The 144179-nt window shown below is 38.3% G+C and overlaps 1 protein-coding gene across 12 annotated transcripts; it reads left to right on the top strand.

Moving 5' to 3' along the window:
* Positions 1-49367: 49367 nt before the first annotated feature.
* Positions 49368-139005, top strand: fat1a (FAT atypical cadherin 1a; the record flags this gene model as incomplete). Of its 12 annotated transcripts, XR_014626597.1 has the most annotated exons (31): positions 50722-51213; positions 52918-56201; positions 73478-73792; positions 88386-88447; positions 95833-96162; positions 96710-96920; positions 97325-97393; positions 99173-99312; positions 107606-107881; positions 108116-108326; positions 109009-113079; positions 113787-113983; positions 114429-114582; positions 117864-118097; positions 120460-120849; positions 121260-121474; positions 121890-122027; positions 122118-122261; positions 124606-124803; positions 126612-127434; positions 127527-127658; positions 128165-128322; positions 129071-129527; positions 129613-129766; positions 130640-130750; positions 130970-131613; positions 131731-131868; positions 132868-132928; positions 135728-135787; positions 136214-136249; positions 137314-137326. XR_014626597.1 is itself a non-coding variant. In XM_084402845.1 (30 exons), exons 2-30 carry the CDS (start codon positions 52943-52945, stop codon positions 137991-137993), a joined length of 14007 nt encoding a protein of 4668 aa, XP_084258971.1. In that variant the 5' UTR covers positions 49368-49618; positions 52918-52942. The 12 variants fall into 12 exon arrangements, 8 of the variants coding, with proteins under 8 accessions (XP_084258971.1, XP_084258969.1, XP_084258973.1 ...); XM_084402845.1 differs by lacking the exons at positions 50722-51213; positions 132868-132928 and adding an exon at positions 49368-49618 and having other exon boundaries at positions 137314-139005; XR_014626596.1 differs by lacking the exon at positions 136214-136249 and having other exon boundaries at positions 137314-137332.
* Between the last annotated feature and the right edge of the window lie 5174 nt (positions 139006-144179).

Genomic DNA, 144179 nt, shown 5'->3' with positions numbered 1-144179 from the left:
TTATTTGGCTCATTGGGAGCATATACAGGTTGAACAGGAGTGGCGCAAGAATTGAGCCTTGAGGGACTCCGCATGTCATGGATGTCCACTCAGACTTATGGTCTCCTATACTCACATAATAACCTCTCCCATCTAAGTATGACCTGAACCATTTTAGGACTATCCCAGAAATCCCCACCCAGTTTTCCAGCCTGTCAAGAAGTATGTTATGATCGACAGTGTCAAATGCAGCACTGAGGTCGAGTAGCACCAGCACTGATAATTTGCCTGAATCAGTATTTAAGCGAATATCGTTTATTATCTTTATAAGCGCTGTCTCTGTGCTGTGGTGCGGTCGGAAACCAGATTGAAAATGGTCAAAGGATCCATTCAAGCTCAAGAATTTGTTCAGCTGATTGAAGACAACTTTTTCAATGATCTTGCCTATGAAAGGAAGATTTGAGATCGGTCTATAGTTGCTTAATATGGTCTTATCCAGATTGCTCTTTTTCAGGAGGGGCTTGACAACTGCAGTTTTCAGGGAGTTCGGCAAACTACCAGAGTGAAGTGAAGCATTTACCACTTCTAGAAGATCTGCTTCTAGACTGTTTAACACACTTTTGAAAAAAGATGTGGGAAGTGTGTCAAGAGCGCAGGTTGATGTTTTAAGGTGCTGTACGGTTTCTTCCAAAATTTTACCATCAATTTCTTTGAAGTCAGACATAGTAACTACTTTCTCAGGTGGTTTGATCTGTCTGACCCCAGCGCAAGTCAAGGATGTGCTGATCGCCTTTCTGATATTATTGATTTTCTCAGAGAAGAAAGAAGCAAACTCACTGCACTTGTTGTCTGAGAGCATTTCACTGGGAATCTGGCTTGGGGGGTTTGTCAGTCTCTCTACAGTTGCAAAAAGAGTGCGTGTGTTGTTTAAATTACTGTTTATAATATTTGAGAAGAAAGTCTGTCTAGCTTTGCCCAGTTCCATATTGAAAGCATGAAGGCTGTCTTTGTAGATGTTATAATGGACTACAAGTTTTGTCTTCCGCCACATGCGCTCTACTTTTCTGCATTGTCTTTTCATATTTTGCACTGCTGTTGAGTTTCTCCAAGGTGCTTTTTGTCTGCCACTCTTCTTCCTGACTTTCACAGGAGCAATTTCATCAATTACACTTTTAACTTTTGAGTTAAAAGAATCAAGGAGAAAATCAACAGAATCTGCAGATATGCTTGGTGTTAAGGATATAGCCTTCATAAATAGTACACTAGTGTTCTCATTTAAGCATCTCTTCTTGACAGACACAGATCTAGCTTCAATGGCAGGAGAGATCAATATATCAACGAAAATACAGAAATGATCAGACAGTGCTACATCCTTAATAACAATCGATGAAATGTTTAGACCCTTACTGATAAGTAAATCTAGAGTGTGTCCACGATTGTGTGTGGGTCCATGTACATGCTGATTCAGATCAAAAGTTTTTAAAACAGTTTTGATTTCTTTTGCCATATTGTTTTCTGCACTATCTATATGAATGTTAAAATCTCCAGCAATGGCAAAACAGTCAAACTCTGAGGTAATTGTTGATAACAGTTCTGTAAAGTCCTCAGCGAAGGCTGGAGAGTATTTTGGAGGCCTGTAAATAATGATAAGTAAAATGCGTGGAGCACCTTTTAACACAATACCCAGATATTCGAAAGACGGGTAATTCCCAAATGATATTTGCTTACATTGATAGATATCTTTAAAAAGAGCAGCTAGACCCCCACCTCTCTTAACAGCTCTGCAGACACTCATAAAAGTAAAGTTAGGAGGGGCTGCTTCATTGAGGATTGTTGCACTGTAGCTGTCTTCTAGCCAGGTTTCATTTAGAAGCATAAAATCTAGGTTGTTTGTGGTTATTAAGTCGTTAACTAGAAGTGATTTATTTTTAAGTGAACGAATGTTTAAAAGTGCTAACTTAACAGTCGTACTTTTTGTCCCCACATCAATCTCACTTTCACGTGTAATAGGCACCAGATTAGATGGGTTTGCTGTACGGCTATTGAAGGCCTTAGACATTCTATCTTGTATTAGAACAGCAATAGAGAAAGATACAGGCACACTGGGTTCCCGCTTGTTTTGTAAACATTTGAGAAAGTTACTGTTATCAAAACGGGGACCCGACACATATCACTGAGAGCTGGTATCAGTTGTTTTTGGTTCACCTCGAGCAGATGGAGGAGGGTGAGGGCCCTGGCGTTGTGGCAGAGGCCGAAGAGCTCTCACAGGAGGAGGAGGAGGGCGAGCTGGGCCCGCAGGCTTTGGTGGCAGCGGTGCCTGTCGTTTTTTGGTTGGTATCTGGGGGCTTGCAGCAAAAGAGTGGGATAGTCTGGTTCCAGCATGCACCAGTTCTTCCATTTTCTGTGAGAAGCACAGAAGTGGCGATGATGATGCTGGGGAGAGGGAAAAGGTGTCTGGTGAAAGGGGCTGTTGCTCTGTGGTTAAAGGAGGCTGTAATATGCTGTCCTGGCTTCCCTGGCTGTTTTGCAGGAAGTCGTCCTTGGGTGCTGAATCTTGAAGCAGTTCTAATGTGTCTGTCTGTGGTGAGCTCTGTGGGCAGGGTTCAGCTGAGATTGAGTCCGTGAGCAGAGGTTGTTGTGGCAGAGTGGTGTTATCATTGTCCTTGTGTGATATGTCAACCGCATTGCCATTTTGCTGCTGAAGTGAAGTCCTGTGGTCAGTCATACTGTGTCCAGGTGTGTGTGTGCCATTCAGATTGAGTGGATTGGCACACATTGCAGAAGGATGATTGAGGGAGAAGTAGAAATTGTCCTTTAACACTCTTGAACCAAGTTTGTTTGGGTGATGGCCATCCCGATGAAAAAGTTGTCTCTGACTCCAGAAAAGATTGAAATTGTCAATGAAGTTTACTCCTTTTATATTGCAGGTTTTTTGCAGCCATGTATTTAGCCCAAGCAACCGTGAAAACCTGTTTGTTCCTCTTGCTGGGAGTGGTCCACTGATGAATGTTTGAACTTTCAGTCTTTTAAGTGTTTCAAAAAGTTCATTGAAATCCTTCTTAAGGAGTTCTGACTGCTCTTTATGAATATCATTCTTCCCCACATGAATGATGAGTCGATTTGCAGTCTTATGTTTCATTAGAATGTTCTGAAGTTCCCTGATTACATCAGAAGTTGTTGCTTGTGGAAGGCAGTACGTAGTTGTATCCCTGCTGCTAATGTTTCTGATTATGGAGTCCCCCACTATCAGAGTCCTGGGCTCGGCTGCGCTCTGAGCTGAGTGCCGCTGTCTGCTCGACCTTGAGCGCCAGTTAGCATCAGTGTTAGCTACTGGCCCATTCTGTCTGTTTTCGATCACATTCATCACATTTGGGGATTCCTCATTTACATTCATTAGTACTTCAAATCTGTTCTCAAGATGTATAGGCAGTGGTAGCAGACCAGTGTTTGTAATCCTTGTCGGAGCTGTATCTGGGGTAGAGGATGCTACTGCGGCAATATGTGATGCTCGTGACAATCTAAATTGATAAAGTAAATTATAAAACCTAGTTTTGAATGACAAAAACTATGACGAAAATCTATTGACATTTTCGTCAACAAATAAAAACTAGACGAAAATGTTACATAGTGACGATTTGGGAAGCGATCCATTCAGAACTGATAGTAGATGCGTAGATGCGCACATTTGTACTGTAACGTGCTGATGTACCCAGCGGGACACGAGTTGACACACAACATTATGTCTAAATGTCTGTTTTGGAGAGTATTCACGTAAAATATGTCGGTTATGTCTTAAACAGTTGTGAGTGTATTGGATGTGCATCAGTGCAATTCTGGATCCGCATGTCATTGGGCATAAACCTAATGCGGTCTGTGTCCTTAATATTGATCAAGCAACAAAAGAAAAAGAAAAGCATTCACTGCTCGTTAATAGCTTTAATAAGGATTAATTATATTTAATTCATTTAAATATGTCTGCTTGAAAGAATAAAGAATGATGTATGCAAGTAGTTATAAAGAATGCATATATCATTAATTGAAAAGAAGACTATGTTCTACTTTAGGAAAAGTGGTTTTATTTAATTTTAAGATATTTTTTAAGTCACGGTAGTTAAATCTGTATCTGTATTGCATGTTCAAACTTTAAAATCAATTATATTAACAAGTCAATAGATGTTTTATCCGGGAGTATATGGGTTTGGACATTTTAGAGACATTCTAAATTAATGCATTACAATTTAACTAAACCCATTATATTTTAGTCGACTAAAATCTTATTGTATTTCGTCGACTAAAACTAGACTAAAACTAAAACAATTCAGATGACTAAAATATGACTAAAACTAAATGGTATTTTAGTCAAAAGACTATGACTAAAACTAAATCAAAATTTGCTGTCAAAATTAACATTGTTATCTGATTTTTTATGTATATCTTGTTGTAAGAGATGAGCGAAATGAAAACGAACACGTAATGAAACAAGACCCATTGGTGTCTGGTTTAACGTTAATGAGTGATCGAAACACCTGCTGTTTGGTGTGGCCCGAAAGAGGCACATGGCAAAACAGAGAAAACGGGCCCTTGAAAGGCTTGCCCAGGTCAAAAGAGTAAAAAAAAATGTTGGGGAATTTGGGGGCGGGGGGTGTTATAAAATGAGTTTGCAGGTATGAATATAATCGCCAATAACAAGGGCACATTCAGCAGGATTCTCAGTGGGTGTTTCACTGAGTGGGGAGAACCTGTTTAATGTTATAATCGGAATGGAAGAGCTGTGTTTTGTCCTGTGACTACAGCGTCTCACAGTCACCCAGTTGCCCTGCTACACGAGCTTTACAGCCAAAGCTAGTCGCATCCAAAGCAGCATCTAAAGCCCTTGAATTCTTACTATCCTCGATTAAAGTTTGGATGCATGTCTCTAGTTCTGAAATCTTCTCCGTCAGCCTATCTCCCTGCATTTATCACATGTAAAGCCCTCAGTGCTGACAGAGAATGTTATACTATGTGACACGAAGTGCAAGTGACAATAACAGGAGAAGACATTACTTACGTGTTTGTTGACCACAGTTGTTTGGTAGACTCGTAAAAGGTGCGAGCGCGCGTGAGAAAAAAAAGACGGCAAGCACGGATGGCAGGTTAACAGGCTAGCAAGATACTAGCGTGTTGTGCTAGCAATGTCAGATTAATGTGATAGGCAATATTAGACAATATCTAATATATGTTGATGAGTAAGTTATATTTAGTGTTACGTTCCCAATTAGTTTTCTAGGTGCAAAAGGGAAGTAACATTTTAAAGCAAAAGTTAACAGCGACAAAGAGAAGTTAACCGTTCTCAGTCCCAGCACACAATACACAAAGTAAGATTTCCAATAAATGTATTTACAATAAACAAGTGATAACACAAATACAGTGCAAAAACAACTCTAAACAAACAACTCCAAAATAAAAATAAAAATGAATGAAGCGTGTTCTTCAGGAGCGGGTAAAGCCAAAACAACAAACAAAGGATCACTACCTGGTAGAAGGAAATTGAATTAACCTACAAAAAATAAATACAAATAAACAACATAACTCTAACCTTACTTCCTAACAAAAACAGGAGAATATGAGAATAAAAGAAAATGGCACCCATCTCCCTACTGCTCCAACACTCAATAGTGAGTTTCTTCTCTTGGGAGAAGAAATCTCTCCACGTCTCTCTCTCCGGTTCTGCTTAAATACTGGCTCGTCTTTCCATTGATGAGGAGCAGCTGGTAGGTCCCATCACCTAGATTAGGACAGGGAGGAGCAGAGGAAATTGGACAGAACATACAACAAAAACTACAACTCTCATCAGGCTGTGGGGTACACTGGCAGCACACACAGTACATCAACGAATGACACATACACTAAAATTGTAAAACAATTCCAAACGTCCTGGGATGTAACATTAGCATAAAAAACAAGGAATGATAGTAAATAGAGATTCAAAACAGAAAGCTATACGGAGCTTACTGATGCAAACCAGCAGCAAGGCAGACAGGACATCCAGTTCATCGGTGTCAGCTATGCTGGTCCTGTATGACTCAGCCCAGTGATGCTATAATGTATCGAGTCCCCGGTCTTCAGCTCTGCCTTGGTGTCTGGATCCCCTGGCTCCGCCTCAGGCATCTCAGTCTGATCCCACAGCTTCACCTTAGGCCGTCGACTAGTTGGCTCCACCTTGGCTCCTCGCTATCTTGGCTCCACCTGGGACCATAGTCCTTCCAGCTTCACCGGGCTCCCTCGTTCCTCCTGCGGCTCTGTCGTTCCATCGAACTCCGCCTAGGTCTCCACCAATCACATCATCACATGGGTCAGTCGGGCTCAGGACTCCACAATGGCTCCTCCCTCTATTGGTTCCACCGTGGGTCACCATTATCCTGGCTGGCTTCTGGGGGTCTCCAGTTATGTCTGACTTTCATGTTTTTACCTTATGTGTTTCTTTATTTTGAAATTGTTTATTAAAGCAGTTTACTGCATTTAGATTCATTATTCATCAGTTTCCACTTCCAACATTTCCATCACAGAATACTATGAAACACAATGACAATGAAAATCACACTGTGATGGGAATTTTCATGACAAAAACAAAAAAAACAAATATAGAAGAAAAAACAGAAACTAGTAAGTGTGTGAAAAGTGTTAAGAATTTATTTTCTAAAAGTCCACAGGGCCAAAAGTGCCACACTGTAGTCACTAAAGGCTTTTAGTAACAGCATTCTGTCTAATACTTATGAAAGAGAGAAAGTGTATGGGTGTATAACTGTCAAAGAAAGAGAGATTTCAAAAGGAGTATTGTTTTTAGTTAAAGTAATAGGTATGTGGTTTTCAGTCTTGCACAGTATTAATCCTAGCATTGTTATACGAGTTTGTGTGTGTGTGTCTTCATAGGTCTGTTGAGGCTGAAAGGCTCTGATTGCTTTGGGGGATTATAACAGGCTTTATCAGCAGGATAAAGAGTTCAAAAGAGCAGTCTGCCCTTAGTGCCTGCTCTAATCTCTTATGCATATCAGCTACAGCTTTAACAGAACTCCACAGAATTCTAATAGTGTCTTTGAATAACACAGTGATCCACTCTGTACCATAAGTGCAATTTTTCACAACAGATGACCAGACAAGAGATTGTGAAGCATACATGATTGTAAAATGCTTTGACATTTAAATAAGACAGGCGGTTATTTGACATTAGTAATCAACATTGAACTAATAAAAAGACCTTCTCTGGACTGATTGTGAAAAAGAGTGAAATATGGGAGAAGACTTTTTAGTTTTTTTGATCCCTTGGAACTAAAGCACTGTTCAGCAAAAATGTAGACTATAGTTTAGATTCATAACTGAAGTATATACATAACATAAGTAAAGTATAGTAGATTTGAACCAGTGTAAAACCAGGTTTTAAGCAATACTTTAAGGGGCAAACAAGAGTAATTTGCTGAATAAATGTTTTGTAAATGGGAATATATGTGTCAGATCACCAATCACAAATTTAGATCATAATGTGGTACATCTTGTACCAACTTTTAAAATCTAAGCTGAAAAGCAGTAAACCTGAGGAAATCAGGTTCAGAGTTTCAGAGTTTGGTTGTCTGTGTGGAAGGAGTTTTATCATGGCTTCTTGAATAAAATATCATCTGTAATACTAAGGAGATAAACATCTATCCAAATAATAAGATGTATATAACTAAAGATGTTAAGCATGTGATGAATTTCAGGACGATTGCTTTTAAGAAGGATACAAAAGAAATAAAGCATATAGAAAAGGAGTTAAAGAAGACAAAACGAGAGGTGAAGATGGTACATAAGGTAAAAAAGGCTTTTAAAAGTAACAGTTAAGGGAGACTGTATGGGATTGTCAACCACACAGAAATCTTTAGTGGTAGAGAAAAAGATAAGAGTTCGCAAATCAACTGAATAAATTCTTCTACCGTTTTGAGAAAGAAAATGTTTCAGTTCAGAGTATGAGTTTGTAGACTTTTTGGACTTTACCTCTGCATTTAATGATACAACCATAGCTTCTATTGACAAAAATGATTCCAATGGAAGTTAATCCTTACCTGATTCATTGGTACTACATATTTTTGACAGGTAGAACACAGATAGTTAGAGTCGATCAGAAATATTCAACTCCCATTGTCACTTATTCCGGAGCGCCTCAGGGTTGTGTGAGCTCACCTTTCCTATTTTCCCCAGACGATTATAAAGCTGCTATTGTAAATACATATACGTTCCCAGATGATGCTCTGCTGTTGCATGTCTTTATTGGGGATTGAAGATGATTCCAGTATGCATCAGTGTTGTACGGATAGATTAGTGGAGTGGTGTGCGAGGAATTTACTTACTATAAATGAAAAAAAGACAAAGAAAATTATTTTTGGTTCAAGAGTATATATATCAAATACAAATGACTACATAATATACAGATTGAACGAGTGTCATCTTATAAATACTTGGGTGTCTTTGTCGATGTTGCTTTATCATGGAGTGCAGTGCACATATAGATTATGTAAGGTACAACAACGTATTTATTTCCTTAGGAGACTAAGTTCCTTTGGAGCAAACAAACAGATCTTGCTATTGTTTTTAAATACAGAGTGTTGTACAATATGGAATGTGCATGGTATAGCTGACTCTCTGTTTAACTCGATGTCTGACCCTTCTCACAGCAAAATCCCTAGTGTTAAATTAACACCCCTCAGTGTCCACCCTCAAGGTGTGAAAATAGGCCACTATTATGTCACCAACATAACCATTATGACCAAATCAAAGTTTCTCTTGCCATAACAAATGTGCTTTACAAACACAAATTTGGAGCAGCAAGAGAAAAAAAGAATGTTAAAAAGTCAAGAGTCCAACTAAAGCAAACACTGATCACCATAATGGAGATTTTATATGTAACATTCATTAAAACATTAACATCTAAACCTCTGTTAATTCTCAATAAGAACTTATGTATGCATGACAGAAATAAAGTCAAACTGGTTAATAATAAGTGTAATGGCTGGAAGTCAGTTGTAGTTGTTGTGTCTCTCTTTTTCTGTTCTTGTTGTTTCTCTTTCCTTTAGTGATTCTGCTTATTAACATCAGGTGTCACCGCTAATGGTAAATAATCACTTAACTAATCACTTAATTATCTCATAAAAACTTCAACACTGCTTCAGTGTTATTTTAACACCTTGTAGTGTGGACACTGGTGATTTTGCTGTGTATTTTGTATGAGGAACATCAACTTTTGCCAACAAACAGAAGACTTGGAGTAGCATATGCTAGAATGAACAGATAACAGAAATCTTTTGTTCATCGGTTTGTAAAATTAATAAATCAGAATTGGAGGTCTAAGTAGGCCTTAGATTTATGAAAAATAAAGGACTAAATCAATGCACTGCAACCAGTTATGTATTTACATTGTTTTTGTTTCAAGTGGGGTTTATTGTATTGTGTTTTATTACTTGATGTGGATGTGTATAGAAGTGAGACAGTAAACATTCCATATTTCTTTTTATAGCTACAATGAATGATCTATTGTCCAGTTTAAAGAAGAGAGGAAATATTGGTCCATTCACGGCTGCTTTCAGCTCTGTGAAACTCTGATCTCTAGCTGTGATCATATACCTACGGTAAGACCAATCACCATCTAATAAGCTGCTTATTCAGCTCAACTCACTCACTGAGTGCTCTATTATTTCTCACAAAGATGTATTTCTTCCCAGCTAACCTTCAAATCTCAAAAATGACACACAATTGCTTCAAAACTACAGTTCTATGTAGCTCTGCAAACACTGGACTAAAGTTTGCTGGTCATACTCCTTCATAGTAGGCTATAAGGTAAAGAAGAAAAAAACATTCATATACACACAAATATGGTACACTTATCATTGTGTCGACTTTCAAAAGGTGTGTTGCATGGTTTTTATACTGAGCTATAATGATATTTTATATTCTCTATCCCTAACCTCTCCCCTAAACATAACCCTCACAGAAAACTTTCTGCATTTTTACATTTTTAAAAAAAACATGTGTTACACTTTATTATACGCAACTTTAGACGTTCCACCGTAGACTGTTTGGTTAGGGTTCGGGTTAGTAGAATAAGTTGACTCGTACTTGCATAGTTACTTAGAGTCAGTAGAATGTCTGTTTGGGGACGTCAAAATAAAGTGTTAGCAGATACTAAGCAGACAGTCTAACACTCTAATAACTAGATGCAAAGTTACTTATAGTTAGTAGAATGTCTAAAGTGGACTATTGAAATAAAGTGTTACCAAAATATTGAATATGTTTATTTAGAGATTAAGCCAGTACGCACATTTATTCTTAAAGTAGTGGTGAAACAGAAGTAAGATCTTCTTTTTTCCACTTTGAAACAAAGTGAAGCATATCACTAGAGAGGTCTGTCGTTTCACCGGAAGGCCGAGTTATGAGATATTTTTGTTAAAAATTACAAGGTCAAAACTAATAAAAAAAAATAAAAAAATAAAGCATATGCATGGATGAATCTTTCACCAAAAAAATAACATGCATTTAGAAAATATAATTATGATTTCATGCCTATTGCCTACTTAAATTGACAATTTAATTTTAATTATTTTTAAAAATATTATTATTATTATTATTATTATTATTATTTTACTTTACTGGGATCTTGACATGGCTGTACAATTCTTTGGAGACTGAAATAACTCTCTGATGGCATTGGTTTCTAGATGGATTTCTAAAGAACTAGAGAATAAAAAGTCATTTGTGTAAGTGAAAATTGAGCATGTGCTGCTGAAATGCAGTTTTAGATGTTTATAGGGTTTCTAAGTAACATTATGCATTGGAGCCAACACCAAGGAATGGCTTTCTTATGGATTTCTGGACAGAAGTGACAAATCTTAAAGGGTGTCTGCAAATTGAAGATATGTAACTGGAATATCACAATGATCCTTAAGACAAATGGAATAGAGCATCATTTGCACATGGCCTAAAGCGAGCATTTTGTGCTTGACGCAAGAGAAATAAGCCAAGATATATTCAAACATATGTGTGACTTTAATAGTAAAGTCATTGCCAACATCTGAAAGCTCACATGCTTTTGCTAACATCAGTGGTAACAGCAAATGTGTTCAGCAATCAGATGAAAACTTCACTTTTGGCAAGGTCTTATATATAGATTAATATTAATGCCAAGGCATATTTTATTAGAACAAATACAATCTAAATGAAAATATGAGAAATGTGCAATAATGAGTTTAAAAATAAAAATGCTGTTCCAGGGCTAAACTTAAGTTCTGGAAAATCTTCAGTGGCAGCAAATCAACCCATTAACATAACAGTGGCATTGAGCTACAGTCAGTCAAACATTTTCCCTGCCACAACACACTGCTCTCATATCAGCTGTCAATCAAGCACAGGTACATCTTTGACAAGATACGCCAAAGGAAATGTTATCATAACTATTGGGTAAAAATGTATTTCACCTTCCAGGCTTTTTTAACACATTTGGGCTACTGTGTACACAGCTAAAATGCCAACAACACCACTAGACAAGAGCAAGACACAAACTAACACTTTTTAATTTTATCAAGTTTGTGTAAATGACCTTGGGATTCAAATAATTTTTATTTTCTTTCACATTAATTTTATATATGCCTGATGCAAATATAGCCTTGTTTCATGAATACAGCATAAACATTTTCGCCATCTTCCCAGAAAGAGAGGAAGTGAAACGTGGGATGTATCATAGGACTTAAAATCCCTTTATATATATATGATCTAATTACAAAAAAAAAAAAACAAGATAAACTAAAACGTGTCAATAAAAGCCACTTGTTAACTTAAAAAAATAAGTACAGTTTTATCTTCAGTGTGAAATTTGACTTTTGCTATGGTGAAAACTTGGCACACCTATCTTAACACATTATTTATTATTTCTCTAGACAACAAGCAAATAAATGAAGGTTCGATACTTTAACTACTACTTTAGAGATAGACATAAAAATATCATATACATCTGTTGTATAACAATCACAATTGACTATCACAAATGCCATTTTAAAGGAAGACCATGGCTGTTTTCAAAAGCTTAAAAATACTACCATCGGAGGATGCATTCCAAGGTAGGAAGGCATCAAGGCACATCTAAATCCAATGTTATCCTCCCTTCCTCTCTCCTGGGATACCTTCATCTGATCGATTTTTGAAAACAGCATAGATAATATCCTTCGCTGCCTTTGATATCCCACACTTCTGTGCATTCCATTCTGTGACTGCTAAAGGCCCCCTAAAATCAAAATGTACGTTTTTTTAGCTTTTAATATGAATATGTTAGCTTTAAGGTTATGAATAAGATGGTGTGTTCCAAAACAATGATAAAATTCACATTTAGGAGATAAAAGCATTCAAAACTTAGTCTCTCACCTCCGCTAAAATGGATCAGGGATTTTTATGACATCACTGCGAACTTCAGCTTCTCATCACATCTTCTGTCCAATCAAATGCTCTATAGAATGTAAAGCGTAGCGTAGCGCCCCCTATGCTACAAATACCACCTGGCTAAAGCGACCGTTGACACGTCACGGTATGGGCTGGAGATGTGTGTTCGGTTGCTCAAACGCTTGAGTTTTATTATGTTTTCCAACTGTACGTTAAGAATGAAATGGCTAGAATTTATTCACACCTCTACTATTGAATCCAACGTATCATCAGCGTTCGGATTCGCTTCCATGGAGCTGTCAAGTACGACTCGCAATCTGTGAGGTAAACTAAACGCTATTGGCTATTTGAAAATGGGGAGGAGCCATTCAATATGTCCCGCCTTAGCTTCCTGTTTCAGTGGAAATTACGTCAACGCATCATACAAAGCTGCGCGTTCCAAGGCACTTCATTGGGCCTTTAAGGTCCTTTAGGAAAGTTGCAGTTGTTGGTCAGTTTGTGCGTAAATGAACATTTTTGTCCAATATTTTCCATTTTTGATGTAATTTCTAACAAGAAATTAATTTCTATTTTCAAAGCTCTTATTTTGTTGTAGATCATTACGCTGCCTCAGAAGTCTTTCCAAAATCAGTTTTATGAGATACCTTCATGCGCAAACACTGACTGCAAAGTCATTGCCTGATAGGGCAGTGGGGCATGAAAAAGTCAGCCATCTATGCTTTCAGATGTGGGCAAATTATTCTGACACTTTCTAGTTGTCAAAGTGCTTGGTTAATGTGATGAACTACACCTATGGTTACTCTTCGAAGACACCTGTGTGAACTTGAAATGAACTGACAATCTATACCACATACATCTTGCCTATGGTGCAGAGTGAGCCAGGGCAGCACATATAAAAATAGATGCATGACACCCTGAGTCTCACAACTAAATCAGTAGATCAGATCCCTCATGCCCTCATAAAGACTGATGAGCTGTCTGTGAAACTTTGAGATGTTGTAAGGTAGAACATGTCTTACTTGGAGCTCAAAAAGGCATGAAAATGACAGAAGCCAGATACTGTCTGGCCTTTCTAACAAAACGAGCAACGAGACAAGAAGGCAAACTGTCTGAGAAGTGACCAAGAGACCAGCTATTACACAAATAGAATTTGAGCAATTTGGCTGCAACAGAAGAAACTGCCCAGGCATCAGCAATCTTTAAACACTTCACAGATTTGCCTCTGGTTGGCTGGGGGAAAAAGGTCAGCATTGAGTCACATCGGGCTTTACTTGAAGTCATGTGACCAAGCTAAAAACTTTCTGATGAAAAGATTGTGGCCTAAAGAGACAAAAGTTAAGGTCTTTGGCCTGAAAGTCAAGCGCTATGTTTGACACAGGGCAGGTAGCACCATTCCTTCTATCGAGCGTTGTGAATGACAGCATTATGTTACTATACTGTATGATGTATGTATGATACTATAGACCATGGGGTCTTAATCTCGCGCCTTGAGAATGTGGTAGGCATCCATTGTATTGCATTAAAATGGTTTAGGTAATTTCTGACAAACAGAAGGTTTTCAGTTAATCTAGGACATACCTTTTCGTCATCTACTTCATTGGACTGTGGTGTTCCGCAGGGATCCATTCTTGCGCCAATGTTATTTGCCCTATACATGCTACCACTAGGGTCTATTTTTCGCAAGTATGGTATTTCCTTTCACTTTTTTGCAGATGATACGCAAATTAATTTGCCTATGAGTAAAAACCTTAAATCATCATTGGATTCCCTTAAAGTCTGCTTACAGGAGGTAAAAACTTGGTTGTCAAATAATTTTCTACACTTAAATGAAAGCAAAACTGAGCTTGTCTGGTTTGGAGGTCCTGCCTTGAGTGATCTTCCTATTTTAGGAGAACTGTACCCCTATTGTACACCAGTGGTAAAAGATCTTGGGGTAATGTTGGATTCCTCCTTAAAGTTTGAAAAACAGATAAACTCAGTGGTGAAATCTGCTTTCTTTCATTTAAGACTCGTGGCAAAGGTGAAGCCGTTTCTAACTAAAAAAGATTTAGAGATGTTGATCCATGCTTTTGTGTTTTCAAGACTTGATTATTGTAATTCATTATACATTGGTGTCTCCCAACCAAGCATCTTTACGTCGGCTGCAAGCGGTACAAAATGCTGCAGCCAGACTTTTGACAGGGACCCGTAAATATGATCATATCTCTCCTGTTTTGGCCTCCCTGGGCTGGTTGACCATTCGAGATAGAGTTGATTTTAAAATGCTAGTCTATGCCTATAAGAGCTTAAATGGACTAGCTCCATCATATCTTTCCGAACTTCTTGAGGTCCATAAGCCCTCTAGATCTTTAAGATCTGCTGAGAAAGGGATTGTGCTGTCTGTACCACGCACAAAATACACGCAACGGGGTGATAGGGCCTTTGCTGTAGTTGCCCCTATGGAATATGCTACCACTTTATATTAGGTCTGCTCCGACTATAGGCTCTTTTAAAAGCCTTTTGAAAATTCACTTATTTCATATGTCCTCTTTAGGTGTAGAGGGATGAGCTCTTGTGCATCTATGTGTTTACTATGTGGATTTTATTGTGGTGTTGTTTTATTGGGGTTTTTTTTCTTTTCTTTTTTTTTCTTATTTTAGAATTGCTTGTACAGCACTTTGGTACAACTTATTGTTGTTGGAATAGTGCTTTATAAATAAAGAAAGAAAGAAAGAAAGAAAGAAATATGTTCTGGCATTTTTTTTCAGCAAGCGGAAATGGAAAGCTTGTTTGGCACGGACAGAAAGTCTTTTACAAGAAAACACCTTGAGGAAAACATGTTTCAATCAGTCAGAAATCTGCATGATGGGTGAACATTTATTGTCAACAAATGATTGCAAGAGACTATGTACAAAATATTGACTGGGAATTATTTTAATTTTTTTTATAAATGACAATTATAAATGATTTTATTAAATTGTTTTAATTTAAATTAAATAAAATATGTATTAGTAGTAATAGTATTTTTTATTTATTTTGTACTATTTTTTAGTGATCATTTGAGACCATAGTAATAATCTTATATAATATTTGTGTACATATACCAACCCGATCTCACGGCAATTCGTATGAATTTTATGAGGTGGCTAATTCGTGCGAATTCATACAACCTCACTCGTACAAATTCGATTCGTATTTTACGAGTTGCCGAATTCGTATGAATTCGTACGAATGACCTACCCCTGACCCCGCCCCTAAACTTACCCTTCAAGTGGGTTTAGACAAATCGTACGAATTCGTAAAAGGTAGCTATAATCGTACGAATTTGTCGTGAGAATTCACGAATTGGTCTGAGAGATAGCGTTGACATACACATTCAGCTTACAGTAATGTATTATTATTATTATTATTATTATTATTATTATTATTATTATTAATGATTTGAGACCATAGTGATATTATCATATAAAAAAATCATCTATAAATATGTTTTTCAGGGAAAAATGGCAGATGAATACTTTCTGAAGACACAAACACATTCACCCTTCAGTGTATTTATACCAAAACTCTGTTTGTGAGACTATGAGGCATTGATTTTGATTTTGATTTTATACCCACATACACACACATCATTGTTTGGTAAGAAACAGTCATTGTTCAGCCACAGAAACATGGCTTTGTCACCAAAATGAAGCTTTTCTTTTGGAGCTCTGAAGGGACTGACAGGATAATTGTTTTACAAAACAGCTTAAATACCAGATGATCCAATGGTCGTATGTTGGCAGTCTAGAGAACATGAACACTGTTCTGATTAAGTTCTGGCTGAAGGCCTATGGCCTCTGTAAAGCTACACTATATTTACCAGAATAGGCAAATCATTATATGACTGTATCAAAGTTTTATTGTACTCTTAAAGTACTCTGTATCAGAGTCTGGTAATTATATAATAACAAGAATTATATTTGTGAGCATGTCAGTGCTGACCCATATTTGGTAGCATAACAGCTTTGCGCATCAAATTCTGCAGACATATTAGGAGACATTTTTTCCCCTTATGGCAAGGCCACAACATTTTAATCCTAACATGCTTGATCACAGGGGACATAAGTGCCTCATGTTCATGCGAGATTAAATCCTCCTGTTTTTATACTGGTGGCGTTTTTGTTTTATTAGAAAGACACTTGCTGACTGTAATTAGCTAACCTACACCTTTCGTTCAACCATGTTTGTTGATAGGGCTGACAATAAAAAAAATTATATTTTTGAGTGATGTAACCTAATGTTAGAAAGGATTTATAGATTGATCTCAGCGAAAGCAAGTGAAACTAGCCTAATTTCCCATTGTTATTTGGCATGTCACATGTTAATCAGTTTTTAACTGTCTTAAAGATGCTATTTAATGTCTCTAGTAATTCTGTGACTGATGCATCGTTAAATCAAGCAGCAACTTTTTCATTAGCGGGTGATTAATGGCGAGCTCTTATTAATTGTCCTTTAAAGGTCCCATGGCATGACATTTTCACTTTATGAGTTTTTTTACATTAATATGAGTTCCCCTAGCCTGCCAATGGTCCCCCAGTGGCTAGAAATGGAGATAGGCGTAAACCAAGCCCTGGGTATCCTGCTCTGCCTTTGAGAAAATGAAAGCTCAGATGGGCCAATCTGGAATCTTCCCTATATGTCATCATACGGGGAAAGGTTACCCCCCCTTTCTCTGCTTTGCCCGCCCAGAGAATTTGGCCCGCCCATGAGAAAATGAGCTACGACCGTGCAAGCGCGAAATTGGTTTTTCCTCGAGAGACATAATACGTGGACATGGAGAACTTTGTCATTAAAAAATTAGCCAGAGTACAGTCTTCTCTAAACTACAAAGATTACTGATATAGATGCTAATACAGCTTTAGAACAATAGCAAATCAGAGCAACATGAAAAGCCAACAAGGTAGGCTAGCGTTAGCTACATGATAATAACTGTAACAGCATACATAAACAAACCAACTAAAGTACCGTATCCAGACACGCTGTAAAAAATTTCTAACCTCCCTAACTCAAAATTTTCTAGTGACTGATAACATCTACATTTTTCAATTGGCCCAAGTGAAAATCTGTAAATTTAATTTTATAATTTACAGAATTTCACTTGGGCCAAGTGAAAAATTTAGATGTTATCAGTCACTAGAAAATGTTGAGTTAGGGAGGTTAGAAATTTTTTACAGTGCACAATATTTTAAACTAACCATTCGGAGATGTCCTGCTGTAGCCGCTGAGTTGCAACTTTTTCAGGAGCTTCTCCATCCGGATCAGATTCTGGGTCAAACTGGAAAGCTTGAATGACTGCGTGTCTACGAGCGATACACGCACTGTAAACATTAGCGCATGGTACCATGTCCGCAAGCTGGTCAAGGCCACACCCCCACCCTCCACCTTGCCCCGCCTCTCTCCTCCTCATTAGCATTTAAAGCTACAGACACAGAAATGGCACATCCTAAGGAAAGCTCTTGTGGGACTGGCTCGTAGTGGCTGTAATTCTGCACCAAGGCTGAATTTCAGGAAAGAGACTTCAGATACAGTATTAGGGGACCACTAAGCCCTATATAAAAGCATCCAAAAAGCAGCATGTCATAGGACCTTTAAATTAGAGGCAGTTAGAATGGGCTTTAGAGTTTTAACATTAAAGAAAATCCATCAGCAGGAAGAGCACAATCGTGCTCTTGTGTAATGTGAAAATATGTACTATTAGTGACAGTAATATATTTTATTTAATAATCAGTGAATTAATCAAATTTATTTAATATTCACTCAAAATATAGGCCTATATAAGCATCTAAATTGCACATAAGGAAGTAATCAACTTTTTAATGATATAATTATGTTTCTACTCTAATTTGTTGCTGAAATATAAACATTTTAACAGTGGCTGTAAAAAACTTGTTCTCATGACAGCTTTATTTAAACATATTAAATAATAAAGACATGTTTTTCTTTCAAAATACCTTCTGATGCTCATTCATGTTTACTTTGTGCTCCGCACTGCCACTTGAACTGAGGAGGCTACAGCAAAAAAGATTTAGAATTTTGTTATATAATTGACAAAATGTGATATATCAGACATTGTTTTATAATATAGATATGATGTATGAACCCAGGCCTAGCATCCACACAGCTGACATGTTAACCTGTTGTAACATATCCACATTATGTGCAGGAAATGGGTTTGGGTTATGGACACTGACACAGTCAAAATGCACTATGGGAGAAGCACTAATTAAATGTCACAATTAAGGGCAATACAACGAAAAGGCTACGTTCAAACTGTCAGTCCAAATCCGATTTTTGTGCATATCCGATTGAAATCCGATTGAATTTAGCTAGCGTGAACAGCCAGAAATCACGTGAAATGTGATTTTTTTTAAATCTGTTTTGAGCTACATTCATAAGTGGTTTGAAATCCTATTCAAATTGTAATTCTGTAAATCTGTTTCAGTCTGACTGCTCTGATCGGATTTTGAGTGGTTTATGTGACTTTCTCACGCCACGTAAAAGGTAAACGTCAGATGTTGTTGTTATAGGAAATATGAAGAGTTCAGATGCAAAAGCCTCTAAGTGCCATCTGAAATTTTCTTCTAGAATGATCATTTTTATTAGCCTGGTAATACCAAACTCTGCTACTTCGCTTTGCTTCGTAGACAGAGTCTGGCATGGCATAATTGAAAAGCGTTTTCTTTCTTGCGCGGGGGGGGCGCTTGTCTGAAGTTTAAAATCATTGGTTACCCGTAAGCCAATCACATAACGTTTGGTTATGGCATGTGTTATGCGCATGCTCAGCCGCATCTAACTTCCACTGTAAACACATGTATGATGCGAAAACAAAACCATCGAGCGAAATACCGGACTGAACATGGCTGTGAACGACTTTTGCAGATTATGTGAAGTAAATCTACGCATCCACGGTACAATCAGCGTCTACGTCACGGCTCTCAGCCCGCCCTCTGTTCGTTGATTGGCCGGCTGTTTTGAGGCCGGAGGAAAACGGTCGCTATCTCAGACTGAGTACAGAAGCGAAATGAAATTGAGCGGAAGTACGAAGTCTGACGTAGTCAGGCTACATTTTTATGAAGCTCGTATATTTAAGTTCAGTGCCATTTCAGTGAAATTAGTGAACTTAAATAAACAAGCTTGATAAAAATGATCATTCTAGAAGAAAATTTCAGAAGGCACTTAGAGGTTTTTGCATCTGAACTGCATCTGAACTCTGAAAGTGTCGGACAAGCAGAAAATGACAATATAACGGAGACATGTTTTGAAACCTGTGGAGACAACACCACAGAATAAAGCCACGCATAGCAGCCTCCTACGTTTCTACTGCTGCCTCAGAAGACGCTGTTGTTCTGCGAGGCGGCTACATTGTAATGTTGTAAATAAAATAACATCTGTATTGCAAACCCTTCCATGTTGCGGTTGTTGTTGTAGTTGTTTTTGGCGAATACCTGCCAACGCAAAGTCATTGCCATAGAATCCAATACAGATATTCCAGAAAACGGAAGAGCTGCATGGACACTCAAATCAGATCTGAACAGTTGGGATACACAGTGTGGAAATCAATCATTTTAGATCAGATTCCAATCGGATACACAAATAATAGGATTTGGACTGACAGTCTGAACGTAGCCTTAATTAGATTTTTTAGTTTGGCTGTTCACATTATTTTTAAAAAGTGGCCAATATCAGATTCAAGAGTTAACAGACAAGGATCCTGAACTGACCCGCATGAGCAAAAGAACAAAGGCTACGTTCAGACTGCAGGCAAATGTGGCCCAAATCCGATATGTGACTCAGATCTGTTTTTCTCATGACAGTGTGAACAGCACAAACCACATGGAATCTGATCTTTTCAACTCCAATTTGGGCCACTTCCATATGTGGTCCTAAATCAGATACAGGTCAGGGGCCGTATTCACAAAGCATTTTATCTTACCACTAGGAGTACTCCTAAAAGATTTTAGCTAGGAGTTTTCTCTTGAAAGTTATTCACAACGCCTTTCAGACCTACTCTTAGTAAAGAAAAATGACAACTCCTAAACTAAGAGTGAGTCTTCGTTGCTATGGATGACGTCATTACTCATGCACGAGCTTGACTGAAGTGACCACCTTGATTGGCTGATGATTGTAACACGGGAATGATTCCAAACACTTCCCCTACGATGATGAGTGACAGGTGACAGGTCTGAGAATGCGTGCGCTTCACAAGTAGTGCGAAGGACGGAAGATGATGAATAACTGAATAAATAGCCTAAATGAAGAAAGAGTAAGGCAAAACAAATAGCCTAGTAGCCTAATGAAACATATGGATTGATGCAATATCTTTGCAACATTATTGAATTAATCTGTCACTATATGCCTCTGCCATACGTTTGCAAAGAGAAGAACATTTTAATTTGATTCACAATGAAACGTTACAATTAGTTTACATGCAATGAGTAGCCTAGTTTTGGTTGTTGTTGGTGGTGTTATTGCATCCCTAGTTATGCCTTCAATGCAAAATTGTTCCCTCGCGATTGGAAGCTCCTGTAGTCGCCGCATACGCATTTCAAAACATTGCAACGTGAAATGCCACAAAAAGCGGTTTGTGAATAGGTCTTAGTGAGTTAGGAGTCCTCTCGACTTCTTTTAAGCTGTCCCAGGCTTAGGTGCTACTTTTAGGGCTAAAATGCTTCGTGAATTACTCTTAGTCAAAAAAATTAGGAGTCCTAAAGTTACGAGTGACACGCCCATTATTTTTAGGAGTTGCTCCTAAATTCGCCAGTTAGGAGCTACTTTTAGCCTTAAAATTCTTTGTGAATACAGCCCCAGGGCCCGTATTCATAAAGATTCTAAGAATCCTCTCAGAAAACTCTTAATTTAGCTTAAAAACTTTTATGTAGGAGTCTTAGCTTAAGAGCGATTCGGGACCGATCTGAGAGCAACTCTGAGTAAGGAAAATACAAAAACTTTTATCTTAGTGAGGAGGCGGGGTTGACCCCGTTGCTATGTATGACACAATCTTTTGAAGACTGTGATTGGTTGGTTGTCCAAGAAGGGAAAAAAAAGTGATTTTAAGTATAGGGTCTATTCTAAGCCTCCACTTTGAACTTACATGCGTAATTTTTCCTATTTGATCGTTCTCTCACACACACACACACATTATATATGTGTATATACATCCTTTTTTTATTTACCATGCTGTTGATTTCCTATAAGGTATTTGATTGCTTAGAATGATAAAAATTCAACTCTTTCCAATTACACTGATTGCTGGCATGTCTATTTAAGCGGTGGTTTGAATGTTGGTTTTAATGTATCAAACATGGAATTTTCCCAGTTGCCAAATATCGTAATGTAGTGATTACTTTCATTTCAGGCGCTATGGCATTTCTGCGCTTTGTCGGAGATATTAGCGTGTCTCTAAAAAGATCAGTCACAAACATGATCCCTGCACGATCTAATCTATAGCGTCTTATTAACTCACTGTCATCCATTGTCTGCAACACATTTCTTCTCCCTCTTCATCTTTCTGCCATTTTCTCCTCTGCTAAAGAAACTCTTAAGCCTCTTAAAAGTCCTCGTCCGTGCTCCTAACAATTTTGACCTTAAGACCTCTTTTAAGGGTTAAGATGCTTTCTGAATTACTTTTTTCTTTACTAGGAGTTTTTCTTTAATTTTAAGAGTAAACGCCCACATTTCTAAGAATTTTCTTAGAATTTTGTCACTAGGAGCTACTCTTTGCATTAAGATTCTTTATGAATACGGGCCCAGATGTTTTGCAATGTGACCTCAGTCTGAACAGTCAAGTCGGAATTCATGTGAATTTTTCGTCACTCAAGATCAACATTCATCAAGATTCTGCGCTCATGGGAGTCAGAATTTACATACCCGAAATGATCAAGACAGTTGCAAAAGGTAGTCAGTGGAAGGACAGTGATGTGTCAGAACTCATAAGTAGGCTATTACAGTGACAGCTCTACAAGCAAAACAAAAGGCCTCGTATCATACATTTTTAAAAACTCTGCTTTCTTTTTTCGCATTCTTGTCTTTTTTTTTTTTTTTTTCATTGCCTGTGCGACCAGTCTTCGTTTATCTCTGCGTTGTGTTGGTATGTGAACAAGACCAGGCAACAGAAATGACTCAGGCCAGATTTTATTCTGCATGAATAAAAAGAAAGATCAGAACAAGCTCAAGTCCGTGGCCTTCTCTCACAATTCAGCCTCTCTTCAGTCGCATTTACCACAAACTGCAACACATTTTACACTATTGACATCTTTCAGTTTCTCATATAATCAAATCTGTTTGTTCAACAGATTTCATAAAAAAATAAAGCATTTTACATAAACAACAGAAGCATGAAAAAGAACATACCTGCATTAATAAAAAGAAAGATCAGAACAAGCTCGAGTCTGTGGCCTTCTCTCACAATTCAGCCTGTCAGTGAAAGGCATTATTTTAGCCAACAGAGCTTGCACACTCATGCTTAATGAATTCTCTCCGAAATGTCATATCATTCACACAAACTTCATACATGTTTGAATAAGATTAAAGTGCATTTTAGAACAAAATTACATGTTGTATTACAATAAACAAAACACATCAAACAGGGCATCAGTAAAACTCACCTCTGGTTCAGTCGCATTGCGAACTGAAGGAGAGCAACCAGAACCGGAACAGTCTTAAAGGAGCCAGGCACCGTATTTAATACTGCAAAATGACCATGTAACCATTTAAATATGACATCTAAATTAATAGAAATCAATATTAGAAGAATAAATTAAATGAAATATTAAAAGAATAATTCCAGAATACAAAATAATGAAATAAATATAACAAATGATAATAACAAAGGGAGAAATTTTGAGTGAAATGAATAAGCACTAAAGGCTTGCGGTGTGAATCTAGCCTTGCAGCAAAAGAAAAACAAAATCATTGGAGTGACTTCCATCAGTGCATAATTGTGAAGAATGTTGATTGAGTGACATTTAAGTCGCATGAATTCTGTTATGACTGTTTAGACTGAGTTCGTATTGCAAAAAAAATCATATCTGTATCTGATTCAGGACCACTGTATCTGGAAGTGGACCAAATCAGAATAGAAAAGATCAGATTCCATGTGGTTTGTGCTGTTCACAAAAAAACAGAACCAAGTTGAATATGAGCAAAAAATACTAATAATTCGAATTTGGGCCACTTGCAGTCTGAACGTGACCTAAGACACTGGAAGTACACACTCAAGTTAATTCATTTCAGTGTTTATTTACAGTAGCTGGGTGAGAATAAACAGAAAGATCCCCCAGTCTTGTTTGTTCATCATCACAGATGACACATCAGTGCTTTAGAGTCCAAATGAGGTCAGTGCACTGAAGTCCAGTGAACCCCCCTTTACATTCACATGCTGTGAACCACAACAGGCTGCTGAGGAAAGTGAATGTTGAATAGTTTTTCAAACATCATCCATTCTTTCAAAATTACAAAAAGAACTGTTGATGGAATCCTTAAGGAATCGTTATGTGGAACGAGAAACAGAATGGATACATTCCGATTCCTATTGCTACTGACAGAGTGCTAATTAAGGGGTATTTGGTATGGTCTGTCCCCCTAATCATGGCTTAAACACCCCCCGGGGAGGTTCTTAAAAAGTATATTTTCAATTTACATTTACATTTCTATGTACAAATTCATACTTCAACAGTGTTTTCTTATTTTTCCAATTAATTACAGGGTGTGTGCTAACTTCTAATTGATGAATTTGAGAAGCTATACTTTAATATGTTCAGTAGAGGAAACTCACAGAAAAACAGATTGTAGAAAAACAGAAACGGACCCAAATGTATTCAAGGGTCTCTTTATGAACTCTTGGCCTTCTCACCCCTGTGTGCTGTTTGTCATCCTGTGGTCAGCTGTGTGAGAGTAAGGTCACTCCAGCGGTCATTGACTGTTTGTTCTAGAGCAGGAAGTGAGGTCAGATTGCGCCTGTTCGCATAAACTCAATAATGTCAATATATTCTAAAGAGTTAAAGTCTGGCGTGCAGAGCTAGAGCATATTTCCCTCTGTAGCTGAATTACATTATTGACTGAAATATGTACACAGGTTTTTGAGTACAAACGCTGATTGACTGTCACATTGTGCGTCTTTCCTGTGAGTCTATTAAATCAAATGCTGCATACCCAAATCGTCCAGATACACATTACTAAAGCCTGATGTGAACCTAGAAGCAGATCACGTCAATTTAAAAACGGCATCATTCATGCCAAAAAATAAATAAAAAATAGACCACTTGTCATTACTCAAATACAAGAAACTGTGTCTGAATCATGTAGCTTTAGTTAATGGTCAAGTTATTTAAAAAAAATGCATAATCTGTGAAACGTATAGGTTATTTATATATTTATTTTTACTATTTTTAACCACTGTTCATTTTATGTATGGAAGCCATCCTCCTTATCGTAAAATGGTCTTGATAACAATATAATTTTAAAAAGAAATACAATTTAAAAAAATAAATTAATATAGTTAATAAAAATGCATACTTTTATTGTTTGCGTTATTTTGTGGACATCAATTCTTATTAATATTTTGAATCATTTTTCTATGAAGTTGGCTACAAATCTGTTGTATTAATATATTTGATCTTTATAGTTCAGCTCCTGAGCCATTTTCTCAATGTTGATTCAATCCAACAGCACTTTATCTTAGCAACACGGCTGACTGTTATTGGATGATTAGCCTAACCTTTCTCGTCTACATGTTTACAGTAAAGGAACCTTCTCTCTCACCTTCTGCAGTTCAACCTCTGTATTGGTAACATGAAGATTCTGTGTAATAAACACAAGACGAGAAAGACAATAGTGAGATTCATTTTTCAGTCCACTGCTATGTTTTTTTCATGTTTATCTTATCAGCCGAGGGAGGATTTGTGAGCACTCAGACAGGTTGTAGCTATGTGTGATGAGGAGGAGTCTCTATCCCCTGGACATGTTGAATTGTCTTCAACCCAGCATGCAGTGGCAAAGTCAAACGCTTTATCTCCTTGCAAAACCACCCCCTACCTACTGGTTGACCCCCTACCCTCCTTCTGCCCGGGGCATTAGCGGATGGCCTTCTGACCCAGCACTTTAGCCAATCAGAACTCAGATGACAGACAAAACTCTCATCTGTAATTGGAAATGGGTGCTCCTAATCTTTCCATTATAAATAGATTAAAATTATTTAAAAGAACTTCAATTAAATTACATTTTAAAATAGGTAATAACATCCTGTTCTTTCAGTCATTTTGGCATATTCTTGCCAAAAGTTTGCTGAGAGATTAGCAGTGATTTCAAAATGGAAAAATAAAATTGCATTTTCCGAAGTTGTAATTCAGTGCACCTGCTCCCCTGTTTAATATAAAAATACCCAGAAATGATAACTGCTTACCAAATGTGGTCGAATAATAAGCATGCTAATCAGTTATACCTAAATTCAGCTGTTGGTATAAATAAATGTTTGTAACCATAGTAACATGGTTGCGTATTAAATGATGTTCCAGTGATGTTTGCTCTGCACTGCAGATCCATAAAGTCTTTTATACAGGGGTCTGACACATCTGCAATGTCCTGTTCTCCTCTCCTGTCCTCATTCCCTGTCTTCTACTAACCTGTGTCAGCTGGCGCTATCATTCTACTTAATGGCTCTACTAAAATTCACCCAAAAATAGAAATTCATATTTTACTCACCCTCATGTCGTTCCACACCTGACTTACTTTCTTCCATGAAACAAAAAAGATATTTTGCAGAATGTTGCTCAATTGCATATATGATTAAAATGTAATAATTCTGACATATACACATATTGTAATGGTTCTGTTCTGTATAGTTCTGTTTTATTGTTATTGTGTTCTGTTTTGCCTGTTCTTGTTAATTGACATAGTTTCCTGGTATGTGCCAGTTTGTTTGTATAGTAACTGATTACTTTCACCTGCGTTTCATTTAGCTCCCTTTGTTTACCTGTGTATAAATAGTCCTCAGTTTACTTTGTTCAGTTGTCCGTGTTGTCAATGTGGTTGTTATGCTGATACTAATGTGTATGATCTCCTGCGTTTTCCTAGTATTGATTTATGATTAAAGACTGCCTTTTGAATTCTACTAATTCGTCATGCGATTGCAGCCACTTATGGAACCCATATACAGTATAATACACACACAAACACACAAATATTAAAATATTATTTAATGCTTTGTCATTTTAGAGGGGAAAAATCAGCAGATGTTGGCTTAAAATTGTATTCTTTATTTTTTTAGACTTGTGGAGCTTTGTGAAGTAAAACCATTTACTTTGTATGGATAAGAGCAGCTAAGACATAATGCACAATATCTCCTTTGCACTCCATGGAAAAAAGAAAACCAAACAGGTTTGGAATGGCATAAGTCTAAATGTTTTGGTGGGTGATCTTTGCCCATAAAATGAATCCTATGTAAACCGTAAAAAAAAAAAGAAAAAACGTAATATGTTGCTGTATGGATTAAAGTGTTCTTTATTGGTAAATTACCACTGCATTTTCTATAAGGATCATTGAGTCATCATCGAAGTGGTGGATTGTGGGTAAATGTGAGTGAGTTTGATTGATCACTGTCCTGGTGGTATTTTAAAGCTGTTCCTCAGAGACCAGCTATGGGATTACTGCCCTGCAGCTGTGGGACTATCAAATCACCTACATGCGCACACACACACACACACACACAGAATTTATGATAGTTACTTCTGACCTCTGCGCTGTCTTCTCTCAGCCTGAGGTGGCGGAAGTGCCATGCTTATTTACCCTGAGACAGATCACTCACGCTAACTGATGATGCATCACGTGTGTGTGTGTGTGTGTTTGTGTATGTTCACCAGAGAGACTTTTAAAGGAAGAGCAAGAGGAAGGCCAACTGGGTGGTCTACCACATCAATCTGACTGCAGCGCATTTGTACCTTTTCTACATTTAAACACAGACTAACAAATGAAGGCCATGACAGTTGCATCTCCCTTTATCTCTGTCCCCTGAATGTAATAAAATGGTCTGGTGTGCTTCTCATGCTGATTCAGTTGTGTAGGACATAGTGACGCAGACTCTAGATTACAAAATATTTACGGAGGAGGAAGGTCAGGTCAAGTGCGGATCATCGAAGCTCAGGTATGTCTTAGACTAAGTGAGCGCAGCAGGCCTGCGAGTATTCAATGTGTATTTGGAAATAATGCGACTTGCTATGATTCAATGAATCATCATAAGCTAAGGAGATGATATGGTTTATGATACCATTCCAACTTCTCTGTGATCAGCTACACCCATTATAGGTACATAAAATCAAGCATAGAGCCATGCAATCTCTTTAGGCAAACGTTTTCTCTAGAATGGAGTGTGCCAAAAGAGCTCAGTGATTTTAGTGTGACAATAGAGGACTTCAAAATGATCTACTGAGTCTGGGGTGGAAGAACAGCCTAAACTCATTAGTATGTGTACGTTAATCTTACACAAATACATTTGTATATAAGCTGAAACATACATCTAAAACAGCTTTAGAAATGTGAAAATCTTTACAAATCATTATAAACGATAAATAATATATTTTACAAATAGATTACTTATATAGTATTACTACTTTAAATATTTTTCAGTTCCTCTACTCTAAACTCCTTATCAATATAAAAAAAAAAAAAAAAAAAAATAGGCTAAAAGGAAGATAAATGTACAGCAAGAATACATTTTTTTTACAGTATAAATAACTCCATGTTTGCAAGTTATTTCAAATTGTGGCTATTTTTATGCAGATTCCACAGTTTCCATATTGTCACAATTATATTCAGTTTAGTTTGGTTTTCTGTCATTGTGTTCATCTCCTGCCTATTTGATGTGTTGCTATGGTTTCTGATTTAATCGGATTATCCTGTTCACCTCGTTAACCTGTGTATTTAAGTTCCTGTGTTTGAATCTTCATTTGTCCAGTATCCTCAGTTACATGGTCGTACTACTTTGCCTTCCTGCGTTTATCTGAGTTTGTTCTTTGAATCTTTACTATTAAATACTAATTAGTATGTTGATCTTTATCGTCGTGCTTTGGACTTCCATGAGTGTGACACATATACTTAAATATTACAAAATTAATATTAATGGGAACAGTGGTCTGAATCTTGTTAAATAATTAGAAAGTAGTATGCTCTTGAGTTAATTGAAAGATTACAATTTTGATGCCATTAATTTAATATGCTTTGCCCTTTCTTATCAATATTTAGGTTCAATAAAACAAGGGAGAAAATTCCTTAATCAAACAATAATCCTCATGTGAGGGTGAAGTGCTTTGCCCCCGGACCCTCTTTGTATGCAAACGTTTGTGGAATTACTGTAGGAAATAAATACAAAAAAAGACTTAAGCTTTTCCTGTCACCCATGTCAATAAACTCTTTGTATAAAGTTTTTGACCTGCATGGTATAAATAATAATGATAATAAAAAATAAAATAAATCATTCAGTTTTTATGTTTTTGAAAGAAATCTCTTATGCTTGCCAAGGCTGCATATATTTGATAAAGAATACGCAGTAACATTCTGAAATATTATTACAATTTAAAATAACGTTTCTATTTTAATACATTTCAAAATGTAATTAATTTATTTATGTAATTTATTGCATGAGAACTGTGACTTGCTTAATAATGTGGAACAACCTCTTTAGGTTTTCCATTTCCCTAAGAAGACCTGGCAAACTATTTGACAAACCTGTCTGAGATTGATACCAGTTATCTAAAAAAGACATGAGAAATAAAACAAACAAACACTTTCTTTGAAAGTGAAAAACTAAGATCTGAATGTTTACTGGATTAAAATCCTACTGAAATGTACGTTGCATAATACTTTGGAACACAGTGTACAGTATATATGCAGTCTAAACAATGCTGGGTTGTTTCAGTTGGGTCAAAAAATCAAAAGAATTTAATACAATGTGATGGAAAAAGAAAGTTCAAAAGAAATATTTAGTTTTAATTAATGTAAACTGCTGAATAAAAATATTAATTTCTTTCTTTCTTTCTTTCTTTCTTTCTTTCAAAAAAAACTTACTAAAACCAAACTTTCAACAATTGAGTACAAACTGTCAAAACTTAAGTTACACAATACTAACTTCTTGTTTATTAAACTGTTGAATAAAAGCATATAGATATTGAACAGATATTCAATAGAACATCACTCCAGCGAGTGTGATACTCTATTGAATATCTGTGATTATGCGGTACAACAGTAATCTTGTTTGTGTGATGATACCACTTAATTACCCCAAAAATTGATCAGTAATAGATAAATCTTTGAATAAAAATAAAAAACCCTAAATGTGCTAGGCAGAAAGGATGAGACAAGACAAGGCTGCATCAGAATTATACTGGTATTTCTCAATTATTGTTCAATACCAGGCAAAGTTAGCATATACGTCTCACTGACGGTGCAATTGTTTAGAGGTGCTGGCACCCAATTCCAATTGTAATCTCTGGGAGTAGACTGTGGAGGAAAGACCAGTTCTGAGAAGGCGGTAGTTTTAATTCCAGATTGTTATCAGTTCTGCTGGAACTGGATCATAATAGCCTGCTTTCTCTCGCACACAGAAGACAAAGTGGCCTGAACGTTTAAGGGACGTAATCTAGATTGACCTTGCCCTGTAAATGGATGACCGGCAACAGCGGCAAATGAAGCTGTTTGTAGACGATGGGCCCAGAATGACTGGTCCATTTAGTATAGCAGTACATAGCTTCATATCTATATTTAATTTATTAGCTTCTTCATTTGTCTTCATGGGGTCAATGGCAATTATTGAAGACAAGACTACAGCAACCTTAATCATTTCCTGCCTCTGATATGCTGCACACACTGTATGTCAATGATAGAATATTCTGATCCTCAGATTACAATTCATTCATATTGTACACAAAACTGGAAGGCATTTTCACGATCTGGCAAACTGTGATCTGATTGGCTGGCACTTGTTTATTACATTATATATCACAATCAGTTATTAGTTTTTCAAAGAAAGTGTTTGTTTGTTTTATTTCTCATATCTTTTTAGATAACTGGTGTCAATCTTAGACAGGTTTGTTAAATATTATGCCAGGTCTTCTTTGGGAAATGGTAAACCTACTTAAAGAGGTTGTTCCGCATTATATAAGCAAGTCACAGTTCTCATGCAAAATGTGGAGGAGGAAAGATCTTTCTGAAGATAAAAAAGCATGAAATGGTGCAATATCTTGCAAACGACATGAAAACAACTAATATTTTGCAAAAAGAATGTTGAACAGATTTGTGAGTGATTTAAAACACAGAAGAACCCAGTCAGATAAAAGCTTATTAAGGAAAGTTTCAGTAACACTTTATTTTGATGGTCCCTTGAAATATTCTGTTGACTATAAGTTACTTTGCAACTACATCAACTAACTCTCATTAAAGGATTAGTAGACTGTCTGCTTAATATCTGCAAACTCTTCATTGTGATGCTCCCCAACAGACACTCTACTGACACAGCCCCTTTCACATAGCGCGATGATCCCGGCAAATTGCCGGGAAATTGCCAGAACGCCTTCTGTGTGAACGCAAACACGACCCGGGATTGATGCCGGGATCGATGCCGGGTTGGGGACCTAGTAACATTGCCGTGTTCAGTCCCGGTGTTGTGCCGAATTTCGACCCCCGCCAAATGATTACCCCCGTAGTATTGGTAGGTTTAGGATTAGTTGTGGGGGAGGGGTTAGGGTTGGGGGAGGGGTTAGGATTAGGGGTGGGGTTAGGATTAGGCAATCAGGTACTGACTTCAACGAGGGGGGTAATAATTTGGCAGGGGTGTGAACAAAAGCCGTAATAATGCCGTGTCGTAGTGATGACGCTGAAGCCGGGATCGTTCGCCAGCTAGTGAAACGGTACGTAATGCGCAAGTTTATGATCGAATCAGAGAATTTTTTTTACAAGCGTGGTCATAAGCAAACTTAAGACGCTGCTGAGACATTACAAGTCACATCGATGTCACGTGTCTTTACGGGATTTTTACAGGTTGTGTGTGAACGCACTCTCTGATTCCGGAAAATCACTGGCAGTGTTAATGAATCAAAATCAAACAAACCCGGGTCACTTTATCCGTGTATTTTCCGGAATCTCTGTGTGAAAGGGGCACTTTCACAAGTAACTTTGGAAAATACTTATTCTAACCCGACCCAACCAGTCTACTAATAGGCTACATGAGACACAAGACATGTAGGTGCAACGTTACTTATAGCTAACAGAATGTTTAAAAGGAACTATCAGAATAAAGTGATACCAAAGTTTCAGTCAAGCAAATGAATTACCTTAAAGGGGCAGCTAGAAAAAAAGCCACAGTTGAGCAGCAGTCAGGTATTTAAAGCCGTTGGTGTCTCTGGAGTCCCATGAACCTCTCCATGCAGGCTGGCAGTTGAGCATAAAGTTGCATTTCAGCCACACCTAACAAAAGCTCAAACAGAGAAACGTGTACAGTGGGTTTAGAAATACATGAACACCCTGTGCTCTAAATCACTCACAAATCTTTTGACAGTTCAATGATCTTTATTCAGAATTTGCAAAATATTAGTTGTTTTTATGCCTCTTGCAAGATATTGCACCATTTCATGCTTTTCATCTTCAGAAGGATCTTTCTTCCTCTCCATATTGCATGAGAACTGTGACTGCTTAATAATGTGGAACAACCTCTTTAGGTTTTACATTTCCCTAAGAAGACCTGGCAAACTATTTAACAAACCTGTCTGAGATTGATACCAGTTATCTAAAAAAGACATGAGAAATAAAACAAACAAACACTTTCTTTGAAAGTGAAAAACTAAGATCTGAATGTTTATTGGATTAAAATCCTATAGTGAAATGTACCTTGCATAATACTTTGGAACACGGTGTACAGTATATATGCAGTCTAAAAGATTCTGGGTTGTTTCAATTGGGTCAAATAATCTAACCGTTGGGTTTAAATTTGAATTTAATCATTTAAACCAATGTTTGGGTTTGTCTATATGTGACACAAACATGGGTTGAAACAACCCAGCATTTTTTAGAGTGAGTGATATGTGATGTGTGGCTGTAATTTGATTGGCTGGCTCTGGTTTATTACATTATACAACAACCTGCTTCTAACTGACACTAATAATTTGTACATTGTTGTTGTAACTTTTTGAATATAGTACAGTCTATTCACAGTGTAGCCAAGAATCCTTCTTTAAATCTTACATTGTGGCATGGCATCCTGGGAAAAATGCTTTTTACCCAATACTGATCTCTGACACACATCAGCAGTCAGAGTGACAGGTACAAGGAAGAGAGGAGAGCAGCAGGTCCACTGACCTCCAGTCTGGGGTCACTGAATCCTATTACTATCACACAGAGCTAAAGTATCAGAGCAATGCTGTAGAGGCACATCTTGCCAGTTAAAGTATTGTGTCAATACCTACAACACAACATAAGAGCTATGTTTGGTACTACTCTAACTACTCTTTTTAATAGTTCAGCCAAAAATAGAAATTAATTCATTCACAGTCATGTCATTCCAAACCAAGATCACTTAATTTCCTCTGTGGAGCACAAAAGATGATACTGGTCTTTTCCGTATAACTCAAGCATACGTCACCAGGGCCTGTCAAGAACAAATCACCATAAAAATAGTCCTCCATACGGCTTGTGTGCTATATTCCAAGTCCTCTAGAGAAACAAAAGTTCTAGTAATCTCATTTACACATGCAAATATTCTAACTTGGCCTGTGAAGGCAGCCAGGTTTGACAAGCCTGTGAAGACATGTCAAGCCAGGTTTGACATCAAACCATGCAATCCTATGTGCATGTTCAAAGGACAATGGAGAAATATGAATTTAAAATATTAATTTGTGGTTTCGGTTTAACATTTTCATCACTGGAATCAAGTTAACTCCTTGTTAGAACATGTACATGTCTGTTTTTTTTTTATTCATTAGATCAAGAAATTACATGGCAAGAGTTGAAAAGACAAATGAAAATGTACTAAACATATTATAATGGTTTTGTAACATGGTATTTTTAAGTACCCTGGAGTAAGATGTTAATACATTATACAGCAATAGGGGAATCATTTCACACTTATTAAATGAAATATATTTATGTATGTTTTTATTTATATTTACATTTGTTTACATTTTTGTCTGCCATCATTATTTTGTGGTATCTTAAGAGGCAGCATAACTGTGCTGTAGTATCATGGTACAGTGAGGTCATCAAATGGAAACTGTGGTACTTTGATATATAAACAGCTCAATTATAATAAATAAATTATATTTTGTCCGATATTTTACTATTTTAAAATATTATGGCTAATTGTGTACGTGCCCAACAAGCAATAGCCGTCATTTCATCGTCTAGGTTAACTATAACCCTAAATAGTCTGGCTATGAGTAACCCACTTGAATTTGTTCAATAATTCAATAACCTTGAATTTGGCTACATGTCGTTTTTTGCCAAAATTACTTGCGAGATGTATGATATACCATTATGTAAGCAAAGGAAACAGTGTTTACAAGTTATTTGGTTTCATTTTCTTCACTCATTTCATTTCTTTGTTATCTAATTGAGGACTAGTCTATTCTTGGGATATGGTTTAGACGTCTATTACATTTTCACTGACAGCCCAAATTTTGCCTTGTTTTAGCCTAGATGTCTGGGCTGTGATTGGACGGCTATTAGACGTCTTTTAAACGCAAAATTACGTGCTGGGTAGAGTATTTTTTAAGCTCAATACAGCATCACTTTGTTAGCTTAGCAAAATGTTAACAGAAAAGTTTAATAGTATCAATAAAGTATCATGACTATTATACACTTTACAAACAAAGTGCAATTTTTTGAATGTTCTAAATCAAACTACGTTTCATCTCAGTAAAATGTTGCTTTCAAAAAAGTCAGTTTAGTATATGTAGGCAGCAGACAGCTCACTAAATTTTGGAACAGCTCATATCCTACATCTGGTCAACTGACAGTAACAGTGACAGTTCTGATGATTTCCGAGTAAGAATCTACATGTTTTGCTACAGCGCATCTCCAGAAAACAGTAACATCAGCAGAGATTCTGCTGAGACACAGTGACTTTCTCCTCTGCTTCTACTAGGATATTTACAACTGCACTGTCATTTACTACTATCTCGCTCTGACTTTCTGAGAGACTCCTGTAAATACACCATTCCGTGCTGCTTTGGTCTGGGTTTTATGCCCCTCTTTTGGCATTTCGTTTCTTTTAGGAAGCGCTCAAAGTTACACCTGAGAGAAAAGGACACAGACACTAGATTCATCGCTGTTATCTGCTGCTGCCTGGAAGAGAAAAACATAGAGGCGTTTTGTCACAGGAACAGAAAAGACTGCATACACATCTCCTTATGTCTGTGTGTATGTCTCACAGCATCTTATTGTGTACAGCGTGCAGTGCAGAACGGATTTATTCAAAAAAATACAGGGATGAGATGCAAAGCTGAGAGATATGAAAGTAAAAGAACTGCACTTGCTAATCTGTTTTGAAAGAAAATACAGGGCTTGAAAATAAGGACTACTCGATGGCCTGGGGTCAGCGTGAAAGACGCACAGGACAGTTGATAGACTGTGCACACACACTTAAAGCATACACACAGAACGGTGCCTCTCAGACAATGCATGAGTACCGAACTGAGTTGTCTTTCTTGTCTTATTGCAGTTGAATGAACAGATACACATACAATTCCTTGGTGAGAATCGACCTAAACAATGAACATTGTTTCACCAAGAACAACATCTTTGTTGATCCTGGAACAGCATTCCAATCAACCAATCAGATTTGAGGGACAAGTTACAGTTTATGTCAAGTTTAGGCTTACAACCAGAGTTAGATGCTTCTACGTCTACATAGGACTATTGTAACACCTTGTTTAGTGACCTTCCAGCTAAAGTCCTGGTACAAATCTCTGCTGCTTATACCCTTACATTTTACAAAAAATCTGCTCACATCACTCCAATCCCTCACCCTATTGCCTATTGCCCATTCAGTTCAAACTACTTGTCTTAGTTTATAGGGCCTGTCATGGTTTAGCACCTTTATATCTAGCACAGTTAATTCAGCTTTACCTTCCTGCCCGCACTCTTAGATCTTGTTCAGACAACCTGTTTGTTTTACCCAAATTCAAACTGTCTACTGCTGGTAGGACGTTCAGTATTATGGGCCCTAAGCTCTGGAATTAGTTTCCCCAGAAACTCTGTACTGTCTTATCACTACATACCTTTAAGACAGAACTTAAAACTCATTTATTCACATTATTTTGAAACCGATTGGTTCCCCTTTCTGCTATGTCAAAACTTGTTCAGTTATTATCTCCCATGCCATAAATTTCCTTGAAAGGCGCTGTATAACTTATTATTATTATTATTATTACCAAATAGCCGGTGATGATGTAAGAGCATGATAGGGCAGATATAGGCCTGGAAGGAGAAGATGGAAAACTGGAAACCATGGTGAGAAGTCCATCGTGAGACATTTTACTCATTCATGCATGTCTAATAATACTGATTTGATCACTCATATATTAAGTAATGGACATCACATAGTTCTTTATATTTTGAAAGAGCGTGAAGTTGCGAAAATGAGCATATTCAGACACTTCTACTCGCAGACAATATTGCACACTTTGCATGACGATATATGCGTTCCATGTGCAGAGTAAGAAACAAAGCTAAGCAAAGCCTTTCCAAACTGTCCTGGTATGATTACAAAAGGTTTAAATCATCTTTATTGCACTTTCCCACATATCTGTGCCAAGTGATAAATACTTCACGTTCATTACTTTCATCTCTCCATCTCTTCAATGGCTGTTGCTGTTTTCCTTCTCTGTTTTGGACACATTCTCAGTAAAACTACAGCTAAGAGGAATTTTGCTTTGTAGAGACATGTTTGAACTCACTCCTGTCCTCTACAGGTCTTTGAATTCATGCAAGCAAGGGACTTTAAACTCCCATTGGTTTAACACAGCAAAGGCAAAGCAGGCTTATGGCCATTTGAGCTCTGGTATTAGAATGTTGTATACAAACAGGTCTTTGTGGATTTAAAGATTTATCTAATGGCATTGGAAGAAAGGGTGTAGTCTACTATTTTCACAACCTAGCACTGAGAACCAGCCTGCAAGATGGGAACTGTAGCAACCATTTATATTAGTGAACTGGGCACTAAAACAATGGTGAGAGTGTGCAAGTAAATGGCGCTATTATAATGGTGCTGTTTAAAGAAATGAATACTATTATTCAGCAAGGATGCATTATATATACTGTATATATATATGTATGTATTGTTTTATACATAAACGTTATAAACATTTTAATATTTCATAGATAAGGGATGCAAGAGGTTCATCTCAGCTTACATGGGAGACAATCCTTTTGAAATCACTTATGGTCAAGTGTTAAGTGTTCGAGGATACAATAGTGATGACTCTAGGATCACATTATGCAGGGTTTATACCACTGACTATTTGCTTACATTGGATTTTTAACAAATATGCTCCTAGTTCTTCTTAAGGGAATGTTCCTAAAGTCACTTTCCATCAGTGCTCAATGCATTATTTCTAACTGTGTGACAGTAGACTTGTTTGACTTCATGCTGCTCTGCACAGACCGATCAGCGGCTGACTTGAAGCAGTGCATGCCGGTTAGAAATTTTGTTCGACTTCATACAGCGCCGACGCCACGTGACTGTGATGTATGCCATCAAAGTACCGCGAGAGCGATTAGAGAGTAGCCAGAGAACTCAGCCAGCGCAGCTTCTCAAGAGCGGCTGCACTGGGCTGCACGAGCTCTGATGAGGACACAGCTGTTCCACGATTGGCCGGAGTTCCTCTAAAGCTCACAAATCAGTTTTTTATAACAGTAAACACTCTTTTCATGTAGTTGCGATGTTATATTGTGTCATGTTTATCAAATTAAAACTGATCAAAAAACGTAGACTCCACTTCATTGATAGTAGCTTATGCTGAACTTTATTCTTGTTCAAACAGATGCTGTATGAATCAGTACATAAAGTATTGAATGAAAATGTCTTTGAAACATCTGTGTATTATTTGGAAGTGTATTTCACTTCAGCTGTGGTAAAGTATGCAAACACCACGTGAGCGGTCACTACGGGAAGCAGAAAGTGTCCGACTTCACGTCTCCATTTGCAGCTCCTCCCCGCCTGCACGTGGCTACTCTCGCCGATCAGTTACATCCAGCCACAGCCGATGTCGAACACACCTAGCTGCACGTTTACACGTACATGGTTATTTTGAAAAACGGAGATATTTCCCTTCGTTTGTGCCCTTTGTTTACACGCAAACGGAGAATTCGCGTCTGAAAACGATTCTTTCTAAAAACTCCGGCCAGAGTGGAGATTTTGGAAAACTTCGTTTGCACGTTTGCATGTACACTGAGAATAACTGAGTTTTAGGGAGCCGACGTCACAGTATGTGACTATTTTCGGGATTCTGATTGGCTAACGTGAGCTTGAGCTTCTCGTTACACTGCTCTTGACGGCATATACACGGGTTCGTGTAAACTAACACTTTTCTGAAAACTGACAGGTGTGCACAATGTTATTTTTGAAAACGAAGAGGGGTGAAATGTCCGTTTATGAAAATAGCCATAGAGTCACGGTCACCAGCTCAGTCACCATCCTACATTTAATTTCCCATCATCCCTCCTTCAGCTCACCTGCACTGAATCATAAGGCTCCACCCACACTCAAGCACTGAGATCACAATCACCTGAGTTCTGATCACCACCAGCTGTCACTCATCACCCCAGCACCTGTTTAAAAGGACCCGCCACACACACACACTTTGGCTGAATCTAAAATTACCCCATCCCCTCAAATAGGGTGTTAATTGAAGGGACAGTCATTTCTAGTGGGGTCTGAAACCATAGTGGACTTTACTGAGTGCACTTATTCAATCCTACATATAACGACACATAACGAGTGTACAACCGATGTATGCTCAACGGCTGTCCGAATTCACTCACTCGTTTTCATTCACTCCTTCAGGTGAGCTGTATTAGTAGACTAATGTAGGGAATAGTGAATGAGGGTTTAGGGGGGTGATTTCGGATTCAGATTCAGCCTTTGTCTAGTCTTGTCTAGAGCTCAGACCACCTCCTGTTGGTTTACCTCTTACTTTATACTTTATACTGGTTTACCTTATACTAACCTCATTCTTTCCTCTCCTCGTTCCTGTTCCTGGTTCCCAGTTCCTCATCTCCCTCCCTCCAGGAGCAACTCACCTTTCATCAGTCGTTGTCTGCTTCTCTCATCTGCCTGCCAATTGTTTTATTGCCTTATCAGTTTGTTCAAATAAAGCATTCTGAAACTTACTCTGTTTAGTGTGTGGCTCCCTGACAGATAGCTGTGCATGAAGATTTCAAATGGCAGAATTCCTTATGACAGTTATATTGATTCTCATTTTTAATATCAATGTGTACTTTTGAACCTGTCCTTTCGTGACTTGTGCAGTCTGAGTGACCTTTTAAACGTGTAAGTGATGGTCCATCATAAAGCAGACAGCAGTTTGTTACATTGTTGTGATGGAGCGATATTGATTGAGCTCATATGAAAAGGGGCACAGCACCAGGAGACTGGAAACATTATAAAACCACTGAAGACGATATAGGATATTTTAATTTCACTCAGTCCATCTCTCTCTTTCTCCCCACTCACTCGTTCTCAATCACTCTCTTCTTATTGGTACCTTGATCGCTATCCTTGTGTCTTGGAGGCAGCTCAGTGTCAGAAATAACAGACCTCCTAACGCTCTTTGTGTGTTTTTTCTTTATTCAAGCAAATAGCTTTTCTGTTCAGCTGTCAGTCAAACTGTCATGAAGATCCTGAGCGGACACACCATTTAAGTGTATCAAAAAAGAGACAGATATAGAAATACAGAGTGAAAGAAAGAGTGCTGCTTGGGCGTTTTTCTTGTTTGCAGTCCTAAAGATTGCAATCTATCTCCTGAAATACAGAGTCAGAAACAAACACTGCAGTTCCTCGAAAATATGAAAAAAAAAAGTCATCTTTGTCAGGTTTATATAGAGCACAAAATTCATTTCGAGCAATGACTGTATGTGATTTAGGTTAAAAAACAAAACATGTCTTTAATTAATGTTAACCACACACCTTATGTACTCATAAATCGAAAACCACTATTTTAAAAACATATTCCAGAGGGAGAACATGGTAAATTACTCTTCCAGGTTGGCCTACAAATTGACATCATGACTGAACTGCTCTGTTGCTCCAATGGTAGGAAAATGCCTTCCATACAGAAATAACACACGGTTAAAGAGGCATGATTAACTGTTTGTTTTGTTTGTGTTTTCCTTTCTAAAATTTTTATTCAAATATAATTTTTTTTTATTAATTTATTGATTAATTAATTAATCACAAACAAGTGGAATTAGTGGAAATCCCTTAATATATCAAACCTATACATTTTTGTAACTAGCGATTTTTTTTTTTTTTTTTTTATCAGCCACAAAAAATGTATTGCCTATCACAAGCTTCAAAGTAGAAAAATGAACTATATAGTAAAGTATTGTAAGCATTTTATCCTTACACTTATTTTAAAGTGCCACTATTATGCCATTTCAAAGGTTCCTAACTTGTTTTGGAGGTCTCCAACAAAAGGGTTTACATGCATCCAAGTTTAAAAACACTGATAAATGTTAATATTCTCATAATATACATTGCACATCACCTCATTTCTCAAAGATTCTGAAAACAGTTTGTTCTGAGATTTAGTCTCTCTAAACATCTCCTCTCGGCAAGCCTACTCTGCTCTGATTGGCCAGATGGCTCAATCTGTTGTGATTGGTCGAACGCTTACACAGCGTGTTGGAAACCAAACACCTATTACCATATCTGCATTTCAGCTCCGGAGGCTTCCTCAGTGCTTGATACACATTGATAACAATGATGGCGTCAGTTTTTTCCATCTCAATTCAAGCACCAGTTCTCATCCTTTTAAAATGCATGTAAAGTGGATTCACAGCACTGAAAACACATCTTCACGACGTGTCGACAACACAAACCAAACTCTACTGGGCCTGAGCTACAACTACAGTGTTTGAGGGCGGGTCAAAGTAGACGTTGTTGGAGGCAGCCAATGAAGACCACAAGCTGGCATTATGCAAATTTGTTACATCATTACGTAGGTATGTAGCAGGAAGTGAGACTGGAATTGTTGACGACTCATTTCAGCAGTTCAGAATCGGTTCTTTTATAATAATGTCACGCACTTTGATCTGTAAAACTTTGCAGACCTTTTACATACACAAACAGCTAATACATGCTGCATGAAAGGTAATATTGGGAAAAGCATAAATGGGGCACTTTAATATGCAGAAATGCTGAAAAACAGTCAGTACTCACCTCAATCGCAGCTTGTTCAAACTAGATAGAAAAATGACAGACTAACACGGACAACAAAAGTAAATGTGACATTTATCATAACAGGTTTGTGTAAAGTTTATTATAAACATATAACTTTTTAATTGTTAATAAATTACAAATTAATAAATGAACAAAAACAGAAGTCTGACCATTTGCACTTTAGCTTATAAATGTTAAAAAATAAATATAATTCTACCTCTTATGCTTTGAAATCACAAAAAATTCCATTCAGGTGGTATTGGCCATGGTATCAGATTGAAAGGAAAATAAGTGGCATTGCTCATTCCAACATACTCAATGGGTAAAGTGATATATACTGAAATGGAGAATCTCGGCACATTGAGGAACAGGCATTTTATGAAAGAAAAAGAGTGTGCTACATCTAATGTTGAGCATATAGTCTTTTGATTAGCCATAGCAACTGACTGGCTCTAATTGGCTCTGTGCTCTGACATGCTAATGGCTGTTCATTCACGCTGATCTTCGCTGCTCCCTGAAACGTCCACAGCAGGAATACTCACATTATGCTGCTCCAGGGCACTTTTAGAAAACGCGGGGTGACCGGGGGCTAGTGAATGAAATGACCTGGTCATACTGGTAATTATTTGAATTCTGCTTTTAATGTGCAGTGGCCGCGCTGTGGCTTAAAACAGTTATAAGTTCCTATCAGTTTTTAAAAGACCCTTTTCATTTTCCAGAGTAATGCAGTGAAACAAATGCATTCTTGAAATTCTTTATACTTCTATATAGTTACCTTTTCAACTATTTTCCCCATGCATACGGCACCACAGTGTGACATTTTAGTGGTGCAGAGTAAAAGTCACTATAGAGTGACGTTTGCTAGAGAGTGTGTTGTGTATGCGTCAGAAGGACAGAAGCCGTGCTGTGTTGTGTTGAAAGATTTGAGGCCCAGTGGACACTGCTAGAATAGCTGAGAACCATTTTGTCTAAACAGATAAAAACTTTGGTCTCTTAAGTGTCCCTGTGTTTTTGCCCCTGAAGGTTAGCAAACAAGATTGTAAGAGACAGAGTCAAGGAAGGAGTCAAAAGTGAGACACATTAAGAAAATTTTACATTAAAAAAGTAAAAGTGGTGGACATTGAGGATTGTTTCTATTCTTTGTCACAAAAATACAACTAGTTGACAGGAATGCAAATGAGAGTGGTGTCGATGTGCATTTTCTTCTGAATGTTAACAGGAACCTCAATGTCAAACACTTAAAAGCGTCTTCTTGGTCCTCCATTGGGAAGCTGAGTCATCCTACTCTTTCTTTTGATCTGTATGATCGCACATACATTAGCTGAATAACTAACAAGATTTTATGCTTTATGATTTTGTCCTCTAACAGTGTTTGTTCTATTTGCTGGTGTTTTGTTTTAATAGTTTGTACTGATGGCAGTACTAATGTTGATTACTCCTTTTTTTTATATTAATTTGATTTGTTCTATCATTTAAAATTGTTATTTCAATATTTCTTCCTTATTTTATGACTGATATTACTTATTATGAATATTACTATTACTATTACTCAGCCATTGTGCCCCCTTACCTCTTCCATTTCAAGGGAACCCCCCAACACCCACTCCCGGACTGCAATATGCAACTGAGGGGGACCCAAATCCTGATTTCACCCATACACACCCCTTTCAGACCGCGATTACATTACAGACAAAAAATTAAATAACACACAAAGTTATGGTACGACTTTGGCAGACATGGGATATAGTGCGCTCCATTGACTATGATATATTTGTAAGCTTTTTGGAGCATCATCAAGCCACTGGTTACCATCTGGTTTTGACAGAGTCAATAGCAGAGACATAAGGATAGTATGAATGTACTATTTCCATGGGATGAATATATCTGAAATGTAGCATCTACCAGTTCTTTTAACATGTCTTAGCAAGCTTTCATTTGCATTCTAAATGATGGCAAGTTGTTCTACAGAGATCTGGGTAAGATATCGTTGAGCCTTTATTACCATAAATTGGATAGAAAAGTTTCAGACTGTGTTTTAAGTTCTATCTAAATTAGCATGAAGAGAATAACTCAGCTCACTTGAGTATAGATGTGTTCAGTGTAGCTCTGGAGAGTGGAGCTTATTTCAGTCAAAAGGCGGTATCAATGCTCAGAGATGGAGGATTAGAAACATGCAACCCCAGGGCATTCTGTAAGCCTGATAAATCTCATAGAATATATGATCTTCTTACACAGGCCAAGGGTGCACACATGTGAGTATTTTTGTGTGCGTGATTTTTGGCTCTGTATATTTGTACAAATACTTTTTGTTAGTGGCCCTGGTCCAAACTAAAAAATAAATAAATATATATATATAGTGCCATCTGAAATTTTCTTCTAGAATGATCATTTTTTATCAAGCTTGTATATTTAAGTTCAGTAATTTCACTTAAATGGCAATAAAAATCACCTATAAATTGTCATTTAAGTGAAATTACTGAACTTAAATATACGAGATTGATAAAAATGACCATTCTAGAAGAAAATTTCAGATGGCACTTAGAGGTTTTTGCATCTGAACATTATAACTATATACATAAATGTTGTTGCATTATAAATGTTGTTGCATGTGGACACTTTATGATTGTCAAATGTTAGTAGTGAACCTGTGAGGACACTCGTGTTAAGGAGTTCAGTCGTCCATGGTTAAAAGAAAAGGTGGGATACACATGGGATCCATAACACAACTAATTAAATACCAAATTCAATAACCAAACAGAGAAGTGTGGTATTGTAGTGTGTAGCAGACAGTAGACGTCCATGCATCAAAGGCTATTCCACGCTTTCCGCTTTGTTCGGTGATTCAAAGTCTTGAAGTATGTTGTCATTGTAGAGTGGATAATTGCTGTCTTGAGCTGAATTAAGCTATTATCAGCATCTTTAACATCAAATGAGCGTTCAAGTTTTCCACAATAGTGTAGGGGCGCAAAATGTCCCACGCAGTTAAAATTAAACTCCGAATGGATTCTTCTGATTGATTCAGAATCGTTCAAAAAGACTCTTGATGCATCTGCAGATTTCTATGGAATCTTGTTTCCGCCAATGAATAATAAATAAATAATAATAATTGCGACTTTTTATCTCACAATTCTGACTTTTTTTCTCACAATTGCGATATATCAAGTCAGAATTGTGACTTTTTTTTTCTCACAATTGCGAGATATGAAGTCAGAATTGTGAGAAATAAAGTCGCAATTCTGAGAAATAAAGTCGCAATTGCGAGATATAAAGTCAGAATTGCGTGTTATAAAGTCGCAATTCTGACAAATAAAGTCGCAATTGCGAGATATAAAGTCAGAATTTCGTGTTATAAAGTCGCAATTCTGGGAAATAAAGTCGCAATTGCGAGATATAAAGTCGCAATTCTGAGAAATAAAAGTCGCAATTGGGAGATTTAAAATCAGAATTGCATGATATAAATTCGCAATTGCGTGTTATAAAGTCAGAATTGTGAGATATAAACTATTCTGAGGTAAAAAAAAAAAAAAAAAACCCGTATTTTTTTCCCTTAGAACTGGACTTTATATCTCACAATTCTGAGAAAAGATGTCAGAATTGCGAGATATAAACTCGCAATTGCGAGAAAAAAAGTCAGAATTCTGACTTTATATGACTCAATTCTGACTTTATATCTCGCAATTCTGACTTTATAACACGCAATTGCGACTTTATTTCACGCAATTCTGACTTTATATCTCGCAATTCTGATAAATAAAGTCAGAATTGCGAGATGTAAACTCGCAATTGTGAGATAAAAAGTCGCAATTATCTTTTAAAATGTTTTATTTTGTGGCGGAAACAAGCTTCCATAGATTTCCCTACTGGTTTTATGAAAAGGTAGATTTAGGCTACATATTAGCTGATCTAATATAGTATCTTCTGATTGGTGAAAAGAAACACATTTTATCTTAAGGGAAATTTAAAATTTCAACTCACATTTAATTACATTTTAAATAGCAAATTCTGGTCAACAGAACATTTATAAAGAATGTGTAATTTGATGGTAATAAATGTATGGGCCTATTACATTCCAGCTACTTTTCCAGTAAGTAAAATGACTATAGTATAATGAATATAGTAGGCCTACAAACTGTTCTTAGTTATCTTATAACCTTAGGCGGCCATACTGGCAACATTGTGAGTCGATAAAATAATTGTTTTGAAATTACAGGCACGTGGGGTTGCAGTTAAATTGCAAAACAATTCTTGAAATTACCAAAATATTACGAATAACTATAACTGGAATGTTCTTGGTTATCTTATCTGGTTATCTTATTTGATGGTAATGAAATTATGAGCATGCAACACCGTAGTTACATTGTCAATTAGTAAATGACCAAAGAAGACAGATGAATTAAGTAACTGGTATTGTGTGTAAGTGGTTTGGACTACATTTTTTACAAATCAGTGTAATACCACATTTCTATTTTATAACAGTGACGTTGGCTCAAATTTACAACAATGACTCTGAGACTTTGACAACACCTTGAATGATTACCATATGTTTGTAGGTCATACATGTGGTCTTCATACAGCAATGCTTTGGTGAAACTCAACTCAGATGGGTATGTAAAAAAATCCAGAGAGGTCACATGGACGATGAGATCAATCATGACTTCAATCTCTAAAAGTCAGACTGGGCATGTTCCCCTCTGATGCTGATCCATTTCCTGTTTGCTATAAATCTTTGAGATCATTCCTTGACAGAAACACGTGGGGAAATCAGCTGTTTGAGAATGCATCAGAGAAAACAACAGCTACACACTTAAGGATAATTCAGAGCATAAATTCAGAGTGTCAGACAGAAAGACAGGATTGGTTTACAAAAGATCTACATATGGTTCTAATGTGCGTGTGCGGAATATGCCTCAAGTACATGACTGTACTAATCCAAGCATGCAAATCCATGTAGGAAATGCTTATTTTTTTCTGTAATCTAACACTATTTCCATGAGATTATGACTGAAGGGAAATGTGATTGATGGGGAATAGAGAACATAAGGGTTAAAACCAGCATGACAAGGCCTTTCAAAATAAGACTCTGACTCAGACACCCTTCAGAGGACTTAACCCATAAAAAAAAAGTGCACCAGTTCAGATGCACACACATATTTAATACTGTAGAGGGATTTGGTGCAGGGTTTTTCAAACTGGGGACCCACAATGTGTGATTGGGGATACAGTATTGACAATTTTTTTTGTCACAAGGTTCTCTTATAACTATATTTTGTATTTGATGACAGTGTTTCAGAACATATTTGGAATTTTAGGTTCTGTGCCCCCATATACCTTTGCACTCAGTCTTCTTTTCTTTGCATAATTGTTACTTATTGTATTGTATCCCGACCATATGTTTTTCCCTGACTATGTTCCTGACTATGTTCCTCCTGCAGTGTAAAATTATGTTGTCATTTTTCATCAGAAATGCTTTCATGCTTATAAATAATTGTAAGGTTTTTATTTTTTACTTAATTTTTCTTTAAAATGCAACTAATAGATGACTGTTCACACCCAGCTGTGTGTATAATACATGACATTGATTTTAAAGATCATAGTTATTGTTCCATGTCTTAAACAGTAAGTCACACAATTCTGAGACATTCAACCAGGAAAACATGTCATTTTTGAATATGACATAATTACAATCATAATTACAGCCTGTCAGATGGAGACAGACTTGTGGGGCAGTGAAAACCACTGAGATCTTATATGATAAATAAAAAAATCCCCACTCTCAGTCTCATGTTAAAGGCTTGATAGAGTTGATGTTACAAGGTATTACATCAGTCTCGGACAGGGCGTTCACTCACAAGAAATCAAACAACAGAGAATAGATTAACAATCCCTTTTGTCTGTTTTATACCACCTAAAATGATCCTTGTTTTCGTAATCCCATACCTTGAAAATTTATTCTAGATAAAGTCTGAACAAAGTCTAATGTAGTGTTCAATTAGACATTCAGAATGACAGTGCTTTCTGTGTTGTCTTGAAGTTTGTATCTTCCCTCTGCAACATTTATATGTTTTGACATGGTCTATTGTCTCACTTTTCTTGCAGCCTCTCGCACCATTACCCCTTCTCCACCAACAGGGTGCCAATGCTCTCAAACCGGGAACTTCGACCATGAGTGGCTGGAAGAATGGGATAATGCAAGTACAATTTTCAGAACAACAACAGCTCAAAACAAAACTAGATTGTTTCAGTTGATCAACTACACTGCAAGTGTGTACATTTAGTTGGACTACCCTTTTTTTTTGTCATGTTCCAAAGCTCCAAAGCTCCAAAGCTGTCTGTCATAGAATCATTTACAAATGTTTATTTACATATTTCACCTCAGTCAATAGATTTTCTCCTCTCAACCCATACTACTAATATTACAGTGATATACTTTGACATATTCACAAGTGGCATTTATTTAATAGGAAAAATGCTAAATCAGAATGGAATATAACTGTGATGCGCCATGTTTGAGGGTAGGTAGTAACCGAGGACAAATGCCTCAAATTAGCTCATGGCCGAACTAGCTCTGTAAGCTCTCGAAAGTAAGATGATAGTATTTCATGCTTTATTCCACTGAGAATACTAGCACCCTGCAGCAATATATTAGAGATATATTGTACTGCCATCCATTGCTAAAAAGTGCTTCTAACACTTGAATGAGGAAAAAGCTCACTATTTCTGTAGAATACCATCTTGTGCCATGCTTAGTTGGATGGGAATGCAGCAAATAAAACCAAGTGTTTTAGAGATCATCCATATTCAATGTTTAATTTTCAATGATGTACTAGTGAACAGATATTAAGTATGGGGTGTGATACTGGTAAGTGGCAATTATTCTGAGACTTTAGCTTGAAGGATTTATAGAGATAATCTGCAGTTCTCCAGAGAAATGAAAAAGAGAGCGCTGTGACATCCATGTTCCACATTCTCTAAATATGGTATTATTGGTGATGCCTCTTATTTTCTTTTGAAGATATTTGTGGGGACAGAGCTTGTTCTTTACCATATGACATTGCATAACGGTGCTTTTGATTAAAAAAATGTCTGGCAGTCACTTTTATCTAAAACAACTTTGCTTTCACATAAACACTTGGGAAGTGTCACTGCATGTGTCCACTTGTCTTTTAAGAGGAACTTCAATTAGACTGAGTTTTTTAATGATCAAATGTGGCTGTGATCATATTTTCTTCAACCTTATGGAAACAAGACACTGAAAAAAAGAAATCGGTGCAAGTCAGTGTCATGCTCAACATCTTTAAAGGGATAGTTCACCTAAAATTTTAATTCTGTCCACATGTACTCCCCCTGCATGTATGACTTTCTTTTTTTCTGCTGAACACAATAGTATTTTGAACAATGTTGGAAACCAAACAGTTTCAGTTTGTATCGACTTCTATTGTTTTTTAGTCCATATATACAGTGGAAGTCGATGTGAACCAAAACTGTTACCAATATCTTTTATATTCAACAAAGAAAGTCATACAGTGGATTGAAATGAGGATGAGTAAATAATGACAAAATTAAAACAAATGTTGGATGGCCTATCCCTTTAAATCATTGTCATTTTGATTGATAAAATTACTCCAGAAACCTATTAGCCTATCTGTCCCAAAAACTGAACATAAACAACCTTTATGGCCACTATGAGATGTTAAGGTAAAAAGCCCGTGCTGAGACATCCAGTAATTGTGAAGCTCTCATTGAATGCACCTCCTCCATGCCGGCTGTTCTGTTTTAGGGCCGGCACTCCACAAACTCCAGACCAGCAACGGAATGTCTCAGCACTGGCAGGATCAAAAGCACCGGCCGGCTCCCTCACGTCACCTGACCGGAATCCAATTAAACCTTTATGGAGTGGAGGGGAGGGGGGATCAGAGTGAAACTGTGTGTTTGTGTGAGTGCGTAAGGACCTGCCATGGTGGGGTGACCGAATGATCTTGCGTTTCGATAAATGGTCAGAGGGGGAGTGTGGGGCACACAAATACACTCACACACAGACACACACACACAGACACACAGGGACCTGATGCCTCTCATTCAAAGAGCCCCCAGGGCAAATGCTTTATGAGTGTAAACTTAATGAACATCAGGTGCTCTTATTTAAGCAACATGCCACAGTCCAGCTATTATAAAAATTCAAACCCAAAGGTCAGTATACTCACTTTATACAATCAAGATGTTTCACAGTCTCAAATTAGCCAAATAACTTAACTATTAAACTGAATGACCAGTCTGTTTGAGAGGCAGAATGTTCTATTTTATTGATCCAAATGTAATGGATGCACAGACAGCTGAAGTCTTACAAAGTTCAGTTAGGCTGATAATTCAATAAACAGCCTTCAATGTCAGTGCGAAACGTCAAAGCGTAGCCTATGGTAGAGGTGAGATCACTGAATCAAATGATCGACTCCCCCGGGAGAGCAGTGACGTCACAGCGGCGGAAAGCCAGCCAGGCATCCCGGAGGATCCGCGCGCCTCCTCCACTGCCTGAGCGCACGAGCTCTGAGTGAGTATTGTGGCTATAGTCTCTGCACGCGTGGTTGCGTGGAATCCTGCTCACGAGGATTTCGGATGCGTGAGGAAATGTAGGGGCTACAACACCACGACCCGGATTTATTACGAGTTTTGACTGAATCTCCATGCGAAGAAATGCTCACATACTCTTTTTGGCAAAACGTCCTGGAGATCATTTAGACGCAACTTTGGAGCGGCGGCTTTTGCCCGCTGAATCTGGTGAGCTTCTTTCACAATAGCTTTTCAACTTTGCCAAATGCAACTTCTTGTTTAAAAAAAAAAAACATTAGGCTACAGAAAAAGGCAAATCAGTAGCTATTACTATACTGTTAACCATTAGGCTACTCGTTTATGTGTGCTTCTTAACCCGCAATAAATATAATAGTTATTAACATTATGTCTTACGCTTAGTAATAAATGGTCATGCAGAGGCAGTGGACACACGCAACTCGATGTAAGCATTATAAAGTGAGTTGCACAGATTGAGTATAGAGCGCACAGCCTCGTGGATCGCTCGCGCTCTGGCACAGCAGTGAGACAGCGCCATCATTCGCGAGCAACAGAGTGCATGTGCCGTGCTAGAGCCACGCTTTAGAAAGATTTTCCGTCTGTCACTGCAACTTTTCCCCAGTTTCCATATGGCATGGAACGTTGCTTTTCATTTTTAGAGTTTCTGTTTATTAAATTCACCTAAACATGTAAAGAATGTCCGTATTCGTCACGATTTCAGTCGATATAGCGATACCATGGAAATTCGAATTGGATTCGAGACACCACAGCAGAGATGAACAACTTCTTAATTAAGCAAGCTTTTGCTTCAAGATTGCATAAGTCTATTAAAGACAAGTAGCCTAATCAGTAAAAAAGAAAGAAAGAAAGAAAGAAAGAAAGAAAGAAAGAAAGAAAGAAAGAAAGAAAGAAAGAAAAGCAGTAGGCTATCTCAAATAAAGACAATAGAACAAAGATTAGCCTAATTGTTTTAAATTGTTCAGATTATCAATTATCTGTAGGCCTAAGTAAAAAATAATTATAATAAAAAATCAAATGTTAAAAGAAAATAGCTGTATAGTCCTCCTCACTATACGAATTATATAGTTAATATAGCCTATAGGCTACTTTTTAAATCGTAATACATAATAGCCGTTGCGCGTGGTTAATTTGAACGACTATAGATATTCCATAGCCTATCTGATATTTTGACACATTCGATCCTCTTTCCCCGCAATTCTGTTTACATTAATTATCAAAACGAGCATAGCTTATGGTGTACTGATAGGTCAAAAACGTTCTATTGAGAATTTTTTCATGGAGCACGCGCGCAAAGCAGTCGCATATGTGAGTTAGAAAGCGTAACTGTTGAAACATTGGCATCATTATATATTTTTAAATTTGACTATCAATTTAGTAGTCTACAGGTAATGTAGGTATCTTGTGCGTGGGGCTTTTATTGTAACCAATATCTCAAATGCTGATATCCATGGAGATAATTCCATTGCTTTGTTCCAAAAAGCGTATGACGCGGCATATTTCTTCATTAGAGACTAGGTTTAGCACATAAAATGAAACATCAAAGACTTCTCCCGTCCCACTGTGAGGGGAAAGCAACGGCCGTTTCATCTTCATGCCAATAGGAAGTAGATCCGTGCGCTGTGCAAGGAGCGCGGAGAAATACTAAGAGCGCTGTGTGTGTGGATCGGATAATTCAGTGAGCAGAGAGAGCCGCTGAGAGTGAGCGTCGGTACAATGCAGATACTTGAAACTTACAAACTTCATGAAAAGCCACCAAACAAAGGACGTTAGTACTGGAATAATAGGTATGTACGACTTGGGAAGGTTTACATTTGAGGGAGGACTTCTTGGACTTATTCTGGCTTTGTGCTATTTTCAGAAATGCTTAAAAGTTTCAGTCAGCTCGCGGTGTAAAGTTGCCGTTGGGAGTCCCCCACTGCTCTCCGTTGTGGAAATAGGGCAGCTTTGAAGTTGACCGTTGCTTGGCAAAGCTGTTTGAATACTCAATGTGTTCAAATGGAGTTTAATTATTAAAGATAAGCAGTCCAGGATGATCAGATAATTGTTTTCTAATGGAAACAGTTCATACATCTGGCCAGCGCATGAAGGCACCAGTGTGGCGACGTGAAATGAATAGGAACTGTCGGACTGGGGGGGGGATGGGGATATTCTTTAACAACGGAGCAGAAGCCTGTCTTTTGTTACTTTGGTATTTTGTTTCCATTCCAAAGGCTAACTGCCTTACGTATTTTGAGGAGAGTTAGCCTACCACTATTTTTCTGTGAAAACATTAAAATGTTGTTTAGTGTGCTAACAGCAAGGAATATGGTTATTTGATGTTGCTGAAAAAGTTCGGTCAGATACATTTCATTTCTGAATCAAACGTCACGTTAACGGCTGTGAGTCTCTTGCTGTTGTATGCGCTCGAGGGCACCAATAGTCGCAAGGACACCTGAAAATCTCGAACAAACGCTCACGAGTGTGAAGTCCTCTGTTGTTTGCTTTACACACACACACACACACACACACACACACACACACAAAACACTTATTTAAAGTTAAATGTTGTAGTAATGTCCGACATTTCTACATTGCTCTGTATTTCGTCGGATCTAATGTACTATGCAAGGTAATCCGAATGTATAGCCTAGGCTACTTATTATCAGCAAATTTAATGCGTGCAGAAACGAACGCTGCAACTTTATTTATTTATTAGAAATTTGTTAAATTGTTAGAGCATTATGCTACTTTGCTGATGTGCAGCATATCAGAAAAACACATTAAACAATATTACGAATAGCCTACCTCTAACCACCATAATAATGATGCTTATTCTTACCACTTAATAGGCTACATATTATGATTAGATAAATAACAAGCACTTCTTTATAGTGTATCAATGAGGTTATGCAGATCACGGTGATGATTTTGTATCTATGCAGTTTTTCATATTCATCCACATAATTGTTAGTTTTTCTTCCTATTAACATCATTGAATGCATCTCTCTTTAAACACATTGTGTTGTTCTTAGCTGAAGAAGATATATGGTATGAGGCAGTGAAAATAATGTGTAATTTATTCAGAAAGTAGTGGAATGTGACGTTATATATATATATATATATATATATATATATACACAAAAGACACTTCCATGCTCACAACAATTCATCATTTGGCCTATCTGCTGTCATGGTGTCTATGGTGAAGTTATAAATATAGACAAATAGTCAGTGCCTGTCTCTAAGGATGCTGATGCACTAATCATATTTGTTTTAAGTGATGTGCCATAAACAGCTAAAAGTTGTCTGTCAGTTTCTTATGTGCTGTGTGTAAACTATATCTGCTGCAACCCATGAATGAATAACTTCTTAATGATAATTTAAGAGGTCTTTAGATTTGAAATCTTCAGATGAAAGACATCTGAAGATGTGAATGTGCCCGAAATGTACTAAATCGATTAAAAGTGAAACTGTATTATCGCTTAACTTTTTCTCTTTATTCTCCACAGTTTCAGTGAGGAGTGCGCTGCAAACATGCAGAATCACGTGACTTTACTGCTGGTGGTTCTGCTGCTCCTGTGCGGCTGCACTGGGAACCAAAGCCTCGACACTGCGCCCGTTCCTCTGTTTACCCAGTCTGTTTACAATGCTACCATTTATGAGAACTCTGCTGCTAAGACCTATGTGGAAAATCCTGTCAAAATGGGAATCTACATCACAGACCCTACCTGGGAAATACGGTACAAAATCGTGTCAGGAGACAACGAGAACCTGTTCAAAGCTGAGGACTATCAATTGGGAGACTTTAGTTTTTTGCGAATAAGGACCAAAGGAGGTAGCAGTGCCATTCTTAACCGGGAGGTTAGAGACCACTATGTTCTCACAGTCAAAGCCATGGAAAAGAATTCAAATGCTGAGGCTCGAACCCGAGTCAGGATTCAGGTACTAGACACAAATGACCTTCGGCCACTGTTCTCCCCGACTGCTTATAGCATATCTTTACCCGAAAACACAGCTGTTCGCTCAAGCGTAGCCAAGGTGATGGCGACGGATGCAGATATCGGTACAAACGGAGAGTACTACTACAGTTTCAGAGAATGGACAGACATGTTTTCAGTCCATCCCACGAGTGGCGTAGTTACGCTAACAGGAAAGCTGGACTACTCTGAGACAAAGCAGTATGAATTAGAGATTTTAGCAGTGGACAGAGGCATGAAGCTGTATGGTAGCAGTGGATTTAGCAGCATGGCTAAGTTAATGGTACAAGTGGAGCAGGCCAACGAGCATGCACCGGTCATCACTGCTGTAACCCTAGCACCCTCAGACACCGACAAGGATCCTACTTATGCTGTTGTGACTGTTGAAGACAATGACCAAGGTGCTAACGGTGAGATTGCATCTCTCAGTGTGGTTGCAGGCGACCCTCTTCAGCAGTTTAAAGCCATGAGAACAAGTCCAGGCAGTAAGGAATATAAAATCAAAGCAGTTAAGCAGGTTGACTGGGATAGTCAGCCCTTTGGATACAACCTAACACTGCAAGCCAAAGACAAAGGAAGTCCACCCCAGTTTTCATCTGCAAAGGTCATCCATGTCATGTCTCCCCACTTCAAAGTAGGGCCTCCTAAATTCAATCAAGCTATTTACAGAGTCAATGTGAGTGAATTTGCACCACTGCACACACCTGTTGTAATGGTAACAGCTGTGCCAAAGTATCCTCAACTTAAGTATGCATTTAGACACAAATTGGATAAAAATCATTTTACCATTAATGCAGATTCAGGCTTGATCACAACAGCTGGGCCCCTTCATGCAGACTCCTTGAAAAAGTATGAATTAGAAGTTGTGACCAGCGAGAAAAAGGCAGTCACAAAAGTCATTATTGATGTGATCGACGTGAACAACAATGCCCCAGAATTCAAACAGACGTCTTACAAAGCAAGTGTTGATGAAAATATGCCCATAGGTACTAGTGTGCTGACAGTGAAAGCCACTGATTTAGACACTGGGGAGAATGGATATGTCACTTACAGCATTGCCAATGTGAATCCCCAGCCATTTGTCATTGACTACTTCTCTGGTGTCATCAGTAGTTCAGAGATTTTGGATTATGAACTGATGCCGAGGATTTATACTTTGAAAGTGCGGGCGTCAGACTGGGGTTCCCCTTTTCGACGTGAGGTGGAAACCCAGGTAACAGTCACGCTTAACAACTTAAATGACAACAAGCCACTTTTTGAGAGTGTGGATTGTGACATAACTGTGCCGAGAGACCATGGTGTTGGTGAGCAGATCACAACGGTGTCCGCTATTGATGCTGATGAGTTGCAGTTGGTGAGGTACAGAATAAAAGCTGGGAATGACTTGAATTATTTTGATATTAATCCAAACTCTGGCGTACTGTCTTTGAAGCAACCTTTGAATGAGGGCGAGGCAGCAAAAGTGTCCTATCACAGCTTGCAGATCATAGCCAGTGATGGAGAACATGAAACTCAGCCCATGTTTTTGAACATTACGGTTGTTACGGCACGTAAACCGGTCCAAGTGAAATGTGTTGATACTGGAGTTGCCAGCATGCTGGCAGAAAAGCTCCTGCAAGGAAGCAAGATCCACAGCCAAATTGAACCCGAAGACAACTTCCAGGACTTTCACTCTGTGAACCGCCTTGTGCCCCAGTTTGCTGAGACTTTTCCCAGTATGATTGAGGTCAAAGAAGACTTGCCTGTTGGGGCCAGAATTGTCCATCTTAGTGCCTCGGATTCTGACAGCGGTTTTAATGGGAAGCTGGTTTACGTTATCTCTGGGGGTGACACTGAGAGTCGTTTCATCATTGACATGGACAGTGGATGGCTCAAAGTATATGCTTCTCTTGATAGAGAAACAACTGATCACTATACGTTGAATATTACCGTGTATGACCTTGGGATTCCCCAGAAGTCATCTTCTCGTCTGCTGGATGTAAAGATCCTGGATGCTAATGACAACAGCCCACAGTTTTTACAGGAGACCTACTCCGTGGATATCAGCGAGAGCACTGCGGTCGGCACAGAGATCATTCAAGTTGAAGCAAAAGATAAAGACCTTGGGGATAATGGCGTGGTCAGATACTCTATATTGGCAGACGCTGATCAATTTGCTATTGATACGGAAACCGGGATCATTACGGTGAAAAAGCCTCTAGACCGTGAGGTGCAACCCGGTTTTGTACTGAAGATAGCAGCTCGTGACCAGGCCGCTGATGAACCTCAACTTGTCTCAACTGTATTGCTTAAAATCACACTGGAGGATGTAAATGACAACCCTCCAAAATTTATTCCCCCAAACTATCAGGTGAGAGTACGTGAGGATCTACCCATCGGTACTGTTATAATGTGGCTGGAGGCTCACGACCCTGATGTTGGGCCGTCTAGCCAGGTTCGATACAGCCTCATTGACAATGGGGACGGAAAGTTTGAAGTAGACAAATTGAGTGGTGCCGTACGAATCGTACAGAATCTGGATTACGAGAAAAAGCAAGTGTACAGTCTCACAGCAAGGGCGAAGGACAAAGGCAAGCCGATATCTTTGTCCTCGAGTTGTCACATTGAGGTGGAGGTTGTGGATGTGAACGAGAATCTGTACAGGCCATTGTTCCCATCATTTGTGGATAAGGGATTTATCAAAGAGGATGTGCCCATTGGAACATCGGTGATGAAAATCACAGCTCAGGACGAGGATAAAGAAAGAGACGGTGAAATCCGTTACTCCATTCGGGATGGGTCGGGTCTGGGGATCTTTACCATTGACGAAGAAACTGGTAAGTTATCTTCCTTTCCCTTTTATCCATTCATGACTTGGGTGGGGTAGCGGGGGATGTTTTGTCAGGTCATGAATTATTCAAGAAACAAATCTCCTATGCATTAAAGTAGCCGGTGATATGAACGGTGCAAATGTGAAAGGACTTGCTGTATTAAAGGTTTTTTTTAGGGCTGTATAGAAGGAGGGATTCATATTATTTTGAGTGGAATCAGTTGGATACTTGCACAGGTTGGTGGTAGCAGTTGGATGTCTTTGAGAGAGCTGATGAAGAGCATCCTGACTCTTTTCATTTTTCCACCGGAGGAGAGAGAATTGATGGCAGGAACAGATGGAGCAGCTGTCTCTTGGACCTGCTGTAGACATTCCACACTAGTTGCCGTGGTATTAAGAGGATTGCTCTCCCTCCCCGCCCCCTACTTCCGTGCACACATTTTTTTTTTTTTACTTGATTCTTTCTCTCTGTCTATTTTTCTTTTTAAATAAGTAAATCAAGCACCGGCTATTTCTCATTTATAGATTATTTTGTTATGTAGGCCATAGGATACTTAACGTGTATTAATGTGAGCCGATGAGTGTTAGAGAATGGTGCTTTTTGAAGCAAGCACATTTCCGTGGGCAAAAGTCAACATCTGGCCTCATTATCTTTATACAAAGAATGTATTAATACCTCTCTCAGCTGCCCTGACCACTCAAAGCACCTGTGCCAAAAGCTTAAAATAAGCAGTCTGGAATTCCAACGGTCTTTGACACTGAGCAACTAATGGCCACCCAGTAAAAATGAAGGCCTAAAATACACAAAACTTACAAGACTCAAGACGAGTGTTTTTTTCTTTGATAAATGGATTTGTATGCTGAGCTAAATGATTAATGTAATAGACCAGTGAAACATCATGATGTTTTGTCTATGCATCCAATCGAAATGTGGAATTAGAAATAAATGTATTTAGTCAAGGTGAAAACATATTAATAGTTGTAATTTATGTCAAGGTTTTTCTGCCAAGCATATCTGCCTAAAGGGCCTTTCACACTGAGTGCGAATAAACAACGCAAATGTATTATGCAATGACTCTCTTGAATGAAAACAATAGATACCTATGGAGCTATTCACACTAGACGCGATCAATCGCGGTGCGACAAAGCGGAAAAAACTTTCTTCCAGTTTTTTTTCTTCATTGCCCTGCATTAAAACAGGCCTTCCAATTATATTTGAGCTTCAGATCATGTACCTGGAGCCACTGATCTTGCACAAAATGGTGAGATTGGTGGAAAAGAAAAGTATTCCGGAAGAGAGAAAAGAATGGATGTTGATTTCTTGTTATTATTGGTGTCTGCGAACAGAGAAATGCATACACTCAATTGCGTCTGCTCCTGTTTATTTGAGTTCACATGGCATCACTTTTAAGCTTCCATTAGTGATATTAGTTGAAAAGTGTGCACATTTGGAGAAATATTAATTTATATTCACATGTTTACTAAATATTTCTTTATACAGAATATCATTTAAATTCATTTCCATTTCCATTACATTTCATTTTATGATATCTGAAGAACTTGTGTGTAAGCAGTGTTGCGACGTGCGTGTGTCAGAGAGTCGGAGAGCACTTATTCGGTCTAGATCGAAAACGAAATTGTGATATGTTGCTTGATGTTAATTATAGCTCTAATGCACTTGTTACTTAGCTGCGATTATATTGTATGGTGTATTTGGTAAATTCTCGTAAGGTCTCGTAAGCATAATTTGTGTTTATGGTGTAGTGCTAAATTAATAAATAAGTAATAATGACTAGCACAATAATAAGACATGCATGAGGAAAAATGCATTCTCAGTCAGTGCCATCTATCGTGCAGGCGTGAATTAGCAGAAGCTGATCAATCGTTTCTCATTTGTTGTGAAAGCATCGTTCGGTGATTCGCTTTAACGCGTTGTGCTCTGTGTGAAAGGGCCTTAAGAAAGTAAATTACCAGTATCTCTTTTAAATGCCTTTTGATAAATCTTGCTTTCTTGGGTGGTAAATTTAGCATGACAGGATGTGCTGGCATAGGTTTCCCCCTCCCCCCACAACAAGACCATCTGTTGCCCATTGTGCCTGCCCAGTCTTATGGAGATTGGGTTTTGCTGCAGGTCCAATGGATGGAAGCTTATTTGAAGGTTTTTCCAAATTGATTTGGGTAGAGAACATAAATGGTGTCTTGAGGGGTGAATCAGAGAAAAAAAGAAGAACCTGTAATGAGTTTGTCACCACCACAGTCAACACTTCTGAACTTAAAAATACTTGCAGGGCTCAGCGATAAGGATGGCTCGCTGATCCGGGGCCAGTGTGTGAGAGTTTTGTGCCAATTAACAGAACTGTCGCTTTTACATGAAAGTTTGACATTCACTGATCTTGTACGCCTCTTTCCTTTCTAGCAGAAAAAAATTAAATAATAATCATTCTTGTTTCTTGGGTGCAGAATAATTTCCATATCAAAGTTCTAATCTAATAATTACCATAATGTTTCGTGCTAGTGAATATTGTCAATTGAGAGTCCACTTAGCACCACACCTAACTAGAGATGCGGGTCAGCAGGAGTCTCTGACCTTCTCCCCCACTCTCTGACCCTCAAATTGATGCTATGGCAGCCATGCAATTGTCTTTTTCAGAGTACCATTGTTAAGGATCATAGCCAGGACTGGTAGCAAAGCAAGTATGCCTGAGGTAATCGCAGCTCTCATGGGAATGGAAAGATTAGAAGAGGGATGGGTAGGAGGTGTTCAGATTTGAGGTCACTACATGTGGGATGAATATCATGTTTCAAGCAAGGAATCAATCTTTAAACTTAGGCCGGAGAGTAGTAATAAAGAGTCTTTTGTTGTTTTGCACTAAATGGATATTTTGAGAACATGGGGTCACCGTCGCTGGAGGCTATGGGTGCACCTTTAGTCATGTTTTATGAGAATGAACACCAAAAGAAAGACTGAGTCACATCTGGGCCAGATTTGGTGCTCTGGACTATATTTTCCATGTGTTTGTTGTTTACCCATTTTAATCTCTACTTCTGTAGACCCTACAGGGGGCGAGGAATGTGCAAATGAAATGTTTTGTCGTTCATTTCTACCCCCAAATTTGTTCGCCTCAGCCCTGCATGTTTGACTCCAGTAGTTTTGCCTCGTAGGAATTTGAGGCTTCCATCATTTATATCCTGTCTTCCCATAAATGTATTTTTGTTTTGTCTGAGTAGAGCGAAAGCTCCTCTTAAAAAACCTCAGTTCTGAGAAACATAGTATGAATTAAACTAGTACTGACACAATTAAACTGATTTACAACCCGATTAGTTTGCTTTAAAACAGAATGGTTACTAGAGGTTGTCTTTTTTAACCAATAACAAAGCTAGATCTGTAGCTGCAGGAGGTTCTACTGTCTGCAGAACCTCCTGCAGTGTTTACATATGTGATTCTCACAAACATGTCAAGAGCAGAGGGCTACATTGGGCCCTGGTGAGACCTCAGTTAACCAGGCTATTTCTGCGGCCAAGATGACACACACACACACAAGCACCGATGCACGAGTCATTGAGGTATGCTGCTAAATTGATTGAAGTCACCAGAGCTTCGCAAAGAATCCAGTGCCTTTATTTAATAAACCCCCTGTGGTAAATGGGAATGAATAAAATTGGAGAGCAAACTCATGGGTCAAGGATATTTGACTTCGATATTTATAAAATGAAATGCTAAGAACAAAGTCTTAGAAATAGAAGGTTGTTGATGCAGAGCTTTCTCTAGGGACACACCTAGTGTCCTTGATAGACAGCATGTAGTCAACTGTCAATAATGGTTGGATAAGCAGTGTGTCCATATTTTCATATAATTTGTCAGATGAGAATATATTTTTAATTTATTTAATGAACTTATCAATTAGGGCTGGTCCGAATACCATTTTTTGAGCTTCGAAGCTTCGGTAGTACTGAACATCGAATATTCGAAGCTTCGGAGAGAGGGTGCTGAACATATTCTTCTCTCTAATAAAGACAGGAATCTCTATGTGTCTGTCTGTCTGTTTGCATTTTGATTATTTCAAGAACCGTTCATCCAATCGACTTCATAAGGGAGTGCAGTGTCGCATTTGGTGCAATATAGATGGACAGGCGAGATGCCACACATTCAGAATTAAAAAACCTTGCGCGGGCAGGGCTTATATGCTCCGAGAACAGACACTGCACTAGTGATATAAAACATACACACACAGGTCTGTTAACTTAAGCAATACTTTTAAGGTAGTCTAATATTTTTCTGACTAACAAATTACTGACACAGTAAAGGGTAGATTTAAATAAAGAAAAACAAAATTTAAATAAAGAAAAAACTAAATTTAAATAAAGAAAAACTAAATTTAGATTGATAATAATGGGTAAAAAGGCTAATACATTTTGTTTCTATTATTCTATTTTCCACAATGTCAAAGCAACGCAGCTTAACCCAAAACACAAGCTCAGGCGTGCACTTCTGTCCATACAAACTCCGCTGTTCTGCGCTCTAGCCAGAGAATACTCCTGTTGCAGGAACACTTTAGTAGGCCAAGAAGAAGCAAATATATTTATTAAGTATAACAAGGTTGGGTTCCTTCAGCTGTCCATCCTATTAAAGGTGAACTAAGTAACTTTTTTACCTTAACTGAACAGCTTCGGAGTCATTGGAATGGTTATAATACTTATTTCGGGTTGAATGGTGGTCGTTTCGCACCCCCCTGGTGCCCGTGAGCGGAAAATACGCACTTGCAACTTTGGGGCGGCGGGCCACCGGCCGCCGCGTCAGGAAGTCTCGTGTGATATCAGGTCTCGCGATGTAAACAACTGCTTTATGGCCAAAAGAAATCTGCTAAAATGCTGTCATTATTGCGCTCCCTCACGCTGTCCGAACCTGAATGAAGAAGACGTTTTAAAGAATGTCCCATCTGCTTTGATGTCGTTGATCTACTAGCCTCTGGTGTCTGAGAATCGCCAACGAGTTTTTATAACAGTGTTGTCAAATATCTATTCCGAAGCTGTGGGGGGAGCTCTAGAGAGAAACCTGCGAGCAAAAAGCGAGAATACAGCGTAGAAATCCTGAAGCTACTGAGTGCTGCTTTAAAATGGCTAGACTATGTGAGATAATTGTAAAAATAGAGTATTGCATTTCACCAGATTTTATAGTGTTAAACATATTCAAGCGCGAATGAGAACCGTTTCGCGGGGGATGCCAGGTGTGCAAAAAAACAAACAAAAGAACAAACGAATATTCGAATGTCAAATTTTCAAATCGAATACCAACCCACCAAACGAATATTCGGGTCCAGCCCGATTATCAATGTGATGGATATGCAGATGTACTTGCAGTTGTATTGGCATCCTTTCACTTTAGTGTAGAACACTTGATTATCCAATAAAAATTGTTTAAAAAATGCATTAAAATTAGGATTAAAAACGAATTAACTGGTAAAAACAACCTCTAATAGATTTGCATTGAAGGGGGTGAGAATAATATCATCGGGACCTGGCCAGTAGGCTACCTACCAAAACATCCTAGCTCAGAACATCATACAAATCTATGTTTTATCTTGAAATGAGAAGCTGTAACCCTAATTCTGAGGCCAATGACATTGTATGCTCAGTTAGGTTTAACTTTTCATTTTAATCCCCTATATCATTTTATTGAACCATGTGTACCAGGCAGTTTTCTCACTTGTGTCCTGCGAATAGTACATTTCTGCATTATTTTCATCTCTGATTCAGCTCTGATGGTGTGATAAAGCAGTTTACACCTCTTGTGAAATGTAGGGGGTCGCCAACATTTTGAGACACTGAGTAGTCGCACATTTCAGATCATTAAATTGAAGAAAAATGAAATGACACTGTACTTATCTTGATACCAATACTTCTGTGATATGCAGAATATGTAATTTGTTTCAGTGTTACAAATTAAAATTTTCAGAAGTACCCGAATGATGTACTTTTAACCATTAAAAAATTTGATAGCCTATGCTTTTTGCTAAAGCCAACAAAGATCACAATTTGTCACCTATGTGAAAAAAAGTTGTATGTTTGATGAAAAGCTCACTACACACTGATGCCATGGTCACTAACTAGTTGTGTTCTAAATGACATGCTGTACTTGTTTGTTTGTTTGTTTGTTTCGGTTAAAAAAGTTATTTGAAGTGAACTTCTTGTTGAAATTTTCACTGTGAAAAGACTACTCACACTGTTTATACTATAAAATGGCATAGAATAGTGCATGCGTTTGTGAATTGGGACGCAGCTACTCAGTCATCGGGATACAGACATACCTGCTTGAGCCAGACACCATTAGGTCAGAGAGTGGCCCATAATGCTGAGCATGCATCCATGGATGTCTAATCCCCCTGACTCGCTGCTCAAAAATATCTGTTTTTTCCCCCATTGCTGTTGCTCATGTGATTGATGATCAGAAAATGTAGACTGACTAATGATATAACGATACTTGCGTAAGAAACAACATTTACAACTTCTGGTTAAGATATTTCAGAGATTGATTACTCACTAGGCAAGGCCAAAAGCTTCAAACTCTGGCTCTAAATGTGTTTTAATTTATGTACTTGGTCCTTGATTTTATTAACATATCTGTTAACATCTTTCACTTATTTTAGTCCAAATGCTGTGGCAAGAATTCTATTTGAAGACTCACAATCCCGCCATCTTTTTAGTTTGTTTCAAAATACATTTTTGTAGTAGCCAATGCAGCATTTTTAAAATGCTCAATCCACTATACTGGCTGACACAAAAAAGGACTCCCTATTCCCTGTTCAATTAATGTTTCTATTAGCAGTTAGCACTTTTGAAAAAGAAATATTTGGAGAAAAGTAATGCACTTCTACCAGCTCATAAGTGTTGTGTCATCATTGGTCGGGAATCGTACTGCAGTGGCTAAGCCATATGTTTTTGATTTTCTAAAAAAGTAATGGTAACATTCATTGATTCTTAATCAGACTACACCGGTCATGCTGTCTGTTTTTGATTATTTCAAAAGAACTGGATCATAATTCATTGTTCTGTGCCTTGTACCTTACTGGTCACGTATAATAGATTCAGTAGCGGTTTCGTGGCACTACTGAAAATTAGTACATAAAAGACTATCAGTATAGTTTGGTTCTAGAATTTTCAAAATAGTTCTTGGTTCCCAACCTCTATTAAAAGGTTTTCCCGCTTGCTTTGCAACAGGCATTGGCTGTTGTTTCTCCGACTAGTGAAATGGCACTTGTGAATTAGTTTGATGTACAAAGCACTAGTATGAGAATGTGCATGTGTTACTCTTTGTGCCGTATCCCCTATATGCCCTTCCTGTGGGGAGAAAGGTTGGCTGATTCTTTCTGATGCCAGATAACAGAGGAATGTGCTGGTGGCTTTGTGTTCTCATGTTTGGCTACCTATCAGTTGGCCCGGGCAGGGAGAAGGGGAAGGGGGTCATCTAAAAGAAAGGGGTCATGAGCAAGTTTTCTCTCCTATCATGATTTTCTTTGCATACCTGGCACATTTTACTCTGGCTTTCTCTTTCGCTCTTGTACATTTCCCACTGTCAAAATATTGAGACTGTTGTGTGACTACTGTTTTTTCTATGTCCATCTTGCCATATCATCGTCTTTTCTCATCTCTCAGGAGTGTGACTACTACTTTTCCACTTTTTTCTGAGGGTATATGACTGTCTGACTCCGTGTAGTCTCTGCTTGAGCCGTGTTGCTGGGGCAACCAGTTTCTGGAATGCAGGATCAGGAGTTGATTGTAGGGTGCTAAATGAAAAGCACACTTTCCCTTGTTAAAGTCGACTGCCGTCTCCAACTATCAGGTCCCATTTTTGGGAACCCGTTCTGATGTTAACTCTTGTTATTTCAATGTTCCCTAAATAAAAGTCAGTTGAGCGAAAGAAGATCGCCTATGCCAAGAACAAACCAGCAATTGAATGGTTTTAGAATTTTGTGCTACAGGATTGATGGTTTGACGATAAGCCCAATATTTCTTGCTCAAATTCCATATGCCCACGGTCTAGCTCTCAGCTATACCAATTCCCAATACGGTGGGTGATGTTGTTTCACTCACTGTTTCCCTGTGATGTCACAGATTTTTATAATGAGAATCGAAGGCGAGTGACAGCAGATGTAAACACGGCGCTGGTGGATGCAGAGTGTGAAACCAGAGACGCTAACCACCGACGCGAGACAAACTGTGTGATGCATCTGCTACCAAACTGTATCTGACTGTGCGTCAAAGTTAACTGGCATTTTAGAATTGCACATCCTGGGACTATGAATGTCACACCCACGGCTTTTCCACTCAGAGGTCAGAGATGAGAAATGAAGATGAATGCTTTTTATTTCACTGTTGGGCTTCTGCGCTCAACAGATAATCATAACAGCTTGCTACAAAAGCTCAACAAATCATTGCATCATGGAGTGTTTAGCGACACTACATTGTTTTTGCTCAAAACCTGTTTTTGAAAACCGCTACCTCCATTTAGATAAATTTGTTTTATTCGCATTTTGAACAAATGGACAATAAATCATTGCATTGTCAAATTATGTGCAAAGCGTTACTCTGGCTTGATGGAATTAATTTGCTTGATATTTAAGGCAAATATAATAGTAATAATAATAATAGTAATAATAACTTATTTTACAATACAATTATTTTTTAAACGTTAAACAATCAAGCTTTTGTTTTGGCGGAAACCACAGGCAGGGAGCCCTTAAAGCTTTTATATTGCTGACAACAACCGTTTTTTAAGCGCGTCTCATTACAAGTTTTGGAAGATGGTTGGCGCATGTTGTGTTTCCAAATGCATATTATAATCAACCAAAACTCAGAGCACATGCAGAAATGAGTTTGTGGGCAGCAGCATTTACTGAGAACCGAGTCGCTCTGAAACACCAGATAATAAGCTGTTTGTATTTAAAAGAACACAGTGCCATGCTTCGCTCTGAAACACAGTGCTCATATATATATTTTTTTATTAAACCACAGTTTTTGCAATATGATAATCGCAGTAAGCACTATCACTGTTGCGATTTTATATCGATTGGCTAATCATGCAACCCTTGTGGTGTTAAACAGCAGTAATGGTGATGTACATTGTCTTTTTTCATGTCGGCTTTGCACATTTTCAGATTTGTAGTCATAATACTGTCCTTGTAAACTCACTGCGAAACAACTAAAGTAACACATTTAGTCATTTAGACTGGTTCATTTGATTTGAACAAATGCAAACCGATATTACAGTGTCTGTGTTTGTTTTAGAATGTCAGTTGCGCAGCTTTGCCGCTACATAACGGTTATGTATAAATTCACGTCCGTAATGATATGTAAAGGTGTAATTAGGAGCCTAGTTAAGAGTCAAACATCTGGGGTTTGAACCAAATGACTTTTCTATTCCCTGTTTTACTGCCTCACCAGACTCCTCCCTTCAATATTTTAAACGCCTTTGATCCTCACCACACAGAAACACTCCAAGGAGCACAAGTATATAAATAGAAAAGTGAGAGGAAAAAAAGAAGTGAGGCTTTCAAAATGTCAAGACAGCACCCTGTATGAAACACACTCTCACTACATAGTCTTATCAGCCTCCCCAAAAGAGGAGAGAAAAGCTCTCCGGCATGAACTGGGACGCTAATGTGCTGGCCTAGTGATAATGCCAGTGCCGACTATGTCACTGGGCAGCTATTTCATGCTTCGAAAAAATGTTGTTATAACGGAGGACAGACGCTCGTTATCAGGAAGGGCTCAGAGATTGGAGTCAATTCAGGGGGGAAAGAGCATGCTTAAAGTACAAACATGATATTTAAACAAACAGGCCGCGTTCACTGGCAGGCCTCTGCAAAAACACGAGGTCTTCTGGACAATAGGATCTGTCTGGGCAAGTGTCAAAAGAAGCTCTCAGCTAGAATTAATAGGCTAAAGCAGGCAGAAAAAAAAGAAACTCTCATTCGTTCATTGACAAATTTCCCTTTTCATGTTCCGGTTTTGAATCTTTCTATTTTCTGGAGCTTGCAATATACATGTTTATAACTTACCTGTTGTTATTTTGCAAATGTTGTGATTTCCACACGCTCTCTGGTTTTAAGATGAGATTAGTGTGATATGTAGAGCGAGACAGGGCACTATATTAAGCTGGTCAAATCATTCTGCTCCTCCTAAGTATGATTTTTCCCTCCAGCCAGATGTTACAAGCTGTTTTTTTTAGTGCAAGTTAGGTTGGTAGTTGCTTTGTTAGCCAGGGAGATATAGTGAAAACGCAATGATGCGTAACGCGGAAATAGTGGGTTGACTCAAGAGGCTTCACAAGCCCGTAATCACTTGTCCAGGATGCCCTGCAGATAAGATGGCTATTGTGTGCCACAGTGTTTGTTAAAGTCATCAAGCACTCGTTCTTTAATTGCTTCCTCAATCCGCTATTAGAGGCTGATAACCTTGGCAGTGGCAGTCCCTTTTTCTAAACTAGAATTGTGTTTGTCTCCAAGAGAATTTTGGTCTGGAATGCATCTTTTCCCACACTTGCATTTATAGATTTTTTTCAAACTGATAAAGTTCATATAACATTAAGGCTGGCCTAAATGCATTTTAATGCCTTGTAAACTTAAATATTTGGTTTTCTTTGATTTTGTCTGCTAGGTAAAACAAAACATATAATTTCAAAAAAGAAACTATAATTAATTTGTTGGAGCCAGTGAAAATTTTGGGAAGACAACTATGTGAATTCTATGATTCCACAAAAGTCAGCAACATTTTTTTAATGAGTTATCATATTTGTTACACTTTTTATTATTATTATTATTATATGTAGTCTAAAAAATAAGTGCAAAAATGAAAATAAATGTTGTGCTAAGGTCAAGGAAAATATTGGCAGGACAAGTAGAAATCTATAATAGTGGCCTAGTCGGGTAAACAGAAAGACATACAGCTGTTGAGCCCTGATAATATTCATGGTTAATGAAGTAATATTGAGTTCAAATTTAGTACACAAGTATTCCTCAAGGCTTGTGCCGCCCTTGCATCCCTAAAGTGAAGTGGGGTAGAGCCCTTTTCAAGCCCCTGAAGAAACTCTGGGAACCGAGAGCATGATATGATTAAAGTCGGGAAAGGGGGGTGGTGATGGGAGCTTAGCTGAGGGTTCCCTTATAATACTCTTGGTTCTGACACTGGAATCTCAAATATTTCTCTGGAGTCTCGGGAAAGAAAAAGAGTGAAACGGGAGGTGGAGAGAAAAATCGCTGAGAAAGTTTATGTAAGCATGTGAGCAGGAGGCCTAAGAAGGTTGAGGAATGCAGGAGCCTGGCAAACAGAATTAACCAAGCCAGTTCAAAGAGAAACGGATGGCTTTTTAAAGTGCAGACCAGGGGAATACAAGTCCTAAGCTGCCCTAACTTATCCCTCTGCTTCCACCACCTCCATTACATATATGTGAAAGCCTTGTAGAGTCACTCTCTGAAGGTCAGAGAACTGCTCAGAGTTAGGCTTCGCTTTGATGATATTCACAGCAGTTCTGCGAACGTCAAGTGCGCTTACAGGAGCTGATGGCTGAGGCTTATTACGCATCCTTAAAAAAAATTATGATATTGACAGTTTTTGAAGGCAACTTGTCTCTTTCTGAAAATAAGGACTAGGGATAAACAGGGTTTAACATTTCATAATCCTTTATTTGACAACCTCGGTAATCTTTTTCTGGCTTTCTTATTTGGTGCAATTGCCAGCTCTTCATATGCTTGCAATTTGCAATTTCTCAAACTAGGGATGTGACGGTGAGGAAATTTTCCCACTGGTTAATCGACGCGTGACAACACTGGCAATACCGGTATCACTGAGGGGGTGGGCGGGACGTTGTAGTTTTTCCCTGTTTTCCACCTCGCTTTTAAATCGCTTATGAATGCACATGCATCCGTGCGCATTTTAGTGGCATCAGCATTAATTAGTGGCAATTCAGGGATAGCATTTGCTTGAATGGTGGGTTCATTATTATTCTTAACGAAAAACACAACAACAAAACAGTACAATGACAAACTCGCTTATATTAAACAGAACTACTTTTATTAACAAAATTAATAAGCACTGCATATACCATTCTTATAAATGAAATATGACTCCTGCTGCTGATCTGTGCTCATGCAGAATTGAGCAGATGCGTTCGGTTTTTAATTGTAGTCTGTTCTTCTCTAACTGTAATAAATTATTTTTATTACTATAAACAATTCTAAACAATGGTGGGTGGTGGTGCCGTCCTCAAGGCTTGTGCCGCCCTTGCATCCCTAAAGTGAAGTGGGGTAGAGCCCTTTTCAAGCCCCTGAAGAAACTCTGGGAACCGAGAGCATGATATGATTAAAGTCGGGAAAGGGGGGTGGTGATGGGAGCTTAGCTGAGGGTTCCCTTATAATACTCTACCTGCCGTCAGGTGATGTAATCAGTGTGCGGCTGAACACCGTGTAGCACCTCACCTGTAACACTGACTATCGCAGCAGGCCTATCTCAAACTGAAGATTTGCCATGTGTTTTTTACGTGTGTAGATCAAAGAAAAGAGGGGTTTTGTTGATGCATAGGACTGTTTCGTCAGCTATCATGGGCACTTTTTAGCCCTGTGGAATTTTAGAAAGTAAACTCTTAAAACACACTTTTCACATTATCTCTTGTTTAGTTTGTCCACCAACAGTGTACTTGCATCGCATTTTAAAATAAATAATAGAAAAGTTGTTTTAAATCGCAGTAACATTTCACAATATGACTGCTTTTACTGTATTTTTCTTCAAATGCAGCTTTGTTAAGCATAACCTCTTTCAAAATTCATATTTTTATGATGGATGTTCATATGTTATGATTTCAAGTGACAGACTGGAGAAAATAGGGAAAAGATCTGGAATTGACCCAAGCTGGATTCGGTCGCATGGCCACCAGCACACAGCATGCCGGAGAACTCAATCTACCTCTGACGAGACCTTCTCACTGACCCACATTTTGGGAAAGTTGAGAAACATTAGAAAAGGGAAGGGAGCATGGAGGCTTTGCTATTCCCCAATCCACTTAACATTCCCATCTTTATGGCTCTTAATACTCTCAACCAGGTCTGAACTTTAACATGTCAAGTCAAGATCAAAAACTGTCCATGTTTGTTAACTCAGTATAGAGAAAGTGTAGCCGAATCATGATCTAATCAGTCACTGGGGATGTCGACCCAGTCTGAGAATGAAATTTGCTTCCTCTCTGTCTCTCTTTGTACACACAAATATGCACACACACCTATGTGCAAGGTCAGCCATGTTGAGTCAGTGCGAGCGGTTCTCATTGTTCATTGAGGCGCTCAGGTAGCTGTGAAATGCCTCGCTTCAGGGTGAAGAAATGAACAAAGAAGACAGAAAGAAAGACCTGCTTTAATTCTGTCATCATATTATATCGCTTCAGGGCTGGTTTCACAACTTCCTCAACCACAGTTGATTCAAAGGTGTGGCAGAATACCTATGAAACAACTTTAATGCACCGAATGAATCATTACAATAACAGACAGTACAGAGTGTGTTTTAAAACTTCTTGTTGCTCTCATGTGCTGAGGATTATACCATTACTTAAGTGTGAGCTCTAACACTGAAGAATGCCTGAAGCTTCTTTACAACAATAGCTTCTTCTCAGTCAGGGTTGGTTAGCAGTGTAAAGTAGAGATGCGCGGTTGACGGTTACAGCCGCGGACTCCGCGGATAAACCACGGATTGGGCGGATGACGTGACGAAAAATAATATTTTAATTAAATTCGGGCGGGTGGCGGGCGGTTGAACCAATCAAATGAAAAATATATGTATACACAAATCAACGGATGGCGGGCGGGTGCGGTTTTGAAAATTGGTCAAAAACGTTGGTGCGGCTGGATGGCGGACGGATGATGATTTTTGTGATGCGGTTGCGGATGAAATAATAGCCCATCCACGCATCTCTAGTGTAAAGGGCTCGTGTTTATGAATCGGAGTCCTGATTATTGTTAGGTAAATGTTCTTGCATGTCAATTTGGTCCGGATCAACTTAGCCAGGCTTCTAGAAGACAATTGATTGTGGACAGTTCAGCTTTTAAATCCATGCTGTTGGATTTAAAGCTTATTCAGACCAAGTCAAAGTTTCAGTATTTTATGAATTTTATAATAAAATTTGAAAGTTTTTAAAACCTAAAAGATGAGGTGAAAAGTTTTGTGTGCAATAATGTTTGTCAACTGTAATTTTGCTGTGCGTCATTTAGTGGCATCAGACAACCAAGACTAAGTCCTGAGCATTAAAATGGATCTGTTTGACATATCTAGTAAATTGGTATGCATTCGATTCTGGCTTGGAAACTTAGTTGCCTCTCTAAATAAGTCTCAGAAATGTCAAAAGTAGAGGCTTTAGTGGGGAGTGTGCTTGTTGGTGAAGTCATCATCCTAGTGACTGCTTTTACAGCAGCGGCCTTTTGAGCTTGAAGGAGCAGCTTTCTTTTGTGTGTATCCTCTGGTCATCCAAATGAGCACTCAAGCATGGGCAGTTGTTTGGCAGAGACAAAGCTCATTCTCTGTCTCGCCCTTTCTCTCTTCTCCTACCATCTCTTTCTCATCCACATCTATCGTTCAGCTCCTCTGACTCTGTTTGACATGTTCTTATACCCTGCTAGCCGCTTACACACACTCATTTGTCTTTGTCACTCTTCATTCTCAGCCAACCATCTACAAATAAAAGTAATTGTTTTTTATAAATGTCTTGCACAAACAATTTCTCCACTCACCCTCAGCTCAATACACGTAAACCTCTACACGTGTATGAGTTAACTTAATCTTAGGCCTAATCTTCAGTGCTAAACGAATCCTTTGCACAGTTTAGTTTAACAACCTTACTGTTAAAGATGATTCATTAGGTTGCCAAGGCAAGAAACGCAATTACTATTGCTCGTACTTGTGGTTAGGGATTTGGACACATCCCTGCCCTAAGAATTCAATGTAAGGATGTAACTCACCCAACATTATTTGTGCTACGACATGAACGCTGCCTCATAAAAAAAAAAAAAAGCTCATGAAGGCAGCTTTTATTTGATCAAAAATACAAAAAAGTTAAAAAATATATATTTTAAAATGTAATTCTTTCCTGTGCAAAACTGAATTTACCATCTTCAGTGTCACATGATCCTTCTGAAATCTAAAAATGTGTTATTATCAGTTAAAAACCGTAGTTCAATAAAATTCTGAATTGAAGTTAAAAAACAGCATTTATTTAAACATTGACAAACTTATCCAGTGTCACTTTTGATCAGTTTAATTTGTCCTTGCAGAATAAAAGTATTCATTTCTTTAATAAAAAAAAAATACTGACTCCAAACTTTTGAACGGTTTCATTTTCCTCATTAATTATGCATGTTCCTTCTTTAAGAATCAACTCTGCAGAGTTTTTACAGTGCTGATCTATGGGCCACCTTACACTGATAGCCAATGGCAAAATGAAGTGAGCTATCCATTTCCTTTCCCTCACCTCCTATATTAGAGCCATAAGCTATTCATAACGTCAGGTGTTACAGATCAATGATGAATGAAAAATAAGGCCAAAAAGGTCAAATAAAACAGCCCGAGCTGCGAAAAGCAGCCATTTTTCCTTGTCTGTTTTATAAGCAGTAAGTCTATTCTTTGACACTTATCCCCCTTGAGGCTCCAGCTAGTCCTGAGTTTGCTAAAGCCCAGCAGAGCAAGTTAAGAAGACAAAGAACAAGAACTGGCGCAATGCACTGTGCAAAAGACCGCTCTGGAACAAACAGGATAACGTTGTCAATTCCTTGTTTCGTATGTCCCTGTGTGAAATAATTGTACTTCGTAACTAAACAAAAAATTGCTGAGCTGGCTTAAATAAAGTTTGAGAGTTAGTGAACGAGACTTTATTCTTGAAATGTTTGCAACATTAACAACACCGGATCTAAAGATTTCTTAACCAACAAAGTATAATCTTTAAGTTCATGGGCTCAAGTTTAATCGGATCGAGTTTTCAACAACAGGAGCCTGCCTGTTCTGGCAGCGGTAAACTTTGACCAGGGAGTGTCTATCTAGCTCTCTTTTTCATTCACGCACACCCCACCTGCCTGCCCTGAGTAACGATGAGATCACTCGGCTACTGATAACATTACAGGTCCTTTCAGGCAAACCACATCTTTACTGCCCTTAAACAAGCCTATGATTTATTCAGTATGATACAATAAAATATAAGTCATATACAGTAATATACGCAATAAAACAATCATTCTGCAACATAAATTATGCCACACCTTTTTATACTAGTGTGCATGGACTGGAAAAATGTAGAGATCACAGTCCAAGGCTCTTTTTGCTTTCTCACTCTCTCGCCATCATATGTGATGGATTCGACTGCTCTTTGTATGCAGACCTGCTGTTTGCTCTCTGACGGCCTCCTCTTTCTCCCCCTTCTCATTCCTTTATGGCAGTGAATAGGCAGACTGTTGACACAGCTGAGTGCAATGCGGCACACATGTGAAACATCTCTAATGTTTTGAGATTGCAAGGTAGAGAGCCGAACAGGTGACTCTGGCTCAAAGCAAGCAAGTTTAATAAAGGCATTGTACTCTTACAGGACCATAAGACGATCTATAGAAGGTATTAGGTTCCCACTTAAACCTATCAGAGCCACTTATCTGCTTCTAAGGATACCATTATCGTGGCAAAGCATGATGGGTATAGGATATTGTGGCTGTGAACAGTTAAAATGCTATTTAAAGGTCCACTTTAGGTTTTAGAGAGTTAGAGAAAGAAACACAATATGTGTGAAGTGATTTATACTCATTTGTGATGAAGGTCAGCCAAATATCACTTTATCTTAGTACCTGTTGCGGAACAAATGAATCATTGGTGACAGATATGCTTGATTAAGGTGTTTCTACAATGGCTTCGGTTCACGGAAATGTTTGCTTGATTAGGAGTGCCACTTTAAAATAAAATGAATTTATTATAAAAAAAAAAAAATGGAATGATCAGTTTTGAAATTGACATAAATGGGAATATGTATAACGGTTTAGTTAATTCATGTTTAAAAGCATATTTAAATGTAACAAAATAATATATTTAATGTTAAACACGTTAACTACTTGCTTTTTATTTATTTTATTTTAATAGTATGTTTTTATTTTAATCAATACATTAATTAGTGTCCTCCTAGTCCTCCATAGCATACATGCTAATAGGTGTAACTTCAAGTTGCCCGTTGATTTGTCTTATGGAGACGACACTAAGATTTCTCCATGTTCTCCTCAGGTGTGATCCGGACACAAGAACTGCTGGACCATGAGACCGTGTCTCACTACTGGCTGACGGTCTATGCCACTGACCGCGGTGTGGTCCCGCTGTCTTCCTTTGTGGAGGTCTACATCGATGTTGAGGATGTCAACGATAATACCCCACAGACCTCCGAACCTGTCTATTATCCATCCGTCATGGAGAACTCACCCAAAGACGTCTCCATCATCCAGATCGAGGCGTTTGACCCGGACACGAAGTCCAGTGAAAAGCTCTCCTACAAAATCACTAGCGGGAACCCCCAGGGCTTCTTCAGCATCAACCCTAAGACTGGTGAGTGTATCACAGAGCTTTGTTTTTATCTTACAATCCTTCTAGTAGTCAATTTGAAGATGGTGCTGAGGTTGACAGGAATAGACTGTAAGATGTTTGAGGTAAACGAATTTTTCAAATGCGGGCTCAGAGTAGATATAAGGCAGATTTATCCCTAAATTACTCTTCACCCATATTGGTTAACCATTCAAATAATATCTCAGAGTTAATTTTCCTTTAATTCAAGAATAAAATGAATGCTGAAATTTCAGGATCATACACAGAGGGGGGGAAAGCAAATATTTTACTTTTGTATAGCACACACACTTTAATTGCATCTGAGTGAACAGGCTTTAGTTTTTGTGCTATGATGCTAAAAGGAAACCATGCACTTTTGTTTTTACACTTAATTGTTAAGATATTGATTCTTCTATTCTGAAAGGACACATGGTCAAAAATCACAGTTAAAAAATGTTCATTGTTACAAAAAATTATATTTAAAATAAATGCTCCTTCGAACTTTCTATTCAAAGAATCCTGAAAAAAAAAGCATAAGCAGCACTGATAATAATAAGAAATGTTACTCAACATAATTATAATTTCTGAAGGATCATGTGACACTGAAGACTGAAGTAATGACTGCTGAAAATTTAGCATTGTTCAGCATTACATTTTAAAATATATAAATATATTAAAATATATTTGAAATTGTTCAAATATTTCACAATATTACTGTTTTTACTGTATTTTTTTAATCAGATTAATGCCTTGGTGAGCATAAGAAACTTTCTTTCAAAAACATTTAAAAAATCTTATCGAGCTCAAACACTGTGTATGGTAACAAACAGCAATTCTGTTAATTATTTGTTCAGGTCACACTCAAATCAGTAATTCATTTCCCAGTCAAGCATGGTTTGCAGAGCTGATTTTGTTCGTTTTGATGCTACATCACAGTGAAAATGGTCCATTAGAGTAGACATTCATCTACAGGACACATACAAACAGACAGGAAGAGATAGGTTAGCTACGTCCTAATGGTCTTCTGAGATTCTTTGAGTGCCATCAGTTCCGAAACGTGTTTTTTTATGTAAATCTACTGAAGCATAAGGCTCAGTGAATAAGCTTATGAAGGCACACTCGCCTGCTGTCTGATCTTTTGCGTGTTCTTGTTTTTTCACCACCTCCCTCTCTCTCTCTCTCTCACTGTCGCTCTCCTCTCTTTCTCACTCTCTTCATGGATCACTGTGTACGCATATGGGGTTTACTAAATGGACCCACACTGAATATTTTATACAGCTGTGGTTTCCCTCCCTCATCCTCTTCTCCCCCGTAGAGTAGGGGATGATTTTACCAGCATACCAAGGAGAACGGGCATAAAAAGGTGCAAACAGCAAACTCAAAGGCCTGCAGCTGTAGGAAACCTTGAAATGATTCACACTTCAAGTTCAGGACATTTCAGGAACATGTTAGGTCAGATTACCTAGCGCCTGCAATATCTCCACCATTGTTGTCTGAACTTGTTTTAGTGCTAAGAACAAATAACCTGTAAAGCTTAACTGAGGAACACTGTGATAGCTAGTGGCTACAATCCTATTGCTCCCACAAGGAGAAGAGAAAACAGACAAAAATGAGCCAACTATTGATTTACACTATCGTTAAATCGTTCAGGGGCGGTAAGATTTGTTGAATGTTTTTGAAAGGATGTGCTGAATTGGTGCTTAAGAAACATTCTCATTATCAATGTTAAATAAAGTGTCGCTTAGTATTTTTTTCAAACATTTTCAGGATTCTTTAATGAGTAGAAAGTTCAATAAAGCAGCACATTTATTTGAAATAGAAATAAATGTAATATTATAATTTTTTTCACTTTTGATCAATTTAATGCATCCTTGCTGGATGAAAGTATCAATTTCTTTAATTTTTGAACGGTAGTGTAAAGTAAGAGTATTGTGCTATAAATTAAGAATTTCATGAGAAATTTTCAAAGCAAAGTTTTAGACATTTTTGGAGATCTTTTCTCAAACTTAAGCAAAAGTCTAATTTGCTCTAAATTCATTCCCATTGCTGTCTAGGAGGAACAACTGATATATTAAAGAGATCTTGTTCGTGAATTTTTCTTTGAAATCCACAAAATTTCAAATCCACTAAGTGAGAATGTGAAATGAAAAAGCCCACTGAAGCATTGTTCGACTTTGTGAACCTGAAAGCAATCAGTCTGAGAAACTGGCCCTGAAGTTTAATTTGAGTTGAAGGTTTTGGCCAGTCTGTGAAAGTTGGTGGCCAGCCTCTCTCACAGTGTTTTACTGACTTGTGTGGTCTTTTTTCCCCATGCAGTTACATATACAAATGTGAAGGTTATTTTTGCTAGCATTGGCCAATGAGTTTTCAGACCAAATAAGGGTTTGTCCTCCAGCAGACAGTGTTCTCTCAGTAACTGTTCCACACTTGGATTCGCTCCAGGGAAAGAAAGAAAGGGAAGGGAGGAAAAAAGAGAGGCAGTCTGATTTTTTTAGTCGAATATTAACTATTCCAGGAGCGGCAGATGTGTGGATTATAAGTGCATTTTTGTGTGTGTTACAATACGAAAGAGATAAGACTTAGGAAAGGAAATGTCTTTTTGGAAAGTTTCTAGTTTCGTGTTCTGAAGTCCTTCGTTTATAGTCATCAACAAAGATGGTTCAATGAAGTTCCTGAAATATTTTGTCATCAAGTGCATATCAGATCTCTAGAGGAAAGGCTCTGCAAAGCATAACTGATCTCGTACAACCATATCGGTATGTGATGTAGACGGTACATTGTTCGTTAAAAGCACAGTGTTCTTCTCACCCACCCAAATACTTACAGACTCAGACATAATATAACAAAACTGGGAGTAATAAGGGATGGGTCCGTCTCTTCCTAGATAACAAACAGCTGCACAGTATGTACATGTCTGTAAATGAATGAAGTTCAATGGAGGAAATCTGTGACACAGACCTGGTTACATCATATTTATCACATCACCTTAGTTATGTTCTAGCCTGTTTAAACAGTGTTTCTAAAAAGAAAAAAAAAAAGAAAAAAAAGGGGTATGTTATTTTCTGTCAATGAATAAACTCAAATTTAGCCTTAAGGCAATGGTTAACTACAACTAAAACTATAAAAATTTGTTTTCATTAATTGTAATAAAGCTGAAATAAAACATGTAAATATTAGATAAAAACTTAACTTAAAACTAAAACTGAAAAAAAATAAAAAAAATAAAGGTACATAGGAATATTTTAAAAAGCTAATAAAATGTCAAAAAACACATGAAATGACTACAAATTAAACTAAAATTAAAACGAATACTATAGAAATAATACTGCCTCAAGGTTGATTGGTTTGTCTGGTTGAATTTCCTTTAGCCCATATTTACTTATCATGGGTGATGAATGAACAAGATAATGCTTTCCCTGCTTTAATAAGCATTTCACAATAACCAGGAGTATAACCCATTTAATCATGACTTGCACTACAGTTTTGAGCTCAGAGGGAAAATGAAAGACTCCACTTACTAACACAGAATGAAAATGGAAGAAAAAAAAAACATTCACTACCTCCTTACTCCTTAGAATAAAAATGAAAGCTCAGAGGGAAAATGAAAGACTCCACTTACTAACACAGAAAGAAAATGGAAGAAAGAAAAAAAAACATTCACTACCTCCTTACTCCTTAGAATAAAAATGAAAGGTTCCAAGCACCACCTTAAAAGTAAATGAAAATCTTCAGTTGTGGTTGCCTTTAAAAAAAAAAAAAAAAACATAAATTTAACATGTCACAAAATAATGTATTCCAAAATCTAAAAACTTTCATGCAACGCTGCAAACCTGCAGCATTAAAGTTTGTTATTTTTATTCATCTAAGACAGGGATGGGCAACTATGTTCCTTGAGATCTACTTTCCTGCAGAGATTAGCTTCAACCTTACTCAAACACAAATGAACAAGCTAATCAAGGCCTTCAGGAATACTAGAAAGCTACAGGCATGTGAGTTTCATCAGAGTTGGAGCTAAACACTTCTTGAGGGCCAGAGTTGCCCAGCCCTAAGTTAAGAGGTCACGCTGTGAGGTTTCAGTGTTCTATTGGTCACACGTCTTCACGTGATGCAAATCACTGGTCAGAGTTCACCAAGCTTGAACTTTGGAATGTAGAGAACTTTGCACAAGCTTGTTTCCGATTTCCTGCATTTGTATGAATGGAAGTCAATAGAAAGAAAAGTGTAGTGTGACAGACCCTTTTTTCCCAGGTAAGGCAGCAGACAAGCATAGTGTGTTCCAGCATATCAAAACCTGTTAAACTTTGATCAGCTCCAAACTAAGAGATCCACACTAAATCTTTCTACACGAGTACCAGTGTGAAAAAGAAAGAGTGTGCAGTGGTGTTGTCTACAATATTGTTAGTCATTAAAAAAATTCAGAACTTCCTTGCAACGTTTAAAAGCGCTTCATGCGATATGGCTCAAAGCAATCAAGCAATTAACTCATAACCCTTATCACAGGCTGCAATAACACCATAGCTACCTGCGTTGTATATATTTGAACAAGGTTTCCATGAACGCTTCATTGACTATAGAGTTCAATTGTTATCACTGCTGACCTCTATTATTAGTATTTAATTTTTCTTCACAAAACGTCACGCCTGACGATAAAACAGTTAAATATACAGCAGGCCAAAGGCTCAGTAATTACATGCTCAGAAACAGCAGAGCCCTGCGCTGGCTCATCTACAAAGCTGCCCTGCAAAAAATAGGACCTGTGGGAAGAAACAGAATAAACATGTTTGTTGGTTTGCTGGTAAATCGGTGAAGAGCACATCTGCAGCCTTGGTGTTTGATTGTTTATTTCTCAGCTAATGCTGTCGTGGTGAAAGAATTTCCCTTGCAGTGATTTTGAGTGGCTCAATATCGCGATATATGCAATATTATCGCCTTTTTCAAATTTTCACTACATATATAGGGCTATATTAGTAGCCTATAATAGTTAGTTCTGGTCCTCAAATATAACTGTACGAGAGGCTCTCTAAGACTGCTGATATTTCACCAGTATCAGCACTTCTCGTCTCTGCGCGTTCTAGACAGGCTTGTCAGTCAGTGAAAATTACATTATAACACCATCATTCATTGTCGCCAAGTACATACTGTACACAGGTACATGGAGTCTTAATTTAGTAAAAAGGGGCCAGTTGGTGAAAAAAATACATTACTCTTGTTGTCATTATAAGCTTTTTTACACTTAATGCATGTGTATTGAATGTTAAATAAGAAGGGCATAGCCTTATAAAAAAAGAAAAAATGCGAACATTGCGTTTGCGGTGTTTGCTTGCGGTCCTCTGCGGTTGGCTTGTCAGTATCCCAATATTACAATATTGCGGTTATCGCTACAGCCCTATTATTAGCTGGCATATTTGGTCACAAAAGCACCTTGGACGATATTGACTGGTTGATTTAGTTTTGTGTGAGGTAACTAAGGGCTTGGATGAGAGTGAGTATTTTATTTATTTTTTTGGCAACAGTAAACAGGTCTTAGTGCTGCTTTTGTGTTTCATTGAAGGGAACATGTCATGGAAAACAGGATTTTCCTTGATCTTTTGTTTCCTTGGGTTTATTGTGCTATGTAGACATAATCGAATGTGCACAACACAAAGCTCCCACACAGTCCATTTATAGAAAGCTGTAAAATGACTTGTTCAAAAACACACATCTATATGAGCACATTTCATCCATCCATCCATCCAGATGGGTAAATATAGAGGTAAATAAATAAATAAATGAAATAGTGATAAATAAAAAGAGAGGTAAATAAATATAGATATTATATTTATTTATTTATTTACCTCTATATTTACCCATCTACCTCTCTTTAGTTCTCTCTATGTATCTCCTTTATTTATGTATTTATTGATATGTAGATAGATAAATATGGATATATAAACAAATACAGAGAGAGAGAGAGATAATGTATTAAATACTTTTTTAAATCAGACAAAAATAAAGGACTTCAGGTGAAAGACAGTCAGGCAATAAAGAAAATGCAAAATACAGCCGCCTTAAAATTCCAGCTCATAACATCTGAAGACTGTAATTTTCTCTGGCACCTGTGCACCACAGCCACACTCAACAAAAAGCACTAGAATTTTCCATGGAGATAGCTGTCAGAGAAACATGGATCCCTGTTGAATTTGTGTTTTGTCCTAGAGCTTCTTTCACATCCGCAGATTTGTTCAGCGAGTGTAGCTAAGGATAATGACACGCACTGCAGGTGAACAGATTGTTCCAGACTTTGAGTCAGGTCATGCAAAAGAACCCGAGTCTGGTTAACCTGCTCACACTGACCTCAATCCTTTCCTCACAGGACAGTTAAAGTGATAGAGTGAGTGTTTGGGTGTGCGTAAATATGGTATGGATCAAAGGTGGGTAGTAACGAATTACATTTACTTCGTTACATTTACTTGAGTATTTTTTGGGTAAAATTGTACTTTTAAGAGTAGATTTAAATGTGGGTACTTTTACTTTAACTCGAGTACATTTCTAATGAAAAAACTGTACTTTTGCTTCGTTACGTTGGGCATAGAGCATACAGTAAGTGCTCATGCATTAGCTAACACACTCCCTTTGCCCCTTCATTCTATTCATGAAATTCCCTCACTTTCTCTGTTTCTTTAAGGTCTTTCCTAGAGGCCTTTGCTCTGTAGTCTGGCAGTTTGCTAGCATCTCAATATTTTCCTTTGCCCTGTTGAAATGCTTTCTCTCAATTACTGCACTACACTTTTTTTTGCTCGACTGTATATGTAGTGTAAGAGATATTCTTTCTACGCTCTACCTGTCAGTGAAGAGAAATCAACCTATCTGCTTGAAAGCTCCTTTCAGCCTGATTTTCGAATGCACCCCACTGAGTTGGACTTCGAACGATGTGATAAAAGAAAAGCCTTTATGTGAGGGAGTGTATTTACACAAGTGAACGTAACTACTCATTTCTCAGAGTGGAAGCGCATGTGTCGATCGGGAGAGAGGGGGTGGTGTCATCCTCACTCCAAACTTTATGACTTTCTTTATACTGTGGAACATAAAAAAATATTTTATGGCTTGTTTATACTTTTCAATGGGCTCCAATATTGTTTGGTTCCCAACATTGTTCACAGACAGCAGTAAGTCATACAGGTTTAGAACATGAAGGTGAGTAAATGTTCATGTATGAGAGGCCTAAAGGGATAGTTCAACTAAAAATGAAAATTCTATGAAGTATTTTAAACCATGCATGTTTCAATTAATATTTCATGTATTCAAATTATTACAAAAGACATTCAGACATTGTTCAGTGTCATGTCATCTGTATTTATCGTTGTCCATTTTATTGTAAAATAGCATCAGAGGTGGACAGTAACAAAGTACATTTACTTGAGTACTGTACTTAAGTACACTTTTTGAGTATCTGTCGTTTACTTGGTTATAATTTTTTCTGGAAACTTTTTACTTTAACTTCACTACATTTGAAAGACAAATATCGTACTTTTTACTCCACTACATTTCTGTCAAGGTCCTTGAGTAGAAAGTTGTCGGTCAGGGGATGATTTTGGGTGCAGGGGTTGCATTTTGGTTGGAAAATAAAGTCGGATTGACGTCAGAACCCGACTGATGTCGGTTTCTGCCGTCAGCGCAATTTTCATTTTCAACCACAATACAACGTCTGTCCGACGTTGGAGATTAATGTCAGTCTGGCGTTGGATTCTGACATCAACCTGATTTTCATTTTCAACGTTGGGTTTGGTCTTCTTAATGCGAATTGTGTCATTGTTTTGGAGCACACTAGCTTATAGATAACAGTAAGGCTAACATATTCATACTAAAAGCCAAAAAACTTTAAATAGGGCACTATTTGAGGGAACAGCCATTTGGGTGTCTGAAACCATTGTGGATGTTATTGAGTGCACTTATTCAATCTCACATTCAATCCCACTACTGGAACTGTGTTCTAGAAATACATTTGATATTGATATGAGGGTAGGTAGGCAGGCATAGATTCAGAGGCATAAGGTACAAGTATTACATACAACAATGCAACAATAATAAAACAATGCATTGACATTTACTTTTGATACTCAAGTAATTTTAAAAACAACTTTTACTTAAGTAAAAATAGGTCTTTAAAACTTTTACTTGTAACGGAGTAATATTTGACCCGTAATATCTGTACTTTCACTCAAGGAAGTTGTGTACTTTGTCCACCTCTGAATAGCATATAATTTTAGACAGCAAAAACATTTTATTCGACAATGTGTAAGAAAAAAAAATGTTGTCAACAAAATTACCCACACAAATATTTGTCGAACACTGATTATACTCAGTTTGACTTATTTGCCATAAACTATTTTGACATTTTTGGTAACTGAAATAAAAGTGAAATAAAATTAAAATGTAAACACGGGATGGAAAAACGTAACTTAAATTAAATGATGCCTTGGCAGCGAACTGAAATAAGTTGAAATAAGTCGAAGTATTAAAATCAATAAAACTAAAGTAAAAAATAAAGCTATATAGAAAAAACTAATAAACATAAACAACATTTTGAAGAACTAAAATTAAATGAAACAAAACTGAAAAAAAAAAAGCTAATTCAAAATATTATGACTATTTTACTATAATGGTATATAAATAATAAATATAAAAATGACACTGCACATGTTGAGTGTTATTTCTGGACCTTGGGTGTGCAGGTAGTGTGAGAATGGGAATTATTTCTCTAGCTGGCAGGCAAAAGTAGAAAGAATTGTGCTCAGTACAATGCTGACAGCTCTTGTTCTGGTACAATCCACACACACAGACACACACATATTCCTGGAAATATCAAATCTCTGGTGTAATACCCGATATCTGCATTAGCTCTCTATTTGTCCTCTTACCACAGTAGTTTTAGCTCTCTGCACTGACTATATCAAGAGCACTGGCTGCGGGGCTAGAAATCGGCTCAGGTAATTAGAAGTCTATGAGGCACCTCTGTGCCTTTGAGCTCTGCTCTGCTTGTTTAATAGGAGTGAAAGGAGGATATAGCTGCAATGATTCACAAGGCCTGCTTTCCTCTCCTCTTTTCTCCTTTCCATCTTCCTATTAACTTTTAGTAAGGGCCTGCTTTTTTTTTGTTGTTATGCAACAATGCCATGTGCTCTTTTCAAAGGGTTCAACCCAAAGCAGGGGAAGCTTGAAAAGTAATGGATACTATGTCCAACGACTTCCTCTTGTTTCCTGCCTTTTAGGCTCCCACAGTTGGCACGAGGCACAAAAGGTTATTAAGAATGCAAAACTAAAGAGAGGTGCAGCGAAAAAAAGAAAAAAAACATCACTCCCCCTCCCTCACACTCATTCCTGTGGATAAAGTTGCAGGGTTTTAGAGGCTTGTGAACATATCCACCGGCACACCTGTCCTGTTTGTTTACTGCTAACCTACGGATTTCACACACCAGATATCTCTCTGATATTCAACCCAGCCGAGTGAGCGAAAGTCGTTTGACCTCTGACAGAATCTTTGCATATGTTACGCAGACAATTAGCAATGTGATTTGCCATTGTTAAAGAAGCTTGTGATTATTAGTATCCCCTCAATGCTAAAATAATTTCTCCTTTTCCAATTTAATATTCAGAGACCAATGTAAGAAAGACTTCCACTATGGCGCTTGAGTGACTTCTGAATCAATCAATGATGTGTTTGGGGCGGGACTAACTGCATGAACACTAGAGTGCTGCGTATTTTTGTTGGTCAAGTTAGCACCCCCTGTGGTTCCCTTGACAATAAGGCAAATGGGCTTTTCCATTATTATTGCAAAAAAATAAGCTTTGTGATCAACAAAAGTTTATGATTCTTACACACTTCGTTAATCAAGATAATCTTCACAAATTTTGAAGGCTAAATATAATCAGCAGAAGTATAAAGCTAATTTTAGGCTATACACAAAGATCATTGTAGTTGTATGACTTTAACGTCACCTCCGCTAAGCTTCTAACAACTCATTCAATCTTTATTTAAGATTTAGTTAAAATAGTCTGCTAGAGAGTAAGTATAATAACTTGTGAGTAGTTGCGTTTTTCTGTTTGGCATAATAATGTTTAATAATGACCACAACAACTCCTTAGTCCCATTTAGCCACTTTTTAGCAAGGGCCTTTTGCAAGACACGTAAAAGCTTTTAAAAAATCATGAGTGGGGTATTATTGCTTAGGGATGCACCGAAATTTCGCCTAGCAAAATTTTCAGCCAAAACAGCTATTTTCGGGTTTGGGCCGAAATCAGAGACTGAAACAGATGTTTAATTAGCGCTTCTCCAATGGCACATTTTGACTGTTCAGCATCTGTTTTGTGCATCTACAACAGTTAAACATGTCAGTTCTGTGGACACTATAGCTCTGGATTGACAATATTAATTTCTCGATTTTAATAGGCAATTATATGATTTCTCTCTAAAATCTTGTCTATGCTGTTTTCTGTTGATGCTTGAACAAAGCTTCACCAAATATTTGTAGCGCCTGCCATCCAATAATCTCAAAAAGCTTTGTGCTTTGTTACTTTTAATATGAAGCAAAGTTTCAACTTTATAATTGTCAATTACATTACAAAATTCAAACAATAAATTACATTTTGGCGCTCTTTAATACGGCATGACAGATCACTGTAGCGGCAGAATCTGGAGTAGTAACAATTCTGTTATTAAAAAGTTGATGTAAGAACTGCCTTATGTGCAATTTAAATGTTTGTACAACTCAGTTTTAGCTATTTGATTAATCTTATTATTAAGATTCTTATTAAATAAGTTTGATTAATTAATTATTCGGTTTTTGGCCAAGTGAATTCAGAATTTTTGGTTTCTGGCCAGAATTTATTTTGGTGGATACCTGTTATTTTGATGTATTTTATGTTGTAGAAGAATTTGTGAAAATATCTTGAGTTTGTGTTAACCATAGACCTTAATTCAGGTATTTAACCAAAAACCCAATAAAAAAAAATGAAAAAAAAATGTATTGACTTTGAGACAATGGAACTGGAAATTCAAAAATGGCGACTCATTTCCGGATTTTAGGACTCATTCCTGCAGCACTCAGTGATCATCATTTTTGCGATTCGTTTTGGTGCCACTAGTTATCCTTAAAGGACGGGGCAGATACTTTTTGTGGTAGTGCGACATACCTTGTGATGTAGAAAAAAATCAATGCAGCAGTCTTAATGCGAACATGACCTTGCGCACACATGCTTGCACAGAGGCAGGAATGCAGTGATTTAGTGTAGTAAATCCAGGTCGTCCCCATGCATGAGTGAGCCTTGAGCTCTGGAATACTCAAATCAGAAAGAATGTTTTGAAAGAGAAATTATCTGCCAGGGATTTGTCTCTTTATTCTTGTTCATTCTCTCTCTCTTCCTGACCCACACTCTAAATGGAGTTAGTACACCGAATATAGCGGAGGTCTGAAAGCTCAGTGTTGTTAATCTCAGTCACTCTCAGATAGGAATTTCCTACCATCAGCTGCCCCATTTCTAGGGGCCTTTGGTTGCTAAATGCGGAGACTGAGCTGAAGCCACCGGACGAGACTGATGGGATTTATTCTGATCATGTCTGCTTTATCCACCAATGATTTTGAGAGGACCTATTTTGAGATATATATATATATATATATATATATATATATATATATGATTTTTTCTTTTTTTTTTTCTTTTTTTTTTTTAGGTCAGCTAAATTGCTACTTTTGAATTGTTTCTACTAGATATGCACAATATTTCTGTAATATAATAGTTGATATTTTTACCATTTATTTGAGATTTTACATTTACTTATGTTTCATGCCAACTTTAATGGTGGCGTATCCCTAATAGTTGCCGCTGTTGCTTATGTCATCTTTAATTGCAAGCTCTGATAGAAAATGAATTACTACTTACTAGGTTTCTTTGCCACTACAAATCACTGTTACTGTAAATGCCTTTAACAGGTCCTTTATACGTTATTTAATGTAAACATATAGTACATATAGTTGTGGGAAACACATTTATTAGTAGAATAATCTAAAAAAAAATCAGCATTTGCATTTTTATGACTTGTCTGAGCACATATTTGTGTGTGTAGTGTGTCTTTGATATGCTCTATTGAGTATCCTGAGGTTAATGGTGTAAGGCTAATGTGGGGCTTTTTCTGAGAGACACAAACCCAGCAAAGACTCCTTTCTCAACTTCAAGTGTTGCCCTTCTTTCTCTCTCTCTCAGCTCTGAAATGGCTGCCATTCACACACACAGTATGTGTTAGAATGGGGAGGAGGGTTAGGGTCCATTTGGGAACGTTGCCCGGGTCTGCCCACTGTAGAGCACATCTTTGTGTGTGCACTCATTTATCTATGTAGCTGTGGCACGGACTGTTTTGTGCTTGTTAGTAGGCCTTGAGAGCATTTTGTATGTACATTCATCTGTGTTTAATAGCGCTGCATGTGCGCTTCTTTAAGTGTGTGTGCTTTAACATGTGTTCGAGACCCTTAATGAGGAATGTGGCACCTCAGTCTAAGATACGGAGTGTTGCATTCCTGCCTGCTAAATGATACCTCTTCTGAAGTCCATCAATGGCCTACCGACTGAGTAAGGGAGAGTTCAAGTGAGCCAGAAAGAGAAAAAAACCCAAGCAAAAGTGTTTTAGAGGAAAGAGTGTCATTTACTGAGGCACTTAGATGCTCTTTTTTTGCTGTTTTCCTTCTGATTTTATCCTTTTCTTTTGTCCTGGGGCAGTGTGGCAGCTCTATCATTATATGTGAGATTTCTCTATGGGTTTATTGTAGGAGTACAGTGGTTAGCAGAGAGGATTTTAGGCGAGGGTCACGCGCTTGCGCTCAGTGAGACAAGCACTAACTGTAAATACCTCAGACTATGCAGACAGAACAAATAATGAAATATTTGGGCAAAATTTCTTTCTTTCTTTCTTTGTTTGTTTCTTTCTTTCTTTCTTTCTTTCTTTCTTTCTTTCTTTCTTTCTTTCTTTCTTTCTTTCTTTCTTTCTTTCTTTCTTTCTTTCTTTCTTTCTATTTGCTCCCGCATCTCCCAGCTTCATTCTTGTTTTTCTTTTTCCCAAAATGGCTGAACTGTAATTTTCTTTGGCTAGCTTAGCCCGCTGCGTTTTTTTTTTGTTTTTTTTTGGCCCGGGAAGAAATGGATTGTGGGTACGAACATGGGCGTCTGTTTAGCAGCATGTTCTTAAGGTCCATCCAGCAGACGTACACCTCAGCAGTACACACATACGCTCACGTGGAACGATATCTAGAGGAAGGGGGTTCATTACAGCCGAGAGATTTGTTTTAGCTTAATATGCATATGCAATATATATTCATGATAACTCATGAAATAGTATTTAATAGTGGAAAAGAGTCATCTGCATAGTCTGAACACCCAACTCCTGGGAGACATGTAAAAGCTAATTTACTCAGAATATCAGCCACATATTGTTTCTATACAAATCCTAATAGTGAAAAATAAAATTTGCTTGTAAATTCTTATAAAACCTTGTTAAATGTGCCTATTTAATGTGCTTTTCCATTCTGGTCAAGTTCTTGGTCTATAAACTTAGCATTGCCTTTAATCTAACGTTTTAAAGTGTAGAGATTTTGATGACTGCCCGCATTCAGAGTTTATTTTCATTCCCATGTATGACTGCGAGAGCAAAGGAGAGAGAGATGGTTAGCAGCCTAACACAGTTTTGACCAGGAGCAAGAGGCGTGTTGTGGCCAGGCTATTTCTGCTGCCTGCATGTGCACCATTGATGGCTTCTGGTTTCGGAAATCCTTTTTCTGCACTAATCAGACGTGGTGCGGTCTGCAGGCGTCTCTCGTGTGGCCGGGGCTGGCAACGTCAGCCGCGTGCTCTGCCCCATCTAATGTACAATTATACTGACGGAGAAACACAAGTCTGCTTATTATCTGCAATCGAGACGCTCTTTACAGAAATGTGTGCTCATTTGCATTGTTGTTCGATCTGCCTGTTTATCAACTGTTCTCCAGGTTCGGGACTTGATTTCACCTTTTACCTCTGATTCTATTTTGCTGTATTATAAAGCAAAGCTCTTGAGAGAAATCTTCAAAAACCCACCACAGAAAAACATGCACCTACTAACAGGTTCACACATGGAGTAAATGCAGTGATGGTTACATTGACATTTCACTCATCTTTTCAGCGTTTGAAAGTCTTTATAATGAGTGTTGTGTGTTTGGTTGAAGGTAGTGTGTGAGGTTTGCGTTGGCAGTGTGAGTGTGTGTTTAAAGCATGGCTATTTGTTCAGCTTTAAAACAGTCCTGACACAGGCACAATGCCATTTTCTGCAGTTCTGTGCAGCTGAATTTAACGTGTGCGTGTGGAAGGGGGGGTTTACTCAACAAGATTGCACCCAGAAGTTAAATAAATTTGACAAAACCTCCCTTTAAGAATGTCTAGGTACATCCTCAAAGATGAAATTGTATTATTACACTAACAAAAATGTAGTAAAAAAAAACTTTGTTTATCCATGTCTAAATGTTGCACTAATTGAACTTGTTTTTATTTGGATCAAGTTATGATGAGTTTTAATGGGATTATTAAATTGTGCTTGCAGGTCTAGTTGCCACCACGTCTCGGAAGCTGGACAGAGAACAGCAGGATGAACATATTCTGGAGGTAAAAACACCTATAGATACATCCACTGATCACATGTTTACAACACTCTTCCTAAGAGCATACAATCACAATACTAGAAACGCATATTTAGAGAGGTCCTAAAAGGCTCCTTTTTTCTTTTAGTTTTTTTTTTTTCCCCTTCTGGAATGTTCTGGGTTAAAGTTAAGCTATATGAGCATCATCTGTGCTATGCTGTTCATTACCATAATAAACCATTTCTTTAAAACAACATGTACAGAAATGCTCTTGCAATTGAAGTCTAAGGGGCATGCATTGTACATTTCACAAGATGTTGTACATTTTTTACCATTCAAATACCATTCAGTTTTTTTATGATCAACAAGGCTGCATTTATTTGATCAAAAATACTGTAAAACAGTAATATTTTGAACTATTAGAATTTAAAATGCCTCTTTTCTGTTTAAATATATTTTTTAAAAGTATTTTATTCCTGTGATAGCAAAGCTGAATTTTCAGCATCATTTCAGTATTCAGTATGACATGATCCTTCATAAATCGCCCTAAAATGGAGATTGGGTGCTAAATAAACATTTCTTATTGTTATTGTTGGAAACTGTTGTGCTGCTTAATATTTTTGTCTAAATTATACTTTTTTCAAGATTTTTTGATGAATAGAAAGTTCAAAAGAACTGTATAAGAAATATACAGTATATATTTTTTGTAACATTACAAATATTTACTGTCACTTTTAGTCAATTTAATGCATCCTTGCCAAATATAATTATTAATTTAAAAATAAAAAAATCTTACTGATCCCAAACTTTTGAACATTGGTGTATAATAAAATATATTATTATGTAATGTAATTTCTTGCAAATGTAAAAAAAATTTTAGCTGGCCTACTGAACCCGGTTTTGTAGTTTAACCTTCAAAACTTTAACCTAGAATATTATTTTAAAGGGAACTCCTTGGGAGCAAAGGAAACATCCAAATAAGGGGGAAATGAGTAAAAACCTTCAGCATCTAAAAAACTTCAAGGCACAGGCCACCAAACTAAACTGTGCACGTGAGTGGATTGCATTTCCCCCCTCCATTCCTTCCAACGTGCCTCTGTGGGGATTTATATATCCGGTGTGTGTGGAGGGTAGGTGTGTGTGTGTATATGCGTGTGGGGGTTTGCCTTTGTTCTCTCTCAGTGTACCGTCTCGGGATTAGGCAGGCCAGAACAGGAAGCGTCACCCTGCCCAGCCAAAGTTTATACTTGTGGATTTTAATTGAGCTGCAAGCTTCTGTCACTCTCTCTCTCACTTTTTTCTCAATAACTCTTTACCACCCTCTCACTTCCTTCCCCCAAAAATAACCACAGTTTGCTGATACTTCAAGTCGTGCACAGAAGACTTCAGAGATTGATGCTCCTTTAATTATCGTTATAGATTGTGCAATTCAAGGCCTGTGGCATTTCGTTTAATTTGCCAAATTTGCACCATCCCTTCCCAGTTCTTTCATGCCCATTTCTGCAATTCTAATTGTTTTTGTAAATGACAGGAGGGTTGCGGACAGGAAATGAAACCAGGGAGGATGGTACACCCTGCAGCATATGCTCATCCAGTGTCTGTCCTCCCTTCTTTTCTCCATGCCTCAGTGATGTGAAGAGCTCCTCTTGACTTCAAAGCAAAGCCTGCTGACCGATAGACAGTAGGCTTGTAATTAGCTAATGCCAACAATTCAGCTAAATATTAGTAGTGCCAAGATCCCCTCAAGGTTAAATCTGTTTCACTGGTTTTTAATTAACTAGTTTTTAAATTTTTTATTTTTTACTGTCGAGATTGGAGTTTGGTGGTGCGTGTAGTTTTATTCGATTTGGATGCTGTATATCAGCTGTCTTAACCTTAAGGAGCTGTAAAGAATGCTTTTCACCTAACATTGTCTTTTACCCTTTTAATTGCACTTTTAAATAGAAAAGCAAGGCTGCATAAATTGGGGGCCAGCCCGATCACATTTAAAGTCTCTGGGTTTATTGAGTAGATACAAACACATATATCCACATTGGAAGAAATTGGAGCTATCTGCTTTTTGTAGCATCAAAGATATAACTGAAGCATACTTTCAGCTTTAGTATGAACCATCTTCCATGAATTTGTGGTGTAATGAACAATTTAGTCCACCAGTCCATTCAGTCTCCTAGCTTGTTTATAATGCCTGATCAAACAAAAATATATAATACATATAAAATATATATATATATAAATATAAAAAATTAATAAAGCTATTTCCTGTTAATGTGCGAGATTTCCGACATTTATTAGCCACTATAGATAATTAAAAGAATAGCTTATTTCCGTAAATGGTAAAACTATTTGCACATCAAACCAGTGTTTATGATTACAATAATAAATGAAAATAATATAATAAAAAGCAGTTTTTAATATCAAGCAGCATAACGGACTGTTTTTGTACAGCTACAATAAGCTACAATACTGGAAGTGACTAACACCGGAAGCTAGGGGTGGGCGATATACCGGCAGTACAATTAACTGGTAGAAATTTGTCAGCCGGTAGAGATTTTGGCCTATCGTGACGTTGCTGTACTGCGCCATCATGAAAGCTTATCATTTGAAAGGAATTTTAAGCCTTGATTTTAAACCGTTCAAGCGCAATAAGCAGCGAAAGAGGACTCATTTCGCCACATGCGCTCGCTTTCTGAGAGACTGTTTTGGAATGCACCCACCTGAAACAAGCGCACATACAGCCACTGCTTATAGAGCATGTGAGTGCTCAGTTTTGCTTATATGCTATTATGTGTTAACTTATAAAATATTAATAACATAGTTCAGACGACAAGCGATTTTGTAGGATTGCCCATTAAAAATTATTTCAGCCAAAATAATTACTTTGAGGTCGTATGCAAGCTCAACAGGCAGACTCAATTGGTCATTACAGCCGCACTAACCCCCGGTTTCACAGACAAGGTTTAAACCTAGACCCAGACTAATATGCATGTTTGAGCTGTTTTAACTGAAAGCAGCTTGCACTGACATATCTTAAAATATTGTTTTGTCTCAAGATGCACACCGGTAATGTTTTTTCTAAGGCATGTTTATAAAAGCCATTTAAATGTCCTAATTTAAGTAAGGCCTAATCCTGGCTTAATCTAAGCCCTGTCTGTGAAACCAGGCCTATATGTATCCTCTCTACAGCACTGCCGTTAAAAGAATACTAAAATAAAATAAAACTAGACAGACTGACTAGTCAGTTGAATCATTATGTGATTTTTTTGCATACATTTCTCTTGTACTGTCTTCTTTGTCCAGACACCTTCTTGGACTGTTATGATCTCATGTTAAATTTGATTACCACGCTGCTTTAGACCAGCTGAGGGAAAGGCTAATAAACAAATGACCGTCAGTCCAGTCACTGTTCACACGCATTCTTCTGGATCCTGTTTCTCCTTTTTTTCTCGCACTGCTCCGGTGGCCCACTGCAGTAGTCATGACAACCCTGGCAATTTGGGTTTTTGGCCGGTGTTTAGTCAGGGGTCCAGCAACAGGAAGTTGTTTATTGACATCTTCCCTCCAGGGGTCTTGTCTCACCCAGCCTCTCACCCAGGAGTCTGGCTGTCTCTCTCCCAGGGGCAGTGCAATCCTGCTGGGCACAGCACTGCAGGGGACTGGGGAATGAGCTGGTGCTAAGGTTAGTTGGAGGCAGAAAAGGCCTGTAGGGGAGGGAGGGGCAGTTATACGAGGCCAGGGTGAGGGCATTTGAGTGTGTGTGTGTGTGTGTGAGGTAAATGGGAGAGAGCCCTGAAAACTTTCACACACACTTAAGAGCTGGGAAGGAAGGTGTAAGGTGAAAATGCTCCTAGAGGGGGAAGGGAATGAAATTTGAGAAAATAAAAAACAGAGAGAGCTACTCTGGAACATGTTGAGGCATGCACAGCACTTCGGAGAGCCTGCCCTGTTGCTCTTTGAACTTCTAAAACCAAACAGGAAAATATGCCCACGATACAGTTGATTTGCAAAGAAATGTAATTTATTTCTGGGAATACACCCTGAGTGACTGAGGATGTAGGGCGTTGCTTTGCCTGTTTTCCAGGCATGTGAAACATGTTACTGCCTTGCCTGCGCTGGAAGCTCTGAACAAATTTATATTGTTCAAGATGCATGCACCTGCACCTATGAGCTCTTAACAGCAAACAACATGCACAGTTTTGTTCATTTGTTGAGTCAGTTAGTTGAATATCTTTCACCAAAAAGATGCCTGATTTATCTTGCTTCTTTTTAATGAACAACATGGCCCATTTAGCTATGTTCAGAGTCTCAATGCATGGAACTGAAAGAGAATAATTCACCTAAAAGATTAGTTCAAAAGCACAAATTTGTCCACAAATGAAACACCACTATTGCTCGTAATTATGGGAATTCATCCTGGAATGAACTTGATTGATAGCATGATGGTAGCTCAAACAGTGCATGGTGATAGCAACACCAAGGTCATTGGTTCGATTCCCAGGAAATGCATGAACTGATTAAAATTTAAACCTTTAGTGAAATGTTAGTCGCTTTGGATAAATGTGTCTGCCAAATGCATAAATGTAATGTAAGACAGCAAATCGTACGTCTTGTGGAGAGGTGTGCTATAACGACAGTCGGCCGTTGGGCAGTTTTTGTGCGTCGGCCGACTAAGTTTTCTCAGTGTGTTCCGCACGGTTCCACACAGTCGGCTGAAATTGGTCCTCGTCGGCTTTTTTTCGGCTGATTCAACATGTTGAATCGGCGTCGGACCGTCGGTTAGAGAGAGAACTCTGATTGGCTGTTTAGCTTAGTGAACGAGTCAGTGCACGAGAATAATAGCAAAACAGTGAGCAAAGAGGTCAAAACGGTACAGATAGAAGGCTGTTCTAATGTTACGTCATCTTACCTGCGTGTTCCTTGGCGAATATTTCAATATTAACATGAGCGGAGTGGAATAAAGAAAGTGTTTAGCAGGGTTGATATTCAAAACGGTAAGCACGCACTGCTTTGTTTATGGTTTGTGTATCTGCAGCGTCGGTTTCCCTTTTTGAATGATGAATATAGACGAATATATGTTCAGAAATAGACAGTAGTCTCATTTACACACAGGCGCAGAACGCGCATTCTAGCTGACAGTCGGCTGTAGTTTGGGTGTCTGGGTGGTGTGGCGCAATGGATAAGACACATGCCTTTGGTGTGAGAGACCCGGGTTCGAATCCACTGTGAGACACCAATGTGTCCCTGAGCAAGACACTTAACCTCTAGTTGCTCCAGAGGCGTGCAACCTCTGACATATATAGCAATTGTAAGTCGCTTTGGATAAAAGCGTCAGCTAAATGAATAAATGTAAATGTAAATGTAGTTCTCTCGGTGTGTTCAAGTGCAGCTTTTTTCTCGCGACGCGAGGCGACAACACAGTCGGCTTTCATCAACGCTAGTTCTTTGGCATCGGTTTGGTGTGTCCTGGGCTTAAGTGATCACACTCTGGATGATTTTCCTCAGGCAAGCGCCACAGAAAATGTAAAAATCTAGTTATATAATTGATGTTCAAAGCAGACATGGGAGATTTATTCATTATTGAACTGGAAATTTAATTTCAACTGTTTGAATTCTTTCCAGTTCCTGGAAAAGGTTTAAAAAAAGCAGTGCATTGCAGGCATAAAAACACGCTCAGCTCGGGAGAGAGGAATGCTGGAGCTGACCGAGTCCCTTGTCTTCCTATTCAATTAAATTTGTTTGGCCAAAACACTTGGACAGCACTGGACAGCTTTGAAAACAAATATACATTATAGGTCTACTCGTTCACACAAAAAGCTGGACCAGTGTTGAACAGATGCTTTAAATGTCTGTGCTGGCCTGTTATCTGCTTCAGCCTTAGAAAGCAAGTCAGCTGAGTTCATTAGCAGGAAATAGTGTGTATGTCTGCATCTGTGTGTGTGTTTGCATTCATCAGCTTATGCACCAGCGTGCCATTAAGCCGCCTCAAATGGGCATTTTCCAAGATTAACTGAAGATATCCAGAGGAAATTAATGAGCTGGTTAACGGATACCAGCTGAGATTGGACACGGCTCTCTGAGCATGAGTATATGCTCAACAAACCAGCGTCTGCTTAATGCCACCATCTCTGCTTGTTTGGAACAAGTCCTGCACCTATTACTGTTCATATTGCTGACAAAAGTGCTTTGCTGTTAGAACTGATGTGCATGTGAACTTTTTATCTTTTCGTTTTTTGTCACTATAGTGTGCTTGCAATACAGTTGAACTAAACCGATCTAATGCCTTTTTGAATAATGTGTGAAGAACTAATTTCTAGGTCTTTAAACAACACAATTGGATTAGATTATCAGACTAGCTTTGAGAAAAATATAAAGCACACTCATTTTGAGGCCATGAAGCCTGTCTGGCTATCCCGTTCATGATGGTATTTTTCGTCAAATGTCATAAAAGAGAAATTATGTAGGAAAAACTTCATACCGCAATTTGAATTTGAATTTGAATTTATTTTATTTGATCAGGGACAATGCACAAACAACATTAGTCTAAAAAAGAAGAGATGTCATGTGCCAGGTTATAGCAAGAAAATGCTAATTTCCACCTGCAGTCCCTGGACAGGTTGATATTATACTTACAAAAATTCATAAAATATATACAGAATAATACATAGAAGCATTACTTCACTCACATCATAAAAACACTATGCACTTAAGAAATCTATCACTCATTTACTCACAGTTTACATCATTCATATCACAGTCATTCAGTGCGTACAGATTTGCTTTGATAATAACCATTGTTTGGTTCAGTCAATCACAGAGAGTAATGCATAACAGTCTGTTCTAACCCCCGGAAACCCTTCCCTCCTTTCTGCACATCTCTGAAAAGATTGCTTGACAGCTAAGCGCACAGGGAATTACTTCAATTTTGTCAGCCAATTGACTTAGATAGGAACACTTGCCCCTGTGTTCCGAACAGGAGATTTTTCTTTACTTCTGAACGACGATTGATTGAAGCGCTCGCTATAATGAAGGTTTTCAATCACTTGTGTCAGATATTCTTGTGTGTGTTCTATTATTGTCCTGTGCACCTCTTTTAGTACCGCTCGTTTTGTCACTCTAATTGAAAATGTTCATTATGACACCCGGCTCTCTTGGGTTTTGGAGTTATTCGACATGAAAGGAGAGAAGAAAACTAGAACTGAGTGATTGAATTTTTCCTCCCCCTTCAATTACAGTATTTTCTATCAGCCCCCTGAAGCTTTCTATTTAAAAAAAAATCTAACTTTTAAAGGGATGTGCAAAAGTACATATTTTCAAAACCAACTAGTCAGTGGATTGTCTGAACTAGTCAACTGAGTGATGAAAATTAGTTTGAGGGTGTATTATAACTTCACATTCCACAATCTTGTGTTACAGATCACAGTGTCTGATCAGGGCTTTCCTGTGAAGTCCACCACTGTTCGAGTCATTGTTAAAGTTCTGGATGAGAACGACAACAAACCGCAGTTTATGGAGAAAGTCTACAAAATCAAACTCCCAGAGCGAGAAAAGCCAGAGAAAGAGCGTGCGCTCAAGAGAGATCCTGTTTACCGCGTCGTCGCCTCAGATCGAGACGAAGGGCCAAATGCTGAGATCTCCTACAGCATCGAGGACGGAGACGAACAGGGAAAGTTCTTCATTGAGCCCAAAACTGGCATGGTTTCCTTTAAGAAGCTTTCTTCTGCTGGAGATTATGATATATTAACGGTGAGGATGTACACATTTCTGTAGCACACATTCTGTTCTGGTCAAAACTGAATATTTAATATTTGCTTTCCAGCTTGAGTTACAGCGCTTGAGGAGGCCGTAATTATGTCCTAGAATGTAGAAACCTGAGATCTCAGATTTGACACACACTACATTTTTCCTAAATGTCCCTCTGATTGAAGTTTTACGAGCGCAGAGTGAACTTCCTGCCCGGCCCATGTGGCCAGTGACAATTTTTGCCAGACCTCCCATTGTTTTATTACCTAACATCTGTCGCTTTCCAAACGTCACAGTGACAGGTGTTCTGGTAATGTTCTGTCCTTCCCGCATTTAGTAGTATTCAAATAGTTGTATTTCTCCCTGATTGAGCTTAAAGTGTGGAATACCATTAACAGCACCAAACAGAATTGCAAAACTTATTATTGTTCCCAAACATATGAATCCCAAAACCAATTTTTAACATTACTGTTAGATTATTTACGGTAATAAATAACGCAGTTATTTACGTAGTATTTTTATTTTTTGATTTGACACATTTATCCTTCAGATTAAAGCAGTGGATAATGGCCGACCCCAGAAATCGTCCACCTGCCGTCTACACATTGAATGGATCCCCAAGCCGGAGCCAAGCACAGTCCCTCTGGCATTTGACGAGCCGTTTTACTCCTTTTCTGTCATGGAGAGCGACCCCGTGGCACACATGGTCGGGGTCATCACCATGGAGTCTGTGGACACACCAGTCTGGTTTGAAATAACAGGTATGGTGGAGATAAATCTTCAGAGAGTTTGTTGTGTGTGTTGGTTTGACTGCATTTACAATTCTAAAGCTTGAATCCTAATAAGTGTCTTTTTTAGTACACAAATTTGTTACAAACTGAAATTATTAAATCTTCTAATGAGACTCTTTAGATTAAGTTTCTTTGCATGAATGAACTTCTATCTTTGTTTTTATCTTCTCAATAGAACTGTCATAATATGACATAATAGTTTGCATCCTGTCCCTTTATCTTTTAACAAATCTATCACTGACAACCTTTACTTTCTCTCTCTTTTCTACTTGTTCTCCTTCTTAATTTTGGAATGGTTTGGTTTCTTCTGCTTCTCTCCTCTTGCTTTCCTCCTCTTGATTGTCTCCTTGCTCCTCTCCATTGGCTTTTGGAAGAGGACATAGCGGCTAAAGAACTGTTTTACATCGTTCAGATGGCTTGCGACCTGAACTGCACTGCAGAAGGTATCTGCCGCAGATCTCCTAATATTACTGTGCGTGGCCATTATGAGATCTGTCATGTGCTTTTGTACTCGTGCTGTTGTGATTGTTTCACATTGGTTGCACCAGGTCCCAAGTTTTGATTCTTTCTCACTAAGGGCTTACGAGCTGGCAATGAAAGAGTTACATTTCGATCATTAAATCAAAATTAGTTGTCTCTGCCCACCCTATGAGATTGTCTTACTATTGCATACTTAAAGCAATGCTTATTTTCCTTGCCAGCCCATGCACTTAGTGTTGTTCACTTTGAAGGCCCAGTGCTCTCATTTTCTTTCATGTATGCTGTTTTTATTATTGTTGAATTTATGTTTGGTCATATAATCCAAAAATAATATATACTGCTGGTGATTAAGTGGCTGCTGGCAAGATCAAAAGAGCAGGATGACTGATACATTTGTATAATACAAATTAATGATAGCAAATGAATCGAATAAATGTTTACTCAAAATAAATAAAAAACAGAATGTTATCCATCGGCAAAGCTGTTGGTGTTTTTAAAATGGCAAATAAAGAATTTTAAAATACTGATTAAGTCTTAGCTTTTCCTTGGACAGTTCCAAAAACTATCAATAGACAATTAAAGGGATAGTTCACTTTGAAATTAATTTTTGATATGTTTTAGCTTACCTCAAGGGCATCCAAGATGTAGGTGTCTTTGTTTCCGCAGTAGTTTCAATTTTGATATTTTTAGGTCAAACCGTTCTTGTCTGTCAGTCATATAATGCAGGTCGATGGTCACTGTCTCAAAACACAAGCACAGAGTCCAAATTAAAACAATTCCCCATCGTCCAAATTAAACAATTCCCCATCGTAAGTACACATTGATGGCCTAAGACACGAAACGAGCGGTTTGTGTGAGAAAACGAACAGTATTTATATCGTTGTTATCTCTTGAAAACAGCACACGTCCAAATGATCTGACGGCACGGGCGGGTATAGATATATAAATAGATGTCGCCTTGGCTACTGCAGTTCATTGGAACGAAATCGTAGCCAAGCGACATCTAGTGTATATATCTATACCCGCCCGCGCCGTCAGATCATTTGGATGTGTGCTGTTTTCAAGAGATAACAACGATATAAATACTGTTCGTTTTCTCACACAAACCCCTCGTTTCGTGTCTTAGGCCATCAATGTGTACTTGATGGGGAATTGTTTCATTTGGACGATGGGGAATTGTTTTAATTTGGACTCTGTGCATGTGTTTTGAGCCAGTGACCATAGAACTGCATTATATGACTGACAGACAAGAACGGTTTGACCTAAAAATATCAAAATCGAAACTACTGCGGAAACAAAGACACCTACATCTTGGATGCCCTTGAGGTAAGCTAAAACATATCAAAAATAAATTTCAAAGTGAACTATCCCTTTAATCAACTAAGCACTATGGTTATTGACTGATATAAATCTCTGTACCGCCACATTCTTGTATGGGTGAAATGGATCATTTATTTATATCTATTACTAAATTTGATATATTATTTTATTTCAAAATGCTTAATTTTAAATTGTAATGCTTAATTTGGCAGGGATATAGTAGTATAAATGTCAGCCAGCCATTATTGTGGTTTACACAAAAAGGGTGAAACAGTTGCTGCAAAACCACAAACGTGACACCCTGACTTTTGCCATCTGTGCAGTTCTCTTTTTCTCTCTCCTGTCTTCAACTGCCTAACTTGTGATGATGTCCGTCTAATTTCCTGTCCATTTTGGTTGTGGTGAAAACCTCCTCTCAACAGGTGGTAATTCTGACAGTCGATTTGAAGTGGGGAAGGCGAGTGGGACGGTGATTGTGGCCCAAGTGCTGGACGCAGAGCAGAAATCCCATTACAACCTGACGGTGGACGCAACAGATGGCACCAGATCTGTCAGCACGCAGGTAATTGAATTGCTAATGAAGTGTTTATGGAAGCAGAGCATTGTGCGCTCACCAAAGAGGCTTGGGCTTCTTTTTTGAGATCACTATGAGGGGCAAAAAATGGCTCAGACTTTTTTGTGCATGTACATTTGACTGTTGGCAGGGAAGAGAAAAGCAACCCAAGCATTTCCAGGTTTCCAAATTGAGTTTCCTTTTTTGACTGCACTGGCACTGTAGGTCCCAAAGGTCTTTTCTGTATAAGCTCACATCAGCCTTCAGTATTAAAAAAAGGAGCACAGCATCTTGCTGTTGATGTGGATGTAGATAGGTCTAGTGAAAGCACGAAAATTAAATTAAACCTGACCTTCAAATATATGGTTTGCAGTGATTTTAGAGGTATATTTATAGATATATTTATAGGTATAGGTATATTAGGTATATTTATGTTTTGTACAGGCTCAGTGCGGGCCAGGTCTTAAGTTTATCTTAGAAAATGTTTCGAAATACCAGGCATTGGACAATTTCTCTAGTTAGAATCAGGTCAGATAATGTAGACATTTTTTGATGTCTAAAGGTTCCCTGAATGTTCTTTAAATACCTCACGTCACAACATGCTGGCAGACATTCCTTGGCCTGGCGGACGGAGAGTTTTTGGCCGGGGTTCCTGGAATCTTCCATTGTCTCATTCCTGGAGCGTGTGAGGAGGATGAAGCCGTCTGGCTCCCTGCTCTTTCATTTCGCTTCCTCTGACAGTCTCGCTCTTTTTCTTTAATTCAGTTTTATATCTTAGGAGAACATTAACCAGAACTTTCAATAATGTGTATTACAAAGTTTTTCAAACTTATCTATTTACTTTGACCTTTGCATTTGTTACAAATAAGATGAATGATGACACTTACTCGGCTTATGCCAAGTACTTTGCCAACAAAAAAAATTGTTTTGGGGAAACTAACACACTTTTGTAAGGTTGGGAGCAATTTTAACACTACTGAAATGAAATGTGTGTGAATAATCAAAGTATCTACTTTAATCAAAGAACACCAACTGAGTCAGCTGATCAGTATTTTATTAAACAGTTTAAACCTATTTAAAACAATATGGCATATTTATTATATCACTTTTGCTCTAAGTACACATTCCTAAAAGCTAAACTAAGTAGTACCAAATAAGTGAGACTATGGTTTATTTAAGTAACATTACTACTTTGAGGCACGCTTTTTTGTGAGTTAAATATAATGTAATTGGAGGAGAATGTAAAACTCCATTATCGGTACAGTTGCTTTTTTACTGGAATATTACCAGGAAGATTTGTAGTAGTCTGTGAGTTATGGCAGAAAGTGTAAAACACATTGCTTCTGGTCTTCCCTGCATCATTTATATCACCTCTAAACTGGCCACATAGTTTATGTACTGATTTCCTGTTGGAGCACGAGTAAATCTTTGCATATGGTCCTAAAGAGGTCACTGAAGAGCGGGGCTCTCTGGATGAGGGCCATGTTTTTGCCCTCACTCTCGTGAACAGAGCCTGCTTTGTGAGCGGCTCCCCAACCCCCCTCCCGGGATATGTTTAGGCAACACTGTCGGAACTCTCTTGTGATCAAGAAGACCACTGTGGCCAATGATACCACCAAACACATACATTCCTGCACGCAAAATTAACTGCCACGAATATCCTGAACTGAAGCCCCCCCCCCAGTTCAGAATATCCTGAACTGAAGGGCCCCCTCCCCCCCTCCAAATCTCTCTCCCTCTTCTTGACAAAAATTTCCAAACACAAAGGCAGTGGCATAACACTGAGTCCTTGCGCTGCAGCTCTTCAAAGTGTCTCTCGATCGACCCTGCTTAATCTGAAACTATTGTTGGGCCCTCAAACCTTTCAAGTCAAATCAGTTACAGTTGTCACATTCACAGGGCACAGAGTGCAGACTTCAGTGCCCTGCATCTGGCTTTGCCTGGAACTGCTTGTGCACACATTTTTCTTTTTTGGGTTTATCATGTTTATGTGTTGATAATCACTTCTTGAGGTTCATTTATGTATCCGTTGACCTATAACGATTGAGGCTTTGATGGGAAATATTAATCTGGCTCTAAATCAGTGATTGCGTGTCTAATGTGAGTTTTGTTGGCTGATCTACTCTGTTTAGTCCCCTGTAATAAAAACTGGTATTAAAATCTTTTGTAAGTCTGAAAATCAACAACAGAAAAGAGCTTTTGGGTGATTCTCACAGCTTGTGTGGATCATATTTCACCCCAAAATCAAAAGGCAAAGAACATTAGCAAAATGAAGACCTGACCTGACTTGTTTATCACATTGATTTGAGTTGGATAATCTGTTACCATATTGATAAAAAAAATACAAAGAGAAAGAAAATGTATTCCAATTTTTTTTAATCAACAACATAAAGTGCATTAAATATTACACTATGTCAGGGTTTCCCAGACTGGGGTTCGTGAAGGAACTTTAGGGGTTTGTGAGTTTAATGAAAATGTAATATAATCTAATTTCATGTATTTATTATTACGTAATCCAGATTACATGTAAGCAGTTACTACCCATTATATGTATTTTTTTTATAGATTTTTTTGTTTACAGTATTCATTCAGGCCCCAGTGGGAGCATCATTTTGCAATTTTTTGACACAACTGTAAAGAGAATTGTCAAAAAAAAAAAAAAAAAAGCTAAATATAACATATTATAATAGAAAATGTCAAAATATAATTTCTTATTTTTTCCTTTTTTTGCGATGAAATATTACCTTGACATTAACTGCTAACTGATACTATAAACTTTATACTATAAACTAAATTGCAGAATCTGCAACTTGTTTTACCATTTGCCAGGTGTCTCAGTACTGGTTTAACTCCAACTAGAGTTTTGCAGACATCCTTGGTACATTAGATCACCCTGACAGGAGTTTTCAGCTTGCTGGCTAATTAGTAATGACAAAAGTCTGTTGTACTCAACACTTCCTAATATCTCTGTAAATGCTCAGGCAGGTGCTGGAAAGCAAACTAGGCCAAACGAACAAATCAAGCAAATATTTGCCCTTAAAACATTAAAGAGAGCGATATTAAGTGCACGCCTGCAAGCTTTCATCTTGCATTACAAAGCAAGAGAAAGATGGATGAGTAATATATAACCCATTTGAAACTTGTTTCAATTTCTTCATTGACCAACTAATGAGTTTGGCTACGAGAAGCACTTGTTTTGGAACAGCTGCATCTAAATACGAGCAGGTTCCAAAGTCAATTTCAGCATGTGACCCAAGGAGTATATCTACAGCTATATCATGTGCCAGTTGTGTTTGAAAGAAAACACAGTCTTGAACTGATTACAACTGATTTATTTGTGTGAACGATTTTTGTTACCCCTGCAACCCACCAAATGCACGTTTTTAATAATAAATCTGCATTCAGGCTCCACTTTTGCCTTTGTATGTCTAGTGACCCTCTCCTGAAGCGATTTGCTCTCTCCTCCTCGTGGAGCCGCATATCTTTGTTTAAATCAAAGTCATGTGTATTCCACATGGGCTTGCCAGACCTTCTCCATGCTCTATTTTCATTGTTTTTGCCATTTATCTCTACACTTCTTTTTTTTTATCTCTCTTTCACCCCAATCTCAACAAAAGCACCACATTTCAGACAGGCAATGAGGGATTATGATTATTTTGGAAGGGAAGAAAAGAATGCAGAGGGGGAGGAAAGTGTATGCTGGGTGTAATCCTATTTTAGGCCTTCTGAGAGAATGTGTAGCAACCCTGTGTGTTTGCGACTGTGCCAAAGTCATTTTCCCTAAGACATGTCACATACAAAGAAATATGGGGATCTGGGTGAACAGTGCCCATTTCTGCCTGTGATTTCTTACCTTTCTTTGAGGGAATGCCCTTCAGAAAAAAATACCCATCAGATATTTTTTCTTTTGATGAGCCCCACTGAGTGACACCCGATCAATACTCATGAATTAAGTTTTGGGTCCGTAATATATATATTTTTTAAGAAGTCTCTTATGCTCACAAGTCTGCATTTATTTGTTGTGAAATATTACAATTTAAAATAATGGTTTACTAATTTAATATTTTAAAAAGTGAATATTTTTTCCTGCAGCCATTACTCCAGTCTTAAGTGTCGGATTTTGTCTTCATAAATCATTTTAAGATGATTCATTGTTGAAAGTTGTGCTACTTGTAATCAATTTAATGCATCCTTTCTACATAAAAGTATACATTTCATATACAAAAAAACCATCTTACTGACCCCAAACTTTTGAACTGTAGTGTAATATAATAATTACACATGCCACAATACCTGTGCCTGGCACAATAAGGATGTTAAATCTAATAAATAGCTTGCCTATAATTGTGTGAGAGAGTTTTCAAGGTATGTGCATGCCTATGATTCAATAACACCCTGATCGAGACAAACAAGGCATTGAGGCAACCACGGAGGTCAAGCATCAGAGATTAGCTGAACAAATTGGATTATGACTGCAAAACGGAACAATTTTCAAGAGACTAAAATGTGACCATTTTAAAATGCAATTTAGTCTGAAGTCTAAAATTACATCTGTTGCTAAAAGTATCGGTGGTATGTTCCATGTTATAATTGTCCTGTCTGTGTGTGTGTGTGTGTGTGTGTGTGTGTGTGTGTGTGTGTGTGTGTGTGTGTGTGTGTGTGTGTGTGTGTGTGTGTGTCTGTCTGTCTGTCTTTTTTTTTTTTTTTACCCAGCCTGAGAGATGTCCATGTGTGGGAGATAATGCCCGTTTAAGTGGTAGAAGTTTGTAACAACAATTTCACTTCAATAGTAGGCTGTACCTTATGGATCATCTGATGTGTGTGTATATATATCATGTTCACATATATAGATCTTAATTTTCATGTATAGTGTTACATTCCTCTCTGCTTTTCTCTCTCTCTATCTTGCTCTTATTCTTATTGTGCCTCCCTTCTGTTCCTCATCTTTCTCCTTTTCTGTCTTTCACATACGCATCCTTCTTCATCTGTCATTCACACTCTCTGATATTTTCCTTTAATCACTCCCTCACTCACCACTTCCTCTCGAATCCCTCCATCTGTCCTTCTTTCTCGATGTGTGTTAGACATTAGTGGAGCTCCTTTGAGCTTTTTCCCTGTACATTTGCATCACAGTCGCAAAGCCTGTCGTGCTGCTTAGAAAGCATCATGGAAAGCAGGCAGAATATAAACAAATACAAGCTACAAGCTTCATCTATTTACACCGGTGCTTTCAGTTGACTGTCTGTGCTGGCATTATTTACGAAAGAAAAAGAAAGCCAGGCTGCCAGGGCCAGGCTGCATGCCTCCAGGGAAAGGTGTGAGAAAGAAGGCAAGAGAAGAGAGAAAAAGGCCAAGATTTCTCTTGCCTGACCTTTGACATTCGATAAAACCAAACATGTTCTTCGGGGACAGGGGACGTGCTGATGCTAACATTGTCCACACTCACACCCACATGGCGTAATCTTGAGCTGAGAGTAAGTGGCAGCTAACAGCTAAATGTATATATATAAAATTGTATTTATTTATTGGCTGCGTTCATCAAACGTGGGTGAAAAATATATGTTCCAAAGTGAAACAACAAATTTGACAGAGATGATGGTTTGTGAAGTGTTGAAACTTCAAACCTATTGCAAAAATATATAGTGAATCAGAATGTTTGACAAAAAAAATGTCTTCATTTAATGTGAATTATATTTGGTATGTTTAATTTTGTGGTAAGCAAGAGTTTTTTTGTTTGTTTTTGTTTTTTAAGAAATTAATACTTTTATTTAGCAAGGGTGCATTAAATTGTTCAAAAGTGACAGTAAAGACTTTTACATTGTTACTAAAAAATTTAAAACCGTTTTCAATTGTGATAATAATAAGAAATGTTTCTGTATTTTTGATCGAATAAATGCAGCCTTGTTGAGCATAAAATACTTAAAAAATCGTACTGACTCCTCAAACTTTTGAACAGTAGTAGTAGTATGTTAGATGTTTAATTTAAGGCAAATGATGAGTTATGCTGGGTACACACCAAAAGATAATCGGGCTGATTTTGGGCCGATTTCCCCCCTTCCGACAATCCTAGCTATGTCCCGATTATCTTGATGGTTCAACAGATTATCTTATCATATTTTCCATTAGATTCAATACATGGTGATGCATTGCTATGTCGTATTTCAATTATAACTGAAACTGCTGCAAATGCGAAGAAGACCAATCTTCAGTACCAGTTTTACATTTGACTCGCTTCGCTTTTTGTCTAGTGTGACGCCTCATAAAAGAGGCTCTGACCTCAGTGAGAATGCATGAAGAGATGCTTATTTATATGACCTGCTTCTTCAGTAACTGAGCTCTCGGAAATGTAATAAATATATATGAATTAGAATTATTATGCACATATATAAAAATGTTAATAAAAGGATCTAATGTGTATAATTTAATAGATTGATATGTCACTGAATTAACACATCCCAAGTTTAGAGTATATGAGAATCTACTCATTAAAATGTTTATGAAATGTTTGTATGCAAATATGACGCTTAGAATAGAGCTTTCATGCGCTCCCGACAATGCACTCTTTTACGGTTGCTGATCGGTAAATTCATTCAGTCGTAACTCTGTGACATACTAAAACTGTCCCTCATATTCCTACTTTCACTCCTGTTCAGTCACTTGAAAACATATGTCACTAGAGGGACACATATGTGGCCAATTTATTTCTGAGGATTCTGGTTTGAATCAGTGGATCCGATGAGCTATAACCTTTTTTATGCAAAACGGCGCCACCTGATGGCTGGCATGTTGAACTTTAATAATTCAATGCATTTCACCCCTTTGTTTTCCATCCTGGTTTTATAAAAGTATGTCTGATTGTATAAACACAGCTCCTAGTATAGACTGAAAATGTGTCTGTGCTTAAATGAGCTATACTAGCATAAGCCGATGCACAAGAATGCTGGCAGAGCAAGTCAAAATGCTCATAAGTATGCAGTGGAATAACCTTGGCATTTCACTCGCTGTAGGACTTTTAACTGTTAATGAAACACATCCAAGTGCATTCACAATACAATCATTCCTAACCATAGAAAATGTCAACACGCAATGTTATCACAACCAGCCACAACTCATTTGGATTCATGTCGGTTTGCTAACATTCATTGCTGAATGTAAGTCATAAGCAGCCATAGGAGTTCTGATTCCCTGAGGTAATGGACAGCAAACATAAATGAAGTTCAATGTCATGATGTGCAATCTACAACTTAAAAAAATAAAATAAAATAAATAGTCTGTGTGTAGTCTAAACAACTAGTAGCTGACTAATCTGTCTTAAAATTGCTCTATATAATTAGGCTGGTTATTCATGTCAACTAAACACTGATCAGATAAGGTACCTGACAGATATTCTACAAATGTCACGTGTAATTATTTCAGTCTTCAAACACTCTATCAAATCCCAAATCCCAATATGCATAGTGCTAATATACACTCATAGTGTGCTGTAGTACTCAAAAAAAATCATGATCCTAAACTTTATCTCCATACAGAAATTCATTATGTCATGACTTAATAAGTGGATAACTATAACTTTTATTCAAATTTGCATGCAGCCTATTTGCATAGTCCTCACAAACAATCAGAGACCTACAGATTATTCACAACCTTGCTCACAGCAGGTGATCTGAAATCTAGTAGTAATTGACTAGAAATATATTGTTGAATATTTGTTACAAAAGCTGTGCTTTGATGGCTGCAGGGGCGATGCTTTAAAGAGGAGCACCCAGCTTCCCTGAGAGGGTTTACCTGAGTTGACAGGCACAGAGATGTGAGGTTGTGTCTTTTAATGAATCCTTTCGAAAGCATCCGTAGTCCTTACTAAAAAATGGATAAATGTAGATAAACTCACTAGTCAACAGCATTGAACAATTAGTTGGCTGTTATACTGGCCTATCCTTACTGTCTCGCTGATCTTCCCCTATTTCACAAATTATCAGTTTTGTTCTACAGTTTTGAAATGCTGAATGAAATTCAGCCTTGGTGAATTTGTATATGGGTGTACATTTAGGATGCAGTCAGTCTCTCACTCTCTTCCTGTTGCCCCTCTTACAGTGGTCTCTGTTAGCCAGATATTTTACTTGTTTAGTTTGTTATGGTTTTAACTATTCCTCATAGAATGTCAGTGATGTGATCAATGATCATAGTAATGTTATCATTATCATATCATTATTAATGAAAATAAATTGTTACACTGTACATACTTTTAACAAGGCTTTATAGTTCCTAAATTATTTACTTTACTTTTTATTGTATGTTTTTACAGGTTCTTATTAAAGTGATTGACACCAACAACCATCGTCCTCAGTTCTCTAAGTCTAAGTATGAAGTGGATGTCCCTGAAGATACCCCACCTGAGACAGAAGTGTTACAGATTACAGCTACAGACCAGGATGAAAAGAACAAGCTTACCTTCACCCTCCTCAGCAGCACTGACCCATTCAGTCTACGCAAGTTCAGACTAGATCCTGGAACCGGAGTGTTGTACACTGCAGAGAGACTAGACCATGAAACCATGCACCAACATACACTAACTGTCATGGTAAGATCATGTGGCCTGCTATCTACATCGTCTATCCAATGGATTTTTCTGTCTGATTTAGAAATGTTCAGCCAGTCAGCCATCCATCAGCTTAAACTATCCTGGCAGTTTGTATTTGCTTTAATTCATTAGACATTGCAAGTGTTTGATGTGTTTCACATAAGCTGGTAATTAAAGTGTTGAAATTACTGGAGAATTGCTTTTTTATCCTTTCATCTGCCCTCCACACTGCAGGTACGAGATCAGGACATTCCTGTAAAGCGGAACCTGGTGCGTGTGATTGTAAATGTGCAGGACACCAATGACAATGCACCTTGGTTCTCTGGTTCACCATATGTGGGCCGTGTGTTTGAATCTGCTGCCATCGGCTCTGCGGTGCTTCAGGTCTCTGCTCTTGACAAAGACAAAGGCCAGAATGCTGAGATCATCTATAGCATTGAGTCAGGTAATAAATCTGATTGATTTGATTGCTCTTGACGTTAATCCAATTTGTCCAGGAAACTACATATGTATACATATGATGTATGAAATGTCTGAACATGGAAAAGGCAAGGAAGTAGAAAAAGACTAAGTTTGAAAACCTATCATGCCGTCTTAGTTTTAATGTGGGATATTGTTGAGAGAGCCACAGGAGCGGCCCATGCTGGCCACTTAGTTGAAAATGTGGGAGATATTGAATGTGGCAGCCAATGATCCTGCAGTCCATCAACTAAGAGTTTTGAAAGCAGAGCATAGCACAGAAATGATGCCAAGTGGCCTTTTGAGAATGCACATATTTGAAATGTCTGAGATTACAGAATCTAGTTGAAATGAACTGTATATGTGTGTGTGAGACAGCAAACATTGTTCAGATAACATACTGAATGACTGACGCTTAGGCAGCTGATTAGTCTAAGGCAATACAGCCGCTTCCTTTCATCGACTAACTGCAAATTCAAATATTCAGTATAAATAAAGCAAAACAAAGAGATTTATGCTTACAAAAGGACTTTGAATAAATGCATCCATGATTGTTTTACTTTCCTCTTTAAAGTTTAAAGTTTTTCACCAAAGGTTTAAACGAATGAGTTCTAAAAAGTCCTGAAAATGAAATCTGAGTGATGCATCTTTTTCATTTTTCTTCCTAGGAAATGTTGCCAATTCCTTTGCCATTGATCCCATCCTGGGCACCATCAGTGTGGGAAAGGAGCTGGACCGTAGCAACAAGAACCATTTTGAGCTAACTGTGAAAGCCTCTGATAAAGGCATACCACCTCTTAGTGCTACTGCTGCTGTTGACATAACTGTCACTATTTCTGACAATGCCATCCCTAAATTTTCAGAAAACGAGTTTTCTGCTGAGGTCAGTGAAACTGCTTTGCCTGGAACCTTTGTAAGTTTGGTTACCGCCAACAGCCAATCATCAGTATTCTATCAGATCAAAGACGGAAACATGAATGGAGCATTTGACATCAACCCCAACTCTGGAGTTGTTGTGACCCATTCGGTTGTGGATTATGAGACTATTCCTTCATATAAACTAACCATTCAGGGAACCAACATGGCCGGTCTGGCAAGTAACACTACTCTACTGATTCACTTGAAGGATGAGAATGACAATGCACCTGTATTCATTCAAGATGAGTTCACTGGAATGGTCAGCGAGTCTTCTCCAGTCAACAGTGTAGTCCTCACCAAAGACAACATACCACTTGTCATCCGTGCGTTAGACACTGACCGTGATGCTAACTCGAGGCTGGTCTATCAGATTGTGGAGCCATTTGCCCATAATTACTTTGCAATCGACTCTAGCACTGGTGCAGTCAGAACCATCAGCGAATTGGACTATGAACAAAGATCTGTGTTTCGCTTTTCGGTTCAAGTCCACGATATGGGAATCCCTCGTCATTTTGCAGAGAAGGCTGCTAACGTGACGATTGAGATCCTGGACATCAATGATTGTCCGCCTCAGTTCAGCCAAGATCTATATGAAACCACAGTCTTAGTGCCAACTTTCAAAGGAGTGGAAGTGATCACAGTAAATGCATCAGATGCAGACTCTGGTCCAAATTCAAGGCTGTTTTACTCTATTGTTGAAGGCAATATTGGAGAGAAGTTTAAAATGGACCCGGTCACAGGGGTTATCACTATTCAAAATGTCACTCAGCTTAGAAGCAGGTATGAGCTCAGAGTGAGGGTGTCTGATGGCAGGTTTTCTAAAACAGCTTTAGTAAAAATAAATGTCAGAGAGAATAAGGAGAGTACTCTGAGGTTCACCCAAGAATCTTATAAGGCCTCTGTGCCAGAAAATTCCTTAGAGAAGAAGACTTTAGCCGTAATAGCTGCAGTGGGAAACCAAGTCAATGAGCCTTTGTTTTATACCATTCTGAACCCTGATAAGAGATTCACAATAAGCCGTACCTCGGGAGTACTCTCATCTACAGGCACACCCTTTAATCGAGAAGAGCAAGGCATATTTGATATTGTGGTCGAGGTGACCAGAGAAGACAAGTCATTTGATGTAACCCATGTCCTCGTCACTGTGATAATTGAGGATGTCAATGACAACCCACCTGTGTTTGTCAATTTACCCTACAAGGCACTAGTGCAGGTTGACACAGAGGTGGGTCATGTCATCACAAAAGTGACTGCGGTTGATGCAGATATTGACAGAAATTCTGAAATCAACTACCATCTCCAGGAGCTAAATGAGTTTATTCAGATCAGCATGGATGGTGAAATCTCACTTACAAAGAAGCTTGAGAAAGACTCACTTAACACTGAATTTGTAATCACCATTGTAGCCAGAGATGGAGGTGAACCAGCACTTTCCTCATCCATTGACGTGCCAATAATGGTTGTAAACAAAGCAGTGCCTGTGTTTGAGAAAGCCTTCTACAGTCTGGAGATCCCAGAGAGCATACAGTTGCTAACACCTATTGCACACATTCAGGCTAATGACTCAGAAGGTCCTAGAATTGTGTACACAATCACAGAAGGGGACCCTCTCAACCAGTTTTCCATCAATTTCAATACTGGCGTCATTCAGGTTTTAAAGCCTTTGGATTTTGAGACCCACCCAGCCTATAAACTTAGTGTAAGAGCTACCGACTCGCTAACTGGTGCCAAAGCTGAAGTGTTTGTTGACATAATCTTGGAAGATGTTAATGACAACCCACCGGTTTTCTCTACCAAATTGTACAATGCAAGTCTTTCTGAAGCATCAGTGATTGGGACGTCTGTATTGCAAGTCTCAGCTACAGATGCTGACACTGGTAACAACAAAGTGCTCTTTTACCAGATTGTTGAAGATAAAGACAAGAGCTCTTATTACTTTAGCATCGACCGTGACACGGGCACAATCTGGACAACTCAGATGCTTGACCACGAAGAAAAACCCTCACATAAACTGATAATTAGAGCAGTGGATGGAGGAGTGCCTGCCCTTTCCAGTGAGGTCATAGTATTAATTGATGTAACAGACCTTAACGACAACGCTCCAGTGTTCTCACAGAATGTCTATGAAGCTACGGTCAGTGAACTGGCCCCCCGTGGCCACTTTGTCACCCAGGTTCAGGCTTCTGATGCTGACAGCTCGGATAGTGGTAAACTTGAATTCTCAATTATATCAGGAAATGAAGGGCAAAACTTTGCTATAGATCCAAAGACTGGGGCTATACTCATATCAAACCACCGGAAACCCCACATGGAGTCTCTCTATAACATCAATGTGTCTGTATCAGATGGTGTATTCAGAAGCTCAGCTATTGTGAAGGTCAATGTTATTAGTGCTAACTTCCACAATCCTACCTTCAACCAGGTGGATTACGTGGTTGAGCTTCTTGAGAACTCACCGGTTGGAACAATGGTGGCTGAGGCTCAAGCGACAGATGAAGACTCAGGCACATATGGAAGACTCACCTACCATATAGTCAATGAAATTGCTAAAGACAAGTTCTCAATCTCTGAAAATGGAGAGATTTTTACTTTGGAGAGTCTTGACCGAGAGAATGCATTGGAGAAAGTGATTCCGATTTCCTTAATTGCTAAAGATGGTGGTGGCAAAGTTGGCTTCTGCACTGTAAATGTGATCTTAACGGATATTAATGATAATGCCCCGCAGTTCAGAGCTGCTGATTACAGAGTTAATGTTGCTTCCGATGTGCCAAGAGGAACAACCATACTTAAGATTGCAGCATCCGACATGGATGAAGGTAGTAATGCCGACATCACCTATTCTATTGAAGCGGACACAGACAATGTTGAGGAGAATTTTGAAATCCACCAGTTCAATGGTGTCATTGTAACAAAGGAAAGCCTCATTGGATTGGAGAACCAACTATACACGTTTCTTGTGCGAGCAAAAGATGGCGGAAATCCTACCAAGGCCTCTGTTGTTCCCGTCTATGTCAGGATTCTTGCACCCGAGGTCCCAGTGCCAAAGTTCATAGAGTCCCACTACAGATTTGCCATAGATGAAGATCTTCCTCTTGGTTCAGAAATAGATGTCATTCAGGCCGAGAGTGATCAGCCAATCTTTTACAGCCTGGTGAAAGGGAATACTCCTGAGAGCAACCAGGATGAGGTATTTGTGGTTGACCCCAACTCAGGATCTTTGAAGCTGGAGAAGAAGCTTGACCACGAGAGCACCAAATGGTATCAGCTATCCCTACAAGTACAAAGCGAATATGATGGTAGTAAAGTGGTCTCCGCTGTGGACATTAGTATCCAGGTCAAAGATGTCAATGACAATCGACCGCTCTTTGAGTCAAACCCTTATGAAGCTTTCGTTGTGGAGAATCTCCCAGATGGCACTTCTGTTATACAGGTAAAGGCCACAGACCTGGACTCAGGCACTAATGGCCATGTGGTTTACAATCTCGATCCCAACCAGGAGACAAAGGACATAGCAGAATTGTTTGCGATCAACAGTGAAACTGGATGGATTACCACATTAAAGGAACTTGACCGTGAGAAGAGAAATAAATACACTGTTTCAGTCTTAGCCACTGACCGTGGAGACAAAGAACAGCTGATGACCAGTACCAAGGTGGATGTCACAGTGGTAGATGTGAATGACAACCCCCCAAGGTTCACAGCAGAGATATATAAGGGCACAGTAAGCGAAGATGACCCACCTGGTGGAGTCATTGCCATTCTTAGCACTACAGACCTGGACACAGAGGACAATAATAAGCAAATCAGCTACTTTATCACAGGTTGGTCTGATGTTGATTTTGTACTTCTAGTTTAATTTTAGCAGTTGCATGCCACCATTATCATTTGAGTTGAATTTGAAAGGATAGTATAAGTTTACTACTTTATAATGGAATAATTTATTGTACCAGCAATTAACAATCTGTGGGAAGCCACTCAATGCTAATGCAAAATATCCTATGAAGTGATCAAATTGTCACGTTTTAAGGGATTTCTGTGTAAAGAATACTTAGATCACAATGAGATTCTAAAATGAAAACTGGATAGTTTTCCTATAATGACGCTTTTAAAACAAAGTGGGAATGTTTCAGCTCTGGTGATAATTAATTAGCGCGAACATCGATGCCAAGCTGGAGATGAGATGAACCCTTTCTGGCACAGAAAACAGTCTCATTACATCCACTCGTCTTCGCCTGATCGTAGAGTGATGACAGAAATTGGCACAACAAGTCACACTGCCACTTATTTATATAGACGCTTTGTGTTACTGTTGTGAAGTCCAAGAAAACAAGAAGTGAAGCTTCATGAACACTGTAGATTATTCATTGCACTATCATCTCACAGTGACCTGTTAAATAAAACAGATATAAATTGAGTCACTACTATAGCTACTACACATACTGCAGAAAACCACACATATACATAGTCAGTTTATCTGCCATTCATGTTCATTAGTTTGACTGACATTTCTCATGTTTGCTCTCTGAAGGTGGAGACCCCTTGGGGCAGTTTGGCATTGAGCATACTCAAGGCGAGTGGAAGGTCTCAGTGCGGAAACCTCTCGACAGGGAGGAGAGGGACAATTACTTGCTGAACATTACGGCCACTGACGGGACCTTCACGGCCAAGGCTATAGTTGACGTCAAGGTCTTGGATGCCAATGACAACAGCCCAATTTGTGAGAAGGTATGATAGTTAGTTTTGTGTGTATGTGTGTGTGGGAAGCAAAATGTCATGTAGTCTGATTCTGTCAGTTCAGGGGAGGTTGCTGCCTACCCGCTGTGCATGCTAAATGGGACGAGACTTAGAGAGAAAGAGAGAATGTCAGGAGGGATTTGAAAAGGTCCTTATGTGAAATGCAGCATTTAAGAAACAAAGAGAGCGATTTTGCACTAAGAGAGGGTTTTGTGAGGGCTAATGTGCTTCCTTTACTTATTGTGATCCTTTTTGAATAATGTTAATTTAATAAAACTCCTGCGGTGCAAATCTTTTAGCCCTCTTTTCAATTTGGCTTTACAATTATCACCAAGCTCTTCCTCTGTCCTATCATTTCTCTCTTCTTTTTGGCCCCATCATCCCGTTTTTGAAGTCACTTCTGCTTGTCACATGTCTCCCTTTCTGTTGTTTGCAGTCATTCTATATGGAAAGTGTCCCGGAGGACTCCCCTGCTGGTAGGCTGATCCTGCAGGTCTCCGCCACCGATGCCGACATCCGTTCCAATGCACAGATCTCATACGAGTTGCTAGGGTCTGGATCGGAGCACTTTAGCATTGACTCTGAGACAGGTATGCTTTGGTATTTGCATGTGCACGTCGAATAGGCCAAATGTACCTTTGGTAAAATGTTGTGTTTGATTTGTGTGTGCCCATGACCCTACTCAAACTCTTTCACTATTGCACAGTGAGAGGGTCCTCAGCAGGGTCAATATGTATTATGAACTTTGTCAAAGCTTTAGTATTATTGTGCATGTTTGTGCATTGTAAAGCCTTAGAAAGAAAAAATTATATAAAAATATATATTTTAAATTGTGGATATTTATATACACAACTGCTCAAAAGTTTGGGGTCAGTAAGATTATAAGTTTTCCAGCAAGGAAGCATTAAATTGACCAAAATTGACAGTAACGATATTTACAACATATTTCTATTTCAAATAAATGCTGTTCTTTTAAACTTTCTATTCATTAAAAATCCTGAAAGAGAATGTCTCATGGTTTACCATCACAGGAATAAATGATATTTTAAATATATTAAAATAGAAAACAGTTATTTTAAATTTGAAAAATATTTAACAGTATTGCTGTTTTCACTGTATTTCTGATTAAATAAATGCAGCCTTGGTGAGCATAAGACTTTTTCTAAAACATAAAAAAAATCTTACTGAGCCCAAACTTTTGAACAGTAGTTCTAAGATCATTGTCTCAACAACCAGACAAATACATGTACATTTACATTTATTCTATACAAAGCGACTTACAAATGAGGAATACAGCAAGCGATTCATTGTGAAGAGGCAAACAATATAGATGAGGTTAGGTGCTCACGGAAGAGTTTTCAGAATGTAGTCTTTTGAATGTTGTCAGGGATTCTGCTTTCCGGATGAAGGTGGGAAGGTCATTCCACCAGCAAGGAACAGTGAACGAAAATTTTCTGGAGAGTGATTTTTTTGCCTCTCTGTGATGGTACCACGAGTCGTCGTTTATTTACCGATTGTAGGCATCTGGTAGGGATGTAGACTCGTAAGAGCGTGTGGAAGTAGGAGGGTGCTGAGCCTATGGTAGATCTGAAATTAAGCGTCAATGCCTTGAACTTGATGCGAGCAGCAAGTGGTAGCCAGTGCAGATATGTAAAGAGAGGTGTGATGTGGGCCCTTTTGGGTTCATTGAAGACAAGATGTGCTGCAGCGTGCTGAATCATTTGTAGAGGTTTGATTGCACACGATGGAAGTCCAGCCAGAAGAGCATTGCAGTAATCCAGCCTAGAAATGACGAGGGCCCGGACGAGAAGTTGTGTTGCATGCTCTGTTAGGAAAGGCCTGATCTTCCTGATGTTGTGTAGGTCAAACCTGCATGACCGAGCTGTCTTTGCGATGTGGTCTTTGAAGGTCTGTTGGTCCTCAAAGATTACTGTATATGCCACATACCCACAGAACACATTTTCAGCACCATTTGCTTATGCCTGCAGTCAAACACATTCCATTTAAAACCATAATGATTTCTAATTTAATTACTTGTATAATTCCAGGGAAGAATGTACACCCTTGGGCTTTTATTACTGGTTTCCAGTGAATACCACAGAATTCTGTTTCTGATATTATTCTGTTACATTTTTTACTTGCCTGTTTTAACATACTCGCACAAAATATTTTAATAAACAATTCAGCAAGTGTTGCCCCACTTCAGCTATTAACTCTAGTCAACTGTCTCTCAACTGTGTGAATTAAACATTGGTTCCAGCCGGAAAGAGAGCAGAAATCAACAGTGGGTTTGTGACAGCGTCACACTGCTAATACACAAAAGCTTTTGTAAAGGCGCTACTCACTGGCTCTTTGATAACACTGAGTGTGAAGGCAGGGAATGCTGGCTCACAAACTGAAGGAGCGCTACTGTTCTTCTGTGTGGGTTTAGTGTGCATGGAGGATTTTCTTCACTTTTTTTCCCCCTTCGTTCCATCGTGGAAAAGAAGAGGAGCATTATAGTAAGTTAGCAATGCAAAGAGTGCTCTCGTTCGAGCCAACCAGACCCCTGAAAGCTGGCGGCTGCTTTTCCAAGGGTGACTTTCCCTTTTCTTCTTTTCTCACTCAGCTCACTCTCCGAGCAGCCCACATGCCGACTGCACTTTATCCTCCCTTACAATTTCTCACCATCCCTCTCCTCTTTAATATTTTCTGTTTCATAAAGCCGCTCAGCACAAGGATGATTTTAGCTCCCCTCGAGGGGAAACTTTTGGACACCCTGCATTCATTCTTTCTTGAGATGTGCCCCAGCTAAAAGGTCGACACCAAACAGCTGTCACACAAAAGTGCAGTTTTAAAATAGTGACCACTTCAAAGGAATGTAGCTCACGCTTGCTGAAATTATTAGGTCAGATCATTTTCTCATCACAGAGATGACTGTCTCCCTTGCTCACTGCTTTTCTTTTAAGGGCATTCTTAGTGTCCTCTTGACTTGACAGATGAGAGAGTTTGAAGTGGAATTGGATTGTATCTTGTTCATTAGTGCAGTGCCAGCTAATGTTCAAAATTCCCTCCATCAATCTTTTTTTTTTCTTTTTTTTTTTTAAAGCAAACGACAACTATGATAAATATACATAAAGCAACTTTGCAGACATGAAGAATGAGAGAGCAGTAAACTATTTGTATGGGGAAGCAGCATCAGGGTGCCTACAAGCTAGAGTTTATGCTAATTCACAGAATGTGTTTGTTCTCCCAAAAATGAAAAATGATGTCATAATTTGCTCATACTTGTGTTGGTCCAATTTCATAAGACTTTCATTCATCTTAAATACAAATGAAGAAAATGTCAATTTTTGCCTCCACTGAAAGTACATGCAACCAAAACTTTGACACTTCAAAAAGTTGTTAAAAACATTGTAAACGTAATCCGACAGATCACTTTATATGATGAACGAATATAATTTAGGCTTTTATTCACATATAACCAATGATCAATGCACATTCATAGATCACATTAAATATGGTCAATTAAATGAGAAATCTTTCAGGTTTCATCTTTATTTGCGTTTCGAAGATGAACAAAGTCTATTGGGTTTGACGGTGAGTAAATGATGACAGAATTTCAATTAAAAGGGTTGCAAAAATGCAGAGGTTCATGAAAGTGAAACTCTGTTGTGCAACCAAAAGTTTTTACCTTTTGATGCAACACAGAGTTCTGACCAATTTTGGACCAATGAGATTTCATAATGGGAAGGGCTACTCAGCACGACTCTGTGGTCACAGCTGGGTAGAAAAAAAATCACATAATTTACATGGAAGAGCTTTTATCTATTGTGACATTCTTATCACATCTGGTTAGGACACAGTATAAAGTGTGTTTTTGTATTATCAGGTGAATTGAAAACACTTCATCCTCTGGATCATGAGGAAGAAGAAGTGCACAAGATGAAGGTGCGTGCTCTGGATGGAGGTGGACGCTTTTGTGAAGCAGAAGTTGAAATCACAGTCGAAGATGTTAATGACAATGCTCCGCAGTTCACCTCTGACCCCTACACCTTCACTGTGTTTGAGAACACAGAGATAAACACACCTGTGGCTCGCCTGTATGCCTCGGACCTGGACACAGGTAAGATCCCCAGTTCCAGTACAATGATCAGTGATGTAACTTTGTTGGGGGTTCAGTCAGACAACTATCAGTGGGGGTTGCTAATACAATATATACAATAACAGTTGCAGAAAAAAAATAACATCCAGAAATCAATTTCAATAGTACATTGACTTAAATTTATCGACACAGAAGTCATGTTTAACGTGATAATAGTTTCATCCTTACATCTACTATAATACAATATATTGTTAATCACGAGATTATTCACGTCAGTGAATAAATACATAGATTCGCATGGAATTCTTGTGTGTCTTAATGGTCTGGTGGTAGAACTTTTGTTAAGCGTCAGAGAGGTTTTTGGATTGTAATACAGCCTCGTATATGTATACATATATAGGTTCATCGCAAAGATGTGATTGTATGTAAAGAGCATGGACACATTTGTGTGCATTTTGTTTTGTGAATTCACCGGAACGAATAGAGCGCTGTTAAGCGATAGATTAAAGCGTTCGTCTTTGTGAAGATGAGTGCCAAGAGAACACTATTGCCTTCCGCCTCTGATAACGGCGGCAACGAGTACTCAGCACGATTTCAAAAGCAACACATTCCAGCGGCAGATTGCCTCTTATTTAACACAAACGAACGAATGGCTAATCAAATGGAGATGTTTATTTTGTATTAGGTACATCCGTGCCGCAAGATGTTTCAAAAAGTGGTGGGGACATGTCCCATCCGTCCCACCTACAAATTAAGCCTATGACAATGTTATATTTATGTCACTATTGTGTGTGCTTGTAAGTGTGTTTCCCAAGATATTCTCCTATTTTGCAACAATATGGTTGGTAGGAGGCCATCTGTTGTGTTAGTACATTAGAGAGGAAACCAACACTCAGTCAAACAGGGCAGCACCTTTATATCTGAGAGAACACAAATTTCCATTTGCATGGATTCCTCTCTTATCTTTCTTTTGTTCTGTACTCTCTATCCTCAAAGAGACACATTGTGTGCTCAGTGTATATTCCAGACTCTATTTCACTTAAGCCCAGCCTAAACTGCCTAAAAATATTATTCCTTCATTTTTCAGCATCAGTGCCACATCCTTCATATCACTGGTTACTTTTTGAAAGCCCCTGATGTGGTAAAATAGTTCAACTCTATAGACCGCATCCGTGACATGTTTTACCTGCACTTACAATGGAGGTCTATGGGACTAACCTATAATAGCTGTACCGTAAACTTGAAATGATCATAAGAGGGAGTTTATTCAATGATCTATAGACTTGCAACATACTGAACTGTCATGAAGTAGCTGCATTACAGTAATTTAGTCTGACTGAAACTTTGTAAAACACAAGAGATTGTGTTATCTGGTTATAATGAGAGAGTGTGTCTTGATAGATAGAATTGTACTAGCAAGCCACAAATGAGGCTTACTCAAAAATGCATTAGAGGGATTAGTGTACTCTATCTTCATCTTGTTTGTTTGTGTGTGTGCTTTTCTCAATACAATAAGTGGCACTCACTCACACTTCTTAATATGCTGCACAGGACCAGAGGTTTCACCACTGAATCCTTTGTAGGACAAATTTATAAGTCATTTTAGTTGAGCGAATGAGACAGAGACACGTTCGAACTATAGGTTCTTGCAAATCATTATGACTGCTGGAGGCTTTGCTATTGATTTGAAAGCAGTTTAATTTGTGAAATGTATTGAGCTTTTGGTAATCTTTATGAATTAGTTTCCTTTCTTAGTAGGAAATATGATCGTTTCAGTTGTGCTTTAAATGAATGAGTAATTGACAAATGTCATTTGTAGAGCCAGTGTTTCTGTATAATTACACTACCATTCAAAAGTTTGGGGTCAGTAAGATTTTTTTTTTAAAAGAAAGAAAAAGAAATTAATATTTTTATTTTGCAGTGATGTGTTAAATTAATCTAAATTGACAGTAAGGATTTTATAATGTTACAAACAAAATGAATAAATTCTGTTCTTTTGAACTTTCTATTCGTCAAAGAATCCTGAAAAAATGTGTGATGGTTTCCACAGAATATTAAGCAGCACACTTGTTTTCAAATTTAATAATAAGAAATATGTCTGGAGCACCAATTCAGCATATTAGAATTATTTCAGAAGGAACGTGTGACTGAAGAGTGGAGTAATGGCTGCATAAAAGTTTCCGTTATAAGTTACAATATAATAATATCATATTTCTTTGTATTGCAGTTTTGGTATATGTGTCAGACAATCAGAATCAAGATTTTAACAATGCTGCGGTGTAATTTGTATTAAACTAGATTCCTTTTTTTTGAGAGATTGATAAAACAAACAGACATATTACATGTCTATATTAATCTCATTGTTCTTTGTGTGTGAGTTTAGGTTCTAACGCAGAGATCCTCTATTCACTGCTGGACTCTGCTGATGGTGTCTTCTCCATTGAGGAGGAGACGGGCGTCGTACATCTGGATCGTCCTCTGGACCGTGAGCTCCAGTCGCTCTACACCCTCCGCGCCCGCGCCACCGACCGTGGTTCCCCGCGCCATCTTTCCTCTCTCACCACCCTCAGTGTTTCCATCTTGGATATTAACGACAACCCTCCAGTCTTTGAGCGGCGTGAGTACACTGCCACCATTGCTGAAGACATCCCGATGGGAACCCAGGTGTTGCGGGTGCACGCAGCCAGCCGAGACACAGAAGCAGGCGCAGAGATTACATACGCCATTATCAATGGAAATGAGAGAGGAGCGTTCCGCATCGACCCCAATACAGGTAAACACAGCAGCTTTGGTGAACCTATTGAGATCCCTGCAGCACTTGAGGATTCAAATAGAGAAAATAGGGAACTTAAAATGGTGAACTATGTAACATCCGTGAAGCTCCTAAATCGTTATGACATTCATACAAAACAAAGAACCTGGAGTGCTTCAGTTTCTTCTTCTGCCACATTCCTTTTCTACTTTATTTTGTCTATCTATCTATCATTCAATTATTCATTGATTTATACATTTTATTTACTTGGGAAAAAATATTATTTAGAGGGTTCATTCATGTATTTATATATTTTTTTTCATTCATTTATTTATTTATTATTTAATTTATGTATATATTTTATTTAATTATTTGTAAGATATGTTGTTATTTAGAGATATTATTTACACTCAATGTCCTTTTCTTTCCAGGTGGTGTCTTTGTTATCGAACCTTTGGACTACGAAACATCACATGAGTTTTATCTAACAGTGGAGGCTACAGATGGAGGCACACCGTCACTCAGCGACATGGCCACGGTGAACATCAACTTGACTGATGTAAACGACAACAGCCCCATCTTCAACCAAGACATCTACTCAGCCGTGATCAGTGAAGACGCAGAACTGGGAAAGACTGTGCTCACTGTGAGTCATTGGCTTCTCTTTCTAAAGCACTTCTGATTTTATTGTGCCCTGCACAGGTCTCTGTGTTATATCATCTCCTAAAAGTCAACACAGAGCAAAGAACACACACACTATACAAACACAGTCAAACCAGAGCTTGGCGACTCGCCCCAATCTTTAATCTGTAGTCTTCTCTCTCACTCTTGTCATTTATTAGAGATGTTCATGTCTTATCATGCTGAATATAAATTGTGAATGTGAAAGTGAGGCTTTGATACCCAGCTCTGTTTCACTTGCGTGCCTTCTGATTTCCCTTGGGGGTCTCAGCCAATAGTTACTGACTAGCGAAGCAAGGACAAAATGCGGGGGTGCTGCATACCTGAGTCCGTGGCAATCTTTGTCTTAACCAGGTTTGTGTTTCTGTGTGTGCGTGAAGGTCATGGCCGACGATGCAGATGGTCCATCCAGTAATCAGGTGCGCTTCTCCATCATTGATGGCAATCAAGGCAGTCCTTTCACCATCGACCCTGTCAGAGGAGAGGTCAAGGTGGCTCGGCAGCTCGACAGAGAGAAGGTACAAAACACTCAGGTGTCTCAGCAGCAGGTGCATTGACAGTCTGTTGCTGAAACCTAATGATGACATTGTGTTTTGTTTGTTTTGTAGACTTCAGGTTACACGCTGACTGTGTTGGCCTCTGACAACGGAAGCCCGGCTCGATCCAGCAGCGCTACGGTCAATGTAGACGTCTCTGACATAAACGATAACCCGCCTCTCTTCTCTCAGGCCAACTACAGCATCAATATACAGGTCTGTATCCTCAGATGAGACGATATAGTGATTTTACTGTCAATAATTTCACTCTAATGCTTTTTAATCTTAAGGTTACACTGGTCAGAGTCAGGTTTAGAGTCAAAATAAACTTAAGTTAAAAGGGTTAAATTAAATAACTAAACAAACAGAAATCAAGCTAATTTAATATGTATATATATATATATATATATATATATATATATATATAATATATGTATGTGTGTGTATGTCTAAAAATGTAAAGGTTAAATATAAAAAATCTACATGACCTACCTAATCCACTATCTTGACCCATTCCTAGACAAAACCAAAAAATAAAACTAGCCAATAATATTATAGTCTACTTTTCCTGGTGCAATCAAATATCAATGGATAAATGGATATTTCTCAAGGATTGTTGCATTTCACGCTGAAATTCAGCATTGTGGAAGTTAAATCCATTGCGAATACCATTTGTCTTTGAAACAATGCTCTAAGGAAAAATTATAATTAGTCACCAGAAATGTCTGTGCTTGCTTGCACATAGCGCTGGGCAATAAAACGGAATCGGTATTTATCGACGGTACACCATTGTCGGTATCGATATTAAAAATGTTGGATATAGCTCGATATTTTCATTAAAATGCTCGCGCATCGCCCGTAGATCTTAGTAGTTCAAAAAACGCGTGGAACGCCGCCTGTGCCGCTGTCTCCTTCTTTCCAAAGCGCTTGCGCTCCCGTGGCATTTGTCGTTGCTATGCAACCATGAACTGCGCTCTCCACATCATGTTGACTGTAGGTGCTTTCATTCCACCGTGATTAAGTGGACTGCAAAGTTAAAGATGGCCCGACCACCACAACGTTGCCCAACATCAAATGGCAAATGTAATGAAAGCGGAAAGTCGATCTTATTCAAGTGACACTGTTACTACACAGTACTAAGAGATCCAGTAAAGGAAGCATTTGAATTCGCTACAGAAGTAATAACATCGCTGCGAGATCTAGTGAGAAGCATTAAAATTTCTCCGTTATTTACGGATCAAACAGTGCTGACGTGGAAACCAGGAGAAACATTGTGCCATGAATGAACTAGTTATAGGCTTTAAGTCCACAGATCAGCAACATTCAGCATGGATTTAATGTAGTAACACTAACTGTAGCCATGAATAGTAAAAGTATTTCAAGTACATCACACATCTTTTTCCAGCACGTCAAAACTAATTTTTTAATCTGATGACCAAAACATTATTTGTTCATCCTTCAAATATTATCCCAATTCATAAAACTAAAAGTTTCAAGATGTAGGAAAACTCACACTTATTTAAAAATTATTTTTCTTTTAATAAATAATAATAATAAAAAAAATCTATTTCTTTCTTTTTGCTGTATCGAAAACGTACTTAACCGTGACACCACTGTTGTATCGAACCGTGAATTTTGTGAACCGTTACACCCCTATTTATTACAGATGTTGATCTACCTCAAAGTTTGCCTTGATTGTTCTACGTTTACACTTTTACATTGCACACATTTTGTAACATTTTATTTAATTTGTTGTTTGCCTTAACAATGTGGATGGACAAAATAAAAAACAGTGGTTTAAACTCAAACTTTTCTACTTGTCTTAAAAAAATTTAAATGTCAATAATTATCGATACCAAACGATATGAAATATTATATTGCGATACATTTTTTAGCTATATCGCACAGCCCTTTGCACATTTCAAATATAATCATAGCTTCTCAATTTAGGTTGTAAGAAATGTTTAACATGCCAAATTTTCCTTAAAGCTGCAGAAAAAAACCCGTGCTTCTACCTCCACCTGGAGCCTGTTATTTGTTTTGAAAAAATCCACCGCTCCCGGTTCTTCTGGTCCAATCAGCGCAGGGCTGTGTGAGATCTGACTGTCAATCACAGTTCGTGCACACGACACGACACAGATACCCCCTCCCCCGTGCACGTTACAATATCACATGCACACGCCTGAAGTTCGCAGGTGTGTTGGATTGTACGAAGCGTGATGGTGGAGAGAAAATCTACTAACAAGCTTCCAATTCCTTGGTTATTGGTATCTATGGGTAGATTAGCCAGGGCAGCCTACCTCCGAGTCCATGGTGTTGATCGATGCTGAAGAGACGGACGCGTTCACAGAAAATCTGGTGCACACGCTCTGACGAGCACGAACTCGATGGGAGGGTGCTCTCTGGTAGTGGGGGAGGGGCATGAGAGTTGTAAACATTCCAAATTTTGGCTAAGCCACCTCAATCTGCCAGACTTGCCCGACTGCAGCTTTAAGTGTAATAAAAAACTGTGAATGTTGTAGGTCTATGTTATAAAACACTTTCTGCATATGTTGTATAGGAGAACCAGCCAGGAGGTACCAGTGTTCTACAGCTGACTGTGTCTGACCGTGATGCCTCCCACAATGGACCTCCTTTCATGTTTGCTATCATCAGTGGGAACGAGGGCAACGCCTTCCACATCACTCCTCAGGGCGTGTTGGTCTCCGCGGAAATGCTGAGCCGCCAGACCCAAGAGTTCTACCTCCTACAGGCCCAGGTGAGACCTCAGTTGCTCTCTCTCTGATTCTCCAACTATAACTGAAGCTGTAGGGGTCTTGTTCAGTTTTCATTGGATGTCTGAAGGGATAGATGAGCAATAGAGCAGAGGTGAAGCTTATTCAGTATTCCCCGCACAGGCCAGGCATTGGCAATCGAGTAAGATGTAGGAGCAGCCATGAAAAGCTGAGCTGAGCAGAGGAGTGGAGTTTCAAATCTTATTCTGACCAAGCCTGCAATTATTAGATAAAAAATAAAAAAAACAGTAATATTGTGAATTGTTTTCTATTAAAACATGATTTATTTATTTGATGGCAAAGCTGAGTTTTCAACATTATTACTCTTGTCTTCAGTGTCACATGATCCTTCATTCTATTATGCTGATGTTGTGCTCAAGAAACATTTCTTATTTATTATCAATGTTGAAAATAGAACATAAAAATTTGAAAGAATAGAAGTTTAAAAGAACAGCATTTATTTGAAATAGAAATCTTTTGTAATAATGTAAGAAATATTTTGTAATAAAAGTTGTTTTAACTGTCACTTTTGATCAATTTAATACATCAATGCTGAATAAAAGTAATAATCATAAAAAAAAAAAAAATTTAAGTATTGACCCCAAACTTTTGAATGGTTGTGTGTGTTATTTAGGGGTACAAATGACACCTATTTTGTAGAATGACCCAGTGATATCAATGGGGATAGTGAAAGGAGAAGCAGGGTAATAGGGTGAAGAGGGGGACAGAAAGAGTCAGAGTAAATTACATGAGCCAGAATCAAACTTGCAAGTGCAGTACCCACTAGTCCACAGTTGTTTCCATCCAACTGTGTGTGTGTGTGTGTGTGTGTGTGTGTGTGTGTGTGTGTGTGTGTGTGTGTGTGTGTGTGTGTGTGTGTGTGTGTGTGTGTGTGTGTGTGTGTGTGTGTGTGTGTGTGTGTGTGTGTGTGTGTGTGTGTCAAGTCAAGTCATCTTCATTTATATAGCACTTTTAACAATGTAGATTGTTTCAAAGCAGCTTTACAGAGATAAACGTATAATTTAAGGTATCAGAGACTGTTTTGGCTTTATAGCGGTTCTTTAATAAAGCTATTTTCCAGCTAAAGTTAGTTTTGATTGATTCGCTTCCGTCGCAACGATCATTTGTTATTAAATTAGGGGCCGCTAAGACGACACCATTCTCTCTACACAGACTTTAAATGCGAACCTGTGATAAACGCTGATGGCGTTCACATTGGTTCTATAGTTATGTGCGTTTGAATATATGTTCGCAGGTTTGTAATTCCCTACAAACCAAGCCTAAACAAAGTACTGGTCTTTCCTTATAAATTTTGATACAGAATTTTATTTTATTTTGTCACTTCGGGGTAGGTACGCGAAACGACGAAAATGTGTGTGTGTGTGTGTGTGTGTGTGTGTGTGTGTGTGTGTGTGTGTGTGTGTGTGTGTGTGTGTGTGTGAGAGAGAGAGAACTGAGAAATTTGCTGAGACTCAAATAGTCTATTGTGCCAAAAGTAAATCCAGGCTCAAGTGCTCCCTCTACTGACCTTGACTGGCACTTATTATCAGCCTCTCCATGCAGAAGGTTCAAAGCCATTTTACTCTTACTCAATTACACTTCAAACAGCTGACTTGATAATTTGGCACCATATGTTGAAAGACTAATAATCGAGTTTTTTAGTTAACGTTTATGATGCCTGCTGTTTTGTGCTGTAAAGTGAGATACATCATAGGTGGCTGTGAAAACAATCAATTGTCTTGAAATGATCTGAATATTCTGAATCCTTAGTCTCTTGACTCTTTTGCCCTAGGTAACGGACAGCGGTCGACCTCCATTGGTCTCCACGGCGTTTGTGAGTGTTCGTTTAATTGAGGAGAGCATCTACCCTCCTGTCATTCTTCCCCTGGACATCTTTATCACCACTGCAACAGACGAATATTCAGGTGGGGTCCTGGGTAAAATCCACGCCACAGATCAGGATGTTTACGACACTCTAACTTACAGCCTTGCGCCCGATAGTTCCTCCACCTCCGAAAACTCCGGCCTCTTCTCCGTCTCCGATGCTGATGGTAAACTCGTGGCCCGTGGGAATCTGGACGCTGGTCAATACGTCCTTAACGTTACAGTGACAGATGGTCGCTTTACTGCAGCTGCCCGAGTCAATATTCATGTACGGCAGGCAACAGCACAAGCGCTCGATAACTCCTTCGCTGTGCGTTTCTCTGCAATAGCACCAGAGGAGTTTATTGGAGATTATTGGCGCAACTTTTTGCGGGCTTTGCGGAATATCGCCGGTGTTAGACGCGGAGATGTACAGTTAGTCAGCTTGCAACCTGCTGCTGATGCATCTGGTGACCTGGAAGTACTTCTAGCTTTAGAGAGGTCAGGAAGTCCATTCCAGCCCCAGGAAGTGGTTTACAGGAAGCTCAACGCCTCAGTTGGGGTAATCGAAGAAATGACTGGAGTCCGTATTGTACGAGTTGTAAAGAAACTCTGTGCCGGTTTGGACTGTCCGCTTAGTTACTGCCAAGAGACGGTTTCTTTGGAGACGGGAGCAGTGTCGGCCTACAGCACTGCCAGAATTAGTTTTGTTACTCCACGTCACATGCGCACATCCAAGTGTCTCTGTGAAGGTAAATATGCAGACACAAAATATTCCAAAAATGTATTTCACTTCCAGGCAAGAGTTTATGTTAGCATGTTAACCCTTTATGTATGATTATAGGAGCTGAGTGTCCTGTCTTGAGTAAACTGTGTGAGGGAAGCCCCTGTCCTGATGGCATGGAGTGTGTAGAAGACCCCATGCATACCAAATTCAGATGCATCTGTCCTGAGGGAAAACAGGAAGAGTGCTCAGGTTTGAACACACATTTCTTTGCCTTCATGCACCTTAGTGCAACTCACACTCTTTATTAAAGCACTGTATTGAAATCCCATCCTTTTATGGGATGGGATCCTTTTAAGTCAAGTATCAGTATTGCTCAAATTAAACTTCTGTACATAACTCATCCTGCTGTATTTGTGCTACAGACCAATACAAATTCAGACTGATAGAATGTTAAGGCCAATTCACACTGCACCGACAGACTGTCACAGTCACCAGATTACAGCACGTCACTTCTCAGGCATTCTAAATCCGATTCAGCATGTTCAATTGGCGAAAACAAGCTACGACAGACCCCAACAGGGGTAAGACACTGATCCGACAAAACCCGACGAGGTGTCTGTCGCCGTCTGTCAGCGCGGTGTGAATTTGCCTTTAACTGTATCAAATGGAACAGATGATGTCATTGCAATGGAAATTGCATTAAATATGTATTTTTGGGTTACATCACTTGTTTTGGTTTGCTCTCTGTGTTGTAGAGCCTCAGTCCTTAACATTCAGTGGAAATGGATATGCACGGTACAGGCTGATGGAGAACGAGAATAAAGAAGAAATGAAGCTGTCCCTTAGACTGAGAACGTACTCCACCCACGCTACTGTCATGTATGCCAAAGGCACAGACTACAGCATACTGGAGGTGAGTGTGTGCTCCAAAAAAAGAAGAGGAAAAAGAAAGGGGAGTTATTTTGGAGCTGGGAGAAGAGAGGGGAGCTCTTTCTCACGCATTCCCCCTTTGGTGAGGGAAAACCACACAACTGACAGATGCAAAGGAGTCTGGGACTGAAATGCAAGCAGTGTCATCTCCCTGGTGTTACATTATAATAATGTGTAGCTGTTTCTGCGTCTCCCTGAAGCATCATTCCTCATTTCATCTGTTTAATCTATTTAACTGTCTGTTTTGGCTGTTTAAAAATAACTAATAAACTTTTTATAGGCACACATTTTGGGGCATCAGGAGCTAGTTGTGTCAAAAAAACTGTGCTGACACAGAATATACCTGTGATGCCCTTAAATATGCAAAATAAATAATAATACAAATTTTAAAACATGTTGCATGTGCTTAAATGGCCTTAGGTTGCTTACTAGGTTTTGAGACACCCATTTAAAGTCATACATAGAACTTAATGGGGAATAAAATGATTTTATGTTTTTTAAATTGTTTTTGTAAATATTATTATTAGATTTTTTAAAGAGTTAGTTATTGTTTTATTATAATTAATAATAAATAATAATTTTAAATAAAATGTTTTACAAATTTATTAATAAAAAGCTTTTTTGGTAGATTTGAGATACTTTTTTTTTTTTTTTACTTTACCCCAGATGTATGCGACTGGTGATTAGCATAAGGTCAGCATGAAAGTCAAAACTATGTGTGTTTGTTTCAGATTGTGAACGGCCGCCTACAGTACAAGTTTGACTGTGGCAGTGGACCTGGTGTGGTGTCCGTGCACAGTACCCAGGTCAGTGACGGAGAGTGGCACACAGTCTCACTTGAGGTAGACGGCAACTACGCCCGACTGGTCCTGGATCAGGTCCACGCTGCATCTGGCACAGCTCCAGGCACTCTCCGCACCCTTAACCTAGACACCAGCATGTTCTTTGGGGGTCATGCACGGCCGGCGTCCGGCTCAGGAAGACTTGTGGTAAATGGGCTGCGGGGTTGTCTGGAGGGGATTGTGTTTAATGGGAGGGAGCTGCCACTGTCTCAGATTCGAGGGGTTCCCTCAGTGCTCGAGGAGTTGGTCGAAGCGGCTCCCGGGTGCAACTTGGCTCCTCCAGTCCAGGGCTGCTCCAGTAACCCCTGCACCAATGGAGGCACATGTTCCTCACTGCCTAATGGAGGTATGCATGGTGTTTCTTTGGATTTGAATCATTGTGTTTATATACAGGACTGACTAATATGCTGTGTTCTTATGTGCTGTTGTAGGATATTTCTGTAAGTGCACTTCTGCGTTCATGGGTACTCACTGTGAAGTTACTATCAGCCCCTGTGCTTCTAATCCCTGCCTCTATGGAGGCACATGTATCCCACGAGGAGGAGACTTTTACTGCCAGTGCAGAGGACAATATTCTGGCCAACGGTAAGAGCAAATGCACATATGACCCCAGAAATTATTCAGACTCTTAGCCACGATTATAAATTCATTAATTTAATTGCGTTAAATAACATTATCAAATCATATAGCATCTGCAAACAAATTATCCCAGGTCTTGGTGGTTTTTAGGTGATTTAGGTGTAAATTCATGGCATTGTCTGTAGACATGTTCAGAAAACTTTTCTGTATTTTCTAATAGTGTTCAGATACCTTTTGTTTTAAATTTGAACATTAATATTTTATTTAGTTTGATAACTTTTTATATAAATAGGCTTTAATATAAAGCCATAGATAGAGTGGCTTCAGTGTCCAGATATTTTGGGGCACTTTCAGAATACACACATATTCATCATTCTCTATTATGTGACTGATGTTTACTTGTCATGCTTTTTCTTTTTAAATGATAAAATAATTAGACTAACAAAGAAGAACATATGTAGTGCAAAGTAAAATTGTTTGATAAGTTTGATATTTCATTAAATTAGTTCTTTTTTCATTTTAATGACATTGTGTATACTCCAGATATGTAGCCAAGTAAAAGTAAGCTCTGTCAATATTTTCATTAATTAAACTTCATTAATATGCATAGTCTGACTCAAACATAAGAAAAATACTTCAGAGATCCATGCGGCATTCTCAGTAATTCCTGTTAAATTGGAAATTTAATCAGAAGCTTTGGGACACAATGTGATTGGTATTCAGATTTAATTCAGCAAGACAGAATCAATTTTCTCTTTGAGAAATTTCTACTGCAATTAAAAACTATCCTAACTGTTCTTTCGTATTTAAAGTTTATCTAAATGTGTGCGTGTATGAAGTATCTGACTGACAATTTGGCTCATATTAATTTTCTGTCAGGTGTCAGCTGGGTCCGTACTGCACAGATAACCCGTGTAAGAACAGCGGCAAGTGCATTGATAGCCTGGATGGCGCTGTTTGTGAGTGTGAACCAGGTTTTCAAGGAGACAGGTAAATCTTTTGATCCATCTTATGAACCAATGAGATAAATTCAGCTTTACCGTCACATGAATAAATTACTTCTTTTTTTTTTATAAAAAATAAAAGTTATTTTAAATTGTAATAATTTTTCATAATATTACAGTTTTTGCTCTATATTTATCAAAATAGCATCGGTGAGCATAAGAGATTTCTTACCGATGTCATGTTTGTGTGTGTTTATGTGTTTAGGTGCCTCAGTGATGTAGATGAGTGTCTGAAGAACCCTTGTGGCAATGGTCACTGCCAGAACTCATATGGCTCCTTCAACTGTAACTGCTCCACAGGCTACAGTGGGCAGCATTGTGAACTCCGTTCCGAAATCCGCAACGAATTTGTCTCCACCTCTTGGAACATCGGCCTGGAAGAAGTAATTGGAATCGTTGTTTTCGTCGCCAGCATATTTCTTCTTGTCCTTCTCTTCGTCATGATTCGCAAGCGCATTTGTCGGCGCTCAAAATCCAAATCTGACGACGATGACAATCTCAGGTTAGGCACAGGGGCCCCCCACGCTTTCCTCCATCGACCGTACTTCGACTCCAAACTCAACAAGAACATCTACTCCGACATCCCGCCGCAGGTCCCCGTAAGGCCCATCTCCTACACACCCAGCATTCCAAGCGATTCCCGCAACAATCTAGACCGCAACTCCTTTGAGGGCTCAGCCATACCGGAACACCCAGAATTCAGCACATTCAACCCCGACTCGGTGCACGGACACAGGAAGACGGTGGCTGTCTGTAGTGTAGCGCCTAACCTGCCTCCTCCCCCACCCTCCAACTCGGTGTCTGACAGCGACTCCATACAGAAGCCCAGCTGGGATTATGACTACGATGGTACGTATGGAGAATCTGTAATCCAAATATTGTGCTTGTGACTTGTAAAACAATCTATTTAATCTATTTCATGGGCTCAATAAGTAAGCTTGAATGACTGTTTTCTTCTCCTCAAAGCTAAAGTAGTGGACTTGGACCCGTGTCTAAGTAAGAAAATGGTGGAGGACAGTGCCTGTCACCCTTACAACACCAGAGGCAGCATGTCTGAGGTCCACTCTCTCAGCTCCTTCCAGTCCGAGTCCTGTGACGACAATGGTATGTTTGCTTTTACACAGATGACTGATAGGTCGTAATCAGCCAGTTAAACTGCAAATTATAAGTGAAATACTTGACACGTTTTTTCCGTATATCAGAATTATTTATATAGAATGTTTCTCTGTAACAAGATAAAAAAAATAAAAAGGCTATGTTTTGAATGGAGCACTAGTGTACTGCATACTACATACTGCGATACATACAGACAGTGTACACTGAATGCAGTCTACTAATTGAAAATAATTGTGTGCAAAAAAAAAGCGTTTCAAAGTGTAGGACGCTACATTATTGTGAACAGTAGTAGCCATAACTGCAAACTCATCTTACTGCGAAATGTATATATATCATTTATCATTTTGACTCATCTTTTCTTAAGAAAAAATGGTTTAAAGGCTGAAATGCGAAGTTTATCATTTCATAATTATTTAGTTTTTGTCAAAACTTTTATTATTATTTTAAAAAAATTATGTTTTTATGGTTCTTTTTACGGTTTAGGATGTTACCATAGTCATAGTGTTACCGAGTCCTCTTTCACCAGTCCAGCGTTTGCAAGTATGAGTAGTATGTGCTACACACTACCACGTTACATTACTTGTTTAGTTTGAGCAGTGTTTAGTTATCACCTCATATATAAAACTGTCATATTGCCGGTTAAATCCATTTTTTGTGTTAAAAATTTGATAAAAGTATCTGATATTATTTCTGATAATTCGGCATACTAGAGAGGTCAACAGGAAATTTGCATACTGTGCACAGTACTATACATAGTGTTTGTGTGCTATTCTGAACATAGCCTAAATTTCTTGCATGCTCTTCTTAGTAGACAGATCAAATATAGTTAATTATATGGTTCCTGTTTTTTTTTTTTTTTTTCTGTACATCTGCTAACCCTGTCTGTCTTTATTTTACTGATGTAACTGAGTGAAAAGGGTGATATGTTTTGGGTCATGTGTTATGTCGTTTCTCTCTCTCTTCCTTATCGCTGCACTGGGGCTTCAGCTCCCATTTGGATCAAATCTCACCACAGACACAGAGCAAGGTTTTAAATAGAGGCCTGCTCGTAAGTGAACATTCGCCCACGGTGAAAGGAAGTGATCACTAAAAGCCCTGTGAAATTCTCAATGCATAAAAAGAAGAAAGTGTGTCTTCCCTCCAAATCCCCTCGCCTTTTTGTTTCGCAGTTGCTCTCGGAAGCTTCTCATCCGTTTTTCATCAGTTCAAGGCAATATCTGAGAATGACCTATATAGCATCTCTGTTAGTTATCTGTGTGAAAATCATGTTTTGGATCTCTTCTCTTTTTTACCCCTTCCCTTTGTTTCTCTTAATGAAGCCAATGGATGGTTGAAGACATCAGCTCAGAGTGTAAAAACAGGGTATGAAAAGTACACATGATGGGTCTCTGACACACGTCATTTCTGTTGATCCTGATAACTGTATTTGAAGGCCCTTTCACATGACTCGTGGCAGCGTTCCCCAGTGCGGTGAACTGCAGGGCACTAACTGTCAAGCTATAGTGTGCAGTCAAGTCGAACGTTGTAACACAGTGCTTAAAGTACAAACAGTTTCAGCTTTGAACCATTTGCTGCTGACCTTTCAAACAAAGCTAATTGTTAGTGGACAAATCATTAAGATATCATTATGAGGCCAGTGTCAGTGCAAAAAGGAAAACAGAAGACATAAAAGAGAGACTGATTCAGTGCATATGTAGTCAAAGGTGTGTATATCATCAGACTCTGAGAATAATCGTCATATTATGCACGTTAGATTGGTCGATCAAATCAGCGAATGATGCTTGTGTTGAGAAGTTTGTTGAAGTTAGGGTTGCGTCAGCATGGCAGTGTCATTTTAGTATTATTTATATACTATTATAGTATTTTTTCATATTTTGAATTGGCTTTTATTAGGGATGCACAATATATCGGCCAGAATATCGGTATCGGTCAATATATGGTAACTTTTAATGTTAACGTTATCGGCCTGATAAGAAAATTTGTCCGATATATTAAAGCCGATAAATAATTCCTTCAGCTTAGACACTTCAGATGTGCACTGATCACCATGATGGTTTTGAATTACTTGAAATATGATTGGAATCACTTCTAAAAAGGAAAATACGGTTCAGTGCAACATGAGCAGTGCAAGTCTGTCATATCGGCTACATAAAATTATAATGAAAATAATATAATTGTGTGTTTGAGGCATGGCTTTTAATGATGATACTTTTGTTTTTGTAATCAGGTTCTCAAAAATTATAAAAGATTAGATTTATCGGCCAATATATCATTATCGGCTTTCAAATATAAAGAATTATCGGTTATCGGTATCGGCCAAAGTTTTCATATCGGTGCATCCCTTGCTTTTATTTTCAATTTTAAGTTTTGGTAATTTTATGTGCTTTTGTCTGTTTTATTCTGGGGTTTTTATTTAAATATTACTCTAGCTTTATTTTTATTTAAATTTTAGTAATTTTATTACTTATTTTGGTTAGTTCGTAAGGCAATGTTTCTAATTGTTTTGTTTATGTTTAAGCTTTTCATCTAATATTTATATTTTATTTTAATATTTGTACGTTTTAGGTAACAATGTTTTTTTGTTTTGTTTTAGTATTTTCTTTTTTAGCAGAAAGAACTAGCATGGAAGAATTTAGAAATACCATTCGTAGTAGGTAACTGTTCATGTGAAAAACTTGCAAGGAAGTCTTACATAAAAAAAATAATAAAAAAAGTCAACTTTTAAATCTCAATCCTATTCACTCCATTCAGTTGTTCTTGAATTCATGAGCACATGTACCCTGGAAATGCAGAGTTCTCGCGAGAGCACAGTTTGAATTTGCTCAGCGAGTTACTCTGGCATTGAGTAATGATGCTCATTAACTATGCCTTTGTAGCCGAGCTGCACCAATCACATCGGTGTATCTGATATAGGCGGGCCAGAGGCGAGCTAAACAGATGACGACAGCGCTAGTGAAAGCGCAATCACGACAGTGATTGGTCGTAGTGTTATCCAATTGCGTGCAGTGAGATTTTCAAATGCATGCTTGGTACCCCTCGAGTTGGGCGATTTTCATTACTCAATGCCAGACCCTTAATCTTTCAGATTTGGGTCTGGATTTCCAGGCTAGAGCACATGTGTGACTCATCTGTTAGTGGATTTTGATTTGTAGTTTTGAACACGCCTAGTTGAAGCCCTGACGGAAGTCATGTGAGAGGGACGAATTCATCTAACCTTTGAAGCTTGACCCTCATTTGACCTTTTCAACCCCTGATCTTGACCTAACAACTGCCCCACTAAATCTCTGATATATACTAATGCATTATATTGAACAGATTATCCATATCTCCTTATGGTCATGTACCCGCACATTCCTATAAAACGTCAACCTTGCTTATTTCATTTTCCTCCATCTGTTGGTTTTGGCATGGGGCCAGAGAGTATCTTTGTTCTCTTTTATCTTTGAGAATTTTCCTGATCCTTCCTTCCATCTCTCTGTTAATGTGTGTAACCATGAGCACAACGTCAGCCGTCACTCCCACTCTCCTCCACCTGAGCTCAACCCAGACGTGTTCCTTACGGACACAACCAAATCCCTCTGCCATTAACCCATCCCTCAGATCACACCCTTGTCAGAAACCAGAATCCCATAAAACCAGAGTTAGTATCTGTTGTTCAAACGTGCTGGTAAATGAAATCAAATCCATCAGTGTTGTCAGATGTCAGAATGCAACGTCTCATCGTAAGAAACGTTTTTGTCTCTGTTTCCTCTCTCCCTGGCAGTCTTGACTTCTAGTGTTTCTTTCCTGTCATGTTTACTTCTGAAAAATTAATGTTAAGATTTCTTTTATCTGCCCTTCTTACAAGCCTCCCTAGTGACAGTAATCCACCTTGTCAGCTCTGTTGTTGACTCGGTGGAGAAAGAAGGTATTTTTTTGCTGCTTCTTTGCTGATTATTGAGTGTCTGTTTTAGTGTTTGGTGGGTGATTATTAGCTGTCCAAAATGCCATTTTCTTCATACCACATCTACAGAGACAGAGAGATTAAAAAAGACTAATCACATCTGGAAAATTTCTATCAAATGCCTCATTAGCCAATCAGGTGCTGTTCAGCTAATTTGAAATGGAAAATTACGATCTTGCCAAGACTGATTTCACTTTCCCTCCAATCTGTGATATGAAACAATGTTTCTGTGCAAGCAAATGGCATGAAGATCATCTCTTACCTTCATGGTTCTTTCATTTGTATCCACATCCTCTTGCATTCTTTTTTCCACAGTGTTCTTTGATCTCCTTGTATTTGACATTTTCTCTTTCTCTTTTCTTTGCAATTCTGTCTGCTTTTCCTCTAAAGAGTCATTCTCGGCTCATGAACACAAGAACCCAAGAGGTGATTTATTTTTTTGTACAATTTGCCTGAAGCCTTTTAAATTTGATATTTTTGGCTTGGTTACCCTTTCTATATAAAACTGCATGTCCACAAATCTGTGACAAAAATAGTGTCAAATCAACTTTGTTTTGGTAGTTTTGTGCGATTTTTGTCACAGCATTAAAAACGTTTTGTTTTTTTGCTTTTGTTCCCAGTTTAACTTAGTGATGTCTTCCTCAAATTCCCCCAAACCACATAACAACCATAAAAGACTTTTCCTAATAATATATTGTGTAAAAATGAATCTTTGAAAGTTCCGACTAATTGTCATATTCTGTCAAGGTTGTGTATAGAATATGTAGACATATTCTGAGTTATTGTGTGTGCACATGTGTGGTGTATATTTGTGTGCACTCCAGTAATAATAGTGTTAAGCTGAATGCATCTGCATTGTGTTGGTGTGATACTGACGTTGCATGCTGTTGGTTTTAAATGACCTGGCTTTGAATTAACTTGAGTGATTTATGAAAAGGGTTGAAGTCAATTCAATTTTTTACACAGAATAAATTGTCATTTGACCAAAAAAAAAAAAAAAAAAAGCATGAAAAGATTGTTTTTGACAATCCATTATTTTCAGATGTGTGTCCGTTTCATCGCGTCTTTAAAGTCAACATGAGTCTATTTCATTATTATTATTATTATTTAACAAATAGGATTTTTTTACGATTATTTTTAATTTATTATTTATTAATTTTGAATAGTTAGTGAATATTATGCCACTTAATACTAGTATAATAAAGGTTATGGCAATAATAGCATATAATGACAAGCTTAAAAAAAGTGTTGGTTATCATTTCAATAATAAAATCCTCCTTTTTTATGCTTCAGTACTTCACATGACAGACGTAAAACAGGTTCTGAATGCCATTTCATGTTCACTTCAAAACTAAAATCAACCCCTCTGAAGTTGAATTGACCCCAGCCTTTCTTCAGTGTGTGACCCCAATCTAATCACAAGATTTGTATGTATTTTTTCAAATTGTGGCCCGCCACTGTGATATTTACTGTTGTTTTTTATCCGACAGGCTATCATTGGGACACATCTGACTGGATGCCGAGCGTTCAACTTCCTGGAATTCAGGAGTTCCCTCAGTATGAGGTAGTGGAGGCCCCACCCACCCTTTACAGTGACCCCACCCTGCTGGACACGGACTACTATCCCGGCGGATACGACATCGAAAGCGACTTCCCTCCTCCACCCGACGACTTTCCTTCTCACGATGACCTGCCCCCTCCTCCGCCCGTGCCGGAGTACGGGGAGCGCTACGACACATTGCAGTCCACCACGCGGGCACTAAACAGCGCCCCCTCTAGTCCCGGAGGGTCTGTAGTACACCACCGCCCGCCCTTACCCCAACTCTACAGCCTCACCCAATTCCTACCCCACCACCATTACTCTTCAGACCCCGAACCCCAGACCAACCCCACCAGCACCATCACATCATCCTCCACCGGAGGATACCGGCGCGGAGGATTCCCACTGGGCTACGGCCGCGACTTCGACCCCCCTGCTGCCGATAACATGTCACTGTCCCTGTACACGTCCACGGCGTCCTGTTCGGACATGTCCGCCTGCTGCGAGGAGTCCGAAGTGATGATGAGCGATTACGAGAGCGGCGGAGAGGAGGAGGAAGCACAGTTTCAGAGGCTCATCATACCGCCACTGGACTCTCAGCATCAGCAGCAGCAGCATACTGAAGTCTGACACTGGATCCAACACAAAAGTATCAAAAGTGCCTAAATGAAACCCTGCTACAGGATACTGACTGTGTTTAAACCATAACCACACGACATACGCGGTACACAAACGTAGTCTTACACGTAATATAAATGCCAAAACATCCAAACGCACACTCCGTATACATCCATATCTCACTGAAGAGGGGTTTTTGGAAAGACTTGCTTGAACATGAGTTCTCTTCAGTAGCTCTTGTGGGCTGTTATTAATATTATTATTATTATTTAACAATATTGGAGAGAGCATTAGACCTGGCTGTGCCGTTAAATAATACATTGATCATCATGCACAAGATCATGCTGAGATGTAGGCTACAAGTTACCCAGAAAATCATAACTGATATACTTGTCATGGATAATGAGAGAAAAAGCATCAATTCAAAGGTGATATCTGTATTTGCATAGATATAACCATGCAAACTGTTTTTTTTATACAAATCCTCAGTCATTTGTAATGTAAATTTGAATGTACAGTTTTGATTTCAAGGTTTTACTAGGTTTCTGTAGATATTTTTTGCTTTTCTTTTCCAAAAAAAAAGAAAGACAGGAAAAAGTAGTATACCAACTCAAATGGTGTGTCATTATCAGCCTTACTGTATGTTCCTTCACAAGCAAAGAGTCTAAAAAATAAAAAAATAAAATAATGTAAAGGATATGAATGTGTGATCGTCACAACACGCGTTCATTTCTGAAAGGATCATCTGATTGACGTCTGCATATTCTTGTGATGTGTTATGTTTTCTTTTTCTTTTCTTTGTTTAATTTGTTGTTTGTAAATTGTGACTTTGGAACATCTTTATTTTTTGACCATGAAAATGGGACACAATATATTTATAGTGCGAGATTATTCACAGACATGTGACTTTTTCAGGGTCTGCGTGTGTGTGAGCAATGCTATGGTCTTGTTTTATGATTTTTATTAAATACTGCCACTAGCTTAACTGCTTTACTACTGGCAATAAATTATTCTCTAAAATGGGCGTTTGTCTTGCATGCAGTTTATTTTTTATACACAGATTTAGGCAGAACAATTCAGATATTGAACTTGACATACTGCACTTGTATAAAGGGAGATTCAATGCTTGAATGCGTTGATGTGTGATTAGAGCAGTCGTACATGTTATGTTGATAGCAATTCAGATGCATCATTTGTGTCAGACAGCGACATTATATTAGCTCTAGGCAGAATTTCGAAACTAGAAGGGAAACTGAATGATCTTTTGATGTTTATTTTAGTTTCCAATGGATTGTAACAGCTCCATTATGACATGAAAATAATTGGATTGCAGTTGTTTACTGATAGCTATATAACATCTGAGATGAAGGTTTGATTTTAAAGATTCTAAAGCACTTGTATGGATGAATCTCACAAAACACTATTTGAAAACCCTTCATACAATAGGCTACAAAAATTGAACATAAATCAGTTTCTGACAGATACAGGATTCTCGTGAATTATGTTACTCGCTAATATGCTAGCTTTGTGAAATTTTGCCTCACTTTTTTTATGGCTGCTTACCAAATAAATGAATTAAAGTTGAAATTATAATGCGACAACAAAAAGACCAGAAACACTGAATTCAACCTCCAGTTTATGTTGAGTTCTTATTGTTCGAAATATGATATTGAGTTAATATCCTCATATTACAATTCCCAGATGACCGGGTGTGTGTGCTATTATAAAAGCAATATTGCTTTCATACAGTAGTTCAACCAATAAGCATGTAACCATTGAGTTAGGCTACAGTTCTTTATGTGACAGTTCAATAAACAAGTTATTTTTATTTTAGATGAAATATTGCAAGTAATATATATAACAGGAACATTTGCTCAGAACAGCTGAGGGAGATAACACCAAACAAGCCATCTCACTGCTTACATCATCAGCAGATACTTCATCTTGATACGGTATTGAAAGTATCTAAGCTCCTTAATGATAAGTATTCTGATATATCTGATCCAAGATTAATCAAAACTTTATTCTACTCTTTGATGCTTAAATATCCTCCACTACACTCAATCCCTAAAGAACAGCCTTTTCGACCACTCCTATATTTGAAGAAATATCTTGATTTTTAGTTGCTTAGCCCATTTTCATGATAGTTTTTGTCTAGTTTTAAATCATTTTAAGTCATCTGGCCCCCTTGGTAGTTTGTTAAGGCCCCATGTGTGGAACTGCTTTGGGTGCCTGCAGGAACCAATTTTGTTTTTTATTTTATGATTATTATTATTATTTAAAAATGTCTTGGTACTATGGTTACCATTACTTTCAGTTATAATAAACACACTGGGAAAACTGAACCAAATACAAAATAAGAATTAATTAATTAATTCTCAAAAGTTAATTTGTGGTACATGATCCTGGCACTTCAGTGATTTTTAGGTCTACAAGAGGTTTTCATTCCTGTTTCTTACCCTCAGACAGAGAGAAAATGCTTCGTAAAAGGCATCATTGACTCCAAACCTGTCATATTTATCTAAGTAAAGTGAATGAGATTTGACAGCTGCAGCATGTGGGAAATTTTTCAGAGAATAACGGATTACATTTTTGTCTGTTCATCACACATGGCTATTGCACGGGCTCTAAAAACTAGGAATGTATTGTGGTTTAAAGTGAAACTTCAAAGTTTAGCTTCAGTCTTCATTCACTTTTGATGAATGAGCAAGAGCAGCTAAGGCCCTATAGCTTATAGATCCTTAACCTTTACTTCTGACAATTCACAAGGCTGTACATCTTATTGTGATTTCATGGTAATGAACTCCAGAATCTCAGAAATGAATACAATGTGCTTAATGGATCCCTGGAGTTCCTGCAAAAACTACAGGCTTCACCATTGAAATTCCTTGAGTGCTTGACAGGATATTCAAGGCACCTTTAGTTTTTACAGTGTGGTTGAGAACTGTCCTGGAAGGAAAATGCTTGACGTTTTTGCACGTAAATTGTACTTAATCTCGAAGCACAAAAAAAAAAAAAAAATCATAATATACCAAAAATGTCCACAAATGTCCACTCATTACATGCAGCGTAAACAGATCTCCACAGAGACAACAGGAGAGTTAAAACATTCAATATAAATGCATTTGTATTGTTGTAAAGCCATTGTACACTATATCCAAGAATAAAGAAGTGTTAGTAAAAACTTCTTTACAACATACTCCACAGTCTGCACTATGAAGTCAAAACTCACCATTCTTGTTGAAATATTGCAGCATTCATTATATATTATTTATCTTGCTGCAACATACATAAACATCTGGATCAAAGTAGACAACTAAACCCTCTAGCCATGAGAAGTTAAGACGAGATCGACAGTTATATCACCTTGGCTCTCTGATTAACTATTCAAAGTGTACTATTTCATTATATCTTACAAAGATGCTCTTGTCAAAAGATAGATGTTGGCAAAACAAAACCATATAAGACCTGAGAGCAAAACTACCTGACCTGAGGACCATGTTTGTTATAAAAGGATGTTGTTCTGATGTCAAGGAGTTTACTGATCTCATTTATTGTTTTTACCCAGGAGAAAAAAAAACTTTACACTAAAGCATAAATCCATGATACATTTTCCTCTTAAAATCATTGAGAACATCATGAAGTTTTATTTTAGAAGTTTAAACATTTTATTAACAATATTAAATGTTATTGTTTTGTGGGTTTATTCTGGCAACTAGAAACATAATGCATTTTGATGTGCGCTTTTTACCTGCTAAAATAACCTGTATTAGAAATGTGCTTTTATTGTAATAGGCCTATCGGTTAAGTTTGGTCAAGTGATCTGTTGAGGGATATTATTCTGGGATCGTGGCAAATATAATTCCTTCTGCGTGCTAGTTAATCAGGGGGAAAGAAAACACTGGTTTGTTATCATTTTAAGTTATTAAGGTAATATCTAACAGAGCGGTGTAAAACAACCACAAATTAAAATGGATATTCGTTTTCGATGTTTGTAGAGTATCTTCAGTTTTAATCAAATTAAAAAAACTCCTTTATGTTTTTTTGTTACAGAGTAGCAGTGTTTTGATATTAGGCCGTTATGATGGCAAAAGATTTTAGAACGTTCGGGGAGTTTATTTGAGTGCAGACCAGGGGTGCGTTTCCCGAAAGCATCGTTGGCCAACTATGGTCGCAAGTTCATCGCAATGTCCATTGAACTCTATTGGTAACGACGGAACTTGCGACCATAGTTGGCCAACGATGCTTTCGGGAAACGCACCCCAGATCGAGTCGGAAAGTGATTGTGAGTATACTCTTCATCTGGAGGTTTCTTTTAATCAGTAGTTTCACGCTGTTTAAGCAAATGGATGTTATTGTCTTAACGTTTGTATTTCAGACAAATGATATATATATATATATATATATATATATATATATATATATATATATATATATATTTATTTATTTATTAATTATTATATATATATATATATATATATATATATATAATATATATATATATATATATATGCTGATACTCCAACACAAATTGTCAATAGTCATATATATAGTCTTTAGTATATTTCACTCTCAGAAAAAAAAGGTACGAAAGCTGTCACTGGGGCTGTACCCTTTCAAAAGGTACACTTTTGTACCTAAAGGGTGCATATTGGTACCTTAATGGTACATATTAGTACCTAAAAGGGACAAATTAGTACCTAAAAGGAACAAATTAGTACCTAAAAGGAACAAAAGTGTACCTTTTGAAAGGGTACAGCCCCAGTGACAGCTTTCGTACCTTTTTAAAGTGTAACAAATAAACAATTAAAAAAGACTAGACAACTGCATGTATAATAAAATATAAAACTATTTTCACATTATGCATCTGCATTAGTCACAGTAATAGCATACAACACAAGTAAACTTTATCAACTTTGTTGTTACGTTCATTTTGAATAATATTTTCATTTTTGTCTCATTTTCTTCCTCTGACGGACTGCCACCGGGCATATTGCTCATTGTAAATACTATAACAATTCATTTATTTATTAATTAATACATTTAATAAATGTTATAAAACTAAGGCAGCCAGTTTCAGATTTGCCCCAATCACAGCCCGACCTGTCGGGGAGCTCGTTGACTTGCAAATCGGGCTTAAAATTCTGTAGTGTGAACTTGGCATAAGGAAGCACCTGTGCGCAACTCTTCGCAAAAGGCTGCACCCGTGCCAACTGCCTCCCCAGAGGAAGCACCTGTGCCTGCTTCATCCCCTGAGGAAGCACCCAAGCCTGACAGGCTCCCGTTTAGGAGAAAACTGATGATCCCATTTGAGACAGCATGTGACAAGGAATGTCATCTTGACACCCTTGCCCTTAATAATAATAATTTGTTACATTTATATAACGCTTTTCTGGGTACTCAAAGCGCTTTACATGGAAGGGGGAATCTCCTCAACCACCACCAATGTGCAGCATCCACCTGGATGATGCGACGGCAGCCATATTGCGCCAGAACGCCCACCACACACCAGCTTACTGGTGGAGAGGAGACAGGGTGATGAAGCCAATTAATATATGGGGATGATTAGGAGGCCATGATGGACAGAGGCCAATGGGAAAATTTCACCAGGATGCCGGGGTTACCCTACTCTTTTTCGAAGGACATCCTGGGATTTTTAATGACCACAGAGAGTCAGGACCTCGGTTTAACGTCTCATCCGAAGGACGGTGCTTTTTGATAGTATAGTGTCCCCGTCACTATACTGGGGCATTAGGACCCACACAGACCACAGGGTGAGCACCCCAGCTGGCCTCACTAACACCTCTTCAAACAGCAACCTGGTTTTCTCAGGAGGTCTCCCATTCAGGTACTAACCAGGCTCAACCCTGCTTAGATTCAGTGGGCAACCAGTCTTGGGCTACAGGGTGATATGAGCACCAGTGCCCACTGTGTCCCCTGAGGAAGCACCTGTGTTCGCCAGGTCCACTGTGGAAGCACTCCTGCCTCAGTCAAGTCCCCTGAGAAAGCACCTGACCCTGAAAGGTCCTGAAAACAAAGAAAAACAATATATAATCAGATTACAAAATTAACGCAAGTTATTCCACATAGATGACTGTTACACATCACATTATGATCAGTATGTTTCACATTATGATTCAACAAGATCACAGCCGTTCAGAATCAAATCTTAACATTCACTTAAAGGAGAACTCCTTT

Source organism: Rutilus rutilus, assembly GCF_951802725.1.
Source record: "Rutilus rutilus genome assembly, chromosome: 2".
NCBI lineage: Eukaryota > Metazoa > Chordata > Actinopteri > Cypriniformes > Leuciscidae > Rutilus > Rutilus rutilus.
The sequence above is the reverse complement of the archived record's forward strand: the minus strand, read 5'-3'. Positions and strand labels throughout refer to the sequence as shown.